The sequence below is a fragment of the Oxyura jamaicensis genome, chromosome 3 (genome assembly GCF_011077185.1).
Source record: "Oxyura jamaicensis isolate SHBP4307 breed ruddy duck chromosome 3, BPBGC_Ojam_1.0, whole genome shotgun sequence".
Lineage (NCBI taxonomy): Eukaryota > Metazoa > Chordata > Aves > Anseriformes > Anatidae > Oxyura > Oxyura jamaicensis.
This window is the reverse complement of record NC_048895.1, coordinates 15201359-15306012: the sequence shown is the minus strand read 5'-3', so window position 1 is coordinate 15306012 and position 104654 is coordinate 15201359. Positions and strand designations below refer to the sequence as shown.

General features: G+C 43.9%; 2 protein-coding genes across 6 annotated transcripts; one reads left to right on the top strand and one right to left on the bottom strand.

Moving 5' to 3' along the window:
- The first annotated feature begins 14114 nt into the window (after positions 1-14114).
- On the top strand, positions 14115-63682 carry VPS54 (VPS54 subunit of GARP complex). 3 transcript variants are annotated; one of them, XM_035323365.1, is made up of 24 exons: positions 14115-14308; positions 14715-14826; positions 24382-24543; positions 25318-25559; positions 26974-27052; positions 29306-29340; positions 30620-30751; positions 33400-33785; positions 37054-37180; positions 38181-38288; positions 40998-41053; positions 42900-42996; positions 43479-43816; positions 45669-45798; positions 46246-46427; positions 47181-47293; positions 48631-48694; positions 50485-50590; positions 53787-53874; positions 55448-55569; positions 55681-55761; positions 59333-59440; positions 60377-60471; positions 62405-63682. In XM_035323365.1, exons 3-24 carry the CDS (start codon positions 24408-24410, stop codon positions 62508-62510), a joined length of 2931 nt encoding a protein of 976 aa, XP_035179256.1. In that variant the 5' UTR covers positions 14115-14308; positions 14715-14826; positions 24382-24407; the 3' UTR covers positions 62511-63682. The 3 variants fall into 3 exon arrangements, with proteins under 3 accessions (XP_035179256.1, XP_035179258.1, XP_035179257.1); XM_035323367.1 differs by lacking the exons at positions 14115-14308; positions 14715-14826 and adding an exon at positions 26056-26126 and having other exon boundaries at positions 24523-24543; positions 25318-25423; positions 25515-25559; XM_035323366.1 differs by lacking the exons at positions 14115-14308; positions 14715-14826 and having other exon boundaries at positions 24523-24543; positions 25318-25423; positions 25515-25559.
- Position 63683: 1 nt separating this feature from the next.
- On the bottom strand, positions 63684-89072 carry UGP2 (UDP-glucose pyrophosphorylase 2). 3 transcript variants are annotated; one of them, XM_035323369.1, is made up of 11 exons: positions 88806-89063; positions 83528-83655; positions 82841-82948; positions 71933-72004; positions 70699-70884; positions 68857-68990; positions 67913-68210; positions 66640-66837; positions 66203-66445; positions 65641-65745; positions 63684-64806 (listed from the first exon to the last, which is right to left on the bottom strand). In XM_035323369.1, exons 1-11 carry the CDS (start codon positions 88819-88821, stop codon positions 64699-64701), a joined length of 1596 nt encoding a protein of 531 aa, XP_035179260.1. In that variant the 5' UTR covers positions 88822-89063; the 3' UTR covers positions 63684-64698. The 3 variants fall into 3 exon arrangements, with proteins under 3 accessions (XP_035179260.1, XP_035179262.1, XP_035179261.1); XM_035323371.1 differs by lacking the exon at positions 71933-72004 and having other exon boundaries at positions 88806-89056; XM_035323370.1 differs by lacking the exons at positions 63684-64806; positions 65641-65745 and adding an exon at positions 65976-66036 and having other exon boundaries at positions 66096-66445; positions 88806-89072.
- Between the last annotated feature and the right edge of the window lie 15582 nt (positions 89073-104654).

The window sequence follows — 104654 nt, the reverse complement described above, 5'->3', positions numbered from 1 at the left end:
AGACGAATTGAGTCAACTCATCTTTTCCAAAAAACATGCTTTTCTTTTTTTTTTCTGTTGTGTGGGAGGAGGAGAGAATTGGTTATTCAGTGGAACGAGGACAATTAAAAGCAAACGCAGCTTCCAGCAATGCTATCATCTGTTCTGTTAGCCCTGAGCAAAACGGAGACAACCTGGCTTTTAATTGGCCTCTTTCTTCCTGGCCTGTGCTTCCAGTTGGCATGGTGGCTGACGTTTTCAAAATCTCCGTAGGACTGGGATGAAGACATGCCCGCTTTCGTTTTGCCTGGGCAATCACATAAAGTGTGATGTTTAAAGCGGGTGAAAGGCTCTGAATTGCAGGGGATTGAGAGGTTGGGTCTCACCCGTCTGTTTGCAGGGAGCTGCCCTGTGATGGGGACGTGTCCGTGGGTCCCACGGCACAATGAGCCTGTGCCACCTCACCGCTGCTGGAGGGTGGAGGATGTGCGAGGTGGGCTGCAGGGATGCAGCGCCTCTCCCATCTGCCGCCCCTTCCCCGCAGCCCGTGGTCACGGCAAGGCTGGGCAAGCTGCACCCAGGCTCTGCAGAGCAAAGCTGCCAGGGCCCCAGTTTCATTTAATTAAGCTTGGTTTGCTTCTAAGGAGGAGCGAAATGAAACAATATCTTTTAAACACCGAATAACAGCGCTGAGCATGGGTATTTAGCGCTTTCCGACTTAACTCGTGTTAAAAGTGGATTCGGAGCAGCTTTCCTGAGAGAGGCAGGGCGAGTGATGCCGAAGCCCTCAGCTCCACCATCGCTCCCGGTGCTTTCAGTGTTACTCAGCATTTCTGCCAGCGTCACTCTTTATCACTTGGAAATCTCACTCCGCCTGTTCTCGAGCAGGGGAAGCAGAAGGTGTGCGTGAGCGCCTTTGGGCGTCGATGAATCAGGGCTCATGTCGCACGCCAGGGCAGCTCCTGGCAGCTGCCGGCCCGGGGAAGCCATCGCCAAAAGCTGCGGCAAATGCCTCTGCAAAAGGGGCTGGCAAGAGACTGTGCCCTGCCAGCCCCAAAGGAAAAACACCACAACCCCTGTGTCATTAAAATAATATTGCCAAATGCGCTGTATTTATATAGTGGAGTGTTTTTCATGCCGTGGAGGCCTGGGATTAGTGTTCCTCACAACAGCACGAATATATTTATAGGCCATGCATGTCTGCGTTTTGTTATATTTTTATCTTTCTAGGCTACTAGTTAATAAAGCCAGGCTGTATTTATGTTTCTGGGGTGAAAATATGTTGAACAGTATCACGCAAGAGGCTTAGGCTCTGCTGGCCCCAAACAATCTTTCAGACTGCAATTTAGGGACCGATTCAGATTACAGAAGTGTAAACGTGGGATGTCAGACACCGGCTTCCCCAGGACGCAGCTGGGGCAGGGCAAAGCCTTTTCTCACGTGGAGAGAGACAAGCAATTGTGGGAGTCCCCAGGCTGACGGTGTTTAACTCAGCTTTGCTCCTGGTACTCCGAAAAATGGTAACGCATACGGTGCATGCTGCATAGCAGCAGCTTCTAAATGATTTTCCTGTCCTCAGTCCAGCTTGCCCCCTGGCTGATCCTTGCATCCTGTATAGATGCCGTCAGCAGCTGCCCTGTGTTTGCTCCCCGGGCCCGCGTGGCGATGCAAAGCGGAGTCAGGTCCCGGCGCCTCCGAGGCGATGCTGTCCCCTTCCTGGTGGAGCCTCCACCACGGAGCTGGCGGCCGATCCATTTGATGTGGGCTTCGCTGATAGTGGAGAGTGCTAATCTGTTAATCACAACGTCGCTCTGTACTGAGTCAAATGTCTTACAAAATTCCAGTACAACTGCCTTTTATCTGCCAAACTTGTCATCTCGGAGAAGGAAAGCAGGTTTGCCAGATGTGAGTTTTTCTTTCAAAAAAAAGGACACCACAACACGCTGATTGGCACTATGTTATTGTCCTTTACATACGAGCTCTTACTAGCTTTATTCTGCTCAGTATGGATGTCAGATGAGCTAGTCTAAAATTATAGTTCTGGCTCTCTGTTGAGAACCAGCTCTTCCATTCGCTGGAATTTCCCTAGTGCTTCAAGGGGGAGAGGGGAAAGAAAACCAGTAAGGGCTCCCAGATCGCACCAACACATTCCTTCCAGAATTTCAGATGCAAGCTTCTTTGCATCAGCTGATTTTAAAAAGCTTCGTGAGCAACGTAATAAAGAATCTGTGGAAGTCCTCTCCTGCGTTAGTCAGCCCTGTGGTGGGGTCAGCCCTACGTGCCTTCTGCTTGCCCAGTGTTCATCTAACTTACACCTCCAAAATCTGCAACACGGGAGACTCCACAGCCTCTCCAGGTGTTCCGTTTCTCAGTTCAACTATCCTTGCAGTGAGAAATTGCGCCTCATCTTGAACCTAAATCTCCCCAGAAGGTGAGATTTAGCACGTTATGCTTGTTCCCTCCCCAGAGGACGTGGAGGCAATCGGGTTTTGCTCTCTGCTTCTAGCAGCCTTTTACGTATTTGAAAGCTGTTAGCATGTCTCTTCTCAGCCTTTTCTTCTGTATGCTAAAGGAGTCCTTTGATCTTTCCTAGTAGGTTGTGTTTGCCAGACTGCCGTGGCTCTTGTTTCTGCTTCCTGAACTCTGTCTTCAACTTCAGCACGTCCTCCCTGAGGCCCTCGACTTGCTAAGTGAAGTGAGAAGGTCCCTGCCCATATCCTGGATGCTGCGTGTCCCTCAGAAAACTCTTTCCTGTGGGGAAAAATATCCCCATTCTTTGTTTCAGTGCATTTCTGCCCACTGAGAAGCATTTCAGTTTGGCTTGCCTGAGTCCCAAACGCTGAGCAATTCAGATCTCTTACAGTGTCCTCCTTTTGGGTTTTAAGGACAAGGTGACAGGGTTATCCACACCAAAAATATGTTTACTCACCGGAGTAAACAAATAGTAGTGCTGCTTTCCATGTCACTGCTGCATCCAGGACTGGGGCTGTGCACTCCTGGGATGGGGACAGAGCAAATTTCACCCTGAAAAACACCATATAGCAGCTCCCTCCTTACCTGGACTTCTACTTAACCATCAGCTGTATATGTTTTCTGTGCTTCTCCTGAAGCATCCACAATTCACCACTCTGCAGGGGGCAGATCCTGCGTTAGGATCTCACTTATGTGGAGCGGCAGTCTTACACAGCCACGCGGCTCCTGTCTTCCCTGCAAAACCAACTCGTTAATGAACAAAGCTGGAGTTTGTCAGCTCCTGCTCTAATAAGGTAGACTGAAAAGCAAGTTGAGACCAAAGGCTTACCTGCTGTTTGGGGGTTTTCTTGTATTTTGTTTTTGTTTTTAAAAGAAAAAAAAGACAAAAAAAAAAATAAAAGCTTTCGTGTTCTAAGCAGCCATGCAGAGTTTGAAAATAAAGACATCACAACTTTCTGCGAGAGGTCTGCCTGTCATCCATCGGCAGCTTCCCCTGCATGACACTGAATGAACTCATCCAACAAACGGACCTGGAAGGAAAAGGGGAGGAAAGGTGCCTAAGAAGCCTGAAACCTCTGATATTCAATTTATTAAAATTTAATGGCGGGCTATTAATAATGAATGCAGGCAGGAAGATGGGAGAACTGCAGCATAATGGCCTCAAGATTTCTATTTAGCCAGATTTCTCTACAGAGCTGGGAAAGAAGAGGGCAGCTTTCAAAAAGGATGAAAAGACTCCTCCGAGGGACAGATATAAGAAGCAGTCTGCAACGGTCTCTGCGGGCTGGGTAGCTTGGTGGAAGGGTATTTTAAGTGTTTCTTTCATTAAAATCTGAACTGGGGGGTGGGTGGCGTGCATGTCTTTTAAGGAAAAGACGATTGTGAATGCTGAGACCTTGAATATAACATATGGAACTGGGGTCATTTCCTCACTGACAGTGATTTCCTGTGTGAAATTAACTCTTTCTCCCTGCATCTCCCATCTCTCACAGAGGACGTGCAGCAATACAGCCTTCTGCCTCTCTGGGCACACGTCAGGGCCCAGTACAGGCACGGTGGTGGCTGTCAGGGACACAGCGAGCTAGGGCGGGACGATGTGATGAGCGTTACACCTTGAGCATAAACAACTCACTCGTCTGTTCAGCTCGTAGTAATGTTGTCTAGACCGTTTCCTTTGGTGGCTGCATGAGCCAGCACTATTCAAGTGGAGATATGGCACATCTGTGACTTCCCTTTCCTAGCTGCCAGGCCAGCTGTCTTATCAAAGAGAGAAATGGACTTGGTTCGACATGGCTTGTTTTTGTAAGCCCGTGGTGGCTGCTGTAGTGTGCCGCGTTTGGATGTCCCCCTGGATATTGATAATAGGCTCTCTGAGCCTCTGGGACCTCTCCTGTCCCTCAGAGGTTATAAAGCCATTTGCTTACAACCATTTGAGTAGTTTCTTGAAGGCTCTAAAGTAAATTTTACTTGGCCCTGCTGACTCTGAATTCCTGTAATCTCTCCTAACTATTGTTTGAGTTGTTCTTTTCCTCATCTGGCCTGTATTTCCTGTCTCTGGTTGTTAGTATGAAATGTGTTAATAAGCATCTGGATGACATTAACATATTTTGTGAGAACAGAAGCAGGATAAATAGTAGAAATTGAAGGCAGAGCCTAAGTAGGGGTGAATCTATGTTCTTTTATGTTTGCGTCAGGAACTACCTCCCAGAACAACACATCTTTGCACCTCTTCCTTGTCCTGGTGAAACAGACCCCTAGGATTGATGTGTCCCAGTCAGGTAGGTATAGAAACAACATGGGCAGGGGAGCTGGCACTTAGTAATAAGAAATGTATGATCTAGAGGGTATCAGAAAGAGCTTGGTGTGGCAGAAAACTGCCTGTGGCCTTCTCAAAAAAAAGCCCTGTCCCAGTAAGCATTCCAGTTCTGGCTCTCAGAGCAGGGAATAAAAGGAGGCAGGACAGAGGAGTACTGATCGCTTCTCTCTTTGCTTTTCAGGGCTGGGTGAATCCACAGAGCATATCTGAGGCTCTTTTGAACAGTCACCAACAGATGAAGTAATTTGAGGCCTCGCCCACACCACAGTTGATTGAGCCAGCTGCTGTAGGTTGTTTAACAGAGGTGCTTTTTAATATGGCACTAACATCTTATTAAATCAAGTGCTGAAAAATGGCACTTTGATTTTGACAGACTACCCACAAAATATGAGGTGTTTTCTGCTACGTGTTGTTGTCAAGGTGAGAAAAGGAATTAGTGTGGATTTTTAATTACTTTGATCTTGAACTCTGATATAAATTGGAAGGGAAACGTTGTCCTAGATAAATAAAGAGGTGGTACAACAGCTGATCAGACCTCTGGTGAGGAGCCAGGTCCTGCAAACGCAAGGAGATGATTTCAGTCTTGGTTCTATCTCTAGCTTCTTTGCTCCTGCTGCTCCTTTGCTATGGAGGCTTCTGCTGGCAGCAAGCAGACACCAGGGAACAAGAAAAGACATGTATTGTCTGAAATCCTGGTGCTCTTTTCTGGAAATCTGGGGAAAGGCTGCCATCTGCTGTAATTTGCCACCTTCAGCAACTAAGTGGTTGCTGAAAATAAAACTGACCTAAACTGAATCGTAACAGTCTTGTTGAGGCTGTGCAGAGCTTAGGACAGAAGCAAGGTAAGACAATCAAAGATGAACTGTGCGCTTAGAGGACACATGGATGCTTTCCAAACACATCACCCTCCTAATAACATCTATTACCCATCCCTACACAATCATGCCCTTAGAGGAAAAGAATCACCCTTGTTGTTCCCACCTGCTTTAATCCCTGATATTTCCAGTTGGGTTCAGAGATGAGCAGAGGGGCAGCAATGTTTGTAAGCACCTCTCAGGAAGCTGCTGGCTGGGAGACAGACAGTGTGCTGCTTCCCCAGCTACTGTCCCTGATTTATTCTAGGGGCCCATGGTACCTCTACAGCCTCTCAGCTGTTGTACTTGAAGAGAGACTTTCTAAAATGCATAAAGGTGTGTGTTTCCTCTCAGTGGTATGTATGTGATAGCTAAGATAGCAATAAGTTAAATTGGCCGCTTCAGCATTACTTGATTAGGATTCATTGTACCTTCTACCGCAGGACCTTGCATCCTGGAAAAGAGCAAAGTCTAAAAACACCTATAATTCAGAGCCCTTATCTCTGTTCTTTATTAAGAAAAAAAAAAAAAAAAAGCCTGCTGAAATTGTGATAAAACTAAAATCGAATTTGTATCTCTTAAAGTCACCGACTAACATCGTGGCCCTGCTTGGTTAGTACCTCCTTGCTTGCTTCTTTGAAACTGCACATTTTGGCTCATGTTTTCTCACAAACGAGAGGTTTTAGTTTACCTGAGCAAAGAAAGACTGAGAGGCCAGAAAGAATTGTTCCAAATAGATGAGTTATCATGGGAACCAGGTGCAAAGGTGGGAACAAAGGACAGGAACTCCTGACACCCTGCCTATTTTGCAAACAGAAATTCAGTATGTGTGGGTGGCAACTTCAATGGATGCCTGTTCCTGGATTACTTTAAGAATCAAACACTTCTTTCACATGCTCAGAAGAAAAGGATGTGTTTAGCAGATACAGTTTTTAAAACATTTGTGTAGTGCATTGTCTACTTGCTTGCAAGGTAGAGGTAGGGATGGAATCCATTCCCCTGCCAGACAGTGGCTAACACGCTGAACTCCGGTAATGTTATTTCTCTGCTCCTGCAATACCAGCAGATGATGGAAGGATGGCTGGAAACAGTGAGGCCTGTGAATAAAAATAAATGATTTTGGCTGTGTTTTGTCACAGTAATCAGGAGGTCAAAGAGCAAATATTGCTGAAGAAAAGTCAGGTCAATGTGGTGGGTATTCAAGCCTAAATGGTGTAAGCAGACAGAGAGAGAGAAATTTATCAGTAGTATAAAGCTCTGGGTGAGACTGGTGGAAATACCCAGGGTAACATACAGATATGAAAAAAAAAAGATGAGAGAGAGGAGGACTTCTTCAGGAGTACCTCACAGAGCAGCAGGATTAAAAAGGAGTCTACTGTCTGCAGAAGTTTTATACTGAGAGGACTTGAGGGTCCTGATAAGGCATCTTAATCCCCATGGATGGTTTAAGTAAATGCTGTAGATGAATTCCATATACCAGGCATGCCTCCTTCCCAAACAGGAGAATCTCTGGCCGTGTTTTTCAGTAACTTCCTATGTTGCCATCTAATTTACAAGTGAAGTCCTGATTGAATTCAGGGTTGGTGATAACAGATTTGCCACTCAGATTTTCCATTACACTTCCCTGAAAACATCCTGCTAGAATCCTTCCTTTTGCAATGTAGGGATGGCAGCGACTGATTTCAAAGGGAGCTGACAAAAATAAAAATTAAAATTAAAAAAAGCAGAGCCTCTGATGACTCAGGTATTAATGTACTCCATCAGACTAAGCTGGTATCTGATGAAACGTGCTCACTCCAGATAGAGAAGCTGCTGTGCTGCAGGCTGGCAGTACCACGAAGAAGCTGGGTTAAGTGTGGATACATCTGCAACATGCCTAATGTGCCAAGGAATGCCCCGAAGCCAGGAGGAAGTCTGCTAGCACTGCAGATATAGAGGAATAAATGCTCTATCACTTAGGAGCAACAGGAGTGATTTGACATCCCTGTTTCATGGGCTGTCCTTATGTTGTGATGGTGTCTCGATGGAGTCTATTTACACCACCATGCCTGGCCTAGACAAAGCCATTGATCTCCCCTACCTTGATCCAACCGCTTTTTCTTCCTGCAGGCTGTAGGAACAACTGTTTCTTCTGACACTTTGTGTTTTCTGTAAAACTGCTATCCTGTTCTGCATCCCAAGTTCCTCTCCTCAATGTTTTCTTATGGAAATGCACACCACGCTCCACTTACACAAGGCATGGAAATGTTTTCCCCAGTATTGGCATGAAAAATTCAGTCATAAAATCCCTCCACTTCACTGAAGACAAGGAGAGCTGAACCCCTCCATCTGCTTTCACTGCAGTGTTCATTATTTTACATATTTCTTTTATATCCTCTGCTTCCTCTGAGGAGAGATTTTCCTTGATGTTTGGTTGTTCCTCTCATTGTTTAATGATGCTCTTTTATTGACAGGATTACCCACTATACTCAGGAATCCTGGGGGACTTGCCCCTCTAATTACATTTAATCTTTTTTTTCCTCATATTCTTTATGGATCCCAATATCTTTTAATTTTTTGCTTGCAGTACGAATTGAGGAAAGGTTTTCTGTGAAAGTTTCTGAAAATTGTCAGTACCGGGGTCCTGCAACCAAGGCCTTTTAAAATACTATAGCACCCCAAGAAAGGAGCCCAGATATTACTACAGATAACCCAGCTTTTACAACAGTTGGCTGACAGTTCTCCCACCAAATATTATTTTCCTTGTCTATTACTATCTGATACCTGGGAAAATGCTGAGCTACTTTGTCCTTTTTACTATTAATTTTTTTTTACACCATAAAACCCACTTCTGTTACTTTTCCTGGAAGATTCCACAGAGAACTCCTTAACCAAAGTAGGAAAAAGCCCTGTCATATTTTAGTTGATTCTCAAGAATGCCAATTTAACTCACATATTTAAAAAAAAAAAAAAAAAAAAAAAAAAAAAAGTGATAGGAAAATTTTCCTGGCTAAAAGTACAGGGGATTGGACTTGTTTACTTAGTAGAGTCTTTGTAGTACTGTGTCCCACATACACAGGAATAAGGATGTTTGTTGTTTTATATCACCAGGGCACTGTAGCACACTGGCAGCACTGAGTCACGTTCCCCTGCAAAGCCTACGTGGCCCTTGGCAATCAGTAGGAAGCTGAGATAACTGAAATGTTGCAGTCAGAAGAATTACCATAAAAACATACTTTATGGATATAACTTGTACTCAAATAGGCAGATAACCACCACATCAAATGAACTATGGTTTACTGACTCACAATCTCCTCACCAAACTCTGCTGGTAAAGAAATGGCAATTTGTTTTATCTGCAGAGAACTATCAGCATGTTCAGGCTGCAAACACGAGAGTTCACAGGACCAGCCACGCTGTGTGCCCTAGAGAACTTTGTTAGGGTTTAAAGGAGCCCTCCCTCTCAAAACTGCTAGAAATCACCCACTAATATCCTACAGTCTAGGCAGGAGGATATACCTTGGGCTGAGCTGGTTTTGTTATTTTTACAGTGGTGTTTAACCCAAAGATGACAGCCAGAAAAGCAAGCAGTAGGACGTAAGTGCAAGGCTGTCATCCTTTCACTCCAGTCCACAAATGTCATTCAGCATCATTTTATTCTTACCAAGGGGAACAGAGAGCTTTGCTGTTACTACAGAATGCTGCAGGACAGTAAAAACATTCAATTCAGAAATAATGTCAATGAAGCATAAAGTAGAAAATCAAACGACTGGTTCCTCACTCTTTCCCTGTGTAAGTAGATAACAAGACTCTTTTCATTGCAACTGAAAAACATTAAAGATCATGGGAGGGCGCACAACTGAAAGGTCACTTGAGTGTATGGCTTTCCTGTATGTCTGCAGCACAACTCATCATTTAAATGTACCTCTTTGGTGAAAGAGAAACAAAGACCTGAGGTTTTCAACCTGATCAGTACTTCCTGGGCAAGTGTCAGACAAGGGGTAGGTCCGGCTCCACATAAAGGTTATTTCATGCTAAGCGAGTGATGCCAAATTTCTTTTTAAAGTTGCTCTGAGTGATTGACTGAGGATAACCAGGCAGGAAGTCCTCCTAAGTAGAGTAAGGACACTTCAAAATCAGCGGTCTGAACCACACCAGCCAAGCACCGAGGTCAGCCCTCGGTCAGGGCCTGGCTGTCAGGGGCCAGGGCTGGACGTGGTGCCTCCGCACCTGACTCACCCACAGCGGGCTTACAAAATGGCGCCCGCAGCGCTGGCCTTCGGCCTCAGGCTGACCCAGAGGGCTGGAGAGGGGAAAACTGGTTTACCACTGAGGCTGTGGGAAGGGCTTTCCCTTCACAAACGGTGGCTGTAGTTAGTAACCACCCACAGCTTCTCCTCTGCCGGGCATTCCCTTTCTTTTTGGCTTTCCCTTCCTTTCCCGTCCCCTCCCATCTATTTCTTTGCCAGGGGGAAGTGGTTATGTACATACTCCCGGGTCCCTTTCCAAAAAGTCTGTCAGGCTACTGAAAACAAGCAATGAATAAGGTTTAGGCAAACCTGCCTGACTTTCTATCTCCCTTGAGAGTGCTTGCAGGAGCCATGGGGGCACCCCCAGCCAGTCTATAGCAATGATGAGCCAGTGAGGCAGGAATGCCAATCCCGAACCCCCACAGCTGAGGACATCTGTCAGAAGCAATAGTAAGTAACACAAACCAGACCCAGAGCAGAGCACAGGACTAACACGGCCTCCATCCCTCCCGCAGCCTTTTAGACTTTCTTTCTGCTAAGTGTGGCTGCCAGATCACTCACCTCTTGCACTCCACCGCTTGGAGTTTCCTAGATCTTAAAAACACTGGAGTCACAGCACAGATCTTGCAGTGCTGTGCACAGCTGCTTCATCCAGAGGCGGTACTCACAGGCTCCTCCAGCTGGCTCTGCTTCTTACTGATAGACCTCAGTCTCACAGCATTGTCAGTGGTGAAAGGAAAAAGACCCCTGGCAAACATGTGCAATATTTTTGATTACTAGGAACTGCTAAATCTTGAGCATTACCATTCCCCCACCCTAGATTTACAACCTATTTCAAAGACATTTCTGATTTTATTGGCTTTAGCCATATGAGTAAATTCTGCAAACTCAGTGTTTCTGCAGTATGGATCTATACACAATGATCGGTTTTACATTATGTTCATGATCTCATGATTTAATGCAACTGTGCCATCTTTGGGGGATTAAAGGACAGAGAAAGACATATTTTCCCCATGAGAAACGTGTCAAACGTGTGCCTACAGTCCAAACACAGCTGTGGCTGTTAGGGACAAAGAGATCTCTGCCAGGTAGTGAAAAGATGCTACAGAAATATGGTGAGAGAAGTTTACAGGTTGCTGGAGGGAAATTCCTGCTGGCTTCCTAACAAGCATTTAATATTTAACATGCTTTTTAAACTCCTTTTGCTATTCCAGCTACCAGTAAAACCTGTTTGAGTTCTGCTGAAATTATATTAATACCTCAGAAAGCCAAGCATGGTATTTTAAAGCAAGAGAAAGTACAGCTTTATTTTCTAAATTGTGTCTAGGACACGTATAATGGATGTAAAGAGGATGAACTAGTGGTGCTGAAGACATCAGAAGTTGCAGCCAACAGTTATGATGTAACAGTAATATTCAACTATAAATTCTTTTTCTGCAGTGCTACGTTTTCTGCTTTTTAACCCCATCAAATAAACCTTGCATAAATCTCTTGCAGGGTAAGACAGAAGATGAGATTACATTACACCTTCACACACAGAGCAGCTAACAGTGTTGTTCCAGCCTACAGCAGTGTTTTCCAGTTTGTCACACATACAACTCACAATCGGTGGGCCAGGCTGAGTAGCCACCACTCCAGTCCACACAGGAGCACATTAGGCTGTGCTTTCAATAAGCTTTGCAATTAAATGTTTGGTACTGTGTGAGTAGTGAGCCACAAAGACATAATAAAAAAATGGCAGGAATATTCTTATGCAAAATGCTTGTGATCCACAGCACGAATTTCACTCTCCAGTTCTTTCAGTTTTAGGGTGTTAATCTGGATCAACAATAGCAGCAACAACACAAACATCCAAACGTCCATTTTCAGCACTGGGCATGACACTACCACTTCCAAACAGCTCTGGAAGGTTTTACTCACTGGAAAACAGCGATATTGATGTTGTGAATGAAAGGGAGTTGAAGGTGTTGCCTGTGCCCTCATTAAAATGTGATGTTGTGCAGCTAGGGCTGTGAGACATGCAGGCTTGGGCTGTGATTATTACAGAAATGGCCAGCATGCTCACACGCTTCCATGTGGACTGTTGACAAGGAGTTTGTTTGGCTTCATAGCGTCAGGTCAGCTGGGGCCTTCCAGATAGGGAAACAAGAGGAAAGTAATTGCAAGGTAAGCATCTTAGGACCCTTTTTTGTGCTCCATGGCATCACTCAGGATTTCACAGTTTGAATACTGGGGACCCATGAATGCATCCAGGCATGCAGTGGCCTGAGAGAATGAAATTAAGAAGTGAAAGGAGAAAAACTGAAGCCACAGATTTACATTGCCCTCTGAGGGTAAAGAACACTAATGAAATCCTCCCACCTAGAACTCTCAAGCATTCCTTTCTGCAGTGTCTGAGAAGTTGTCATGAGCTCCACAAACCAACAAGAATATAACTGTGGGCTGGGTGGGACAACAGGTCCCACAAATAGTTGTGCCCTATTTGGGATACCTGACCCAGGAGATTCTACGTCCTGCAACTCTCGTACTGCAACTCTGCCTAACTCTCACACTTGTGCTGATGCTAGACAAGAGAGCACTCCCACTGGAAACTACAGCCCAAGTGTGTAAATACACAGGTGTGAACAGCTTTGTCATTTGCCTGCTGGAGACAAAGTTTTAGCAAAACACAGCTTTGAAGTGACGAAGACACATGGAGTCCACCCTGTGAGCACAACATCCACACACCTGAAACTGCGGCCTCTACCATGGGATGTACAATGGCTTCCTTGACGTGCTTTAAATTTACAGTGGTAATAGGTTATTATATTTATAAGGTTATTCTTTGAAATAAGCCTTTCATATGCGGTGGTAGCAATGCTAGCACAATTTCTTTAGCCTGATGCAGCCATTTGCTGTGTTGCAAACTGAGTCAGACAGGAATAATGAAAAGGGATACTGCACTCATAAAATGCACTCTCCCCAGGACCAACAGTGAAATGCAGAATAATAATATCCTTAAAAAAGGGTTCCATGGACAGCAGTGTCTTGCATTTGTTTCCTGTTATCCACTACTGCGTAATGTGTGTGCATGTATGTATGTCTCTCTTCTGCATCCACAGCTAATTTATTCTCTTACAAAAAAAGCCCCCTCTGCTGCACTAGCAACTAGAGGGGGTCATTATGGATGTCAGTGGTTTTCTGTTGTCATAACTGCAAAGTGAAAAGCTAAAGACAGGAGCCTGCTACCTGGCAGAGGAGCAGCACCCTGAGCAGAAGGGCAAACACAGGTCAGGTCAGATCCAGCGCTCTCAAGGAAACAACCAAAGAAATGCTGCAACTCTCAGGTGCTCAATCCTGGTGACTGCCATTTGGGACTTACTGCTCCAGAGTATGCAAAGCAGATTGTACCCAACTAAGTGTCAACATTCACTGCCAAGGAGTGAGAAACATCTTAAACTCAGCTGCGGTGACGTGTTTGAGCGAGCTGGACTGCTTGGGCCTGGCTGCCAAACTCTTCTCACATGGTTACGCTGCAGTCACGCCAGGCAGGACAAACAGTGCTTGATGTCAGCAGAGGGGCAGGCGCAGGCGTGAGCTGGCAAGCCATGGATGTGCAGGGTGTGAATTTCCACAGACACGCATTCACCCAGCTTACGTAGCCATCAGCCCATGGTGACACATCCACGTGCCTTTTTGCTCCTTAATGTGAATGGAATTGCTGCTATTGATTAATCAGAGCCTCGAGTGCCCCTGCATTATGATACCTTTTGTTGCTTAGAGTGCGTTTAAGACATGATAAGGTGTGAGGTGTTTCACTGGGACATGCCCCTGTGTTTCACAGAATAACAAGAGTACCCTGACCTGCGAGGGACCCACAAGAATCATTGAGCCCAACTCCTGGCTCCACACAGGAGCACCCAAAGATCAGACCAGGTGTCTGAGAGCACTGTCCAACTGCTTCTTGGGCTCTGGCAGGCTTGGTGCTGGGATCACTGCCCTGGGGAGCCTGTCCCAGCGCCAGAGCACCCTCTAGGCAAAGCACCTTTCCCTAACACCCATCCTGACCCTCCCCTCTCGCAAACTTCGCCACCTTTGGCGGCCTGCTACGGCATTAGATCCTAAAACACAAGCCTGAGGCGCACAAAGAAGGAGATTTCAGGCCACAACGTGTGCCCGACCCCTCCGTCCCCCTCCACCCCACAGCGGAACCGGGCGCCCCGCTACATCCCCTCAAATGGCGGCGGGGCCCGAGGCCGCCCCGGCCGGCCGGGGGCAGCCCCTTCCGCCGGCCGCCGCTCCTCCCCCGGGCGGCGGGGGGAGAGGCGGCGCCTCGGCTCCTCCTCTCTGCCTCCTCCGTGCCTCCTCCGGGCCGACACAGCCACCGCCACCGCCCGGGCCGCTTCCCGGGGCCGCCCTGAGCCCGGGGCAGCGACGTGTCGCCGCGCTAGGCCGCGCCGCCCGGCTCGGCGCCGCAGGTAGGCAGCGGGGAGCCGCCCCCGGCCGCCCGCCCGCCGCTAGGCCGCCCGCACAGGTGCCGCCCCGGGCTGGGGGCTCAGCCCCGGGCCCCCCTTCGGGAGAGGCCGATGAAAGTTGAATAATTTTCCTCGGGGCCCTTTGTCCGAGCCGCCCCCGGCCCGTGTGCGCTGCGAGCCGGGCGGCCGGGGCGCTGAGGGAAGGGACGCCAAGTCGGGGAGCTTGCAGCCTTTCTCTCTAAATATATATATTTCGGATTTCCATGGCAACCCGGGGCAGTTCTGAAAGTGGTGCCTGGTGGTTTTGTGTGTGTCCCCTTCCACCCCCCGCGGGAAGGCGTTTTGTGTGGAAATGTCAGCGTTGTGTCAGCCTTCCCCGGCCGGGCACTAACTGGGCTTTTCCACGCAGGTCCTCGGCGCGCTGCTGCCCGGCCACAACATCAGGCGGTTTTCTGTATGATGCAACTGGAAGAGATATGACGACGGCCTTCTTCAGATGCTCTTGGAGTATTTTCTCTAAGGTACGGCGTGGTGGTACTGTGCTCGTCACGTACGGCTGTTATACTGACCGGTGTAACGCCTGGAGCAGATATTTTGGGTTTTCTCAGTAATGCTTGCACTTGCTTCCATGCCGAGCCGGGATGGGGAGCACAAAAGGATTTGTTGTTTGTTTACAAATACCATTGGGAAGTGTGATGGTTCCTGAGTTTACAGACAAACATAATCACCACCACTTCCTTCATGGTTGTGGCACTGAGGGACGGTTGTGGCGCTGAGGGGTGGTTTAATGATGGGACTCAGTAGGTCAGGTTGATGGTTAGACCTGATGATTTTTTTAAGGTCTTTACCAACCTAGATGATTCTGTGATTCTATGATAAAATTGTAGAGAAACATCGTTTCTTACCTTTCTTTACTGTATTTTTCCAAATGCAGTATGCCCTGTTGAGAGGGACATAGCTAAGTGCGTCTGTCAAATGCTGACCACCTGTATCACCAAAGCATGAACTTCCTCTCTTTGACTGTCCAGTTATGGCCTTACCATTTTATTGATTCCCTTTTCCTTATCCATTGTTCTTATATTCTATAAATACTTTGGATTTCTGTTAGAGAACATCGAGTGATCTCAAACTTGCAAAGTACCAGTTCTAAAGTACATCAAAATATTTATTTGATGATAGACTAGGATATGTGCTTCTGAGAGTTTTGAAGTACAAGCGGTGTATTGACTTTACTGTCTTACTTGCATCCTGTCTGATGGAGTCCTTAGCAAGAAGGCGGCATATGGAACAAAGATCCCCAAGTGTAACCACTGTTGCCCTGTACAGCTACAGCTGCTTTGTGTCCCTGTGAAAAAGTCTTCTTACTGAAAACCCTGACTGCAGTACGTTAGTTGTTGTAGTGGCTGCAGTAATTGCTGCTTTAGTATGAGAGCCAGTGTGACTCTTTCCCAAATTGTAGTATAAGCAAAAGCTGTAGTTCCCTCGAAATCCTCTGGAAGTCGGACAGTACTTCCGTTGGGTAGGAAAACAATGCCTAAAATGAACTAATTGACAGATCTCCAGCTCTCTAAGCAAAAGGCACAGTGCGTTGTGCTGGCAACCTCATCACTGAGGTCTGAAGGTGGTGTGCTGAGAAACAGCTCAACCTCTCTCATCCCATTTGCCACTAATGTCTGGGGACTTCCCCCCTGGGTGTCCCTGTGTCTTCACTATCTTTCTGTTATAGGAGTCTGGTGCACATATAGAGGAATTTTGCTTTTCTGTTGCCAGCATGAACTTCATGGGAGAAAAGGGACATCTATTTCCAAGGCTGAACAGAAACATTTTCCTGAGAAGTGTCAGGAGCCGCTAGAGAGGGCAGAGAAAGCAGTTTGCAGACTTGTTCTTTGTTGGTTTGAGTGAGAAGAAGTTGGGAAGTAGAATCATAAACGTATAATTTCTCCTTTTGGGGCTCCAACTTGGTGTAAAAGCCACTTCTCCTTTCTCTCTTCAGACTTCTGGGGAAATGAGGAACTGTATATTTCTTGAACACACGTGTCAAGGGCCACAGACATCTTACAATTCAGGATTTGAAGTCCTTCAAGTTGGCAGGCTCAGCCAACTTTTTTTTTTTTTTTTTAACCTTTATTTTGTTGATTCTTGCTGTTTTATGAATAAGGCATAAAGAGAGAAAAGGTGAGCATGAGTGGATGTTCTATGCGTGTATTTCTGGGGCTTCATATGAATAATTCCTAAGCAATATTCTCCAACACATGTAAGGTTTTCTGTGCCTGTTTGCACCTACCTCACCTAGGTATTAGGCATTAAAATATCTGTGTATTCTTTTCAAAAGAATATATTAAATTATTTTCTTCCTACTTAAAAATGGTGGATCTGTTTTCTGACCAGATGTTCCAAAATACTCATCTTTGGATAGAGAAAATGCTAGGATATTTCAGCTATGAATCTGGTCTTAAAACATAAAAAGAAACACACACCCCACCTAAGGTGGCAAGCAGTAGGTTATTATAGTTGGAGTAGCATATTTGGTGCTTTGCAAGACCTTGCTTTTATTTTCTGGTATTCTAAATGTAGCATAACCATGCTCTATTTTTTATGTTTATAGACATATTTTTCATTCTTGTAAGTGGAAGCTCTTTGGGGGATGAAAAGGCAGTGATGAGGTGATCCCTTTTGATTGATCTTCTGTTGGGATGGTATTAACATCACAAGAACTGTTAACAAACACGGGTGGCACTTGATGATGCTCCCCAAGGTAAAGTTTTGGTAGTCTTGCTTGCCAAATACTTGCCCTGCAGAGCGGCTTCCTGCCTCTCGCTCATGGACTGGGGTTGCTCAATAAGACTTTGTAGAAAGTATGATGTGCCAGCTTTTGGATAACCCCTGATCTCAGCTTTTTGCATAATGTCAAAACTGTTAAATATTTTTATTTGGCTATTTCATAGTGGCTTGCAGTTTTTCTGAGCTGTGGTATGGCTTTGGAAAGCCATGATTCCCATGAAAAATCACATTTTTAGAAAATTACTTTCAGATTAATGAATTGAGCCTAACCCCGCCAAAGATAGCAAGTGGGAAGCCTGCACAGGGAAACCTGCTGTTGATGCAAATCCCCGTGAGCTTCTGTCAGACTCCTTTCAAAAAGTCAGAACCTTACTGTTACAGTTTTTGTTCTGGCTGATGTAGTTCTGCCTTTCCTCAAAATGTCACTACTCCACAAGCTCTGCCTTTGACAGACTTGTAGCTGGAGTGTCTGCCGGGGCTCCTTGATCTCTGTTCAGCTGCACGTACCTTTGTGGAGCTATACAAGATGCTCATATTTCACCATTTTCCAAGGAGATGATGTGCACTGTAATGCTGGTGCCTGACAAGAGTACAAAGATTTCACTCCTTTATTGTGTGATAGTGTGGGCAGATAACCACAAGGGCTTTTTTTTTTTTTTTTCTTCTGATACAGGTTTTTACTGCTTTGTTAATTGTTTCTGAATGATTCTACCACTCCTGGCATTGAAGAACTTGACGCATAATGACCTAAATAGCTGTAGGAAAACTGTTCCAGCACAGAAGCTGCCTTCTGACTTCAGATTAGCGTTCATCATTGGAAAGTTAGGTTTCCAGATGAGAAGAAATGCATTTGGCACATTGGATATATCACAGATGTTCCATTTAATTTGTTTCATTTAATACCTGGAGAACTGTGAAATACTACTTCTGACATAGCTTGTCTACAGGGAGATGGATCTCTCTCAAATATTTACCAAAATGTTTACACTTGCTTATTACTCTAAATAATTTGTGGATACACTCACTCGAACAACCATAGACTGTTCAGCACTGGGGGCTTTACAGGGTAACTTTTTTTCAGAAGATCTTATTTTTATGCTTAAAAAAGTGATGCTCAGCTAAAGCTCACGCTGCTCTTTTTTAATTTTTATTTTCATTTTAAATCTACTGTCAAGGTGACTTCAGCTAGGGAAGGCAAAAGAAACTAGTACAAACTCACAGTATGAAAATCTGGTGCTGTTTTGCCCTGGCCTTGTAGTCTGCACACCGTGCAGTGGGGATGTAGCTGTCTTGCCCTTCATATTCACATTACTTTTTTTTTTTCCTTGCCAGTTTCCTCATTTGAGGAAGGCTCTGCAAGGTGGCATTACGAAAGAGATGATATGAGACAGGATGGTGGCATTGCTCATTAAGCTTTTCAAATGCTCTGCTTTTACGCAGCCCCTGGAAGTGGGTTGCTGAGAAAGTAGCATGGTCTGTCTCGGCTCAGCACGGCCCAACCAGGTACAGAATATGCTGGCTTGTGACAGCACACGTGGCAAAGAGCAGGGCCGATGAGAGATGTGGATAACGGATAAATGCCTTCCTTGTCAGGTTGCTTTCGTTCCAGCGAAGCTCATCTGGGGTCAGCACTCCTGCTAACTTTGTGGACAAGGTGGGAGTACGAGATTGGAGTTGCTATTAAAACGTGTGCAGAACGCACTGAAATACCTGTGTGTGTGTGTGTGAACAGAAATACACGTGTAATTAATTATTCAGCTTTCAGAAGGCTGGGCTGGCACAGGCTCCTCTCCAAGTTGTGTAAGGAAGCGTGCTGCTGGGGTGTGCGCCAAGCGTGGATGGCTTCTGGGGACAAGTCACAGCTCTCCTCCGACTCTAGCCTTGCCTTCCCCCGACAATCTGCTTCTTGCTCTGAAGCCTCAGGATGTAAATAGGTATTCAGAAAAAGCTTGAGTTCGCAGAACAGCTTCCGTAGCCTTAACCTCATTCTCTGAAACTGCTTAAATCCTTTTTTTTTCTAAAAGCACCTCTTGGCACCCCTCCTGAAAGGGAGATGTCTGTCTTGCGGTGTGGGGGCAAGCGGGGAAACTTCAGCCCGAGGAATTAGCTGGTTGAAAGAAACTGAAAGCTTGCATTAGCCCAGGCTGCTCCATATTGTCTTACAAAGGTGGTGTGTACTTTGCTCGTACCGTGGTTTCCTTGTTACAAGGTTAAATCTTGCTGATTCAACAAAGAGCTGTAAAATAGCAGTGGGAAACCTAGACTTTTGAGGACAGGGTAAATACACCAGACCAATAACAGGCACATCGTTGCCTGGAAGCAATCCCTGGTGCATTTTTGTCTCCCAGTAACGTTTCAGGTATCATTTTCCTGATAAGTATCTCCGGTATTTATCACTTCTCTGGAAACAGTAAAATGTTTCGCTTTAATGTGAGTTGTGGGTGGCTTCTGATGGTTTTCTGTTCCAAAAGGGCCTCTTCTCAGGTGTTGTGCTTGAAGCCAAAACTGCATTTGGAGAGGAGCTTCTGTGAATAACATGAAGGTTTGGAGCTAATAAGCTCTGTGTTCCTGGGTGTCTATTGTAGTACCAGCTAACTAATCAAAACTACCAATTTAAGTTGGAGGTATTGCTAGTAGGTTAGATTTATTTTCGTTTGAGAGGTAGAGTGTAGATAAAGGAGAAATTACTACTTAGTTCTGCACCTTGCAGGGACTGTGCTGGCTTCATAAATTCTAATTTGTATTCTTAGTGCAAAATTACAGCTTTACAAACCAGGGCGTGCACACAGGAAAATTCCCAGTAAAAAAATAAGATGAATTCACTTGAAGTTGCTACCTCAAGTAGCAAACAGAAAAGTGCTTGATAGTGCTAACGGCAAACTGCCAGAAAATGAGGAAATGTGAGAACGAAGCTAAGCATGGGTAGGTGAGGCTTAGTTTGTGCCTTGTATGATACAGTGTGCTTATGGAGCTGCATGCTGCTGTTTCAGTAGCAAAGGCTTCACCATCTGAAAAACAGAGGGTGACAGAATATGGAAAGGCAGTTTCCGAGGAACTTCACCCAATTGGTAAGAGTTTAAAAAAAAGAACACGTGCGCAGGAGTTACAACCATCCCATGCAATCGCTTCTGAGTAATACCCAGAAGTTTGTTTGTTGTGCTCTTCTTCTAACTGCTGGAAGCTTGCTTGTGTAACTTCAGTCAGAGAGCAGTCATCACAGAACTTGTTGAAATTGATGTGATTAAGATATTACTAACTGCGCAGATCTCATACTGTGCTGAATGTAGAGTATCCAAGCGTGTGTTTACTGCATTTATCGTTACAGATGTTTTATTCAATGTTGTTTGTTGTACAGCCGTGTCATATCTCAGTTGCCAAGCCTGTTATTGAATGAGAATGGTTTTCAGAGGAAGCTGTGTAATGGTTAAATACGACATACTAATCTCCGTGTGTTCGGACCCTAAGAGTGCTGTGAATCTGCATCATCAAAGCTGTTTTCTTGAATGTGAAAGGGGGAAAAAGTTTGACTTCAGTAAGTCATTTCAACAACAGGGTAATTTAATGTCACTCTTTAACTGAGGAAATTAATTGTGTGTACAGGATAGGTTTAATATATTGAAGGCATGTTGCAAATGCAGCCATAATCCTCTATTTCCATTTTTTCTCTAGTATCTAATCCCTTAAATTTTTTACTATGTTAGTTTAGTATGCATTGCTAGACAAGATGTGAGTAAATCACAGTGATTACCGGAGAAAACAAAGTTAATCTAACCCGGTTTTAATTGGATGTCATTTAAATATTGATGTCATGAAGTTACCCAGATGCATATCCTTCTTGCTGCACATATGCTCTCCTAAGCAGGAGGCTCAGGGGATGCACCATCTCCTAACTCATCCCGCGCAGCTTACGCAGTGCACTCCATTTCCCTGCATTTCACTTGAAGGAGTTAAAATATCCTGCAGCGGTTTTGTTCTACGTTGATGTTGAAAGCCATTGTTTTTAGGGTGTTTAAATCAGCAACTTTATGTATTGCTGCATATTTTAAAATGCTGATTCAGAAAGCTGGTTATAAATCCATTTATCTTGGAAGTGGTTAGCAGTGTAGCTCAAGGAAAGGCTGTGATGTTGGTGGGCAAGTGAAACAGCGTTTTTGGGTTGTCTGCCAGGTTAACATACACAGAAGGGCTCAGGTGTAGGCCAGGATTTTTCTCTTAAAATAGGCTTCTCACATTTACCTCAGTAATTTGGATTTAGTTCTGGTAATTCCGTCCAGTTGTCTTTTTATTTTTATTTTTTCTTCCTCTATCTGAAGTGATATTTCCTAATTTAAGGACTGCAGTTTGGGGAATGCCTGTTTTTGGCAGCGTAGATCAGAATATTCCTCTGCAAATGTGGCTGTTCCCTGAGGTTAATTATCCATAAGGCCCTGACTTATGAGTCTACTAGAATAGCTGTTAACTATGAATAATTTAGTGCAGCATCGTATTGCATGCCATTTAAGAAGGTCTCTGTCTGTGAATCTTTGTATCTTGTTGAAATCCACTTCACTCATTGGAATTCTGTTGTGTTCTCCTCGTTCTGTTTTAAGGTTTTGTCAGTGTCCGGAGGCGATGTGAATTTTTACTACTTTTTTACCCTAAAACGTACCTGTGAAAGAGGAGGTATCATTCCTTTGTGAATATTTGAGGTATTAAACTTGTCCTCATTGTTAAACTGGCCTTTACATTTATTTTAAATCTTGCTCCTGCACAGTGCAGCTAGCATTTTCTCCACTGAGATTTATGTACTTCAGACGATTTGCATCTTGGAAAATACTTTGAAGCAATGCTTCATTATAGGGGAAGGAGAGAGGTTTAATGAAAGACTCGCTAACAAGAGTACAAGATTTTGGTGCTTCCTACAAATTGCTTTAGTTGCTCATGCATCTGGCTAGAGCAGGCTGTGTCTCATTACAGAGGCTTTTCTTTTGGGAGAAAAACTGCAAATACACAACTTTGAAGCAGTTCCAAGTGCAGATAAATTTACTGTATGCCTTTAGGAGACTTGATTATTACATCTTAGCACTGGTTGTGTTTTTCAAGAATGCTAAAGTGATATTGTTCTGTCTTTATCACGAGCGAGGCTTTTCACAAAACACCCAAAACGTTAGGGAAGAGCTTCATAAGGAAAGAATATGCTTTGGAAAGGCCGAGAGACACAAAAATGTGAGCACGTAACAGTAGTATTGAAAAAAGTTTTCTCTGGGACATTGTAGGGAGAGAGACTGCTTTATGATATCTAAGGAAGGCCTGTCAGACATTTGAGATGTTTTCCTTTGTTTTTTCCCTGTGTTGCTGCATCCAGATTTCCCTTGGTGCTCCCATTCTCTATGTTCAGTATTGACTGAATTGGAAGCATGGAATACTCCTTCCCCCTGAAAGGGGAGACAGATCTTCAGTTTTTCTGCACATCTGTGGGCCCTGATGGTCTGTTTTCACCCTCTTTAAAAATCACTTTTAAAACACGTGGAAGCACGTTACCCTCACTGTCGTACAGCATGGCTAGGAGGGGAAAAAGGCAAGGGTACATCAGCACTGTGCTCAGTGTTGTTTCTATGCTTCTCTTCATTGGGATGCTGTCTTACAGCTGTGCATATCTTACCTTGTCTTCGGAACTGTTTTGTAGGGCACTTCCAACCCTGTTTAGAAAGCAGAACTTTTTTTTTTTTCCAGATGAGATCGGCTGCAACGTATGTGCTGCTGTTAGAAGTTGACACGGTGACGTGCAGTCATCCCTCGGTGCCTACTCGAGTGATTGAAGATGAAATAGGCCTTTTATCTTCTTGTGCTCCTTCGCAGGGTAGTAAGTAATTTAGGTGTCCCGTAGGGGTTGGCAGTTAAGCGTTCAGATTTTGCTGGATGTGTTTATTTCTCTTTAGAGGCGAGGATACAGATCAGTCCCTTTGAACAGGCGCTCTTTGAGCCGTGCATTATAGGGAAGTTTTAATAAACTCTCCAGCCTGTAATAGTTCTGCAGTTTATGGCTGAGCTGGCCAACGCTTTGATAGAAATGCAGCTTTGTTTGCAGACGGAGGGAACTCGTGTTGGTGTTCAGTCCTGGTGTAAAATTTCTAAGGGTGTTTATTTTCAAACGAAGTCTTTAAAATTCAACTGAAGATTAGCGGGACTTTCCCTCCTCCAGGGCTTTTTGATCTATGTTATGATTGTCTTCTCTGTGCGAGTGCTTTTAGTACAGATATAAACTACAGTGTGCTGTGCTAGACAGCCCCGAGAAGTGGAATTGCCATTTTTCCTGGATGGAGTTACAAACATCATCTGTTTGTGCTCTCTGAGTCCTACGTGCTCACATTTTTCTCATGCACGTGGCGTGCTCTTCAGATCCTGATTTGTCTGAAACTCGAGGATGCCCTCCGACATCAGATTTCAGCTGCTGTAAATGATTAATGCCATATCGTTCGCGTGGGTTGTTGCCGCTGGGCTCTCCCCAAATGGCAGGCGTAGGTTTTAGAGCTCCTTTGGAAAAAACAGCGCATGCGAGGCGGCGGAGCGAGGGCACCCTCTGCGACACGCCGTGGTTCAGCCTCGCTGAGCACAGCTGCCTACCTGTGCAGACGTCTGGCACGCTGCCTCTGCCTCCACCAGAGCGAGGGCAGGAAGCTCCAGCAGCTTCCTTGAGCCCCCCAGCAGCAGTTTTATACCCAGCTTCAGGCTTGGAGCGTCACGCAGGCTGGTTTTGCGGAGGGTTTGTCCTGCAGGTCTGTGCAGCGCTGCCTTGGGGCTCTGGCATCCTTTGTGTCTTCCCTTGCCCTGCTGTATGTGTGCAGGGCAGCTCCAGAATGGTATGAAGCGTGTACAGAAAATGGTTGTGGGGATCAGGCACTGAAGGTGATCTCCTCCCTCTATGTACGTTCCTTTACCCGCGCTTTTTGGTACCTCGGAGGGAGTTTTACCACCTACGTGTGCGCTGTGACTGCAGTGCTTCTGGCAGCAGAAAGGCAGAAGTGCCTGAAAGATTTCTGTTGCTGTTAACGTAAGAATTTATTGGTGCTGTGCACAAGAATAAGCCAACCTTCATACCTGAACGTGTGGGAGGAAACGGATGGTGAAGTTACACTCTGCCTTTTATTTTTGTCTTTAAAGTATTTTTCATGTTCCTGTTGAAATGTGTCAGTTAAATTGTTGCAGTATGAAAAAAAAAAACAAAACACACCGATATAGCTGACAGAGTGTCTTTTTCTTGTTAGTCTGCAACCAGAACTTCATTAAAGCCCTGCTATTTGTTGTTTCTCCTTCAGCTTTTATCAAGTGGTGATTTTATGCAATGGCATCGAGCCACAGTTCTTCACCAGTGCCTCAGTCAAACAGCAGCGATGCTTTCTTTAAAAAGGAAATGGATGTTGCAACACGCTTTCGACCTGTGCAGTCACTGCCTGATGTCTGTCCCAAGGAGCCCACAGGTAATGTTGCTGTGCAAGGAGAGTGAAAACGCAGTTATGCTTGCTAATGTTAAAGTCCATTTTCAATTCTTCAGTCAAACTTCCAAACTTTCTTGCATTCTGTGTGTAGTATACTAAGCAATGGCCTTATTTCAAAGTATGCTGCAGTTCTGCTTCTTACCATACAGTTTCCCTTTGGAGCAGTAGGAGAACCCATTTGCAGCTTCTTTTTAGATCTCCACGTTATAGGTAGGGTCTTGCCTGTGTGATTCTACACTGTAGCTGTGATTCTTACCACATACAAGAAAAAAGGTGGAACAGATCTATCCAGCGTGCTTGGAGTCTTGTTGCTCCACTTCTGTGTAATGTCCCAGCCCTTTTGCAGTGGGAAGCAAAAGACCAAGACCTGTCTGTACCACTGTCATAAGCCTCTAGTGGTATTAGAAGACCAGGTTATGGTCAAAGTCATAGCTGCTGTGGTATACCAAAGCTTAGTCGATCAAGAGGGGTGGTGGGATGAGATCTTAAGGAATATGATTCTAATGAATTTCAACTGTATTTCTGATCAAGTAGTCCAGATTATTAAAAATGTGTTTAAGGGGTTGGATTTTTTTTCTTCTTCAGTGGAAGTTAATGCTGTTGAGCTAAAGATATTTAGTGAGTGTGCATACGCTTTTGTGTTCAAAACTTGTGTTGCTTAATGTGATAGAAGAAATGCAAGGTAGCATTGAAGAAGCAAAAATACAACTTTTGGTTTCTCATCTTAAAAAAAAAAAACTGTCTTTTGTGCCGCAGGCGATCCCAGTAATTTATGTGACAGCCCATCTCTAGTTACGGATCAGCACAGATGGACTATTTATCATTCCAAAGTCAATCTCCCAGCAGCACTAAATGATCCTAGGTTAGCAAAAAGGGAATCTGATTTCTTTACAAAAACATGGGGAGTGGACTTTGTGGACACTGAAGTCACGCCTTCATTCTACCTCCCACAGATCACCAAGGAACATTTTGCATTATACCAACAGGAAATCACTCCGGTAAGGATGCAAAATCCGATACACGTGGTACTAGGGACCAGAAAGAGATAGGAGAACCTGCTTCTAATGAGTGATTGTCCCTGCTAGGAGTCCAACATACAGTTAGCTGAAAAATAATTTGTTCTCCAGTGCTTGTTGACTTTCCGCTAGGCTTTCTCACTTTATAAGCTCAATATTATTAGCGCGAAAAATGTCTAAATTCCGTCTAGAAAGTTTAATGTTTTTTCACTTGTATTTCTGAATACCGCCGTCTGCACCAGAGCTTGCATTCCATATTCAATCCTTCTGATTATTAATCCTTTTTCTGTAAGGATTGTTTAATGATTGATCTCTACAGTGCAACGTAACATTTTAAGACCTTTGGATCAAATATAAAACATGACTAAGTGCTGCAAGGATTAGACATATTTCTAAAGAATCTCCAATTTAAACATTTACACGTGAAGTTCTAAAACTATAAATAGATCTATTATTTCAATGATTTCTTTTGTAACAGGAAATTTTAAGCTACATCTAAGGACACCAGGACCAGTAGGAGACTTCTAAAAACTTAAAATACAGGTGTCAGTAAGTATGTAGTAACATTCTTTTTTTAAATTATTATTTTATTTTGAACTGAAAGAACACATAGAAGTCTCCCACTGTTTTCTGCTTCCTTGGTTTGTAACTTTCTTACCTTTCTGCTGTTACAGAATTGGCTGCAGGAAGTGTTACTTGTGTAAATCACAGTTAAAGTATGTCAAAGGGAATTGTCTGCAATGCCATTCATTCACACACTCGACATTTAAAGCATTTAAGAGCTCTGTTAAAATTAATGTGTAATGCAGTGACTGCGAAATGAAAGAAGGTTTTGGAAAGAGGAACTGGCCCATGATGTAGCTTCTAGCAGAGATCTAGCTATCCATCGGTGGTCTTTAGAAGCATGATTTCTGATCACTGTGGTCTCGAGTGCTGACTGCACCTGTAGGTAAAACTTGAAGCTCAGCATGACAAAACAAGATAAGTGATTTCAGCTAGGTGTTCATTAACAGGATGTAGAAGCAATATCTACTTTGATTCAATTAATTAAGCAATGAAAGAGCATTTTGTGTTGGTGTGATTTCTGGATTAGGCAGCAAATAAGCATTTAGATATGTAATTACAGCCAATAATTTATGGTTATCTCCTATTACATAGAGAGGTTATATTATTTTTTCAATAACTGAAAAAACAACATAGCAACCAAAACTTTTAACCTATGGTACCTTTCACTTGGACAAACATCTGAGCTTTTAAGATGAAAAAATAGTACTGTGAAGGTGTCAGAATTATTTGGCATGATGCAGTATGTTTCCGTGAAAACGTTCTGTTTCAAAGAAAATGATTTTTTTTTTAAGTCTCAGAGTAATTCTTTAATATATTTTCTCTTTTACAGAGAGAGAAGGTTCATGAAAGATGCAAGAATATTTGTCCTCCTAAAGATACCTTCGACAGGACCCTGTTACACACCCATGGTATAGTCAAAGCCCTCCTTTAGTCATTGAAAAGCCATTCCTTTAATGAATACTATAACATACTGATCATCTCTTTTACTTGCTTATGGGCTTCATGTGCAAATAGCTGCTGGTGGTTTTTTTGTAACAATAATTGAAAACCTAGACATGATTGACTAGATGTATTCGTGACCACTGCTCATACCAGATAGGTCAAAATGCTTGTGAGACCTGCTCATGTTTTTTTTCTTGGCATGTTTATATTCATGGTAGGTCACTAAGTCCCTGGCAGTGTTTTCTTTAACTTTCTTTTGTTTAAGATAAGCTGAAACTATTAGAGCAACCTTCTAGCAGCTCTTGACTTTGCAACGAAGAGCAGCAGCAGTGGGCCATTCCCGACTCTGCCATGAGGATCAAAGAATGGCTGAAGTGGGAGGTGACTTCTCAAGGTGGCCTAGTCCAAACCCCTTGTTCAAGCAGGGTCACCTCAGGCAGCTGTCCAGGACCCTGTTCAGTCTGGTTTTGAGTATTTCTACAGATAGAGACTACACAACCTCTCTGGGCAGCCTGTTTCAGTGTTGGCCACCTGCACAATAAAATATGGATTTTTTCATGTCTCATTTTGTACTTGTTGCCTCTTGTACTGTCACTGGCCACTACTGAGAAGAGTCTGGTTCCCTCTTCTCCACACTCTCTCATTGGATATTTATAAACACTGATAAGATTCCCCCTGAGCTTTTCCATGCTCAACAGTCTGAGCTCTTTCAGTCTCTCCTTGTATGAAAGATACCCCGATCCCTAATTCGTGTTTGTGGCCCTTCGCTGGACTCGCTGCAGTATGTCCAGCCCAGAACTGGATACAGTGCTCCAGATGTGGTCTCACCAGTTCTGTGTAGAGAGAGAAGATCAGCTTCCATTGACCTGCTGTCAGTGTTTTTCCAAATACAGTCCAGGATACTTTGCCACAAGGGTGCAGTGCTGGCTCACGGTTGGTTTGTTGTCCAGTAGGACCCCCCCAGATCCTTCTCTGCACAGATGCTGTGCAGCTGCTCAACCCTCAGTGTGTAGCGTGCCTGGGGTTATTCCTCCCCTAGGTGCAGGGCTTCACATTTCCTATTGTTGAACCTCATGAAATTCCACTCTGGCCAATTCTGGTTAGTGTTTCTATCATTAGTGTTAGGAAGGAAAACCTGGAGCACTTTATTTTTTGGTGTCTGCAGGCGTAGCAAGTCTGAATTTCAAGATTTTATGGAAATAGTTCAGCTAATATGAAACTGGACAAAGGAAGGGGAAAGGCAAAATGAAAAACAAAAGGAAAATAAACCCTTATAAGTTGTAGCAAGTTTGTAATATTTAAATTTTAAGTTAATGTTTTTGAGAAAATGAATTAAAGATTAATTTGCAAATCACTGTTTGATCAGGCTCATCTGTATCAATTGTCTGCATGTAATGCAGCAAGAAGCATTCAGTAGCGTACTGCTTGTGATCACATTGTTCTTCCGATCAGCTTTCTTCCTTCTTTTCCAGGCAAAAGGCAGCCCTTCTGCAGGATTTCTCTGGGCTTGTTATTTTGAAGTAGCTCTTCGTGCATGAATCTGTTTGTGGCACATACTGTGAAAGACAAGTTCCTTCTTTAGGCTTAGCTTTATCCATTTTTAAAGAGTTTTGTTTCTAGAAAGAAAAAAAAAATACTGTGTCACCAAAGTGTCTGGACACTCTTTTTGTAGGTGGGCAATTCCTAGAAGCATCATTTGGTAAACCGAAACCTATAGTTTCTTTTTTAGGCATTGCTTGTTTTTGCCCCAGCTCTGGCCCACAAGACATGGCCTTTCACTTCCTTAAGAGTTGGTCTGTCCAGCCACTGAGAACAGCAGGATGATTCTTAGGTTTCCTTTAGTATTTCAATCCCAATCAAGTAACAAAGAGGTGAGAGAAATGTGGGAGATAATTCTGATGTACTGCTTACCATGCTTGTCAAGAACAGGGAGACTGTCCAGTTGAGGTACAGGCTTTACCCAGTCAGGCCTTGAAAACCTTCAAGGACAGAGACTATCCAGTATCTGGACAGCCTTCTTGACTGTCCTCATGGTGAAAAGGGTTTTCTTTTTCAGTCAGAACTTTTTTTGTGTCAGTTTATGATCCTGTTACTTGTCCACTCACTGTGAGGAGTCTGGCACTGTTGTCTTGAAAACCATGTAGCATTTTAAAGTGTTCAATTAAATTGTTTTTAATTCTTTGCTCATGAATGACTTCTTGTGTTTTGCTTTATTTTAGATAAATCCAGGACAGATCTGGAACAAGTACCTAAGGTATGATTTCTGTGAACTCTAAACTTTTACAAGGATTCTCACATATATCCTTGAATATATGGATGTACTCTTCTGTTAGGTGGAAGTCTTGTCCAAGCTGATCACTTAACTGATTATCAAGAGTGTCTGCAATGCTCAGAATTTACAAAAATTAAGAACAAGCTGCTTTATCTTATTCTTTTTTTTTTGTTTGTTCATTTTGTTAATTTTGTTCTCCCTTAAAGTAGAAAACAAGTGCCATTATTTTTTTAATCTTTAATAGTTAAAACCTTAGAGCTGGGAAAAATTTGCCAGCCTGTGTTTTGGGAAGGGGAAACTGGAGAATTTGATAGATGTTTGAGTATTGCATAGTGTGCAACTTAGCATTAGGTTTAACTCCTTGAATCCTCAAGGCAAGCCCTCTTGCATAGATGCTTGTAGTATAGATGATGTGTTTTTATGTGTCAGGCTGACAAAAGACACAACCCTAGATTCCACTTCAGTCTGAATACTTTTTTATGGGTACATTAAGGAGTCAGAGTGTTAATATGGGTCAGCATCTCTGTGCCAGTTGTGTAGCCTGTTGCTTCAACAGCTGTGACTGCAATGTTTAAAGCCCCAGAAACGAGAGTGTTTTGAGTATAGTGTGGTGCTGTAGCCTGTGCTGAACCTCCTAAAATTACACTTCATAAATAATGGGAAAAGGGAGGTAGTGTCTACTTCCACGTTTATACCAATTTTGTCAAGTAAAAGTAACATCATCAGAGAGAACTTCAGACTGATAGTTCTCTGAGATGTGTAGAGTTCATGTTGAATGCTATCGAACCTTTCTACGATCAGCATGTTTGCTGTGCTATGCTAAAGGAGATACATTGGAGGCCTTGTTCCCTTCTACGCGACACTTGGTGCACGTGAGCAGCTGGCTGGATTCTCAGTCTGGCAGAAACCAGGGTCCCAGAAATGAGCATCTCAGCAGTGGGATGACCCTGCTTTTGAAGAACATTTGCTCTGATCCTTTAAAGGATCTACCTGCAATTTGTTGTTTAGATCACGACCCAGGTCATTTTGGAGTGGGCTTCCACTTGTATGAAAATAAGCATTTGTCAGATCACACATGCTTTTAGGGTGTCAAGTAAATCAGTTATAAGATCAGTTTGCTTGAATAAATGAAAACTTATGTTTTGGAAAAGAAGAAAAAAAGATCAGCATTAGTTTTGTTAATCAGGATGTATGTTAAACTGGCAAGGATGAACATGGGGGTGAGAGACATGCTTTTTTGTCTTTTGCTTTTCTGTTTCAGATTTTTATGAAACCAGATTTTGCCTTGGAAGATTCATTAACATTTAATGCCGTTTTACCATGGTCCCATTTTAGTACTGCTGGTGGAAAAGGAAATCGTGACGCAGCTTCCTCCAAGTTACTTCAAGAAAAGGTAAGAATTTGATGCAACGTGTCATTATACATTCTAGCTGTTACTACAAAGAAGCTATTGGCAGCCAAGTCCATTGCTGCTGTCCTGTACTAGCTGCTGAGACATCAGTACTGGGGACTTCAGCAACGTTGGTTTTACATCAGGTTACACATCGTTAGTAAAAAAAAAGCGTGAACCTTTTTCCCTTTTAAATAAATGTATCTATCAAATCTGTGTGGGGGAAAAAATGCATATAGCATAATAATTGGCTAATGATTGCTAAAACTGAATGAAGCAGGTATACACTGAGAACTTCAAGATGTGAAGCTCTTTGCTAGGGAGGAAGAGCAATTCCATGAGAAGTGTAAGCTAGAGGTTTTAGGACATCTGCTAAGACTAGTGGGATCTCATGTCTCAGGAAAACTCCAAGGCACTGTGTTTTCTGTGCTAAAAGAAATGCTAAATACCAAGCTTTTGTATGTCAGGAACTTCTCTTACCTTTTGTTATGTCATCTTTTTGCATTTCACAAAGGACTTCTGTATGCTGGAGAGCAAGAAAGCAGAGCTGCTTCATTCATATTGGAAACACAAGTCTTTGCTTATTTTTATTTTTATTTTTTTTTTAGAGTTATGTATTCAGTACAGAAATCCCTTAATGAATCACTTTTAAGGTATAAGTACTCATGAAGTAGTTACAGAAAATCAAAATAATTTTGGAGCCTATTCTAACTTTAATTTTCCTTCCTGCTTAACCTACTAAAGCTTCTGGGAACTGGCATTAAAAAAAAAAAGAACTTTAAAAAAAATAAAGTGAGGTGACTTGGAAAAAAATAACATCTGGAAGATGTTTCCAAATTTCCAGGTATTAGTCTTCCTGCTTTCCCTACAGGTCAGGAGGGACAGGCAGGCCCTGCTTTAAGATAGCTGATAACTTGCTCCTTCATTGCTTTATCCTCACACACCTAGAGGAGGCTTTTGGCAAAACTCCTTTGGAGCTTTTGGCACTTGCTGTCTGAAGTTGAAAAAACAGTGTCTGGCTCATGCTCAAAACTTCCAGAGTGTGCCTGGGTGAAGGGCTGACAGCAGCAGGATGGACACTCAGCAGGGACTTGAGTGAAGGAGACCCAGAGCCCACTTTGCAGCAGAATGAAAGTAAGGTTATAAATAGCTGTGAGCCATGCTTTTTTAGAGAGAGGATTGAAATATCTAAATAACATAAAGCAGTTCTGTTGCCTCCAAAGCCTCATGTGTGGCAACCAAATTATTAGTTTCATGCTACTAGAATTGCCCCAAATTTTATATTACTTGTTTTAAAGGCTTTGAACTGGCCAAAATTTGTTCACACTTACCAGGTGTAAATATGTGTTCTGCTGCCCAAATTTCATCCTTAGCTCCAGGCACAATCTTCAGCAGGATTTGGAAAACCCTGCCATAAGCGCACACATTTAGGCTATTGCTGCTCATCTGCTTGAACAACTTCCCCCTGATATTTGTCCATCTTACTTCCTATTTCCTGCCCTATGTTGGGACTGTCAGCTCTTTGAGGCAGGTAGTATTGCTTTGTTCTGTTTGTTCTATAGAGCTTGGCATAGTGAAAGGGCCTGGGGCATCTGGATGTGGCAATCACGTAAATAAATGATCATAATAACCCTTTCTCTGATCCCTGTGTCACAGCCTGTCTTGGCTTCTCCCATGGGCTAGGTGTGTCACAGCTGGTTGGTGGAGGACATTTTTGATTAAATGTTGTACAAAAAAAGATGGCTTTGCATATTGCATAAATCCCCAGCATTAAATATATGCAAGATGAAAATAGCTATAAGACAGAAACATTTCTCTGTTTTTTTTCCCCCTCAATTTCTGGATGGGTCTTTTGAAATTCAGTGTGATGTTTGAGTACATGGCAGCTCCCAAAAAAACAGGTCATCTGAGTATTAGCATTCAGATGAGCATCCTAATGCCTCAGTCCTTTGAGTTTGCGTATTCAGCGTAAGCCAGAACACAGAGCTTTTGCAGCTCAACTGATCAGGCCAACCCAGTGGCCTGGTAACACAAAGAATTTTAATTTGTTTGACACAAAGAATTTGAATCTTGGGTTCCAAACATGTAGGTATGCTCTGTCTCTGGGAGTCCCACAGTGCCAGCACACATGAAATAACCTTAGCAGGAGCTCCAGCTGGCTGGCAAAAAGCAACTGCAGCCAGACATCTCCTGAGGATTTTTCTATAAAGATGATTCTACAGCCTTTTAACTGGGCAGACCCAGAGCCGTGCCATCAAGCGCCGTCATGATGCATCTTTATCAACTTGAATGGCTCTAAGTACGCAGTATATTTGCACACATTCTTACTTGCAAGCTAACCCCTGTGGTACAAAAGCCTGGGTATTTTAAAACTATTTGGCTTTCTATCTCCTCATTTTCAAGCAGGAAAGGCATCTGGTCGACCTTCCCAAAGTGATTTTTTGAGCTCATTTAGAAGCAAATGAACAAACCACAACAGGTGGTATTTGCTTGCTACTCTGACAAAGGGTTTAAATTTAATATTATAGCATTTTTGGTTATTAGCAAAATGTCCTTGTGATACAATAAGACATTTCGGTTGTACTCTCAATGTATGTTTTCATGATGATAAACATGCCAAGCCATAACAATTTCCCTTTCCATCTTTCCAGCTGAGCCATTATCTGGACATCGTGGAAGTCAATATTGCTCATCAGATTTCTCTGCGCTCTGAAGCATTTTTTCATGCAATGACCTCTCAGCATGAGTTGCAGGACTACCTCAGGAAAACCTCCCAGGCTGTAAAATTACTTAGAGAGAAAATCTCCAAAATTGATAAAGTGATGTGTGAAGGATCACTTCGAGTTTTAAGACTGTCGCTCACAAGAAATAACTGTATAAAAGCATACAATAAACTGAAGCTAATGGCTACTGTACACCAAACACAGCCCACGGTACAGTTGCTGTTGTCCACTTCTGAGTTTGTTGGAGCTTTGGACTTAATAGCAACAACACAGGAGGTGTTGCAGCAAGAACTTCAAGGCATTCACAGTTTCCGGTAGGTAACCATCTAGGAAATTAATAAAAAGCAAACAGAGCTAGAGAGTGTCGAGTATATTCTTCTGGCTGATGTGGGTTGTTTTACCTGTTTGCTCATTCTTAGAGGACATGGTACAAAAAGTACAGCATGTAAGTAAAGCATATGTAGTGTGACTGCTGCATGTGCCAGATATATTTTATTTTGGTGAACTTTTAATATTGAGATGCTCTGGACTCCAGTCTTGTCTACAGGTGGTTTAGGGATGCAGTGACTGGACCTTCATCTTGCAGGGTTTGTAGCCCAGAGCTGAGAGGTGTTTCTAAGTGGTGGTCTGCAAGTGTCATGCAGAGTAGGTCTGCCTCCAGCCTGTCCTCGTGCTGGAAGAAGCTTTGCAAGCAAAAGCCAGCAAGAACCTGTCAAACCATGGCTCAAAACTTGGTCTGAGGCTGACAGCTGGTCAGGTGGGACATGTTCAGCAGCATGTCCTCTTGGGGAGAGCTGTATTTACCATGGCCAAGGGTGCATCCTCTTGAGAGGAGTTCATCCTACTGACAAATCCAGTTCTATAAGCTGCTGGGGTTGGGGAAAAAACAGTGGGAAGGTCCTGCCTGAGCTCCTGCTGCTGGTTTTTCACCTGTGTTTGCTACAGTCATGGGAGTTAGTGAGCCCAGGGTCCCGTGCTGGTTGCTGCTGTTAATGGTGGATGCTCAGAGCTCCATTTGGGAGATGGTGCTGCACTGGGCAGGGTCCTCTGTGATATGCAGGAGCGTCAGTACATCAGAATCCTTTTAGATGGTGCAAAATAAGCTGTCATAACTGCTGTGTTCACTACAACAGTGTCATATGCAAAGCTGCCACTGTGATATGATGCTGGTAGAAGTAGTGTATGTTAAATAGGCTCGGAGACTTGTATTAGCCAGTTGAGGAGCTGTCTACTTAGTTTCATAAGTTGATGCTATTTTTCTGTTTGGTTTTGAGGTTTTGTGGTTCCTGCAACCCAATGGTTTCCAGTTTTTGTAATTAAAAATGTGGTTGTTGCTCAATAACTGCAACATGAATATTGAGAACTTTATACGGTTACTACTGTGGTCCATCTGTGCTGACAAGCTCCTCTTCTAACACCCCTTCTAGCTGGTTCAGAAAAAGTCAAATTTTATGTAGAAGAAACTCAGAAAAATCTTTAAAAGAAAAATATCCCACTTTTTTTTTAAGCTAATAAACTTGACCAAGTCATATTTGTATTTATGTTACTGATACTGAGCGCACTTCTACAAACCTGAGACATCAATCAGAATTAGCTTTCTTCTGCAATCAGGTAAGCTAAGTTACCTGCAATATTAGCAGAGGGCGCAGTTATGTTGTCAAACTTGATGTTCCAAGAATGTGTCGTTATTTTAAATTCATAAGCAGATGTGGTACATACTTAGAGGTAAATAACTTGTCTATAAAAAGTGATTTCTGTGAATAATGCCTAGTTGGTTGGAATGGTTGAATTGAAAAATTATTTATTTATTTTAAAAAGTTTTATGAGTGGGAAATGTCCTCTCTGCCTTGGATAGTAAAGGTTCAGAAAGCTGAATTAAATGCAGCCTCACTCCTCAGCCCCACCAGGGATGCAAACGCAGCTCTGTGTCTCTGACAAACCCAGCACGCTTGCTCCCAAGTCTTACAATAGCCTCTGTGTATTGCATGTCTGGAGAAATAATGTGCAATAAAAAGATGGGGATCTTGATGAAAACTGCTCAGTGGAATGTTGGTTTTGAAAACAATCATAATAAATTAATGCCATACACAAATACTTCAGCTTTTTTCCACAGAATCCTGAATGGCTGTTTGTGGTTTGCCGTGAGCACGAATGCTGCGGTTGGCAAGTGAGATTAAATACCTGTTTTATCTGGAAGAGAGAGAAGTTTCTAAATAATTGCTATCTTCTTTTTTTGTTCTTGAAATATTCAGTATCATTTTTTTTCCACAACCAAACAAAACAAACTTGTTGCTTTAGTGTATTGTGTGCGACAGCTTGCAGAGTTGGTTGTTAAACAGATCTTGTTAGCTTTAAATCAAGTCATGCTGCAGCACCGTTCAATGCAAATCGGTGTCTTTAATATAGGTTAATATCCCCAGTGATTATATGTATTGATTATAGCATTATGATTGTTCCTAGCTACTATTGTAGGGTAGAATTACAGTTTTAGAGCTCTTTAACATTTGCATGTTTATCTTTTTAATTAAAAAGATGAACAAACAACGTGTTAATTAAATTGCAAAGCTATACTGCCAGTTTTTATGTTGTTTTTACAATCTTTGTTTGGGGTGTTGGAGATCCAGTACGTTTTTACACGGGTGTGTTGGCAAATCAGACTTCATACAGCAAAACACAGATGCCTGGAAGCACTGTTCTCATCTGTGTATTTTTAATGAATTTTTGCCCTGCACTAACAATTTTACTTAAGGGAATTGTAGTCAAACTACAGTTGTCCAGCTCTTGTTGGATGTTTCCATACTTATGAAGCACGAGAGGGTAGGTTACGTTGGGTGTAAATACATGGGGTTGATTTTTACAGTTACTTGGTGATCTCAGTGGTCAGTGGAAGCCAAAAAGCTAGGAGAGTTTGGCATCTCTGAAGTTCCCAATTTTGTTTTTACTCTGCTAAAAGTCTCTCTAGCTGCACAACTTCTAAAGACCAGTCGACATGCCTGATGTGAGAAATTCCCTTGTGGCTTTGCATGAAAACAGTTTGCAAAATATGGTTTAAAATCCCCAATATAAGTAAAAGTATTTTTAAATTTCAATGCTATAAAAGTAACAAATTTGAAAATTCTTCTGTGTTTTCTGAAAGCCATCCTGTCATGTGAAGCTGCTCCTGTATCTCAGTCATGTAAAGGAAATATCTTGACCGTATTAAAAGCTCACATGTTTGAAGTGGAAGAATATTCAGCAAAAGAAGCATTTCTTTTTTTTTTAACAGTCAAGCGCTGAGTATTCTTGTTCCTGGTTCCCTTCATTGGGAAGAGAGGGTACTCAGCATCTTCTGACAAAGTCTTGCATCCAATTTTAATGTTCGATTAACATTCAAGTCCATATGTTTTTGCTGCAAGGTGATGGTGCCTCTGAAAAATGTGTGGTTTCAGCTGCTCTACGAACTGAGAGATTTGTACCTCCCATTAAGCCAGCATTGATTGCATGGAAATTACCTGCTGGGTGGTTATTTTCTTCAACTGTGAACTAATGATTCATTTTCAGGTTGATTATTTAGCTCATATCTCAATGGCTGTTTTTTCTTAGGCATCTTGGCTCACAGCTTTGTGAACTGGAAAAGCTGATAGATAAAATGATGATTGCAGAGTTTTCAACTTATGCTCGCAATGATTTAAATAGACCCCTAGAAGATGATTGCCAAATTCTAGAAGAGGTATGTCTGTTATTGAAATAAACTGTCTGATGAATATGTTTGCATCTGTAACATCCTTAATTAGCACCAACTAATTCATTCGGGTCCCTAGTAGCAACGTTATCATTTTGCACAATTTTTCATCCAAATTCTCCCCACACCTCTTTGTACTTGATCTAATTCAATAATTGTAACTAACCATATGGAACTGCAATCCAGTCCTGCTTTATTTTTATTTATTTTTTTTTTGAAATAATCAGTTCTATTTTAAATGTATAGTGAGTTTTAGTTTGGACACTTCATGAACCTCAACGTGTCAGTGGAAGAGAACATGGACCCTCCTATCTGCTTGACCGTAACAATTCAGTTTTGCAGTGAAAGTTGTACATGTTGTTCTTATTCTGTCTCCCTATGCACTTACAGGTGCTTATATCAAGCATTTGCAGGGTGTCTTCCTTTGAAGATCACAAATTTCTGAAGACAAAGCTATAGTGATTTGCTTTTGAGCCACGCAAAGATTTTTCTGTATTTTAACTGTACAATTCTGCCATAATTGCTAGATCCTACGACTGTTTAGTCTTGTATAATCCGTGGGTTTCATGAAATGTGGCAAATGGCAGTAGCATTTAAATATTCCCATTTCTGCCCTGCAGTTTCTCCCTGTCTCGATGCTGCGATGTGGTAGCCTCTCACTTGTGCTGGTGCAATTGTGTTGAGCGTCATTCTTGCTTGCGGTAAGGAAGCTCATTAATCTTAGGAAATGCGTATGTTTTCAAGCACAATTGCATGAGCACAACTGAGGAACAGGAATGAAAATAACTGTGAGGAAGAGACTCCGTTGGCTGGTATTGCCACAGGAAACTTTGTACGGTTAAACCATAGCGTTAGTCTCAAGGCACTGGACTGATATAAATCCTGTCCACTATGTGTTTGATACGTCAACTCTTACTGCTGTGCAGATTCTTAAAATTGTTTCTTGTTTTCATCTTGATGGTTTTAGTGTGTTTCTTTTTCTTGATAGGAGAGACTTGTATCACTAGTATTTGGACTTTTAAAGCAGAGAAATCTCAATTTTTATGAAATATATGGAGATGAAATGATTATTACCGCAAAGAACATAATTAAACAGGTAAGCCAAATGTTTCAAACTCATCTGACAAGGTTGTCTCAACGTCTTAAAAATGTTTTTTGTTGTTGTTGTTTAAGTAGTTAAGAACAACTTTGAAATGCTTCGGTGGTGAATGATCTCATGTTTAGAGCAGCTGAGCTTACAAACACAAAGGACTTCCTGAAGCACAAAAGTCTGTTTGCAGAGAAGACCTTCTGCAAGGAGTAGGTACAAGTAGCACAAGTATGGCCGAAGATCACAGCTTTCTCTATGTGATTGCCATTATTCCGAATCCACTGATTTTAGCTTTTCTTTTCTCTTTTAGCACACAGCTTTCCCAAAGCGTATAGCTGTGTCATAATACTGTTTCAAAAAAAAACAACCAAACAAAAAACACCAACAAATCAAAACAAAAACAACCAACCATTGGGTTCTTGGCATAAGCACATAACAAAGAACCAAAAAACATCCCATTTCAAAAAAAAAATCACCAGCAGATGATACACAAAACATTACTTGCCTCAGTGCTAGCCCAGACCTAGTATAGGCACATGATTAAAAGCTGGAAAACATCCCTGCCTTTTCTGAAGAGAGCAAGGTGAGTTAACGACAAAGGTAGAAGTGCTTGCCTGTAAGAGTTACTTCAAAAATGAATCTTTGTCCACATTAGTATGATTGCATGCCACTTAAGGCAGTGTATCTGTATTTTCAAACCAAAAGTCTTGGTAGATAAAAACAGTCAAAAGCAAAAAATGAACAAACGACTCCAGTTGTCTTCTCTGGAGAAAAATGCATGGATTGTTTTGAACAGGGACGTGATGGCTTTTGTTTACAAACAAAAACTTAGGCTGAACTTGGAACGTGTTTGGAATTTCATTTTTACTCGTTTGTTTGTTTGCATGTACATGTGGGATGTTGTGTAGGGGTGGGTTTTCTCCCCCTTAAAGAGACATGATTATTTCAAGAGTCAGGTTGTGATGCGTTAGCAGCCACCTGTGATTTGTATCCCAAGGACTGGGAGACGGTTAGGTGGTGGGTTTGCCTTTAGAGTTCACAGCTGTGTTGTGAGTCAGACTGGGAGCTTCCCCAGCTTTTAAAAGTTTGGAATTCTTTTAATTCTTATTATTTTAAAGGTTTTGTTTTAAGCCAGATTAGCTGCCCGAGTCCATCTCGGACTGCAGCCCCGTGGTTCTGTTGATCTGGTTGTGCAGGGTGGGTGTAGATAACAAGCCAGCGTTGCTGATGCTTGTGGTGGCGGAATGAGAAGACAAAGATGTGTGTGACTGCACCACCCCTTCATGTAAGGACTTGGCTATGATACAAGTCCTTTCTCACTTGACAACAACACAGTTTAGATTTAGAGGCCCATGCCTCTTGCTGCTGGTTCTCTTCCCACCTGAAAGCAGTGGGAAGCTGGGCTGGGTCACTGCCCAGCTCCCTGAAAGCTCAGCGGCAGGTGGGAGCAAGCAATGCTTTCTAGTCATGCTGTGTTACTGTAAGCGTGGAAAAACAAGGGCATACACCTTCTGTGTACAGCTGCATGAATGGGGAACACCAGGAGAAACCTGTTATCTGCCCATCAGTCTCCTGCTTTTTCACTTGCCAATGTAGGCAGTCACGAGGAGACCTTATTCCCTTTAAATTCTGCTTGCTCAGATAGTGGGCAGGTAGCACTCTGTTTTCCTGCTCACCTTCAGCCATGCATTGTTTTCCCCGTTCTGCTGGGAATATTTGTCTCTACATTGTGATTTTTCAGTTGCCCCCTCTGTTCAGTAATAGATGAAGTTTAATCAACTTCCAATAAAAGTTTCTATTAAATAAGGAAAAGTAACAGGCTCAGAGTATTTCTTCACAGCTTGTGGAATATGTTTGCATCATTGTGGCCTGTTGTCTGAGCTTTTAAAGACATCTTTCCTTAATAGAGGAAATCTTTTCCCTCCCATGTCTCAAATGTGTTTCCTGTTTGGTCACACTGCTGGGCTGCTTTGGTCAGTACTTCAGTAGCTCTTTACTGCCAGGCAGGTGGAAGAGCAGAGATTTGTAAGCACTTAACTCACTGCATAGTTCAGGAACAAGGTCTGTTTTCAAGAAGCTTCTGTACTGACCACCATTACGCAAAGCTCAGGTAAAATCAGTGTAGCTTGAGTTGGCTGCCGTCACTCACTGCTTGGGTTGTACACATACATGTAAAGGCAAGATGAGTCCGTATGCTGCTGACTCATTTCATCAGGTTATTGATTGACATTTGGAAGAAAACCCCTACTTCAATCTAAACGAAGTTAATTTGTACCATGGGCTTACAAGACAAGTAACGCAAAAAGAGATCAGTGAGCAAATCGCTGTAAAACAATAGATGGGTTTGGAATGAAAATCGATCGTTCTGGAGACCTGAAGAAGCCGTCCAGTTTCACGTGTGCTAGCTGAAAGTGGTACCCCACAGCATCCTTTAAGGAAAGGCCACAGCACAGCAATAAGCGTGGAGAAATCTGGCAACAGAGGTCCTCTGTATTGTGCAACTAGATGTTGGGGGGGTTGTCTTGTCGTTTTTTTGTTTTGCTTTTGTTGATTTTTTTTTTTTCCATAGAGGAACAAGCTGTTAAATGATACATGTCTTTCCTTTTTGGTTTTCTTTTTCCTTATTTAAGGTTTACTGTGCATGCTATGAAATTCAGCAGCAGTTAGAAGCTAAGATCTTTTTTTTGTTTTGTTTTTCCCCTTTAAATTTGACAGTGTGTGGTTAATACGGTATCGCAGATAGAAGAAATAGATACAGAAGTGGTTGTTAAGTAAGTATACAGCTAGATTATTTTTTTTGTGGTGGGTGGGGGACAGGAGATGGATGCTTGTAGCACAGATAAATTAACCGTTCTAATTTTTGCTTCAATTTCCCTATCACCAAGGATTACCCTTCTGTTTCACCTTAAGCCTTTGCTCCTGTCTGCCTCTGCGAGGATATTGCATATTCCTTTTCTCCTCCAGACTCTAATGCTACAAATCTTTCCCTTAAGTTAAAGTTACTTTGGGAATAAATACTAAAATTCTCTGACCCTCATTGCATGAAGCCTAAACGACCACATGTAGGCATATATTAACTACCTGAAGGCATTCCCTGTTGTAATAACCTGGGATTTTGTACCAAAATGTGTCAGTAGTTTCAATGCCTCCATACGAATGAGAATAGGAGCTACCTGGAGAGGAGATCAGGCAACACCAGCTCTCAGAAATGGGCTGGCAGGACTCTCACAGAGCCCAGCAGAGGCAAATGCCACATCCTGTTCCTTGGAGGGAGCAACCCTTTGCTAGATGAGAGGCAGGGGCTGGCTGGCTTTGGAGCTGTAGAAAAGGGTGGCTGTGGACCAGCAGCACCTCCTTGCAGCTGCAGCCTGGGCTGTGTTAGCACAGCCAGCGGGTCAAGGAAAATGATCCTTCCCCTCTGTTGGCACTTGTGAGGCTGCATCTGGTGGCTGTGCTCAGTTTTGGACTTCCCAGTACAAGAATTGAGGCATTGAGATCCAGCAGAGGGCAGTGCTCAAAGGAGCTGGGTTTGTTCTGCCTCAGGAGTGGAGAGCTGAGGGCTGAGCTGCCTGCAGCTACCCGGTGGGAGAGTTCTGGCAGAGACGGAGACAGAGCCAAGCTCCTCTGAGAGGTGGGCAAGGGGAGGGCGAGGGGCAAGCAGGGAACAAGATGGAAGCTGAGAAGTGCTAATTGAATCTTAGGAAACACAGGTTTTACTGTAAGGGTGGTCAGACCTTGGAAAAGAGTCCCAGACTGGCTGTGAGATCTGTGTCCTGGCACATACTCAACCCTTTTCTGGGCATGGCCCTGAACAGCCTGATCTAGTTGGACCTGCATTGAGCAGGGTTTGGACACGGGATCTTCAGAGGTCCCAGCTCTGGAGTACTCCCCAGCCTCTGTTTTTCTGTGGCTCTGATTCCTTTGGCTCAGTAGGGTTACCCCAAAACAGCAAAACCAAGCAGACTAGTTGATAAAGCAAAGTGAGCAGCAGAATCTGCATGGTGTTCATGCTGAAACTGAGGAAAGACTGGGCAGGGCATCATTTTAAAATATTTGGATATTTGTTCACCATTCTCCAGAGTTTACTATTCTGCAACTAGGCCCTAACTCTGTAGTAGAGGGTTTAACTTTTGTTTGGCCAATGACTTTTCTGCCCTCTGCTGCAAAGAGCTGACTTGCACTTTAATAGCAGAAGTGGTCTCATTGCAATGCAGCAAAATGGGCTTAAGAACACGGCTTTTGTAATACTTGCAAAATGTTTTTATTTATTTTTTCTGTGGTCTAATTTTTTCTACATGATTTGTGAAACTGTTATTAACTCCCTCCCTTGATACTAACACATACTTAACCTTGGGGGGAAGAGCACTATGCCCTGGAAAAGCTAAATGGTAAATGTGAGGCTTTTGATTCCCTAACATGATCTGTTTTTATGCGCCCCCTTCCCCATTCCATTTGCATACACTGTGTTAATCATGACTGTTGTTAGGTGATGTCTGTTGTCTTGCCAGATAAAAGTTTGCACAGTTTTCCTTGTATTTACAATTCCACTTGTAGCATAGTTTTGTTCTTTATGGTTAGTAAACATTTGCTGTTTACTGAATACTGCTCTTTTTCTAGGCTTGCGGACCAGATAAGGATGATGAATTTTCCTCAGTGGTTTGACTTACTGCAGGAAATTTTCTCTAAGTTTACCATCTTCCTCAAGAGAATAAAGGTAAGACGTTCATTTACCGAGATTTTCACCTAGCTGGTTCAGACGTGACATGGCGTGAAGTCACTTTCCATTTGAAGTTTCAAGGTGTTCATTTTGATTATAGAGTTCAAACTTCTGATTGAAAGAGGGATATGTGAGTATCGGCATCCAGGGCAGAAATGATTAGTGCTAACAAAGAAAGCATTGGCCAGGAGATAATACCTCTTGTAGCGTGATTACATCCATTTCAGGCTGCTGAGGATTAGGGCAGAACTTTTGTATGTGTCAGATTGCTCCAAATGAGGTTTCTTTCACTATTCTCGGAAACATCTGATATTGGTTACAATCAAAGACAGACGGGTCTGCCTCTGAATGCTAATTGCACAACAGAAAATAAAGCCAGGATTTAGTTTAATTTTGCGGGTAAAAGAAAATCTTTGCAGTGGAAGCTTGTGGTACGGGGTTTTCTTTTGCTGTGTAATAAAAGTTATGTTTGATTCCAGGCAACGTTAAATACTATCCGTAGCGTGGTTCTCTTGGTTCTAGACAAGAACCAAAGAACCAGAGACCTGGAGGACACCTTACAAAAGAACTCTGTTAAAGACAGCACAGTAGACACAGAAGTGGCTTACCTGACCCACGAAGGCATGTTTATAAGCGATGCATTTGGCGAAGGGGACCTCCCGCCTGTAGCAGCTGACACTACCTCTCAAAGAAACACTTCCCCAAACAGCGAGCCCTGTAGCAGCGATTCAGTCTCCGAACCAGAATGCACTACCGATTCCTCATCCAGCAAAGAGCAAACGTCCTCTTCCGTTACTCCAGGAGGAGTGGAGATGATGTAAGTTAACGCACTACCTGCCTCGGCTGTACAGCTTGTCAGAAACAAGGTGTTGGATGCTAGGGGCTGTTTGTGTGGTACAAAACTTACTTTGGAGGAATGTCTTTTTCCAGGTAAATGATGTGGATTGGCTTTCTGCGATTGCCCCTGTTGCCTGCCATCCGACTGCACTGTCCCTACCTCGCCTTTGTTTTGTTAGCTTTGTTTTCATCTCTGTGTGTAGTGGTATAGGTACTGATTTTGTCACTTGATTTAGTACAGAAAAGGGCCCTTCTCCTGTCTGTTTTGCTGAGGAGCCTGCTTCCATAGAAAGCAGGGGGAGATGCAAAGTCTGCCCGACATGAAAGGCACAGATCGTTTGTCATGGCCTTAGCTGGTGAAGGCATGTCTGTTCCCTGCACCTATTCACCATGGCTAGTTTTCCTTTCTTTATTAAGCTGGCTTCGTGGAATACACCTTGGTGAATCCTAGTGAAAAATCTTCCGCTTGTTGTCAATTCTGTGACTTGTATGATTAGACAAATACATCTCAGTGCTTTGGCAGCATATAGGCAGTGCTGCCCTGTGGTGCTCCAGACTCCAGAGCTATAAATTTCTTGAACAACCTTTTATGCATTCCTTATTTATGGCTGCTAGTCAGCTGCCTTTGTAAAAGAACCAGGCATAACATGTGTGGGACTCAGCTTTGAGACACTTCAAAAGCCAGAATGTCTGGATACTGAGTTTTATGAAGCAAAATTGAAATAACGCTTCTTACCCTGCTGAGGGGTGGAAAGTAGCGACTGGCCTGCTCGCTGCTGCTGACTGGTACTCAGGTGTCAATCCTCGTGTGTCAGATTTCATAGGGACCTTCCCCCTCTAAATCACAACGCTAGCTGAATGAGAATTTATTTTAAATACCTTGTGCTTAAGAGATCCAGGCCAGGGTGTGTCCGAACACCCATCCTATGCTGGGAAAAAAAACGCAGTGCGAAGAGGAGTCCAGGGGGTTACAGTGAGGAGCAAGGAAGCAGGAGGGAGTTGGGTCCCAACCAACCTGGAGCAGTTAGCCAAGTTGGCTAAAAACAGACCATCCAGACAGAGCTGTTGAGCAGTAGAGGAGTGTCTGGGGCTGGTTGTGAAACTGTTCCAAAATTAACTTGTTTCATCCCTTTTTTTGGTTTTCTTTGTACCTCTGCTCCACATATGGAGAGGGCTAATAAACTTAGGCAATTATGGCAACATTAGCCCAGTTGCTGTGCTGTAGCATCCCAGGTTTTCTCCCTCCTCTCGCACTGTCAGCACTTGAACAGCCAGACTAGACCAAAAGATTGTTATCTTAGCTAGTTAGCACATGGCACAGCTCTGCCATTCGCCTAGCTTCAAAACAGTAGACAAGCCACAAAATTAGTTTGAGGAACACAGACTTAGGAGCCTGAAAGCTAAAAAGCTAGCAGAATGGGTGCAGAGTATCTGTGGTAGGCCTTATACTTGCACTGGAAGAAAAATGCTGTGATGCTCTAATGTTACAGGAGTACCATTTAAAGTTTAGTTCAGTAAACATTACTATTTATTGTATTAGTAGTGGTTGCATGTTTTTTTTTTTTTTTTTTTTTCTTGACTAACAGCAATTAGAGCAATTAGGATATGGAATTAAAACAAAATCTAAGGACAGTGCAGTTGTGCATTTGCTTGTCACGGGGACTGACATGACACTGAGAGCAGCTTGGAAGGTCCCATCTGCACAATGTGACTTTGGTGATTAACTGACTGTGTTTGACAGCTGCTGCAAGGTTCTTTCCTCCTTCAAACTGTGAGCAGAAATACTGTTTTTTATAAATTGATGGGCAAGCAAACGGTTCTGTCATTTGTAGGATCAGCGATGACATGAAGCTAACTGAACTGGAACTGGGCAGGCTGGCAAACAATATTCAAGAGTTGCTTTATAATGCTTCTGATATCTGCCATGATCGTTCAGTCAAGTTCCTCATGGCAAGAGCAAAGGTAAGGAGCTCGGATCAGACCACAGTTGGTGTCTCATCCTTAATGAGCAGTTACTTCAAGTTAGTGGCTTAATGAGTGAGGCTTCTGAAATGGCTTTCTCAATTGAAATCAACTGTTGTCACTGTCACAGGTGCTTGATGTTAATTAAAGCCCAGAGCACACAGGCATTAACATACCATGTCAGTGTAATGCAATGTGGGTTTCTGCTACTTTTTTTTTTTTTCCTTTTTAATATTCTGACTTGCTGTCTTTGAAGTTCCGTGCAGAGAATGCGTATCTATGACAAGCCAGGTGCTTGCGCTGCAGTCTGCCTACCTTGTTTCATTTAGAGTTAAATAATGTACCTCTTAAAATACTAGTAGCCCTCAGACATGCTGACTAATTGTTTCTTGGCTTCTCCGAATTTTTGTGGTGTTGTCTCCTTACAAGGATTTTCTTTGCATAAAGGGTGGCTTCCTAGAGAAGCTGAATTCCAATGAGTTTGTCGCTCTTTCTCGGTTGATGGAAGGCTTTATCTTGGACACCGAGCAGATCTGCGGCAGAAAAAGTATGTCCCTGCGAGGAGCGCTTCAGAGTCAAGCCAATAAATTTGTGAATAGATTCCACGAGGAGAGGAAGACAAAGCTAAGGTATCTCTGGGTAGAAAACCTTCATGTTCTTACTTGAATAATTTTAGCACTCCCATGCAAACAAACGCAGATCTTCTGTTGCCTGGAACGCTTGTAATTCGGTTGTACTTAGCAGAAGTGGGGGCAGTGTGGAACACCGTTTTAAAACACAATTGTTTTCAGTGGTTTTAGATTTTTACAGTTTTCATAACAGTTTCTTCAAACTGGATTGTTCTATGCTTATCTAAATAAAGACAATCAGTAGCTACAGGAAGAACTCCAAAGTGACTTTGGAGGGCTGAAATGCCTCATCTCGGAGGTTAGTAACTCCAGGATAGTTCACTCTCAACTGTTTTTAAAAACATTAAAAGTAATAAAAACAAGAAACACACAAAAAACAAACCACACTTGGGAAATAGGCTTCCCAGTAATACGTCTAGTCCTTTTTACTCTCGTCCATCATAAGTTCCTAAAGTTTCTGTGTTTCTACATGATTTCAGTGGCACTGCTCTCATAGGAATCTGTATTCCCTAGAAGGGTCCTTTGTCCTCTTATAGTTTGAACAAATGAGTTGTTAGAACTCTAGGCCAAGGAGGGTTCTTTCTCTGGTTTGCTACTGCACCTCTTTCTAATAAGGATTGATAATGTGATATTTTGTACCACTGGCTTTTTTAAAATTAGTGTATTTTTGGTTCCACAGCAGTGCAGGCAAGAGAGGTGTCACGACAAGGTATTTCATTTTCTCAGCCTCTTTTCTTTTGTCTTTACAACCAGCCTTCTCTTGGACAATGAGCGCTGGAAACAAGCTGAAGTTCCTGCCGAGTTTCAGGATCTCGTCGATTCTGTGTCAGATGGCAGAATTTCTCTCCCTGAAAAAAAAACAACAGGTATGTATCTTGCAGTTCTGCCATTACCTGAATGTAAATGTGTTATCAGCAAATGGTGCTGGTTAATGTTGATGGACACATTCTGATGTCACTGTCGCTCTTGATCTGTGTTTGCCTTCTGGGTTCTGGGGGCAGGATCAAAACGGAAGGAAATTGATATTTTTTTTTTCCCTGTCAGTGGTGGTGAAACTTGGTCTGACTTTAAATTTGTCTTTTTTTTTTTTTTAATCCATTTATCCATTTAAATGTTAGCACAGGAAGAGAGCTACTTTTTTATAGTAGCATTCGCATTGTAGAGGCTTCCAGTCCATGCAGAGATTCAGTCTTTCCCCCAGAACATACCGCTGAAATGCTGCAAGGGACTGAGAAGCACGTGCATGTGCTCATCCCCCCTTGTGTCAGAGCTAGCTCTTATTCCACGGCTTCATCTCCCAGTTGTTCCAATGAAAGGCAGCATGCTACGTGGCTGCTCATGGAAGTGAAAACTTAAGTACGTTCAATTATTTACCTCACCGCAGAAACCTCATTTGACCTCAGACAAGTCACTTTTTTCTCCTTGTGCCTCATTTCCCCATGTGCAAAATGGGACTGCATAATGCATTTTTACCTTGTGGGTACTCTCATCCAATATTGCAGTGATAAATGTGTGCGAACAGCTAGAAAAGGAAGAAAATATACACAGAGGGAAAGGAAAATGGCAAGAGATGAGGAGGGAACTACAGTACTATCATGGTGTGGAAACTCTCCCTGCTCCCCGAAAAGGAGCACAGCAGAGATGGAGGGTGTACTAGGCCATACTCACCCAAATCATGGAACACAATACCAAAAGAAGCTCGTCTGCCATTCCTCTTAAAAGAAGCTTTTGCTGCTTCCTTCAAGCAGATAGGAAACTGGAGGCATCAAATTTAGCATGAAAAACTGCATCAGTAAGAGCTTCTACTCTGAAGCCTGAGGGAAGTAGTGGTTTAAAGCTAAAATATTAATATACACAGCAAATCATTAGAGAATACACAGCAGAAAACCTAGTGGCTTCTGCTTTTCTTCTTGTGTTTCTAACCTGCTGCATTTGAAGTTTCTAAATCCATAATGACTGTGGGACTTTGGGGGATTTTTCATCTAAAATCCCATCTGTATTCCAGCAGGTATAACCAGTAAGGTTACTTACATTAATTATGATGGATGACACTTTTTTTTTTTTTAATAGAGACATATTCCAAAGTTTGATTCGTTGTTTTCAAACTTGGGCAGGGGAACACGTGATTTCTAGAAATTAGCATTTTTTTTTTGTGCTTCTTTTTAGTTTAACTCATCTTTTTCCTTTCTGCTAAATATTTCAGCTACTGAAGAAAGAAAGCCAACTGAATTTCTTATTGTTGAAGGACAAAAATATGCAACAGTTGGGTAAGATGCATTTTTCTCTTAGCAGTGGGTTATTTGGCAAGTGCTTTTAAATAGAATTGTGATAAATACTAATAGTTTTAGCAATCTTATTTCATAGAAAGAAAACCTCTTCTTGCACAGATTAGTTTATTTTTAGTTCCTGAACAGTTATAAAGCATTGCAAGCTCTTCTGTATATTAAAATGCTTTTTATTCTCCGAATGACCAGACTGAACTTACAGTTTCATTTGATTTTAGCAATTATTTCATGAAGACAATTATTCATGAAAATACAGATTTATCTTCATAGAATATTGTTTTTATTTCTTACAGCATAGGTTATCTCTGGCAAAATACAATAGTCCACTACTGAATGATTGCTTATCTTACTCAGAATAAGAAATAAGATATGGGCTATCTCAGAAGCTGCACTCCTTATTTCTTGATATCCTGATTGCTTTACGTTTGAAAATAGTTTAAAACTGGCCATATCAGAGATATTTTAAAACATATAATACTGAAACACTTATTTCATTCGAAAGCATTCTGTGTTTCCAAAGACTGAGAGGCTTAAGCATTAAATATTCATGGAAGTGTATTTTGGAGAGCGAGTAAAAGCAGGAAGATCTCACTCCCCAGAGTCCTAACATCAATTTACCCCAAACTTAAACAGAAAAGTGCTGATTTACATAATGTCTTTGACCAGCTGTCGTTGTTTCCTGATGATGTGCCATTGTTCAATTAGAAACAGAAGCTGATGGCTCAGAACTTCAGTGCCAGCCTACCGATATCACTGCAAAAGAGCATTTCAGGTCAAGTAGGAGCATTTGAACACACTCTGAAGGATAAAATTTACTTAATAGACTATATATTAGAGAATTCATCTCTGCTCATTTGAAACTTTATTTTTTAGCTCCACAAACCAATTGTCAGCTTCACATCGATACGAATTCTGTTCCACACACTATTATGTACATTTTCATTCTATTTAATCAAATAAAAAACATTCACCAAAAAAAGCCTAGATGTGTGTCCCCTCCCCCCCCCGAATTCTTCAGGAGTTTATTCTCAGTGATTGTGTTTAGCTTCTTCCCATACCCTGCTGCCTAAATGAAGAAAGAGGTTTTTTTTTTGTTTGTTTGTTTTTGTTTTTTTTTTTGAAGTGTTAGAATATCTACTCTGAAATTTGATCTGGCCTCGGTTTCCTTGTCTTCTCTGCATTTGAATTCAAGGGAGCGTACTTGCTCTTTGTGGTGCCTTCCTAAGTCCATGCAGTACCTCCCAAATTCTCTGCTCCCCACGGAATTAATGAGAAATTACAGGTATTCAGCATCTTTAAATATTCGGTGCTGTTCCTTGATAGCTGCCTTCTCTCTTTTTGACTCCTCAGCACCCGTTGCATCCTTTTCAGTGGCTGTTGTCTACAGGCTCTGGATTATACTTGCTCAAAGTTGGCCAGAACTATACAGTGTGACAAGAAAGGAGCTTTTTACTTTTTCCCCAGCTGACATCTGCATGGCGGCTTCTAGTTCCACAATAGCTATTCTTGGAGATTAAAAAGTTATGCTGATGAATATTAGAGGTTTTCTGTTAAACACATGAAGTACTTTATCCACACACCACCCTCTGAAATGGGTATTCTTTATATATGTTTTTTATGTTATGTTTTTACCTCAGATCAGTTACTGGGTTTATTTAATGCTATAATCTCCAGCATTAGGTAGCTTTCTATCAGCATGACTGGCCTGTTTGCAATTTTTTGATATCCTGTGTGCACTGAGTTAAGATATTTGGCTGTTTCCTCTCTTGCAGGACAGTATTGCTGTTAATAAGAATAATCCTTGAGTACTGCCAGTGTGTGGATAACATTCCTTCTATCACCACTGACATGCTTACCCGCCTGTCTGATTTACTGAAGGTATGACTCCAAATGTACGGTCTGTACTTCTCCGGGGTATTCAGGGCAGCAAACCTGTCTTACTCTAATGTTTCACATGCTTTTATGACTTGATATAGATGATGCAAATTATCTAGAAATGATTGCATTTGTGAGGTAGTGTTGTAAGGTAGGTTCTTAAGCTAAAGGCACTGAAGATGCAATTTCTTGTGTCAGGAAGGCTGTCCTTCCTCTTGGTCACCTGGGATATTTGAAATCCCATCTAGCAGTGTTTGTCATAGCTGCCTGTCCTTCAGGGTGCCTGTAGGATTAATGCTACTGACAGAGAAGTGATTTGATTCCAGGTGTCACAGAGATGTATCTGTATTCAGGAAGGAACCTATTCCCTTGATTTCTACAAGTCAGTAGAAAATACGGTCAGTAGAAGCATGAAAAATAGTATAGGATGAAACTGCTGTTGTAAAAGGCAAAGATGATGAAAGACCAGGCCCTTTATTAATCTGTTTCTCTCTAGAGAAGGTGAAAACTGATAGAGCACAGATATGCAAGGTGACACAAGTAAACAAGAATAAAAGGAGCACGTGAATGCTCCTAAAAACTTTCTTATATATCCGTAGCTCACCGGTTAATTCATTTCAAGTTTTTCACTTATGCCTTTGCCCACAAAGGTTTTACGAGGTTTAGAGTTCTGAACATAAGCAGAATTGATAAAAGACCAACAGATTATACTCTGCAAAAGCAGGTTTTACATAAAGGGACTGTGGAAGGGAACTTATCTGGGGAGAGAGACCTTTACATAATCCTCCTTTTGGCTGGTAGTTCTTACCTGAATATCCAGACACAGGAACACTCCTTCCTACAGTTGTCATTCAGCTTCATCCACAAATCATCCACAAACCTTCCCCTTTCTAAGTACCATCCAAGGAGAATCAAGCTAGTTTGGGACTGGGGATCCCTCTCTTTCCACCTCGTTCTCAAGCTGCTGCTTCACACAGGACTTGCAGCACCTTTTTGCAGGCAGGCAGAACAGCAGCAGCTGCCTCAGACTTGGCCAGGTTTGCATTTCTGTGTTACTTCTTTCTCCTTACCGTATCTCGTTAGAGCTCTATGTAAATTAGTCATGTTTTATTCCTTGGTACCCAGCATGCAGTGCAGTTCGATTGTTGTAGTTCCTATCTCTGTGGCAGCGAAGTGACCATCAGGAAGATGACAAGAACCAAAACAAAAGTGCATTTTTTTTTTATGTTTTAGACAAAATAAAGAGTTCCTTAAAGGTGTCCTTGCAAGTTGCTATACTTTTTGTGTGATAATTGCATGACAAATGTAACAAGAGCTAGTTTGTATTGTGATTGGAAGCTGTGGAGTGGTTCCCAGATGATGAAATTGGAGCTGTGGCTGTAACCCGAGTGAAATGACACCTGTGTTTACTCAAAAACACAGTCGTTGTTACTGGAGTTTACCTGGCGCAGCCAAGAGGAGGTTTGCAGCCACGGTGCCAGAACGCAGAAATGCTTTCTCCCAAGCAGTCACAAGGAGGGGGTATTGCTCTTTTGATGTTTCAGACACGCTACTTCCTTTCTGCTTTGTCTGCAACAGGCCATCCGGTAAGTTAGCAATATCCATGAAAGGCAGGGGGAGAGTGCAAGTGTCTATCATCCTTTATAGAACATGCTCCTAATGGTCTGCCACACAGTTGATGAGCTGGCGCTAACCTAAGCTGAATACCTCAGAGCAGCTTAGACTGTGTAGGATGTCTGTCTTTGGCTCAGTGGATCTACTTCTGAAGTCCACCAGGAGGCATAAGAAAAGGCCTTGCTTTTCAGGAGGAGGGGATGACGTGGATGTCAGACAGTTTCAGATCCTGACTTCTGACTGAGAGCAGAGTAGATTATGCCCCTTGTCAGCTCAGGGGCTGCGTGTGGCTCAGGTTCAGCTGTGAGCACTAGGCCTGGGTTGCTTTTCTTGCCCTTGACTCACTACTCTGGCATCCCAGAGCAGGTGCACATCTGCTGCTCCCAGCACATCCCCTGCAGTCCTGAGTTTGGTGACTAGTTTCAGGCAATAGCTTGAAAACAGTACAAGAAAAAGTGCCAACTCTTTCAGTTTAACCTCCTGATTTCCACCCTAGTGTCCCAGTTCCATTCAAACATGAGCCCTGGAACTCCTGCTGTCCAGTCAGAGCAGGGATCAGGGACAACAGCAACAGGTCCTTCATCTCTACTGCTCACCCAACCTGGCCTAGAGTATTTTGGGTCTTGAGCTGAGTGGAAGAGCAGAATAAGACTGACAGTTCGTTTTAGCACATCCTTACTCTTCCAGAGACCTTGTTGGCCTGTGTGCGTTTAATTACTTCTTTCTGCTGGAGATAAGTTAGGAAGATCAAGTCAAAAGTCATCCATCATACCTGGAACTCTTGTAGTGTTGGTTTTTGATGTACCTTCAAGACTTCTGTGCATCATTTCCTAGATCTCAGCACTCTGTAGTGTTAGAAACACAAGTTCGGCTACTTCAGCTGCAGTGAGTTTTTTTTTTTTTTTTTTTTTTCAAGCTTCCTGTAACATGAACAGTGTGAAAAGTCTGGAACCAAAGTTAGAAACGAGTCCTTTTGATATTTTCCATTCTGGTTTTATACTTTTACCCCCTCCACTCTACTTAGCAAAACTAGTGAGATCTTTACCCTTCCCTATGTTCAAGGCCCTGGTTTGAGAAGAACAATTTTTTTTTTAGATTTCTAGTACAAAGCTGCTAGTGTAGTGCCTTCAAAGTAAGGCTGAACGTAGCTAGTCTGCAGCACCTCTGACTTAATAGTCTATTTCTAGACTCAGAGAAACCTCACCCAAAGGTCTCATACAAAAGCAGAAATTAGTCCCCGGATTGAAATCACTGACTAGCTAACTGTATTTTTAATAACAGTATTTCTACCTCCATTTCATGAAGCACTGCCTTGAGTGCTTTAGCCTAAGCTGAGTCAAAAAATACTACAGGCCAGTGACTGCTGAAATTGGCTTAAAAAAAAGAAGTTCCATTTGTCTTACAAGTTAATAGACATGGACTCCTCCGTAGTATGAGTATGTGAAACCCTGGAAGTGGCTTTGTTTATTTTGTAATTATCTGTTTAACCTTGCACAATTCTAATGATAGTATTTCTAAACTGTGGTTACGTGTAGTTCTTACAGAGTCAGCATACCTTTTCATTATCTTTTTTTTTGTCTTGTAGTATTTCAACTCTAGAAGCTGCCAACTGGTGCTTGGAGCTGGTGCGTTGCAAGTTGTTGGCTTGAAAACAATCACTACAAAAAATCTAGGTATGGATTTCTGTATTTGAAGTGTCCAATCTTGTATTCCTGTCTGATTAAAAAACAAACAAAAAACCAACCACTGAATGTTTAGCATAAGCTATTCTTGTTGTGGTGCTGTGTGTGGAGCACAGACAGTGATAAAACCTTCCTTGTTAGGAGGTAAAACACGCATGAAGGCTAATGAGTTGTCTGTTCAAGGGGTGCACTAAAATCTATCCAATTCCTTTGCTGTCTACCGCATCGCTTCAAATACAAAGGTTCGCTCTGTTGTGAGAAAGAAATAAACAGGCTAGTAAGTTTTTCCATGAAAATGTTTTGCCTGTGGAAAGGCTTAGTTACTTTTTCAGTGGTGACTTTGGCACGCTTGGGAGCTGCTCAGTGTTTCAGTCTTGAGACTGGAGGTATGTAGGTAGAGGAATCCAGCCAAACGCCAGTCTCCCCGTGTGTTTTGCTGAGCTGTGCTGTCCCATCTGCCCTGTGGGGCTGTGTTTTGTAACGCAGTGTCCAAATGCAGCTCCTGTGGGTTATAACCGCATGTCGGTAATGTGCAGAATGATTTCTGTGGGTGGCTCTGAATCAAACAGTTAGTCTTTATGTGGTGGAATGTCTCAGTGCAGTCAGGTAAATTAGGGCTCTGTGTCTGTGTGCTGAATCCAAGCTCTGCTTTGGGCTTTAGAATTTCTCATTTGAAGTGTGCAGCTATTTAGCTGAATTGACAGTGCAGAGTTTCCTGCCTGGACTGCTTTATCTGCCCTTTTCAGGGAGAACTAGCTACACGCTTCCATGCTGCAGAACAGCCGTGGTACTTCAGACCCCTCAGTTTTAAACTGAAATGAAGAGCCTTTGGTGGTGGGTTAAAGCAGGTGTTTGAGCTTCCAGTTCCCATGTTTCAGGGTGTACTGATTACCAAACTGCATTTCACTTCTAAAAAGAGATCAGCTTGAGGATGGTCTGAGAGGCTTCTGGCCATGGTGTTGCAGCAGACACAAGTGAGCAGAGAGAAGAGGCTGCTTTCAGGACTTTGCTCCGAAAGGCTTGGCGATCAAGCTGGCATCACCACATGTCCTGCTCCTGGCTCAGGAGAAGCTCAGATTTGGGAATCCTGCCAGCACCACAGGCAGGAGCTGGCGCTGGGCAGCTCGGCGCTGGCAGGGCAGCGTGTTTGTGTGCATCTGTCGGGGGAGAAATGTTGGTGCCTTGAGAATGTGGCTGCTGAGGTTAGGTAGCTGATGAGTCAGGTCTTGTGAGATCTCTCTGATGTCTGCCTGTGCTCAGGGCTCAAAATGTCAAGCAGATACTTAAAGCCTCTTGTAAAATTAGTCCCTTATCCCATATCTTACAGAATCTGGGTGTGAATGGCCAGGTACTCATCTGGCGTCTCCACTGGGCGGGGTCTTCCAGTGGAAAAAAGTGCTTACCTCCTACCTTGTTACCTTGTTTGTTTGTTTTAAAGCATATTAAATGGCATTAGGTCTATCTCATTCATGTTACAGGAGACACAGTCTATACCAAATGCCTCTTCTTGTGTAATAATTGTTTTGTTTTCTTTTCTTTTCCTCTCTCACTTCTGGATTTACAGCCCTTTCTTCACGCTGCCTACAGCTAATCGTACACTACATTCCTATCATCAGGGCTCATTTTGAAGCTCGACTGCAGCCGAAGCAGTTTAGCATGCTCAGGCATTTTGACCACATAACAAAGGTAATTCTTTTGGCATTTCCTAATTAAATGGGAAGTTCTGCTTCTCAGCTGTGCTCTGAAAAATATGAATGTCATTAGATAATAAATAAAACCTGCTCTCTTTCATTACAGGATTATCATGACCACATAGCTGAAATTTCAGCGAAGCTTGTTGCCATAATGGATAGCTTATTTGACAAACTATTATCCAAGGTAACAATTTAAGAAATAATTATACACACTCGAAATTGCAGTTAGAGGTCTCCCTGTATACAGCCCAGATATTTCAAATGGAATCTCAAACTTTCCTCATCAGGAGTCATTTGCACGTCTTTAAACTGTGTATGCAGAAAGTTCTGTGCAGTACTTGGGCATTTATTTTGTCTTAACTCTTGCCACATGCGTGCCATTTGTCTTCACCCCCAAAAATTGTTGATTTACTCCATCATCAGTAACGGACGTGCTTTGGCTGACACAGATGCTCTGTGTTTAGGAGCTGCAGCGCTCTCCTTCCTTGGGCAGTTTTATCCCTGGCAGCTCGTCTGCAGTCAGGTTGCTGCTGCCTCTTGCCTGTCCCAAGGAGCTGGTTCCCCTTTCCTGTTCTTCCAGATGGTGCCTCTGCACGTGTTATTTCCTGCAGCTCAGGAAACAGCAGAAACTGCTGAGGAGGGAGAGTTTTCTGAGGGGAAGGATCTGCTCATTGATATGGCTGCAAGCCTGGGGACTAGAAGTCTGTGCTTAGTAGTTCCTGCTGCGTAGCAGGGCTGATAACTGTGCCATTAAGTTCTCTTAGTGTTTTATGAATGCCTGTCAGCTGAACAGGTTGGCCCTGGGCAGGATCCAGTCACTGACTCACCTAGAGGCAGAGAACACTGCACTCCTTGGGGTTACAGAAGAGACTCTCCCCCAGGACGGGCCTGTTGGGCCCGCTAATCTGATGGATCTAGTATGTGAGTGTTCAAAGCTCAGTGCTTTGCTTTGGCTCTTATGCTCTTACAAAAAAAAAGGAAGAAAAAAAAGTTATTTCCTGAGAAAAGAAGATTAATCCTTCAGAGTCAGATTTGATTGATTGACCTTGGCCAACCTCTTCCTTGTGGCAGCTTATGAGAATCACAGCATCTCTGTGCTGGGGCACGGGTTGGTGTGCTGGGGGCTTCGCTGCAGCAGGGCAGCTGTAACAGGCAGAATTTCTGTCTTGCTGTTTCTATTATGTTGTTATTTGCTGTTTATTCTGTGCTGTGCTTTTTCTTGTCATGTGTTTCTTTTAGCCATAGTGTTACCTAAATGTAGGGAAAAAATCCAAAACGTTTTAAGTGAGAACTCTTTTTTTCCTTTGTGTTTACGTTTTGAAAACATGTTTATGTCCTTTTCTGAAGCTCATAAATAGCAGTTCTGTGCAGTAACGTGGCTTTTTGATCACTTTTTATGTTACTGCTTGTAAAAGTAAAAGACAAATGCAAGAGTGTTGGTTATTGATACTAAACAAGCTAGCCCACAGCAGATCAGTAACACGCTTTTTGTTCTTGATGGTAGTTAGTGAGCATCTATCCCCTACTGTCCTTCCGTCTTCGCAGCCTGTTCACCTCTTGTGAGTTGGCATGAGATACAAGCTGAGAATATTCCTGTTGTTTAAAGGTCCTAAAGGCTTGAGTGAGAGTACCTGGCTCATACGAATGCAACCCACAGAGTACAGAAGAGGAGGCCATGTGTTGATTTGCCTCCCTTCCTAACATATCCCGTAATTTGGCTCTTCTTGTTCCTGCAATAATAAAGGCACTGAAGGCAGTGCAGAACATAAAAACATGGGAAATTTGCAAACGGGCATGTCAGTAGCTTTGTTATATGGGTTTTTGTGAGGGTCCAGATACTTCAGTGGCTTGTGGATAAAGTGCTCATCTGCTCTTACGAGCGTACATCTGAACGAGGAAGCGAGCTTCATGGCAGTGCCATGGCCAGTGTGGTTTAAAACCAAATAAATTGCGCAGCCTGGAAACCGTGCTGCTTTGTACGAAAGAAATGGTTTAGTCCAGTAGGTAGGACCCCAGCCTGCTACTCGGGCAGCGCAGACAACTTATTTCTGCCTTCCTAAGCCCTGCAGAGCAGGAGCTGTGCCCTGCCACCCCACCGCCACAGGGAGCTGCACCGGTGCGCAGCCAGCTCCCGGCATCCCTCTGGTGGCTTTGGCACAGGCGTAAAGCGAGAAGAGGGATGTGTAACAGCTATAATTAACCGCTTTAAAAGGCATAGGTTTTTAGAAAGGGATAAATGTTCGTGGAAAAAACAAAACAGGTGGAGTTCTCTGCTTCTCTTGCAGCTTGCTGTCTTGTGACTGTTTGGAAAGAAGAGCAGTGAATTTTTGTCTGATCCCTCGTGGTGTTACACGCTGTTGACCTTAGTGGGAGATAAAAATGGCCAGCTACGTGCAGGGCTGGAGCTCATGTTTCTTTCTGGTGCTGTTGCTTTTTCCCTGTCATCATGAGGAGTTTGTCTGTAGTCGTGCAAGAGCCTTAGCTGCAGCTTGCCAGTTCCCTCTGGCTTTACACCACGCTGGTAAATTGTAAATCGTTTGTTGCTTAACTCATGTCTTGAGGCACAATCCAGGGTGCTCTGTGGTTGTCCCACGCAGGGAGCAGGGCTCCTGGAGCACTAAATACTACCTTTCTGCTCCTTCTCCTGCTAGTTATTGGTTTGGCTTTTCCTTAAAGACTTTCTCAAAACTCCCTGTTTCTTTTTTCTCCCCCACTTGGGCAAGCTTTGTTCTCTTTCACAATTCAGGCTATCATACGAGCGAGCATCTCCTCCTATGTGCTGGTAAATTATTGGTTACAATGAGTCAGCCCTTGCGCTGAGTTGTGCAAGCCTGTGTGTGGAAGTATTGCCCTCCTTAGAGAGGCAGACCCGCGGGTGCTTAACCCAGGCCCGTGCTAGCACAGCCTCTCCTCCAGGAGATGAAGAAGAGCTGGCTTCTCTGCTGGTGCTGGGATAGAAGTACCTGGAAAAACTAAGATCACATTCAGATTTTCCCTTTCCAGGGTGGGGATGTAAGAGTTTTGTTCCCTTTGTAGCAAATCACTCGCCTTCTGGTGGTTTCAATGCCTCGTTTCTCAGATCTCAGTCGCTGTTAGAGAAAAGAAGTTTCCTACTTTGCTTTCCCAGATATTTCTGCAGCAGTTTTTATTAGCTTCTTGGCCCACACGGAGTTTTCAGCACCTTCCATTTTATGCTTTTCTTCCCTCCTTCCTTCAGAAATTTGTATGCATGTAATCTTCGAGAAGCAGTCTCCTCTGGTGAAGTTCCGGGGGGCATATTCTTCAGAGGTGTAATCGTTTCTGTCAGGGATTCTGGGGAGAATATAAATCCAAAGCAGAGTGGAGCGGGCCAGCTAGCAGGGCACGTTGCGTGCATCTCTTCAGCCGCTGCAGTGATCATTCTGTCTGCATCTGTAATTCATAGGGTAATGGAAACCAACAAAAGTAATAAGCGAGGAAAGCAATTAAAACTAACAAAGATGAGCAGATGAAGTTGGGAAATTCTCAGCTTTCATGCCGCTTTGAATGCGACTGTTTATAAAGCAGGAAGTGATAAAAGATTGTATGATGTTAGTCCTTGGGTGAAGAGCAGCAGATCGTGCCCAGTGACTGCTTTCGTTTGTGGTGTGCTAAATGAGCCTTGAGCCACGATGAATGAGCAGCAATGCGGGGCTTCGGGTGGCCGATGGAAATACTCCTGTATCAACCAGCTAACCGTGGCAGAAAGGAGTAAGGGGGTTTGTTTTTATTTCCAGTATGAAGTGAAAGCTCCTGTTCCTTCAGCGTGCTTCAGGAATATCTGCAAGCAAATGGCAAAGATGCACGAAGCTATATATGATCTCCTTCCCGAGGAACAAACTCAGGTGAATGTTATTTTTGAGATTCATGTAACACCTCCTTTGCAAACGCACATTCACTCTGTAACAAGAGAGACTTCTGCTTTATCTGTGCAAGGGGGGGAAATACCAAGTTTTTGCAAAACCCACACAGGAGAGGGGTTGGCAGCAGTCACGTAGACAGCTTGGTCTGAACTGAAATAAACATTTGAATGTGCAGCAAGAACAATGAGACACACAAAATTAACTGGCTCCAGCATTTGGAGCTGCAGTTTTGTGTCCAGAGAGGTGGATCTTCAATTCAGACATCAGTGGTGAAATTCTCTGCAAATGGCAACACTTCAGGGTTCAAAAAAAGCCCTTTTGGGGAACTCTTCTGTAACACTGCTCAAACACAGTGGGATCTGAAGGTCCCTAAACGTATTTTGAGGCCAAATTGTACCAGATATGCTTTTTCAGTAGTTTGCTGCAGTTGAGGCTGCTGCAGAGTTGTAAATCTAAGGATAGGAAGGGCTGATAGTCACTGAATGTGCAGAGTTGTAGATTCTCTTTTCACCCTAAATTAAATGTTCCCTTCAAAGTGTTTTTTTTGTACTTCCTCATGGAAAAAAGACTGTAAGTGGTTATAGTTCAGGAAAAAGATACGTTGTCTTCTAGCCTGAATACAAGTTGCCAGATGATCCAGACAACAGGAAGAAAAAGATCATGTTTAATGATTTCTATGATAAAATAATGTGTCTCTAAGTGCAACATGTAACAGATAAGGCAGGTGTATACTGTCCTGTAGGTTATATATTGTGCCTGGTTAGCAAAACTAGGAGGCAAAAGGAAAAATCACACAAATTGCATGAATAAAACAGAAGGTCAGTGTGATTTTAGATATTTGCAAGGCATTTCTTCTCTGTAGGCAATGATGCAAGCATGGGGATGGTTTCCTTATCCTGGTTCTTTGGTTTCTTCCAGATGTTGTTTTTAAGAATTAACGCAAGCTACAAACTTCATCTGAAGAGGCAGCTGGCCCACTTAAATGTAGTCAATGACGGAGGACCTCAGAATGGGTGAGTTTGAGCACTTCTTGTACTGCGTAACTTAAATGGGCAGGCATTGTCCTCTGTAAGAAGTTTGGAAAGCAGAATGCAGCCACACTCCCATGTTTTTTAAGCATTTGTTTGGAGCCTTCTTATGATAAGGGACATCACCCTCAGAACACAATCAGCTTGCTAATCCGTTGGGGAGTTGGGCATTGTCTTGGAGGCCTGCTGTGAGACTTGGGTAGGGCTCTTCAGCTCGTGAATTGCTTTTTCCCCTTCAGTGTGGCAGCAGTAGCCACATTTTAGTTTGCAAGAATTGTGTGATCCTTGAAGCGGTGTTAAAATGTGGATGATGACTCATAGTGCTAGCAGAGTAAAAATAAGAAAGCGGCATTTCATCTGTGCGTCGGGGAGCTTCTACACAGCAATTGCTTTTGTGGCAGAAGTAGAGAATTGAACTAGAGATAAGCTCTGTGAGTGCATTGCCCTTTCCTGTCCCAGTACAACCTTCCCTCGCCACAACTGGTCAGCGGTACTTCTTACAGGGTGGGTGCCTGACGGTGCCCAGTCACCTCAGGAGAAAGCGTGCAGCCTCTTGTGGCTCAGGCTCTATTTTAAGTCAGTTTGTGCCCTGAAACAAAAAGGCTTCTTAATGACCCTTATTTGCGGCGTAGCAGGGGTGGAATTCAGTCAGCCTAGCCACCTGCAAGAAAGCCTTGTCTTAGGTTGAAGAAGCCAGAGAAGGAAGTTTTATAAATGCTCTCAAGGAGCTGGGAGGAAGAAGAGTTTTGTTCCTGTCCCAGTTTATTCTTTCTTGTCCTGCTTAAGCTTATTCATCCTTGTCCTCTACGTGAGCCTATGTGAAATGATTTTCTGTACTTGTGGTGCAGTTACAGATAACAGAGAGATGTAAGCCAGCAAGTTTACCGCGTAGAGCGAGGCTGCACAGCCCAAACTCGAGCACCCAGGGTGCTTTGTGGAGTGTTTGATCTTGGGCTTCTTGCGTAGTCCTGAACTGTGTTGTGCTGTCTGCATGCTGCTGCTTTTGGTTTTGGCCAATGCCTGTAGTTGGAGGGCCTAAAAGGATCCCTTTAGCAGTGCTGTGTTTCCCAGCAGGGTCATCCTCCCTGTCAGAAGAGTCCCTCACCTCCGGCTAGAAGCAGTGATGCCCCAAGCCTGCTTCTTTTGTGGCAGCAGTTGCTTCCTTTAGAGCACGCCTCTCTCCAAAGATGTAGCTGGGGCCTTTTGAGAAGGAAAATATCAAACACTGAATTTCTCTTGCTGCTTTTCCAGCAGTCTTTTACTGACCTAGTTTTTAGCATGTTTTTCTGTTTCTCATCCCATACATAAACTGCTTGTTTCTGTAACAATAGTAAAAATCCAGATCTGTGAATCTCGGTTATCCTTCAACTGTGAAAATACAGCTTTTACTCCTACATCTTGCTGCTTTCTAACCAGAAACACTGTGGTCATGTTTGTGTGATCCCATGATATATTTCAACAGTGTAACGCATTCTAACTCTGGATATAAGCGTTGTAAACACTCAGTATAGCTGTTTGGTTGCTTTTCTATTCATCTTTCAGAATACAGAAGCTAATATTGCAATAATTAGTATTCTAAGTTGCAATGGAATCAGAATTTTAAGTCAAGATAAGCCTGGGATTACAGCAGAAGAATAGAAGTTTTGGGTGCCTAATTCCCGCTGAATTTTATCTCCCTTCACTAATAACTAGTTTTACATCTAGCAGGAATCACAGGTTGTATACAATGACTATTGTAAGAAAAACCTGCATTGCACTGGGTTTTGGGCTGATGTTTATCATACCTAATCTGGTCGTAGTATTTGAACATGCATCGTTGTAATTGTTTGATTCATAAATAACCTCTGGTGGTTTTTCTAAATATTTGAGCTAGATTTGATACGTTCAGATGCTAATCTTACCCTATGTTTCAATGCAGGCTGGTTACGTCAGATGTAGCTTTTTACACTGGAAACCTTCAAGCGCTGAAAGGCCTTAACAACTTAGACCTAAACATGGCTGAAATTTGGGAGCAGAAGAGGTGATAATCCACTGGGAGCAGTCACTTGGCTCTGACAACAGACCGACTTTCTTCTAAGAAGCGTGACGACTGTGAGGTGAATACTTAAGAACAGAGTCCAAGAAAGGACACTATTGATAGTCGGGGAAACTAGACTCAGAGTGAGCTGCAGGGAGTGATCTTTTCAGTGTCCTTCAGCAAGAAACAAGTGATCAGCTGTCTGTGCAATGTTTTTCATTCTCTCTGGAAACAGACTCAGGTTTCTTTGGACCAAATCCAAAAGAACACATAGCTGTAACACAGCTGTAGTTGTCTAGAATGCTCTGTATATCTTTATATTAAAAAGATGCTTTGCATTTCTTCTAGTGCAATGAAATTCACATGGTGTCCCACCTTATTTAATGATGGTACAATATAAGAATCTTGCAGTTGGAACTCTGTAGAAAATGTTTTTCTCTATGAAACTATGCTGTTCTAAAATTTATTTTTTTACAGAACTTTATATAAATAAATGTCTTTTGATTGCTTGCATATAGGATTCAGATTTGTTAGGAAGCAGTCTTGTTTCAGGGTATTTCTCACAGCTGGGCTCTAAACTGCCACCTGAAGATATGATTTTCTAATAAACTGCCTGTTCACTGAAGCCATTACTAGAGGATAGATTTGTGAACTCGTAATCATTAGCAACAACGAAATAACAGCGGGCTTCTCATGGAACCTGAAGGTAGTAAAAAGGCTGGTGTGCAGATGGCTTCCTGCAGCTACCCCACCGCTGACTAGGCATTGCCACTTACACTAGGGTAAGTACCGTGCTGAGTTTTTCAGTTATTCACTAAGCAGAGACAGAGGAGGACACAAAAAATGGGCCAGGAGGCATTTTGAAGTTTTTAGGCTGCTTATAAAGGGTTGTACCATTAAGAAAGGTGCAACTGAAATTAACTGAAATTAACAAAAAAAGAGTTTGTTTGTTTTTTTAATACTACCTTTTAAGACTGGATGCTGCCAGTACTAAGTAAAAGTGCCTGTGTATTTCACCTCACACCTTTACCTAAGCATAGTCTGAGTGCCTAACCCTGTGCTGATTATGTATGATGGAATGGTCTCCTGTGCGCCTATGGTTTCTTGAGACAGGCATGTTTAGCTGTTAGCATAACAGATGTCATTAATTGTCAGTCAAAATAAAGCTATAAAATCAGAGTTGTTTTTAAAGACCAACTTCTTTAATGATACATACCAGTGTTATACTAAGCTTATAAAATAAATTTGTCTGCATGTAAATACAAGAGAAACGTTAAGAAATCAATAGTGATCAGGACAGGGCTTTCAATTCCTGTACAAATTTAGAAATGAGTCGAGCAGATAAATTAACATGTGGCTGTGACAACATGAACATGGACAGAGTCAACGTGATGTAATTAATTTATTGAAAGAGAGGGCAGATCAAGGATAAAGACACTAATGGGTGATCCAGTCTTAAATGGGATGTGAAAAGCAAACACCACGTGTGGATACTGAGGCATTTTTCTCAAGTATTAGATTCTTTGGGTGAGTTTGGAATATCAGTGATGCCCACTCGCTCACAATACAGAAATGGAGGTATTGACTGCCTTACCCCAGTCTTGTGACGTAGAGTGTAATTGTGATAGGAATCCCACCTGTCAGTTGTGGGGGTTAAAGAGGGTTATAGGTTGAGGGAGTTGTGAGCACATGAACTACAGGGTTTTTAACAGCCCATTTAGCAGTAGTGAAACTTTTGGTTTTTTTCAACTGTGCCTGCCATTTACACTTCATTTAAAAAAAAAAAGTTGCATGAGTAGCTAACCATGTCCCACATGTATTGCTTCACAGCTTTATTTCGGCGCTTACAAGCAATTCAAAACTACTAAATGTTAGAGGCAAGCCTCTTAACTTCTTATCGAAGAAGGTCTGTCCATCTTACCTCAAGACAAACAGTATTGCACTTCAAGGTTATATTAACTGAGTTACAGAATCTCTTTAAGGACTGAAACATTACTTACGCACATCCATTGCGCTATGTGTCTGCTTAAAAAGATAAGCAAGAGAAATTAATTTAAAATTAATACTGCAGGGTACTGTGAAGATGACAAAGCGTAGGCCCTCTGTGTACTTATTTCTAATGCTTAAAAGGTTCTTCCATGACGAGGCTGGTTTAGCACAGCAGCCTACAGAACCGGCCATGCCCTTCCACCAACTCAGTGGTCCAAGATCCGAAGATTGCCTGATACAATTTTGTTCTCTAGTACAGCTCCCGCGGGGATGTCAATCCTGTCGCCATGATTTGCAATGATGATAACTGTTCCCTGGAGACACAGAGAAGAAAGTAAGTGGTCAGAAACTTTACTGTAGGATGGCTCATTCCAAGTCAACAGTTAGAGCAGTGTTACTGGGAGGCTTTAACAGCCAGACCCTGCATGTGCTTGAACTGAATTACTGTTTCTGCAGAGACTTTCTTTTTTGCACAAAGGTTTGAAATAAGCAATACTATTTGAATTATTGTAATTATACCAGCATACTTGATACCATCAGATTACAAGCAGGGTTGATAACTTAAAGACAGATGCTTGCTTTATGTGATCCTATCATTCCTGCTTGCTTTTAGGTGCAAAAATGTTACTGCCTTAGCTGGTAATGCACCTCACCACAATGGCTGTAAGGCAAATCTACTTAAGTACTGTGTCACAGATCCTAAAGAAAGCATCTGAAATAGAAACAGAATTGCCGAGTTCCAACATTTACTAATAAATCAAGAACCCCAAATTGATGGGAATAGGCCTATGGCTGTAAAGCGAGCCTGGGAAGCAAGGTGGTACATGCCTGGTAAAGCACAAAGATGCAAGCATTGTTTTGAACGCAGAGTCACCAGGTCTGCGGTGTTTTCAATGGTCTATACTTGTAGAAAAACCTCAGCTTTTGCTAGAACTGTACAGAAAAGCCACTATTCTGGTAACACCTTGTGTTCATTCAGAAGGGTCAATATTGGCTCAAACTTGACCACTGTAATCCTTGTTGCAGGCTCTTTTGTTGTTGTTTTAGGAATGCTTCCAGGGGAAGTTGCTGACTTAAGATTGGTTTTCTTACAGAGTAGCAGAGATTAGTCATGTATATGTGCAAGAGCATCCTGCTTGCAAACTCACCTTTAATGAAACATTCTTCCCAAACGTAACATCACCTGAAACTGTGAGATGATCCAGTTCCAGCATATCTGGAATACTTTCAAACCTCCGCAGGTAATCTTGAACCTTGAAAGAAGGGAAGAAAGAATACAGACTGTTTTAAATACCTTTACGAGACAAACAATGGAGCTTCTTGAAAACTCTTTTTAAAAGTATTTCTGGAGTCTATGTCTGACAACTATAAATGTTGCTGCTTCAGAAGTAATATGGTATTGTCATTTCTGTCTGAGATGACTACAACCAAGGGACAGTAAGGGCAATATCTCAAAGCTGGATGAGCTCTAGAGACTGCGTGCAGCGCAGCTCAACCTTTACTTTTCCTCAACTGATAGGGTGAAGGAGCACAGAACAGTATGTGTACATGTTAAGCAGTCATTATCCTAATTGCCTAACAATTCTTTATGAAGAGCAAAAGCAAAATGGGTAGAGGTAGATAAAAGTAAAACTCATTTTTAATTAATTTATTGCTATGGACTGTGTTTTTATACCATGAGATAAAATGCAAGTAATTATGGGAGTTTACCTTTGTGAAAGAGCTTCCCAGTTTGACAAGAGGCACTGTCGGAAATTCTCGCTTCTCGCTCATTGTTAAAGATCCAGCGTTAAGGCTATACAAGTTAGACATCACAAGCAGGAGATCGGACGTGGTCTTAACAGGCAGAAAACGACTACGAGGTACGTTTATCCCCAGAGAGTTCTCAAAGCTCTTAATAGCAGCACCAACTGCAGTCTCCAACTGGATAACATTCAAACCCCCGTCCAGAGTCTGGAAGAGAAAACTCACGTAAGCACGACCAGCAGGTGAAAGGCACTCGGCTGTAGAATCTTGCTTAATTCAGACATCCACATTTACCAACAGACTGGCTCCTTTATGAAGGCAGCAGTCCTTGTTTAGTTACACAGAAACAGAAGAGATTTTTTTTTGAGTCCATTTCCTCTAAAATCTTCCTGTCTGATTACCTTTGGGTTAACAATGATCTCCATGTCAATAGCATTTTTCTCTTGCAGCCTTTTAATTGCAGACAGAGCAATCCACAAATTGTTCGTATTGAATATTTTGAATTTTGACACAGACTTGAATTCATCAACGTGTGCTTTTGGGACCTGAGCTATCTCCACCAGTCTCAGCTTGTTTTCATATTGCGTAAGTGTCCCACCCTGCAGGGGTAAAAGAAGAAGTTTTAAGTTCTGTTCGTTAGCTGCCAACAGAGAAGCCACCACCCCAGATGCATGCACTGCTTTGGTGCCATTTAAAAGTTGAACCTCAGTGAAAACATGTTACTTGTGTTCAGCTACTGGGTTACTATTTATAGAGTGTGTTTAAATTACAGTCAGAACTGTTAAATGATCATGTTTCAGCACTCCAGAACAGTTACTTCTGTTAATGAAAGTTGTTGAGAATCTTCAGCAAGTGCTCCTTGTGTCAAAAATCATCTTCTAGCGCTTTGCTAGATTGCAGAGCAAATTCTAAATCAAGTCTACTAGCTCTGTGCCGTTTCCTGGACAACCTGGACTCTCCATGGACAAAGCCCTGCATTTTAACAGTGCATTTCTGTGGCGTTAGAGGACTGTCAGGACCTTCTTGATATTTAACAACTAGCAAGGGGAAAACCACGTCCCCTCCACCCTCATACTTAAAAGAGCAAAGGTGAAGTTCTGTTACACAACAGCTTCTTATGCACTAGGAATATTTGATACATGCCATAAGCATCTGATAAGTTGTCAAACCTGGACTTTGTGTGAAGTCAGGCAGCTGGGCAGGGAGGCGATTTGCATCCCCAAAGAGCTGCATAGCATAATGCACACATTCACAGCTGCACAAGGAGCTTACACAGGTTTCAGTCAGTAGCGATACAACTGCTGTATCCCAGCCATGCACTGCTTTTACCATCCCCAAACCTCTCCCACGTGTAAGTGACAGTTTGGAGAAGGTAAGGAGATGATGACCTACGGCCTGCAGAAACTACTTGTTTTTAGTAAGCAGTCAACCCCAGGCTGTCCTTGTCTGCTGTTGCCCAGAAGCTAGATCCAAGTTGTTCTGTGAATTAAAACTTCATAAACTCACTGATTTTGTGCATCTCAAATGAGATCACAGCTGATGTGTTAAATGGTGCCTGAAATAGCTATAAGAAGATTTAATGTATGTCTGAATTCATGCATACAGAAGAGACGAGGCACAGATTCACCCCAACACGCGGGCACTCAGACACACTGCACAACTGTTTGCATTTACCTTCACATCTGCCCTGGTCTTGTTTGTGACTTCCATGACAAATTCACAGCGTTTTCCATTGGGTGGGTTCATAAGATGATTCAGAATGTAAAGGTCCACAGTGGCTCCCAAGTTATCTATATTGGATACAAAAATGTACTCCTTCCCCTCTCCAATAAGGTTATCCAGCAGACCAGAGTTATAGAAACTGGCGTAGATGTCTCCATGGCCTGGGGGATACCAGCACTCTGTATTCTCTCCTGAGTAAGATACATCCTTGGCTATTGGCAGCAGAGTTTCCTTATTAATTCTAGGATACCTGGAAGACAACATTTTTGTTAACTTGTTGCCAGTGTCAGAGTAGCACAAAGTAAAACAAAAATGCAATAGGTCAGGTGTGGCTACCTTGGCTTTTTCATACAGCTTTAGCTTTAGGTGCTGTGCTTGCTAGGTTAGTGTAAGTACTCTGCCCTGGAAGCACCATCCAAATACTCAGCTATCACTGAGAAGTTGTAGGATGTGATCTTTCATTCACAGATTTAAAACCACAGTTCTCAGACCATGCAGTAAAGCAGCATTCCTCTGACACAGGGCTTCAGAGCATGCCAAGTACACCTCCAACACCATCAGCCACTTCAGCTAAAAGTTTTCTCTTGATAAGGAAACCCCTCCAGAGCCCAAGTATCTATCCTAAAAACAAATTCAGGAACCGAGTGGCCAGCATCCAGCACTCCATTACACCCATTTCTTGAAACTGTAGCCTGTCCCCACCCTGCATCCCTCTCTTTAATACATTGCCTTTGACTCTACTTAACCCCCTGACATCTCAGTCTTTCAGAAAATGAGATTGAACATAAGTATAAAAGATATTACTACCACCTCAAACTAAACACCATACTATATGGAATATGAGAAAATGCAAGCTAGGGTTTCCTTTCCCCTCAAGTAGAAAAGTTTTTTGATACCTGCTTTGATTAAAGGTATATATTTTCACACGGCTGTGACTGTATTTCTGCAAGATTTTCTTTGTGTCCTCATCGGTGTTGAAGGAATTCATAAGAACAAGAGGAACGTCAGTGTTGTAGGTTTTGTTTAAGTGCTGAGATGGGAAAGAAATGGTAAATTCAGCATGTATTTTTAGCTTTAACTCCTGACACCTAAGATTTTGACGAAAAAGGAAATACACTTATTATTTCCAGTCTGCTTTATCTATCCATTAGATAAAAGAGAAAAAAAACTTGCACCAATAGAATATACAATAAAGCAAGTAAAGGAAAAATCCTTGTAAGCAACGAGGTATTTAAGATAAGACCCATTCCTTAATGTATAATCAATCTTTGTTTTTAAATCTGCATCAAGATTCAAAATGTAAAGAGCATGACGCTGAAAAACTATTCTTTTAAATTTTAGGCTACTGTTGATTACAAAAGGTATGCTTTCCCCAGAATTAATCAAGTCTGTGAGAGTAATATTGCAAAAACTCTGCACAGCAAGCAGCTTTGAGCCTTTCTGTCAGGCTCTAAGTCAGAAAATATTATCACAACTACATAAGGGATGAAACATTGCAATAGTAATTATTTGGGCATCTATAAAAGTGAAATAAAATACATGTGAGCACAAAACCAAAACAAAACAGAAAACAAGTGTGTTCCACCAAAAGAACATGCAGAAAAAATACTTCAAGTGAATTGAAAACTTGGTGCACTAGATCACCCTTGTCTGTTGGGGAATGTTTGGGATCATTAACCTCTGAGGGAGTCAGAATATCACAGTGACCCTTTTGAGAAAGCACCCACAGAAGTGAAGGATCAGGACTGCATTAGTTGGATGTAAATTCAAGCTGTGTATCGGACTCTCCTGCATACAGGAGACAGTCACACCAAACAAAAAAACGAGGCAAGAATGGTTGGAGTTCTAAAAACTGGAACAAGTGCACCCAATTTCCTACTCTAATGGCCATCTTAAATATCTGCTGCAAGAGGAATATTCTGCATTAAAAACATAAGCTGAAGTGTCCTCTCCCAACACCAGCAGCTGTTACTTTCTTTTCTTCCTTCTGAGGAAAATCCTAGCAATGACTTCCATGATGAGGGGTTTAATTTGAGAAGGAACTCCAAGCTGCTGTGAAGAGCTTTGTTCCGAGGCACACAAACAAAGCTGCACTCAGACCTGCACCTGGAGGAGTCGGAAGCGAGCCCAGGAGTTAGCCACGCCAGGCCAGCTCCACAATTTGGTCCCTTGTGTAGCTGGACACAACCACCACTGTTCCGGTTGGTGCGCACAGGCTGAATTACACTTGTGCTAACGTGTGCAGAGAGGACAGAGTTCAGTCACCGGTTGCTCCGTCCCCTCTATCCACATGTGCTGCACATCACTAGTGCGCGTTCTTTCCAAAGCAATTCTCTGCTCCACCACTAGCTCTGAGACCAGGCCCCCTTTCCCTCTTTCTTTTGGCAGGCCTCCACCGTGACCTCTCTTGAGGCTCACACAGAAGCTCAGTGTGCCTCGCTTCATCCTGTGCAGAAAGGGAAGGCTTTACCCTGAAGTACAACTTGGATACCCAGCACACTCAGTGACCACGGCTCATAAGGTGAAACAAGAATTGGATTCAAACTCCCCCTCACCCCAAAAAGGGGAAGTGTGACCACTTCCTTGGCCGTGTGTTCACCGAGATCAGATTTCTAGTGGAAAGTGATTCTGTACTAGCAAGGACTCCAGCTCTAGGTGAAGGTGATTTCAGAGTAGGTCTCAAGTGCACAGCTCCCTTGAAGCATCCACAACAATATTCACAGCACATCAAAAGTTACCTCAATCTGCTGCACTGTCAGATCCAAGAAGGTGTTCTCGTTCCGCACCCCAATAAGGCTTTTGGGGCCCTTACAACCCATACTTGTGCCCAAGCCGCCATTCAGTTTCACAACCACCAGCTTGTTCAAGACAGAAGCAATGTTATCAGGCAGCCCTCTAGCCTTTATCTTCTCATAGGGTTGGATCTGTAAGAAACAAATTTTTCAGGAAGTCAGGTATTTGTAAGGAAATTGCTTTCTCCTAAAAAGCTTTCAAAACTTCAGATTTGGTACCAATACTCAAATTCACATATATGATTTAGGAAACTACAGAACATTTGCAAAATGAGCCTACAACAACCCGATTTGGTGCAATACAACAACCTGATCTGTTCCCACCATAACCTATTCTCTAGAGAAGCTCTGTAGGCTCTACGAGACCAGTCACCATCAGCTTCATCCAGACACGTCTCAGTTTACTCCTTCCAGATACAGGAAGCTGACTCGGTGAAGAGGAGTTCGGAAGAAGTCAGCCCAGTTATACTGCTTAACCCGAGCTTCCTCTTGTCCTGCAGGAGGAGGGGGGGTCTGTTTGTGACTCGTCTAACTCCCTTCCCTGTAAGATGTCCTCCTTCAGTCAGGATGCGATTTAAGAGCACAGGCTCCGCACACTGGACATAACTTTTCTTCCTTGAGCAACCTAAAGTCACAGCAGATTTTTTTGATACATTGCACTAAGGTTTTTCAGAAACAACATTCTTGGCAAAAGGTTGGTTCTTTGACTCAGTCTAAAGTAGTACTTATTCAAATTACTAGCCCAATATAATAATTCATCTCTCCAAATAGAAGACGGATGGAATAAAGAAAGTTCCTAATTCTTATCCTGATATTTTCAGGATGTGTTCATCAAACCTTGCAGGAAGTCCGCTACTTTGCTGATATCCTACAGGTTTAAAAACAGAGTATGGGCTACATTTAGGGCTAGGGATAGAGAACAAAATCAGACTTGTAATGAAAGTCAGCATGCTTTCCATTAGGCATCACTTCTCCCCTAATCCAAAGCACATAAGTCAAGGAAACAAAGGTAATAGTGCAATGATATCATGGCAGCAAAATCAATAATCATCTTTTAGCCTGCCCATATAGAGATTTCCTTCTGAAGAAAAGCCTTTGTGTTTTAGCAGCAAGAAAATGATTGCAATTCTGATAAGGGATTTGTAAATTGCACAGCTGATTTCCGAAAACAAACACATACCAAGTCGTTTTCAGAAGTCTGTGTCTGCTTCAGGCAAGTCAGGCCCGAATTTCCTTGGAAATTCACGTTGCACTGGAACAAGAGTCAAATTTCTTACTCGGATGTGGGGAGGTTGGGAGGAAAACTTGTGCAGTTCCAGCAGGCCACAGATGGCAGATTAGAGCGGATCCCTCACATTAGGGAAATTCTGCCTTATGCATGATCTGGAAAGCTCATGGTATATATTTAAAGATAAGATCACTCCACAAGCTGCAGCATAATGACTAAACTCTCATTACTCAAACAGTGGTAACTGGCCCGCGAGGAACATCTCAATGCAACTGCTTAAACACATTCCACCCAGAAGTGTTTCCCCAGGCCGAAGATACGTGCTCCAAAAAAGCAAGCCATTAACTGGACTTGAAAGCCCTACTCCCTCACTCAGATATTTTAGCTAATACAAAAACAGATGAAATATATATAAGAATAGCACTGGGTTCCTTGTTGACACACTCTAGCTGTTGAATAGAAAACCATATGTCAGTGTTGTGACTTATTTTTTTGGCTCAGCGGGCAGTGTTACTGAAGAACAAGACAAGTTTTGAAAGTTTTGTGATATACACTCATCGAAATGAATACAACTAAAAGCAAGAGGTTTGTCCAATAAGCTTACCAATTATTTTCCTTCAATGTGATTTTTAAAAGCCACTTTCTGCACAACTAACTACCAGGAGCTTTGCTGGTTGTTTCTGGCAGGTGTGACCCTTCTCAATGTTTCCTAACACAGAGAAGACACTGGGAATTCAGTACCCCCAGACCACACGCTTCCCAGGAGAAGAGGTAACATCCAGACTCGCTCATGACCCTATGCTAAGATCTAGCCAACACATGAAAGATAGGAATGTTTCCATCTACATGCTCTTTACCAAGTTCTCGCATTCCAAGCCAACATCTAAGTTCAGGCTTAGCTGTACTTCTCCATGCTTCAAAGCGACAGAGGTTCCCTGTGCCAAAAACCCTTGTGACAGCCTCACGGGTAAGGCAAGGAGCCTTATGAGTAATGTACAAACTATCCCGAGTGCTACCGTTATCACTGCGTTCAAGATAAATGTGATTTTGCTTGTGAAAATAAGAATGAAAAGGAAAATCATACTCATTTAAGTCTCCATTTTCCAGCTAAGTCACAGTAGCAGGCATGGTAGTTCGACAGGTTTTATTTCACTATCCCAGCAAGCCAGCTAGAAGGTAAACAGTGCTATCGTGGCTCGGGCAGCAAGAAGGAACACAACCACTGCTGCAGTCGTCTGCTAATATCTGAGTTCTCCTTAGCAGAAGAAATTAACTGATTAAACAAAGCAGGTGACGTTGGCATGCTATTTTCCATTTAATCCAAAGAGAGCGATAACAGTAGAAATAATACGCCTTTTTGTCATTAATAACCACACAGGTTTGTCAGAAAAATCTATATGCATCAATGAAAGACAAGGGAGGGGCGATTTGTCAGACCAGACACTGAGTCCAACACTAACTTTAGGACAGCCAGATCTCTGATCCCTAGAAATGTACCTATGGCACCACAGTTTGATTCACACACCTAAGAGATGCAGTTTTCAAACAAGGGTTCAGGGGGTTCCAGCAATTTGATGGTCAGTTTCTCATCTTGATTCTGTATCATAAGGTCATGAAATCAAACACAGTACTTAAACAAAAATGCACATCTAAAGTAACGCCCATAAAAAGGTATATTAAGCCAAAACAACTGCTCTGAATTTCCGCTACCTCGAACAAAGATTAATGAAGTGCTCCTTCCTTGTTAACCAGCTGGCTTAAAACTTGTGTCCAAAATCCCTTACTTACAAAGTCTGACAGTTTTAAAGACGTGGCTCAAAGTGGTAACTTCACAATTTGTTATGAATAATTTATGCAAGCTCCTTTTATAAATCAAAAATGCAACCGAAAGGTACTTTAGTCTGACCACTTTGCTTGGGAAGCAATAAGGTAAGCCTTTCCATTCCAGTTTTCTCATGTGAGGGTGTGACAGAGTTCATTTTACACAAAAAAATAAAAAAGGAAGATTTGGTACCTGGCAACATCAAGAAATTAAACCACCATTCCAATCACAAACCCTTCTTCACAGTTAGTCACACAGTGTCCAGTTTAAGTGCCAGGTATTATTCCAGGAAACACAGGCAGGGTAAAATAGGCTGTTACCAGAAGGGAAATACTCACTCATTTTGGCTTGCTTTTTGCTCTCCCTGGCCAGCCATGCTGCCCATGCCCTCCCCTACGTGCTAGCTAGCTGCAGCGTATTCCCACCCCAAAGCGTGGCACAGCTTGCTGCCTCCAGGTTATAAATTATGCTCAGTTGCATCATCCCAAGATGACAGAAGGTTGAAATAAGTACAGAAAGAGACAGCTAAGGTTGATAAGAGGGAAGAAGATAAGGTGCCAGCTAGAAATGAACGGAGACCCAGGGCAGAAGGGCAAAAGACCTGAAATACCAGGAAATAAAGCACCAGTACACCAATGTGAGACCACTAAGCCTTATCAAAACCTTCCCCTTTTCATTTTAAATTTTACAACAGGATTTTGGAAGCATCTCCGCAGTCCAACTTCAGCAAAGGCTTAAGAGATGGATAACCCAGGATAAGAAAAATTGGGAGCAGCCAAACGTGGCTCCAGAGCACTCCAGCTGTGACTCAGAGCCCCGGGGTGAAAGCCCCATCACGGTACAGCCCAAATGCATGCGTGGCCTCCCCAGGAGGGAGCCTGCCCACGCCAAGCCTGAGCCGTGATACCGTGCCCTGGGGAACACGCACTTAATGGTTTCTGTTGTGGTTTTTTGTTTGTTTTGAAATTTTGGGTTTGTGCCTGCCAAGTCAGGAGCTCAGCCATCCTGTGAGATCTACAGAAGGAGTTTGTTTGTCTGGAGGCTTAGGAAGCAATCTGTTTTTAGAGGAAACTGGAAATAAGACTTTAACATATTATAACCTCCACGGGTCAATGTAGTCTCAGTGCTCCTTTAGCACAGAGGTTGATCTTTGCCTTACCATTTCCTTGTCTAAAGTGGGTTTCGTTTGATTAAAGAGTCCAAGGCAGCGATGGTTGCACTGTTTCACCAGGGCTTTTACTCTTTCTTCCCCCACATTGAAAGCAGAGGGGGACAACAGGGGAAGTCAGATCCACTGCGGCAGGTTTCTAAGGGAGACAAGCTGTCAAAGAAACTGGACCTACCCACATGTGGCAGGAGCCTACAGCTCTCCAGACATTCTCAAATATTGTCCTTCTTCCCCTGCAAGGGGAAATTGTTCTCCATAGCCCTGAGCTGTACTCACACAACCCAAGGGTTACGAAGCTACTGATACTTGTCACTTGCATCTGTCCTGGCCTCTGCCACATGCACAAACCTCGACTGTCCAAAGAATACCAGGATGGGAAGGTTACTAAGTCAGGGCAGCCGTGGCAACCTAGACAAACATCATTTCAAAGCCACTTCCTAAATACCCACATCGAGCAGACTCGTGTAGGACCATTTCAGATTGCCCACACAGGCACTTTATGTTACAGAGGAACACTACTGCCCTTCATCGGGAAAACTTATGACTGGCAATATTCAGCTAAATTAAGACAGAGAAAGCTTTCAAGTCTGCAGAGTTGTTTTATTTATAACTTAGCTGAGAGGCTCATTTCTTCCAGGAAGTAAGATGAAGAAAAACAGGAGACTAATATTTAAAAAAAGAAAATAAACAGAACATAGACATACATGGCTTATCACTTACACGCGTGCTGGGTATACACACATGGGCACACTGTGAAATAGAGAAAAGTCTCTTGAAAACACTGAGATGTTTTCATAGACTAGGAAAAGTAAGGACTAGGAAAGTCAGCTACTTGGGGTAGAGGAAGGGAGAAAAGAGATTATACACACTGTACCTTTGCTAGTTGGGCAAAAAGGCTGGATTATGACACCTACTGAACAGGAAGCTTGTACAGCTATCTTCACAACAAAAGTGAAAGCTTCATCACTCCTGTAATCGTGCCTCAAGGGACTGCCAGTCAGCTACAGCTGACCTGAAAATAATCACTGAACACTACAGGTTTACAGAGCTCGTCATCTGCAAACCCAGAGATCCTGCATGGCATGCGCTGCATACAGCTCAGGTGAACTGACCCAGGCAAAACACTGCACAAAGACAGCGGCAAGAACAGCTCCAGCAATTGGTTATCAGCGAAGAATTCTGCAACCAAAAGAAGGCACGCACTAGACTGGTCTTGCTTCAGCAATGCCTTAGTATCTCTGGATGTCTCTGTTGGTACAACAGAGCATGTTGGCACAACTGGAATAGCACGTACCAAAGTGATGGTACCCAAGCGATGGCAGCAGCCCTGGCTGTCCCCATCAGAAAGCGATCTATTAAAACAGCACCCTCCAGACTTTGTGTGATGAGTTCAGCATTCCCTGCCAGGGCTGTGTGACAAACAAAAAGACTTCACCTGTTCCCACAGATGCCTCCGCCGTTTCATAGCAGGCTGCTTGCTGCACTGACATGACGCAGCCACACACGCTTACTGGGTGAGCATATTCTGAGGCTGGTAGGAGCTTAAGCAGGTGGGAAGGAGAGAAGCTGAACATCACAAAAGCCAGTAACACCTGGAGCAAAACCACAGCTTCAAGATGAGCCACAGCAATGAGTTTGCATGGCAGATCTGGTCACCCGCTCACCGCCGATCCAGGGAATAGAACAATTCAAAGGAACCTTCAACAAAATGGGACTTTTTACACATGAAATTCATTGCTAACTGGAAGATAGGGCAGGATGGAGAGAGGAAGGATACAAATAACGTGTGCTACTCCAGTTCCAACTGGAAACACCCCCATTTTCACCAGCTGTGCCATCCTCTCATAAAAGTATAAAGTAATTTAAGACCTTAAGCACTAACTTAGGACAGCTATGGCCATGCTAGACAAGAATAGCGGAGGCACTCTGTGAACTTGAGGCAGAAGGATTTTCATGCAGGAGAACACAAAATCCCTTCCACCTCTCACAACCATTTCCTTCCCACTACAAGGGAAACTACACACAAGAAAATCCTTCAGCAATCTTCTAGTTGCTGTGCAAGGATCTTTGACAGAAGTGGTTTTGCAGAATGTTGGTATGCAAAATTCAGACAGAACTGAAGCTTTTTGGTCTAGTGCAATCCCTCTTTTATTCCACTTGCACATCCGTTCAGGAATACCATCTGTTCATAGCCGGTTTATTCTATCCACAGTCCGTTTATTCTGCTATACTTTCAAAAGGGAACATGTAGAACAAATGGGAGAGGCAGGACATGGATACAGCATTCCAGTGGTGCAGGATGCATCTGAACAAACTACAGAAGATAAAACATCCTGAAGGTTACAAGCATAGATTTGTTAGAAAGGCAGGGACAGCTGATACAGCAGAATGGGTCACGAATGCAGGAACTGACAGCAGATATCCAACCCCAAGTGCACACTGAGAAGAATTAGCAAATATGCATGCAATTTCTCAGTTCTTATCTAATAAGACTGTTGCCCAAACTTTGAAGGTGTTTTTTTGTTGTTGTTGTTATTTTTTAAATCTGTAACTACAGTGACCCCTACCATTCTGTACCTACAGACCCTTGCCTTCCAAAGGTCAATATTGAGATGAGTTACTCAAGGGCCAATGTAGGCACGTGCTGTGACTGTAAGATTGCTCCCAGATATACACACCATATTGCCACTTCATGGAGAACATGGGTGGGAACTTCATTCCAAAGCTTCTAGAATTTCTCAGGAACAGAAGCATACAAGAAGTAGAATCTTGCTGTGTTTTGTCAACAACAGCGGTTGTGTTCAGGCTGGGCAGACATTAAAAGCAACTGTTTTTCTCATTAGCAAATAGGTTATAAACCCCAAATTTAACGTGCTGAAGGTGCATCAGAAAGCTTCAAGAGTGATTCACTGCAAACAGGATCTAGAGATTTATACTTGGCGCTGGGCAAAATTCAGAAGAGAAATGCAGCTAGATCCTCATTCTCTGCCACTACCTCCTGTCTACTCCGAGGTCAATACCACCCCATGTTAGACTGCCAGGGGATTTAAAACATTTAGCGGGTGGGACATGAGTCACACCCACAGCGCTCAGATGCTGTCTGAAAAGCCAAAAATATGATTTCACCTTTAAAGTCTTACTACATTCTTCTTGCATCATGCCCAATACAGGTCTCCAAAAAGAAGAAAGTCTGCCGCTCAGTTCAGGGCCAGACTGCCTCAAAATTATTTGCCTTTGCTGAAGTTCCAACTCCCCCTTTTATGTCTTCACTACCGTGTCTGAAGTGAGCTTAAGCAGAAATCTCAGAGTAAAAACCCGATCCTGATGCAGTTAACAGTTCCACCCAGGCCTCCGTCAAGCATTTACTTCATTTGCAGTTGCATCAGCTCCAACACAAAATATGTAACTCAGCCTTGCTAAATATTTCAGTTCCTTTTGGCACAGGTATTGGAAATGACAACTTGGCAAGGAAGCCCTGGATCTTGAAGGGTCTTTAATTCAGAGAACAACAGACGTCGGGAATTGAAATTCCAGCAGGATCCCTGCAGCATGAGGCCTGCAGGTGTCGGTGCTACCACTTAGCTGTTCCAGTCACACGTAGGCTCTAACATGCAGAGGAACTGCCTCATCACCTCTAAGCGTATACACAAGAGCAGAAAGTGCTCCACAGTAATAAAAATCACTTCTTGCTCTAAGGGTTTGGAACACTGGCCTTGACAAGCGAGTGCTGATGGGGAAATACTTTAGGAACAAAAATGGGCAGGAATGACAGGGCTTACAGACGCATGACTACGGTGTTAGTCATTTGAGACATGTCTCGAAATTGTGGTCAGGGATTCTACTACGATAACATCTAGCTTCATTTGGTTCTGCACACAATGTCACAGAAGTGATTTTTGGAACAGCCTGTATGAGGCAACATTGGAACTGTGACTAACTGATTTCAGAAGTATACTCCTACTGCAAGGATGTTTGGAACGGTTTGCCAGAGAGACAAAATGAGCATCTGGGCCATCATCATGAGTAGACTGGAAAGCAATACACCCATATTAGTCAATATGTAGCTACAGAAAAACAAGCTAATATTTACTCAGCACCAAGGGACAGTTTAAAAAGAAACAGCACTAAATGAACCTTTAAAACCTGCTTCCAGGTTTGAGGATCAGGAAGACATTTGACTTTTGATTAAAAGCATCCTTTTTTTTTTTTTTTTTTTTTTTCCCCCCTCTCCCTTTTCCTTCATGATATAGTTCTTTGAGATGACAACTCAAGCCGCAACAAGAATCCAAGCACTGGGTAAAAAAATAAAATCATAGTAATAGACATGCTCCTTTCACACTCAAATTGCTTTGGATGCTCTCTTTAGCTCACTGATGAGGTTTTGCATTGCTGCTCTGAGGTTAACTTGTTCACTGCTGTTCCCTCAGAGGCCTCCCAGCACGACTTTGTTCCTGCTTCCAAGTCAAACAGATCACTGCAATCTACATCAACAAGATTAAATTACACTTGCCGTGTCCACATTCTTTACCTCGTCTCCTCCTCGTTAACCAGCACTCTAAATGCACTTTCTTCTCTGGAGACTGTAACAGTAATGGGTCCTAACTATGCCAGCTATCACTGTAAGCCTTTGGACATACAGAAGGAAAGCATCTGGAAGGAAAAAACAAGTCAGAAGTTTACCAATATAGCGTGAAATGGGTTCAATCTTATGTTATCTTTGTCTGGAGCCTACAGCTTGGTTGCCCATCAGTATTAGCTGCTACACTAAAACATGGAGTTCAGGAATAAAATCTCCCTTTGCAGAGAAAAAGGGGGGAACATTACAACACAATTGCATTTCAGTTTACTGAAAGGAGTCTTTACTCGTCAGCAGATGCTTCAGAAAAGAACAGAAAACTGCATTCAAAGAGCAAGTACCATGGATAAAACATGAAGTGACCCATGGAAGTCTGATCAGAAATTCTTCTTCTGTGCAGCACAGCATTGCACAAAAGCCTGGAACACCTTTCCCACTGAACCTGAAACTCAGAAGTAGCTTATGCAAAATAGAAAACTAAAAGACAAAGCCTAAAAATGCAGTGAACTATTCATTAACTCTAAGCTGATAAAATCTTTGGCATGTTTTTGGGTGCTTATACATATAGCCACGTGTGCATGTGCACCTGTATGTATACAGATGTATCATATATACATACACACATGCACCTATATACCTGAACACATACTTTGAGCTTCACTAGCTAGCAGTTGAAGATTACATATGCCAGAATTCTTGATACTTTGAACAGATCAAGCAGCAAGCCAATTCCCCAGAAAAATCACATGCAAATTAACTTACACTGGAGACTGTAAGTCCTTCCTTTCTAGGCCATGCTACTTGTAGCACAAGATTCTCAAAAGCAGCTGAGAACCCCACTGCCACCCAAACCCCCACCTCCTAAAATGATATTATCAAAATGGGCGATTATTAACCAGCTACAAGATTACCAATCAGCTTTCCAAATGAGTCTTGCCCGTAACATTCTCTGTGCTGTTCTCACAGGACCACGGGGAGAGTGCATTTTAAGTTTTTATAGCTAGGGGATGAAAACTCCATGAGAGCTGAATAAAAGCACTCAATCTGCATATTTTCACAGATACCTGTTCCAAATAAATTAGTACTGCAGACTTGATTCTGAAGCCCTTTTAAAAAATACTATTCTTCACCCCTTTTAAAAGTTCCTGCTGTTCTCATCTACTAGTAAGACTGATAGTTCTGGTTGTAAAGAAATCAAGATTTATTGAATAATTCCACAAGTAATATCCCTCAGCAAAGAATAATTTGGAAGATGCTTCTCTGCAGGTCACCTGAAAACACTTTCATGTAGGACACCTTTCACTTTCCACAGCCCCAGCATGACATATATTATAGACGTGGTGGACCTGGGATAAATACAGGAAGGTTTTCAGAGGACAGGGAAATGAAACCCTTACAGTCGGGGGGGGAAAAATAATAATAATAAATAAATAAATAAATAAAATCAAGAAAATTATGAATACTCTCAATTTTTGAGAGCACTCAACCCACCTCCTGTCAGATCAGGAAAGCAAGAGGTCTTTAAATTAAAGTGAAGGCAGCATGGGAAGGAAACTTGTTTGAGGGTATTTTTCCCTATCTTTCTTCTGTGACTCCACATGATTTGGAGTTCATGCTAGGAAGCACAATTTCATCTAAGAACATGCACACATCTCACCTGAACCAACGCAACAGGATGGTACATCTTTTTTTCCCTGTTCTTGATCAGAAGTTGCTTCCTACTAAGGGACACAGATGAGGATGAGCCAGCACAGGCCAGAAGGAAGAAGAGAGATACCATCTCTAACCATGCCGTCCTTTTAGCCTTTTTTGACCTTACGATAGACCTTCTTTTTAAACAGCTTGCCTTGTGTGGGAATCTCCAACAACCTATTTCAGTGTTGTCTCATGCCTCCTGTTTGAGATTTGCTCCCCATGTCCTGCCCAGTAATTTTCAGTCCCTTACAGAACTTGATTTTTTTTCCACTGAAAGCGTGCAAAACTTTAAAAGTGGACAGACAATAGCTCTCCCTCTCCACAAAGCAGCCTATTCACTTGCATCAAATTACTGTAATTTAATCCCAGGCTTTATCTTGACACAGAACAGTTTATTCCGTTCATTGATTGTTGCGGCTACCTTTTTACATATCCAAAAGTTATCACTCCCCTAGAGCCTCACCCCTCTCTAGACTAAAAGCAGCCCCCTTTTCTGCAGGCTTCCTTATAAAATGTTATCTAGAACTCCAAATCCTCACCTGGGCCTCTTTCTTCAAGGTGGATTTTTCTCCCCAAAGCAACAGTTTGTTCCGTGTTATAGTACAGAAGAGACAGACATCACATGTTTTTGAAGTTAAAAGAAAACACTCAACCTTGGAAAAAGCCCTATACTTGCTCTAAAACAGCATCACTCATCAACGCTTTAGAAAGCGGCGCTGCATCTGTTCTGGAAGTAACTGGCCAGCCTGTCTTTCAGTTGCAAACAGAGCCTTGATTGAATCACCACAGAGGCTAAGAGAGACCACAAACGTGTAAGGACACAGAAGTCTCAGGGTATGCCAAGATTACGACGTTGGGAAAAGCAAGAGTCCGTAGCACAGCTACACTGTTAGTTACACAAGAGTCGAAAGACAGCCTCGGGCTGCCGATGAATCAACCAAATGAGGTTAGGTTTAATAGGAATTGTTTGTTTCAGTACTAAATATTGCTGAAAAAAAAGACGTTTAGTGCTTTTTCAGCAACATCTCAAGTAGCAGGTTATAAGTTACAACACCAGAGACGGCATTAGAAAATGATGCTCAAAAACCCTCAGTCAACTACAAGTTTCAGATTCCTCACTTTTACAGAGCTGCTGTAGATTACCAAAGTTGCTAAGTGAGCTACATAACCCAGCCCACTTGCCATATGTCCCTTTCAAATTATTTAGCAGAATGGATTGTTGGAAACAGTCTCAACTGAGACGCGCGACCTTCTGTCATGGGCAGGAAGGAAAGGGGAACAACAAGAGTCCTACCTACTTCCCCTCTAACAAAAGTTACCAGTCACTCCAGAGAAGGTACCAAATGGTAAGATGGCATCTGTCCCACTTTGCTCCCCTGCTCAGAGAACTGCTAACAAAATAACACTGCAGAACTCGATGCATATGTTAAGCAGGACCTGATGTTCAGGAACACACACAGCATATGTCTGTAAATTATTATTTCTCAGCTAGAGCCCAAAGTGTTGTCCTACGTGATTTTACAGAACCGTGGCAGTTACACCTATTCCATGGTATATAGTTTTATGTTCCCTACTGACTGTGTCTCCATTGCAACTTACAGAATCTTCTGGTGGTCTTTGAATCTTCCCCCAGTCCACAGATGGTCCCTTTTCTTGTAGGAATCTATGAAATAACTTCTTAAATCCTTCCAGGTCATTTTTGGTGTGCTACAGAGAAGAAATAATGTTAATTAATACCGCTATTTATTGTGTACCTACTCTACCATGGAAGCATTTTTACAAACTTGATATACAACACATTCACAAGAGGAAGTTTGTCAGCTCGTGAAGTACAGACATGCTAAAATTTTAAATTCCAAAAGGTGCCAAAAGCTCATTTTCACTAAAACTCAAGATGGGAGTGGGGGTTGGGGGGAGAACAAAAATACCTAAAATACCTCGTATACCTAAAAAGGCAAGTCTTTATTCAAAACTATAACCGTAAGAATTTGGTCAAATCTTTACAGTAACAGCTTTACCCTCTCCTTCTGTAATCCATTACAGATTATATAGAACCTTTAATAACTAAAGATGATTAAACACTTAGTAGTAACTCTGCCGTGCAGTTTGTATGCAACTGAAATTCTACTGACACTGTATCTAGGCTACTCTTCCACACATGACTAGAGCACATCCTAAAAATAAGGACAGCATTATTCTGTGATTTGTCCCCTTGAATAAAATTTGCTTCAGTTTCCTGCCACTAACTTCTCAGGCTTTGGGTTGCATTCACATCACACTTCTTACCTCCAGCTCATTTGAAGGTGCAGTTGCAAGTATCTTATCAAGTTCTACCTTCATGGAATACTCCAGCTCTTGTCGAATGACTTCCTGAAACTGTGAGGGGCCAGCCTGAGACATGGCTTTGCTGAAATCTTAAATTAAAAGGAAAAACAAAAAGGTTAAAGGGAAAAAAAGAAAAAAAAAAATAGCTTATTTAGACTGTAGATAGCTTTCAGATTTCTTAGGGAAAAAAAAATCGTGTCATCCAGTGCAAGCACTCCAGGAACCTCGAGTTTTTGCTCCTAGTAACTTTTGCTCCTAGTAACTAGAACAGATCTTAAATTGATGGCAAAAAAACAGCCAGCCTTCTCTCAAAACTCTTAAAAGTTCCAAAAGATCAATGATCCACCTCGAGAAATGTTCAAAATCCACACTTTGAACACTTTTTCTCTTGCTACGCAGCTTAAGTGTTCGTGTCCTACCACATCAACATACTTTAGCAAGTAAAAACGCGAAAAAGCCATTCACTAAAAAAATATTTTATGCAGAACATCGTGATCAAGGGCATCCTTCTGTTCACAGAAGCAAATAAAAACACGTTTTAATTATTTATGCTGTGCATTTTCACACAATCTTCCGTTTGTTCCAGTAAATATTCCCTTACTTTATCGTATGAGTATTTTCACACTACAGCATGCCCTTCAGTTACTAAGCAACCTGGGAAAATAGTCCATCCATCACTTCAGCATTTGTTTTGCTTTTCAAAGTGATAAGCTCCATAGACGTGGAAGAGTAAATACACAAACGGTCCATGCAGTGAAGCCCATAGTCAGAGCACCTCACAGAAAGAAATGGAAGATAGCTCGACTTTATTTTCCAGCAGAAAGCATGTGGAGTGCCTTCCCTAAAGACATTCCGAGTATGTTCTCTGAAGACCTCGGTTAATTTAATTTCTGCCAAATCCCTTGAGTAATCGCTTCTCTATAACACAGAAAGTGATGTATTGCCAAATATAGCTGGAATGTTAGAAACACTGACTACTAGTACAAAAAAGGGGCAGGAGGAAACTTTGCAAATGAACTGAGTGATAGTGCCAGGAAATAGTTAGCAGTGGCAGCCGTGTTTAAAGTTTTCTTAGTGGGAACATGCATTAAAAGGCTATTCTATTGAGAATGCCTAGGAAAGCCAGGGGCAGTTCATTTTCATTACGGTTTTGATTGTATTTTTAAGCAAAATACTCCGCAGCCTCAGACTCGGTCACAGTTTCAAGCCCTTGCTTTGAAGCCCACAGAAGCCATTTTCCTGCCTGCACTGTTTTGCAGGTGGGGAAAGAAGGGAAAAAAAAAAAAAAAAAAAAAAGAGATAGAGAGGCAAGTGCTGCAGTGCACACGCCGTGGTGTAACACAGGGGAAACGCCAGAGCACAAGATGAATAGTACAATTAACAATAGGTTCATTTTCTAATCGTGTGCTTCACTTGGCAGTAAAAACAGGTAATATAGTTGGAAGCACCTTACGCTTAACTTTCCAGGTGAAATAAGTAAAAACACAAAAGCTCTTCACTGAAAGTACTTCCTCCTACAGAAACGTAAGGTCTATACCACCTGAATACTTTCGTGCAGAGCTGCTGAGCTTTCCTTCCCTCATTTTGAGTTGATGCACATGGAAACAGTGTTTAAACTTCGAGGGTAACAACAGCTACAAGATACTTTCAGATGTTTGTTTGTAATCCTCCCTACAAGGAGCTGTAACACAGGGCTGGGGTTACAGCAACAGCAGCAACCATTTCTCACAGCTCATCAGCCTGTAAAACATGTGAACCTCCCGATATGATGCAACAGAGCCTGGCAGAAACTCTGCAAATAGCAAGTACTCAACAGAGGCTGCCATTTGTTAAGGAAGAGCCAGCTAACAACCATCCTGGGCTGCCATGTAAGCAGGAAGATCCTGTTGGCTCGCGTTGGCCAAAAGACAAAAAAAAAAAAAAAAAACACTTAGAGATTAAACAATATCAGAAGCAAACCAAAAGAATAAGGCATAGGAAAAGTAAACATGTGATAACTTCCCAGTTCTTTTCCTTGCTTTTCTTATAACGCATTCTCCAAGGCTTAATGAGCAAATGCTGAAGGCGTGTGGATCAGCAGACCGATGGCCCATGCCTTGTCCGCACCCAGAGCCACCACCCCCCAGCCTCGTAGCCACCATTTGATGGCCACCACTGGTCTCACCCAGCCCACCAGGCTGTTGGTGCCTGGGGAGAGCACTGCTGGTGCTGCCCATACTGGTATCATTTGGGGGAAAGAGGAATGACAGAGCTGGCACAGCCGGAGTCTAAAAAAAACACGCTTCTGACCCAAGCATTACGGGTGCAGGGAGAGATCTGTTGTGCAGGGACAATTTCAGTGCTGTAGCCAACAGCCACGAGGGTCCCAACGTCGAGGAGCTCAGCACCAGCCTTCCTGCTGGGATTTGTTTCCCTAAGGAAAATCCCTCTGGGGTTTTGGGAAGAAGCTGGTATTTATGTACTCCAGCCTACCGATGGCAGGAGGACGGCCGCTGTCCTTTAGTGTGAGCTTTAAATTTAACAGCCCGGGTTAACGTTTATTTCCCTCTTTGCCGTAATGCCAATGATGTAGAAAAGCCAGTGCGACTGCATTTCTAAAGGCAGTTATTTCCTACAGGCGAGGCGAATTTCCTAAGGCTGTAATGAAAAGTAGTTATTGCACCTCTGTAAAACCAGATGGGAGGCAGGGGTGCTGGATTACTGCAGGAAGAGACTTCCCAGGGGACGCGCTGCCCTAAGCTTCCAAATTACCTTTAAAAAGAAATATCTCTTCCAAGCTACGCTGCAACCACTGCCCCGGATTTCAGCTGAAGCTCACTTTTACAGGATTGCTATTCTTCAGCTCCCCTCTGAAGGAACAAAAGGGGTGGGATATGGCAGTGGAAGACTCGCAAGGGATGAGCCCACACAGGAATCAGTGCAGAACAGAAACGCGTGATGAAATAGTTGAGGCTCCATAAAACACCAGGCTTTCAAAAAAATATGAACACCCAGGACACCTTTTAATGCCTTCAGCAGAAAATGCTCCATCTAGTCGCACAGAAAGACCTTTAGTCAAGTCACCGGTGGAGAATTTCACTCAAACCCTACTGTCCCCACCTTTATTTCTGCTTTGCTCTTATCTCCCTGTCAGCCTACCACTGTCCTCACACCGTGAACTACGGTAAAGAGCACAGTATTCTTAGGCTTACAATGCATGATTTTATAACTGACACTTGGGAAAAAATAACATATGATAAATCAGATCAAGTTACTAAAAAGGAGATCTTCATGAACCATCGGAAATAAAATAAGGGACAGACTTCCCCAACTGCACATGAACACAACAGCAGCGTATTTCCTTTCTGCCATCCCTCCTTTTATTTTACATTAAAAGGGGGAACACACAAAGCTCAGTTTTGTTGCCCTAAGAGCTCATTAACTCACTCAGAAGAGAACTCACTGCCTTAGTACATAGCATACGGTGTCACGGCACAGGAAGGAGTCACGAGACAAGCCAAGCAAGAAGTCCTCTCATGAAAACATAGGGATCTTGTGGGCTGAGGGTTGACAATTGTAATTAGTACTGCAATCCAAGTAAGCACACTGAAAGAGCTACACCAGAAAATTATTTCTATTTCCTCGGAGCCAGACTACTTGCATAAAAATCCGGAAGGTTGGCCCGTAAGTTGAAACACGCAGCTGAACTTTAAATGCTCTATCCTTGAACTCGGGGCTGAGGGTACAGAGTGAATGCCTTAACTTCCACCGACTCCGCTGGAAAGTTCAAGGCAATTTTTATCCTTGACAGGGATAAAAACCTCACAGGCCCCCACACTGCCCAACACAAAACTAATAACTAATACTTTGCTTGATTTTTGAGAACTCAACACACCCAATTAGCATTTGCAAACTTTTTTCCCCCTACCACTATGGGCAAAATTTATCAATATACATGGCACCGAAGTATGCATGAAGTGAAACCTAGGCACTCTCTCCTTTCCCCATCACAGAGAAGCACGGTACCCTGAGCTCGCTCCCAAGTTTGCAACCCGGGACGCTGTCCTGGCCAGCTGCACACACCAAGGGTTGCAACATTACCGCTCAGACACAGCGCGATTTCTGAGTCTAGAGGCTGATCCTCGTGCTAAAAATATCACCTGACATCAGCAACGCGTTTTGATGCTATCAGTCTAGTACAAGTACTTTTTGAAAAAAGCTTCTAGCGTTGTCAAAACCTTGGCAATATTTTAAGACCTGGTTTTGATCTTTACGCGGGTTAACATAGCACCACTTGCCTGCAAGATGGCTACCTCCAGCAGAACGCTGAGATAAGCCAATTCCGCTTAAAAACAAGGCTTCAGAGCCTATTTTTGTCACTCGTTTCACAGCAAGAAGGGGTTTGTCTCCACAACTTGCAGGACACCAGGTGAGCAGTGTGGCTTCAGCACTTCCCCCGACCAGCGCTCCGCATTTTGCCCAGCTGTCACAGGACATTTACAAACTGTCACTGCACTTACAGGGCAAGTGTTGCACAGTCCTGGACATCCACTGGGCGAGCAGCTGATTTCCCAAAGCCTGCAGAAGCTCTCGGTTCCCTGCAGGACCCAAGTTCACATGGCAAAAGACCTACTATTGCCCACTCTTTTTTCTACAGGCGATGACAGGCCTGCATGGATTTACACCAAGAAAACCTACAGGCATGAAATCCGCAACAGAAAACCACACACGCACCATTCGGAGCATCAGAAAGGAGGGGAGGGAGGGGGAGAAGTGCCACGGCAATGCACCAAAGTATTTTTTCTTCCTGAAATGACCCCTTGCGGGCCGGTTCCCCGTTTCCCACCACAGGATTCCCAACTCAAGACCAGGCGATATGCTCACAGGGAGCAAGGCAGCGTGCCGGAGCCTACGGCAGGGACCGGCAAATGCCGGCAAAAACACAGGCAGAGCTCCAAAAACTTGGGCAGACGGGGAGAGGCAAGGGGGGAAACCCCCCTCATGTGTCAGCTGTGTCGAGGGGCCATCGGCCCGCTGCACGGCAGAGCAGATGGACACGTCCACAGCCACGGACACGTCCACGGAGGACTGAGCAGGACGGGCACCGGCGAGGCCCCGTCACCTGCCGGGGGAAAGCCTGGCACGCCGCGCAGCCTGCTGCTGGGAGAGAAAAGGAGACGGCACAGAGTAAGAGCGAAATAACTGAAATAAAACCAAGCGGGCACGGAGCGAGGTCCCTGCGGCGGAGAAGCCAGCCTACCTTTGGCGAACGACATCTTCGCTCCTCGGTGAAGGCGAGCGCAGGGAAAACGGAGGCGAGCCTGAGGGAGCCGCGCCCGGCCGGGAGGGAGGGAAGGAGGAAAGCAGCGGCCCCGTCCCCTCCGGGAGCAGCCTCCCGAGCCCGGCGCAGCCCGGTGCGAGCCCCGAGCAATTTAAATTTCATCAGTGGCAGAGGCGGACCCGCAGCGCGCCGGCATTCACCACCCCTTTCCCCTAACCCTCCCCCGGGCCGAGCCTCCCGCCTCCGCGGGGCTCCCGGCGGGCTCCTCCCCGCTCCCGGACGGGCCGGGTCGGCAGGGCACGGCCGAGCCCCCCTCGCCGCCATCTTCCCTTCCCCCCCCCCCCCCCCCCCCGCCTTTCCCGCCCCCCCGCCATTTTCCCTCCCCTCAGGAGCGGGCGCTCGGCGCGCGGCCGGCCCCGCCCCCCCCCGGCGCGAGCGGCCGCCATGGCCGCGGCCCCGCTGGACCCACCTGGGCGCTGCGGCGCGGCGGGGCGGGCAGGGGGAGCGAGGGGAGGGGGCGGGGTCTTCCCGGCGGGCCCCGCGGGGGCGAGCATGCGCGGGAAGGGGGCGGGGGGGACGGCGTTTTAGGGGGGAAAACCCCGATTTTGGCTAGTGTTGAGGGAAGAGTGGGGCTGTGTTCCTCTGCCTCAACTCGGTGCTGCTGGACTCCAATCAAGGGAGATGCAGCGTGAGGCTGAGTCCCCGTCACCCCAAAATGCTTTTCCCCCCCTGCTGCCCAAATACAGATTTTTAAAATTATTTTTTATTATTTTTATTACTTTTTTTTTTTTTTCCTAGGTAACTGTGTAAATCAAGCACACGCATCACTCCGCTCACCTGCTCCTGTTTGCACAGAAAGCACAAGGCTTTCTGCGCCCGCCCCCCCTTGTTTGTTTTCCTATGAACACCCTTTTTCTCCATTTTTCATACCAACGCAAGGCCCCCTGCCAGCAGCTTGATGCGTCCCCTCACAGAAACAGCTGTGGAGGTGGTCGTGGGGACCCCCTGAGCTTCTCCCATGTCGCACAAATAGGGGCTCAGCAAAAGCTCTGGTGTAATTTGGTGACTGCTTTTATCCCGCTTCCCCCGTGCTCTCTTCACACTGCCCATGCAGGCGCACAAGCAGCCCCTGTGGTGCTGGCTGAGGTACGGCCTCTGGCACACGACAGGCGAGTCCTGTCCTCGTCATCGCCTGCTCCTCAACCTTTCCCATTTGTCCCCTGCCCCGTTCTCACCACTATAATTAAGGGCAAATCAGGTGTTGGCTCGCTCTGCTGGACACGGCCTTAAAAATTCTTGGCATACAGCTTCTCCTTTCAATACTTGAAGCCAAGTTGTGGAAGATGGGAGGGAAGAAGCTTGTCATGGGGTCGGAGCATTCCCCATTTTTCTGCTTGCTTGAAATGGGCTCCATTTCCCCAAACCATGTGCCCACCTAAATGTGTCCACTTACACATCTGTGTGCCCACCTACATATCTGTGTGCCCACCTATGTGTTTGTGTGCCCACCCAAACATCTGTGTGTCCACCAGGTTGGGCTCACAGCCCTCGAGGCTGGGTGTGACCCCTGTGGGGCAATACAAATATATCCAAAATTTGATGAGCCTTGTCATCACAGCCTTGTCTGCAAGGCACAACATTCATGTAATGAAGAACCACCCAATGCCCTTTTTATGAAGACCTAACCACTTACCCACAGCTGTTGAAAAGCAGAGAAGACGTCCTACTTGATTGGTGCAACACAAGGCTCAAGGGGAGGATTAGAAAAGGGGCTTGTTCTCCCTTGAAGTGTAGCTAAGAAACAAGAAAAAAGGCAAAACAAAATGAAAAAAATAATAAAAAAAAAAAGTTGGTGGGGAGGGGAAGGAAAGTCATTTATGATCTCTCAAGTTGCCATGGAGAGGCTGTGGAGCACTGAGGAATCAGGGTCATGCTGCTTGTGGCCAAGTTTCCAGCGCCCATCCCTTGAAGGATCTTTCAGCAGCAGAAAGAGGACCCATGGAGTGAGATAACTGCACTCCCAGGCCAGCTGAGGCCACCAAAGGCCCCCAAAGCCACGGTAGTCTCGTAGTGATCCTACCGAGGCACAAAGGTGTCACCAGTTGTTGGCATTGCTTCATTGCAGAAGTTTCTGTGCTGACCTGACAAACCATGGGCCCGTTTGGTGGTTGAAGACCTAGCCCAAGTCGTGACTCCTCCTGTGGGTCTGGTTAATCATCTCAGGAGGATTTTGGTGGCTGACAGACTGCCAGAGATGAGGAGGAGAGGGTTACTCAGGCCTCTCTTGCTCCACCTGGCCAAACAGAACCTGAGTAGACATTTGACTGGCAAGTAATTAGAAACTAAATGTACCTGCAGAAAGACAAGGCATGCATTGGAGCATGGTGAACCTGGCAGTGAAAAAGCACACAAACTGATTAAGAACAAGATTAAAAGATTATCACTTCTCTGGTTCCTCCACCAGTAGACTGTGGGTTTTTCTTCATGAGTCATAGATTTGCAGGAGAACAGAGGCTGGTGGAGGCCTCTGGAGCTGGGACCTCTCCCAGTTGATCCATGTCATGTGCCCTGTGCTGTGTCCTCGGTCCTGCCTTTGGGGAGCCACCTGAGAAACTGGGACACACCACTGGACCCACTGGTTGCTTTTCAATAGTGTCACTGTGAGACAGTAAGGAAGATCCAACAAAGAGCCATGGCCAAAGCTGCTGCTGCTTCCCAAAGCTTCACCATCAACGTGGGGCTTCCCAACAGTCCAGTGCCACCCCATGGCTTCTTCTGGTAGACGTAACGTGGTGAGAATGCTGCCTGTGTGAGGTTGTTCTGCACCAATTTCACAGTAGAGGAATGAGGCATCCCCAGTGAGATTTGGCAGACTTGCTGGAACAAAAGCCAGGATGGCCTCAACAAGCCTGAAGCCCCAGCTCATTGAGGATGTCCTGCCCCTTTGACCTGCCTCCTCTCACGGTTAGAAGAAACCTGCAAGAGATGTTTGGTCCCTCTGGGTCCCCAGTGTCCCTTTGGGTGCTTATATTTCAGGAGATGTAGGAGGAAGTCAAGAAGTGTCAGCTGCTAAGTCATTTCAAGCGAAGGGTTTGTCATCATTGACTTAGTGCTTTTGGCTTTAGTTCTGCTTGTTTGGGGCATGTTGAAGTCTGTAGCAGAAAGGAGAAGATAGTATCTTTATTGCTACGAAGGAGCATGTTTCTCATTTCTTCTGTGTCTCAGAGTTTCAGCCAAGTTTGTGATCTCCAGGTGAGCCTCCCAGAACCCCCAAAACCACCACAACATGTGTCGTTTCCATTTTTGTCTTCACAATTTTTGTGGTTGGAAACTGCACTGTGTTTTTCCCCAGCACAGTAACTCCCCACAAAGCCTGCACCGCTCCTTTCCCCATTCTCTGAGGGAACTCGGCGGGTTTCATCCTTTTGGTTCTCTTCTGCCCCACATCAGATTTCCCTGCTCGTACATGCTTCATCTCAGCTGAAACAAGCTTGTTTCACTAGGAAGACCACTTAGTAAATCCTCTTAAATAATGCCATGTTTTCTTCCCTTTCTTAGTTACAGAGGAACAAAAGGCTTCTGCTGGAACCCTGGCTTTTAGTTTTCTTCACAGTACTAAATATTCACAAAGAAGCTAAATGAAACGCCAGAAAACAATTTATTTCTAGTGCTCACAGTACATGTAGTGACATATGCAACTTCGCTTGTATCTCCTTTTGGTGCCAAATGCGGAGTCTCAAATTCATTTTAATGACATGTTACCATTGCTCGGGCTTTGCTGGTGGCAACACACATTGTCCCAGAGCCGTTCCTTTGCTGTTGGATTCTAAATCTGTCTGTGGAATACAAATCACATTTACTGTTTTGGCTGTTTGTCAAGGAGAGGATTAACTGTTGGATTGCCCACACTTTTGTTGAGGTCCTGAGGGCCATGGTGGTCCCTCCTCTGGAGCCAGGTGGTGGCTGTAGGACACAGCACGAGGGGAAGAGAGGACTGCAGTGAGACCAGCAAGCAACCCTACATCACAGAGGGGGGACTGTTCTCCCCACCAAAGCCATACAGGAGATCTCCAGCAAAAGTGGGGGAGAGTGAGCCATGGTTGCACCTTGAACCTTCTTGAGAAGGTATCACAGTATATCCCCAGAGAAGGGATCTTCCTTTTTGTGACCAGAAATAGTGACTCCAAAGCTTGTGAGTCCTTCCCATGCTTTTCTGGGCAGCAAGGGAGGGGGCTGCGTCAGCACCCCATTTGCTGAGAGGTGTCATGTCCTGGGAGGAGGCTTGGAGAGGAGTAGTGGCATATTTTCCCCATTACTCAACAATTTCCCGCACGACAGTGTTTTCTTCTGGAGAGGCGGACAGTCCCGGTGCACATATGTTTCGGTTTTCTGCAGCACTCCCAAGTGATTTGCTGCCTAACGTAGTGCGTGAGTAAGAGATGCTAAAACCCAGCCAGGAAGAAATTAGGTCTGTGCTCCACTCCTCATCCTCCGTGGTGGGGGAGCCCCTCCCGGGCAGGTCCATCCCTGCCTTCTCTGCCACAGCAGACCCCAGCAAGGCTGCTGAAAGCACACCCAGCCACCTCTCCAAAGCCAGCCGCATCGCCATGGCCCAAATCTGTGAATAAAAGGTCACAAACATGATGCAAAACCTTTCCAACCCTGGTGCGGTGATATTAGTATGGGGGCTCCCAAAATACTCAGTGCAGGTTGTGCCACTACTAGGGCAGGCACACAACAAGCCCAGGAGAAGTCTTCCTCACACCGAAAAGCCCCTTATCAAGGGGAAAACATGTAGGGGAGGATTGGAAAGTAGGTCTCCGAGCGTGTGACTGCTGGGCACCGTGGGGCCAGTGGGCAGCCTGAACCACCACCTCAGCACCTGGCAGCGAGACAGCTAAAGCTGCTGAAGGAAAGGACACCCGGGGTCATCTCCAGGCTTCTCGCAGCTGTACTTGCTACTGGGAGTGTATAATGTGGTGTGTTCTGAGCTGTGTTTTGCTCCATCAGCATCACCAGCAATAGCATTTGTTATTCTGCAGCTGGGTCCTGATCATACCAAAGTGGGTCCTTCAGAGCCAGTCATCCCACCTCAACCTCACCTGATCTGTCTGAAAGCACTTTCTTTTCATTTTTACAGTTTCTATTATGTGGTGAAACGTAATGCTACATAACTTTTCTGGAGAAATCCAGAAATAGTCAGAGATGTTTTACAGGCTTATCAAGGGCAATGTGAGGTTCTCTGCTTCAGTGAAGAGGCTTTGGCAGAAGTTTCGGTCTAGTTGGTGGAGGAGCTCAAAGCATTCCCTGAACGCAGACTGCATGCAGGAGCCAAATCCTGCAGCTTTCAGTGAAAACCCTGGAAACCGACTCCTTAGGAACAGCAAACAGAGGGGTTTGCCAGCTGGAAGCCTCCAAGAAGGAAAGCAACAAGTTGATGTACTGCTGTGGTGAATGTGCTGGGCCACATTCCCGTGTCAGCGGTGAGGGGACAGCACTGCTGTGGCTGTGAGCCACACAGATGTGACCTGGTGCTGCGTCAGGCAGCAGCTGGAGGCGCTCTGTACGGGCAGCGAGGGCAACCAAGCCAGCCCAGCCATTGCCATCTGTTGTACCTGCATTGTCACATTGGGCATTAAGGCAGGACTTGCCATTCTGCTTCTCTGGGAAGCATGGGGCTGAAAAAAAGTAGGGGAAAAAAAAATGGAAATTTGTCTCTTAAAGGAAAATAGACTGAAAAAATCAGTATCAGAAAGCTGGCATAACCACGCAAGAGATTGGCAGATGCTGTGTCTCCACAGGATGTGCTGCTTTTGCCTCCATATGTCACCAGCCATTCACCACATCCTTCCAGCCCGGTGCCAGCTTGTCCTCCTGCCCTCCAGCCTGCTGGCAATGCAAAGGTGGCTTGGTTCTAGCAGGTGTCTGTCACGGTCACACCTTGCCTCATCTGCCGCTCGCGGGTGGCAAGGAGCTGCAAGTATGTGCAAGTATCCCACACCTTGTGGACTTTGCTTTACTTTATCAGCTTCTCATCCTTTCCCTGGGCCTCTCCCAACATCCCCATTCCTGCGTGGTACTTGCATGACCCTTTTTGTTTTCAGGAACTTCCTCCTTTCTGCTGTTCACCTTCTACTGAGGTCAAACAGGTGGCACCTGGGAAGCTGTGCCACTTGGCAATTGGATCTTTTAAAGCTGATTTAGGGAGACTTCTGATCAGGTGAGAATAGAGGCGGATCTGGCTTCTGAACACATTGGATGGCTTAAAAAAAATAAGATGCAGTCAGCGCATCGCCAGTGAAACCTGGGACAGGGTAAACTTTTTAACTCCTTGGCTCTTCCCTAAAAAAAGGCATGATATATCTCTGCCTTTCCCTAACAAGAGAGCAGCTCTAGCTTGTTGCCCTTCACCTTCAAGGTTAGTTGACAAGGTTGAGTCATTGCTGCAGCTAATTAGAGCCTTCAAGCTGATTATGAGGATTGCAGTAAGTGGAGTTATAAAATCGCTGGGTCTGATACTCGGTAATACAAAAGCCACTTTACGCTGACCTGTCCTTAAAATACACCAGGATAATGTAAAGTGCTCTGCGAGCAAATGGGAGGAATCCATCTATGCCCCAAGGGGCCGGCCTGCGCACGCTACCGACTGCCGGCATCCAATGAGGCTCTCAGAGGCCTCATCTGCCCTCAACCAAGCTGAAAGCATCTTTCTCTTAACAGAGGGCCAGGTCTCCCACCAAAAACTTTAATAAAATAAATAAATAAAAATCAGGCAACCAACCACCTGAAGGGCTGACTGATATCGATCTGATAAAAGCAGAACAAAACCCGGTGGGGTCCATTGTGGGCACCTCCAGAGGTGTATTAAGAGAAGGCCTCACCGACTCGGTAGAACTCCTCCCCAGGTCGATTCTTCTATGTCTGGGCTCTCCCTAAACTTCAGGCATATTTTAAACTTGATATAAACCTGAAAAGAAGAGCTCGACTTTTCTACATCAGTGCCACAGAGAAAGAAAACGATCTGCCGAATGGTTTTAAAATAACTCAAAACAACTGTGAGCACTGTTGTCTGCAGAACAACTTCTGGGAGAGGACCCCACCGGCCCCAGCAGCACGAGAGCTGCTCCATCCCATGTCCCAGGGCGTCCAAGGGTGGAGACCAGGCACACACGGCAATAATCTTGGTGGGAAGGGAGCTGCAAAAGGAAGCCTTATCTCTGGGTGAAGTGCAGCTCCAAAAATACGACAATAGTCATGAGACCTGCCGCCCCAGTCACTCGGTGTAAGGTTACCGCTGCGGTGACATTTGGATTACAGCATCATCTGTCACGGCTTTTAGTCAGCGAGTAGATGCAACTCAGGGTTTATGTTTCATTGCCAGTAAAACCATGCAAAATTTGGCAGGGTGAAAGGCTGTTTTTCAGCCAGGCCAGTGCCCCGAACTGTGCTGCGATGAGGGGCGGGAGCAGCACCTCCATTCACCTCAGGCACCACCAAGTCCTGGGTGCCACCATCTGAGTGGGCATGGGATTTTTTTGAGGAGAAGCCCCAAATCTCCACACTGCCTCCCACTCACTTCCCAGGGCAGAGGCAGAGCTACTTCACCAGGGGAACCCATGATAGGTGCAAGAATGAGGAAAACCTGGCCAAACCAGTATGCCCAGCTGGCAGTATCAGGAAGAGTGGCTTGACCCTGGCTGGTGGAAACTGGGACTCCATCTCCTTCAGCCCAGACACATGGCCCTTCCCCAGAACCAGTGCTTTGGGCAAGGAGAGGTGCCCAAATCCTCTGTGGTCACCTTTGTGCATTGGTAGGTGAGAGGCCTGAGGAAGGAGGACTTTCCTCATGAAATGGGGAGCTATAGTTGGGGGGGCCTGTAAAAGCTGTGGGATAAAATGGAGTGGCAGCCCTACAGCCAAAGAGTTAATCGAGGGGACAGGATGAGCATGGATGCCTCCAACAACAAAGCAACTAGAGCCTGGATCACTGCCACAGCTCTTTTAGGAGAAATTGTGGGTTCGGTAAGATTAAGCACCAGGTTTCTGCATGGGTGCTTGTGTATAAATACACACATCTATGTGTGTGTGTTTGTGTATACAAGCATTTGCTGGTTTAGAGATGGATACATGTTTGCATGGCTTGTAATCTCATATTAAAACAAATAAGAAGATATAAAGATGTCTTCGTGCCCTGCTGCCCTCACCTGTCTAAGCATCTGGCCCGGGACAGATGCTGTGGCAGGATGCAGGCTGGATGGAGCAGGGTGAAGGAACCTCCCAGCTCAAGCTCAAGACACTTTCTACTGCTGTAGTTGCAGCTGAACAGTCACATCCTGGGTGCAGCCAGCACAGAAAAGTACACTGTGCTTTCTTTCTTTGTTTTCCCCCGGGCAGCTCCATCCTTTTCATCTGCAAGGTCTCTTCCCTGTCCATTTTCTTCTCTCAGATCTTCTCTGCTTTATGGTCTGCAGCACGCTTGGCTTTCACACACTGGTGCTGGCCCTGTTGCACCAGTGTGGAGGCTGTAGTGTCAGCTGCAGCCCTCTGGGTAATGCAACATTTTGGAGAAGAGCAGAAAAGCCTCCCTCATAGCCCTCGTGCTGGCTGGACTGCACCCTGCAGATGACAGAAGCCATACCAAGCCCTAAAGCACAGCAGCTGCAAGGTCAGAGAAATGGTACAGCAGCCATCTAAATTCAAATCACTCTTCTACCACACATGGGATGCTAAGATCCTGCTTTGGAGTTTCTGCTAAAACACGGGTCCAGCTGATCATTTCTGAGCCACCTCCTCCAAAGCTCGGGAGGGTTGAGATGGTTTATAGACCCAGCACCAAACCAGGAACAGAGGCATATAACAAAAAGTGTTAGCAAGCAGAAAACATGGAGACAGAATTTAAAATACCAGGATTTAAGATATCAGATTTATTTATTTTTATTTAAAATATCAGATTTAAAATATCAGAATTTAAAATATCTGCCATTTCTGTAAAACCTGCAGTTCTGCTGCAATTGCATCAGCAGCACCGGACTTTTTCCCAGCCCTTCAGAGCGTCCCACTCAGCGGCATGGCTGGAGACCTTCCTCCCAGGCAGCTTGGATGCAATCAGGGGGACAGAGTTTAAGAGTGGGGGTGCAAGTTGCTCTTTGCCTGCTGGCCTCCAGTGCCAAAGAGCACCTGAGATGCACGTTCCCAGCCTGGACAGGACAATTATAAAGCCGTGCCTAACCAAAGCTTCATGTTTCCCAAGGGCATGAGGCGCAGGCTGCCTGGTCCCTCACCAAGAAGATGCATTTGCACGAAGAACCACTCCAAAATCCCAGGAGGGAAAGGTCCAAACCAGCCTGGTTTTACACCAGCACAGCAAAGATGGTTGGGGTAATCCTAAGCACAGGATCCAAGTCCCTTCTGTGGGTAAATTGCTGGCACAGCTCCAAGGGGAATTTTTGCATGTTTGCATCCGCTCCTACAAACATGTATAAATAATGGTAAACCAGCATGGAAAAAACATCCAGGGTTGCTAGGCACATTGAAGTTCCAGCACAAACAGCAAATAGAAATTAGCTCAGGGCTCTCACTTTGCGGGGGCATGGGATGCTTCAGAGCTAAATGCCAGACCAGGCAGCAATGCTTGGTGGGAAGGGAAGTTAATGCCCTGTTGTACGAGCGCGGCCAGGCAGGAGGGGTGCCAGACAGGGAGGAGTCTGGCAGTGCATCCCTCACACTAAATCTTTCCTGTATGTGTTTTGGGGGGAGCTTTGGCCATCTGAACGTCTCCATGCCTTTATTTATTTATTTATTTTTCCCAAGCCTATGATAACTGCTTGCAATTCCTCACACTCCTCTTTCTACATCTTCTTAAAAATATATCCTCGCTGGATGCAGCAGCACGCTGGGTTTTAAGTGGAATATTTCCAGTGGCTGTGAGTTGCTGTCCTGTGGTTCAATAATAAACATGACAATAAACCTCTAGAACATTTTCCTAGTGCGGGAGACAGCCTGTCTATTGTCATCAGTTCTTAAGAAGTGCTATTTTTAGGTCTCGTTTTATCCAGCTGCCTTCTTCAAATACTTCACTGGGGACAGACACTAAATATATGTCAGCGATTCTTACCATATATTGTTCTTCTGATAGTCAGCTGCTGTTAATTTTGCTAACAACTTTTCATTTCCAGGTAAATGAAAACGAAGTGGCCGGTAATCTCAGTTATAGAGAACTCATTTCCTAATCTTGGAGGGTATAAGCAAGCAACTGAGTCACATTAACAATGGCAGGGACCAAGCCCAGTTCCTGCTGCAAAATTCTGAGAAAGTGAGTTACTCCTGCCCATGAGCATCTGCCATATAGGCATTACGCATGATGCAAGGACAGAGCTGTGAGCACCAAGAGAAATTCTAGCCCTAACATGCTCTAGTTTTAAATCTTTTCTTTGCCTCTCTGCTCTGTGCATTCCTGCCGGTCTACCAGGAGTTTTTCCTGCTAAGCACAATATTTTTTTTTTCCTGCAATAAAATGACCATCTTGTAAATCCAGCCCATAATGAGACCCACCGAGAGATTCACCTCTCCCCGTAAGACAGACCTGCAAGGCACATCCTCAGACACGTGCCTCTGGGTCTTCGTTTCTAAAAGCACCCTGCATCTGCGAGGCTCTGCGTTTCTTTTTCTGACTGAAATGTACAGCACGTACCCAGCGTACAGCAACATTTCCTGCCCCCTAGAGGAGGGGCAGTCATCGGGGCTGTGGTTATAACCAATGCCTGTTTGTTGCTGTGACTTCTGCTCAGCCTCCAAGGCTACCATCTCTCCCAAATCACAGTTCTCCCAAATGGCTGCACACCTAAGACGATGCAGAAATCTTGAGCAGCGGTAATGCAACATCTGCTCATTGCCTGTTCTTGGGTTTGGACATTGCAAATGGAGAAGCAGCAGGGGCCAAGCAGGAGGAAGGATGAAGGAAGCTCACGTGTGGGTAGGGGCATGGCAGAGAGGCAGAAGTTTCACTGAGTGAAACAGGACAATAAAATTGATTTGTTGCTTTTTGGCAGCTTCTTGAAAAAGTCCTGTGGGCAACAGCCAAAGCTCAGAGTGCTCATGACCCATACTATGGAGTGGCTTGTCCCTGGACAATGAGCTTAAAATATAGAGTTCCTTGCCATTTTTGTCCAGATGCGCCTTTTTACTTGTATTTGGGCAGTGTCCTGACACGATGAGATACCTACAATCATCTAGGTTGGAGAAGACCTTCAATATCACCAAGTCCCACCTGACCTACCGAGTCCCATCACTAAACTAGGTCTCTTAGTGCCACCTCCTACCTCAGCCAAGACTTCATTAGCTTGTAATTGTCTCAACACCTCAGATCTCCTCCTTTGTACCTCATCTGGCACTGCAGCCAGTTCAACATCTCCCTGGGAAAGGGAACAAGCACCAAAAACACCTTCTCCTTTCTGATAACGTCTTCCACCACCTGCCCTCCCTCTTGAAGCCAAGCCAGGTATTTTTGGCAGTGGTGACATCAGGGGAACTTAGGACTGCTGGCAGTGCTTTACAAGTGCCTAGGTGGTTGGCTCAGGGCTGGTAGTTTTAGTTTATCTGTTCTTCTTTAAGGAAGTAAGGAAGCAAGCGAGCTTCACAGGCTTTTACATGGAAAAGCAACTTTAACCCAAGGGGTGGCAGATAGGCGATGCACCTTGCAGCATCGCTGCCTGGGGCTGGAAACTGCAGCATGAGAGGTGCTCGGGTTCACTGCAATGTAACCTGGGCTGGAGCCTGGGCTGTGTGCTGGTGAGAGCCTGAGCAGGAACCCTGCCCTGGAAATCTTTCAGACCTTCCTTGACTTTTTTTTTTTTCCTTTTTTTTTTTTCCTTTTTTTTTTCCTTTTTTTTTTTTTTTTTTTTTTTGTCTGTGACAGCAGTGCTGAGTCAATTCATCTTATCAAAGGGACTTTGGTACTTTCTACAGCATGAGGCTTCGTCCTTGACAGGACAGCATGTGCACTCTGTGAGTGGACCCCAGTGCACGAGCTCAGGCCTCTGATGTTACATGTGTCGGCACACTGGTGAGCCCATGCCATTAAACATTAACACTTATCTCAATACTCCTGCTTTGTTCTGGGCCCAGCACAGGCTCCTTCTGCCCAGAGTGCAGCAGCTGAACAGCGCGGAGCTGCTGCAGTGCACGGTGCTGGGGGTGGGTGAGGCCTTGAGCTCATGCCCTGCTTCTGTTTGGGATGGCCTTAATAGTGTAACGATGGCATCATTTATAAATAGCATGGCAACATCTAGCCTTCTCTTCTAGCTCCCATTTAATGCCTCCAGATTGATTTACAGCCTCTTGGTTATTGTGTTTCTTCTCCTTGTCTGCTCAGTGACTGCTCGGGAAGGGTTGTCACATGTCTTTGAATGAAACTGTCTGGGCAGATAGAACCGAACCACTCCTCTCACCGCTGGCAGGACGATTTTGGTTCTGTATTTGTAACGTGCTTCAGTAAAGCACCACTTGCAGCTTTCTGTGTAGACAAAATTTTTGATCACCTGCAGAACAGTGAGAGAAATTGTTGGCCTTCTCTCTAAAGAAGCAAATTCGGGGCAGTCATTAGAAAACCACGGGAGAAAAAGAAACACCTGGAAAGTGAGGGCTGCACTCGCAATACCCCTATAGGCACTGGAGGCAATCACAGCTAATTTCTATCTCCTTTGCATTTGGCAGTTCTGTTGAGATGGTGGCAAGCGTGTCGACAGCTCAACTTCAGCGGTGATTACACAGATACACAAGGATGCCAAAAGAGTAACTCTGAGGAGATAAACAGGATTGTGGAAATTCACCCCCTCCATCTTCCTCAGGTTGGTGGAGTCCGGGGAGGTGGGGATGGTGGGGATTAATGATTTGCTTCTTTTCCCCTCTCACACAGACGTCAGAAATCTCTGAAGAACTGTGCTCATGTGCAAAAGCTAACACAAATGTGTGCACTCAAGGGAGTCTGAAGGGGAAACAGCCATTTGGCCAAGTTGTCTTTATCATATTGATTCAGTCAAGTGCTATAAATGGAGGAGAAGCCTTTAAGTCTAAGTACCAGAGCGCTGCGCCCATTTGATGTAATGAGCACACTTTCAGGAAACCACCTACTCTTCAGACTTCAGGGAGGTCTGCTCACAGGCTTGGATCAAACTTTTTAGGTGGTAGATGCCTGAAAATGAAAGAAAAGCCTCTTCTTTCAGGTATGCAAATGCACAGCAGGATGTGTTTTTGCTGCGGGTGAATTTCCAGTTAAGCCAGAGCTGGCAGCGGCGGGTGCTCAGACGCGTCCCCCCATGATGAGGTCTTGATGGTGACATGGACATACCTTAACCAAAAGTGTTGGCTCAGTGGTGGTGTGAGGAACTGCCCTTTCATGGGTATTTCACAGAAATTCATAAACTCTGCACCCTGGATCACCTTCAAGCTCCACCCCTCCCCAGCTGCCAGTCTTGATTTCTGCTCCACGTGATTTCCTCCTAAGCCTTTCCTGCAACCTGGCTTTTGCCCTGACAGTGAAAATCAGAGTTACCTGAGCAACATTTTTTCTCTGTCCCTGCCTCCATGCTGGGACTCCAGCAGGGCGAGATAACCCCTCTGTACACCCCTCCCCAGGCAGGCTGGCTGGCTGCCACTTGTGCTCTGCTTTTTGCAGTTATGCTCATTTGCCTCACCAAAGCAAACAAGGCAGAGGCACCTCGTGTCAAAGGCACTTCTCATGCCACATGCACTTGCAGTTGTCTGGTCACGGCATTTGCTGAAGCCTGGTCCTCTGCCAGCTTCCTTCAGGCATCAGGCCTGACGGCGCTGCCTCAGATCTCACACCTGCCCAAGTGCTGGGCTGGGTGATGGGATGGACTCCAAACACCCCACGTCTCCAAACACTCATCTCTTCTCTGCCCTACATCTGCCTCCCACCACCACCTTCTGTCCCTTCTCCCCTCCTGCTTTTTCCTTACTAATCCATCCTTCTTTCTCTGCTGACCTGATTTCTCCCTATTTCTGCCCATATTCCCCTTCTCCCACACTCAGATTCTCCCTCAGACCAGCCTGGCTCTCCTCCCTCTCCTTCTATCACTGCCACTTCATCGGCTCCTCATAAGTTGAGGTGACCTTCACGTCCTCCCTCCCAGCCAGGTTGCTTTTCTACAGCAGTCGCACATTTCCTTTTCTTGTCTTCTCTTTTTGGTGTTCAGCCACTGTTCTTGTGAGCCTACTGGTTCATTTGGCTCACCTCCTCATTTTCTCCTGTCTCCCCTTTCTTGACATTCATGCTGTTAATGACTCTTCCTGACTAGTTTCCTTCACTTCACTTCCAAGAAGTAGGTTAGCCTGTGCTAGAGTCAAAAACACACCTTCTGTTGAGAGTAAAAGTTAGGAAAGCTCTTTTTGTTATTAAATGCACATACACACACAGCACATTATTCTCAACACATCCTAAAACATAAAAAAATAAGGGGAAAAGAACATATCTTTCATCTGAAATAATTGGAAGATAATGGCACAGGATGCTAAAAGAAAAAGAAGGCTGAGGAAGGATGCTAGGATTGAAGATGAGAGGTCTCATTATAGCTCCCTTACAAAATAAGTTATCTGGGCAGAACAATGTCTACCTGCTGGACAGGCAAAATGTATCTTAAGATGAAGCTTGTGAAGTAACCAGGGGAAGATAAATAATTGTCATGATGAAGAATACCTGGTGCTATCAATAGTACATAATGGACTGAAAATAAGGGTGAGAAGAAGCATCGATTTTGTGCCTGGCCATGCTTTTATTGAAGTCCATGACCAAACCCCAGTCAAAATCGACAGCAAAATTCATTGGGAAACCACAAGACAGCTCTGATCAGCTTGCATCTTTGTGGCATTGATTTTCATTTTGAGGTCACTTGACCTTTTTTTCTGGTTTCTTGATTTTTTGCAATTGGATCTTCCTAAAAAAAAGTATCTAGAAACCAGTCTGTGCCGTGTTACCCCAACATTTACCTTTCTAGCTCATTTAAATAAAAGAGCCAAGGTAAACTTTGAGTAATCATTTATGACTTCTTCTGCTACTCTTCTGTTTGTTTAACTGTGTGCCTGAAGATACACGTGGATGGATGGCTCTTCTGCAGTCACTTCCCCGACCATTTCCTTGTGCCTGCGCAGCGCTGCCCACGTAATGGGCCGAGGAACTCCACGTAGGAGCGCTATGAGTCAGACTCCAATTTATTTGCCCAGGTATCACTCCCATTGCCTTGGGAGAAAATTTATGCCCAAGTAGGTGTGGACTTCGTCAGCACCTTTGTGGACCTATTGGGAATCAGTTGGCTCATTACGTGAAAAAATTTAATAAGCCATATGTGTTTAATGGATAGTGAAGGTCCAGAACACGGCAGCCCTTCTCTCACTGCTGACATATTAAGGGATTTTTTGATGGGTATTTTTGATAAGTGTATGTAGAGCACATAAGTAGGTGAACTTTGTAGACAATATTTCTGATATTTCCTTTTTATTTATTTATTTTTTAATTATTTTTCCCCACAGAATTCAAGCCGTTTTGCCCAAATTCTCTCTGTACCAGGCATAGTTAGGAGTCAGGTATATGGGTAACAGCTGTGTTGATGAACATCTGAATATAGTTTGGGTGCATCAAGAGGGACACGAGTCAGTTCCCAGGGTTTTGGCAGTGTCATTGACGCTTTGTAACAAGACCGTCAAGGATTTGAGAGGAGCTGCAGCAACTCTTCAGCCTTGGGTACCTCTGCTTGGCCCACAGCAAAGAGGGGAGGGCAGTCACCCTGTGCACACCACCCAGCTCTGCTTTCGCTG

Bases quoted from the DNA above. Each gene is read 5' to 3' on its own strand.
- VPS54 (XM_035323365.1), top strand. From the start codon at position 24,408: ATGGCATCGAGCCACAGTTCTTCACCAGTGCCTCAGTCAAACAGCAGC. The intron at 46,428-47,180 runs GTATCTCTGGGT...CTTTACAACCAG, and splicing joins GAGAGGAAGACAAAGCTAAG to CCTTCTCTTGGACAATGAGC. The intron at 59,441-60,376 runs GTGAATGTTATT...GGTTTCTTCCAG, and splicing joins TTCCCGAGGAACAAACTCAG to ATGTTGTTTTTAAGAATTAA.
- UGP2 (XM_035323369.1), bottom strand. The intron at 82,949-83,527 runs GTAAGAAGTGTG...TCTTCTCTGTAG, and splicing joins CACCTTCAAATGAGCTGGAG to CACACCAAAAATGACCTGGA. The intron at 70,885-71,932 runs GTATGTGTTTGT...TGTTTCTTACAG, and splicing joins AGACTTCTGAAAACGACTTG to ATCCAACCCTATGAGAAGAT.